This window comes from Oncorhynchus clarkii, chromosome 30, assembly GCF_045791955.1.
Source record: "Oncorhynchus clarkii lewisi isolate Uvic-CL-2024 chromosome 30, UVic_Ocla_1.0, whole genome shotgun sequence".
NCBI classification, from domain to species: domain Eukaryota; kingdom Metazoa; phylum Chordata; class Actinopteri; order Salmoniformes; family Salmonidae; genus Oncorhynchus; species Oncorhynchus clarkii.
In genome coordinates, this window is record NC_092176.1 from 406,251 (window position 1) to 550,429 (window position 144,179).

The 144,179-nt window shown below is 41.9% G+C and overlaps 2 protein-coding genes and 1 pseudogene across 9 annotated transcripts in view; 2 read left to right on the forward strand and 1 right to left on the reverse strand.

Annotated features, from left to right (window-relative positions):
• The window catches only part of LOC139390249 (HERV-H LTR-associating protein 1), an 84,799-nt gene extending 73,403 nt beyond the window's left edge, over nt 1-11,396 (forward strand). The window contains exon 13 of the mRNA XM_071137504.1: nt 10,525-11,396. Within this exon, the coding sequence (XP_070993605.1) occupies nt 10,525-10,607 (83 nt within the window). The 3' untranslated portion in view covers nt 10,608-11,396. The remainder of the gene's footprint in view (nt 1-10,524) is intronic.
• A 3,279-nt stretch (nt 11,397-14,675) lies between these two features.
• Nucleotides 14,676-23,231, reverse strand: LOC139390250 (mothers against decapentaplegic homolog 4-like; annotated as a pseudogene).
• Nucleotides 23,232-51,775: 28,544 nt separating this feature from the next.
• Nucleotides 51,776-114,478, forward strand: LOC139389269 (MAP kinase-activated protein kinase 5-like). Of its 8 annotated transcripts, none has more exons than XM_071135834.1 (15): nt 51,776-51,895; nt 52,499-52,933; nt 65,340-65,413; nt 71,632-71,707; nt 72,212-72,309; nt 72,573-72,681; nt 72,961-73,050; nt 73,204-73,299; nt 73,400-73,480; nt 73,696-73,883; nt 74,099-74,219; nt 74,427-74,557; nt 74,757-74,869; nt 75,054-75,158; nt 78,065-78,395. In XM_071135834.1, exons 2-15 carry the CDS (start codon nt 52,898-52,900, stop codon nt 78,157-78,159), a joined length of 1,413 nt encoding a protein of 470 aa, XP_070991935.1. In that variant the 5' UTR covers nt 51,776-51,895; nt 52,499-52,897; the 3' UTR covers nt 78,160-78,395. The 8 variants fall into 8 exon arrangements, 7 of the variants coding, with proteins under 7 accessions (XP_070991935.1, XP_070991932.1, XP_070991936.1 ...); XR_011629395.1 differs by lacking the exons at nt 51,776-51,895; nt 78,065-78,395 and adding exons at nt 90,941-91,601; nt 109,876-114,478 and having other exon boundaries at nt 52,008-52,933; nt 74,754-74,869; XM_071135831.1 differs by lacking the exons at nt 51,776-51,895; nt 75,054-75,158; nt 78,065-78,395 and adding exons at nt 91,517-91,601; nt 109,876-110,573 and having other exon boundaries at nt 52,005-52,933; nt 74,754-74,869.
• The last annotated feature ends 29,701 nt before the right edge of the window (nt 114,479-144,179 follow it).

Here is a 144,179-nt window from a genome sequence, read left to right on the forward strand (position 1 = left end):
GTCCACGGACGCAAAGAGTGGATCCGATCCTGGGTAAACTCTATTAGGCTACAAAACACACGTTTAACCGCCACAAAACAACGAAATAGAGAAGCTTCGGGAACTGAGGGTTGAACACATCCTCAGTCACGTCTCCATCACAACCCCACTTTTGCGCAGCTGATGCTGGCTATTTAATTGGGAATTAAAGGGAAAGTGTTTGAATGTTAAATGACGAGACAGAGGCATTGATGCGAGTAACCAGTCTTATTCAGTACATGACAACACATCCGGGTATCTCAAGCACCCCGGTAAACACAAGAGTTGCAGTAATGAACATTTACCAACAGATGGCATCACTGTGCCATCTTACACCCATAACATCTTCCATTTAATAAAATTGGACAGGAGGTGTCAATTCACTAACAAAACAAACCTAGTAACAATTTCCAACATGAACAGTTTAGTAAAAATGTTTTTCTTCCAGGTAACAACAACACATTTTGATATTCTCTTCACTTTTATCTCTGTCAACAATCCCTGATGGGAAACCTACAGATTAAGTATTTTTGGTGGCTGGGACAGACACCCGCAGCGTGAAAAGACAGGGGGCTTGTCTGCGAGGACTGCGGGTTCCCGCACAGGCGTGTCACCTGAATGTCTAAGGGGAGAATTGATGGGCGAGGGAGCGGCCGACCTGTGATCCCCTGGCTCTTCGCCCAGTGCCTCAGGCCCCATGTGACTTGCTGGGGTTCTGTCTTTTGTCATGCGACCCCTTTGACCATCAGGGTTCTGAGTAGGTGCTGGCTCAGCAATCCGAAGGTCAACCCTGTTACGACGGTACAGTGATGTGCTGTGATCCATTCGACCAAGTAGGAACTTTCTGTACACAGGATCCGAGTCTCCAGAGGCCTGTCCGGTCCCCTGGTAGTGGCTTCATTCGCACCGTTTCACCCAACCTGAGCTCAGGTAAGTCTTTTGCCAATTTGTCGTAGATGAACTTGGAGACCTGTCTTTTGTGACGTAGCTTCACCAGCACGTCTGTCACCACACATGGCTCCAGGAGAGTGCTGGCTACTGGCAGAGCTGCTTTTAAGCACCGTGCCATGAGGCGCTGTGCCGGGCTGCTGTCCATGCCTTCTGTCGGGGTATTGCGCCACTGCAAGATTGCTTTCCAGGCATCTTTGCCCTCTCGCAGAGCCTTTTTGCAGAGGTTCTTTGCGATTTTTACTGTGGACTCTGCCTTCCCATTAGCTTTTGGGTGTCGTGGTGATGAAGTGACGTGCTCGAATTCCCATCCTGCAGCACATTTTCGGAACTCAACTCCGGAGAATTGGGGTCCATTGTCTGAAATTACCCTATCTGGCTGGCCATAGCGGGCAAACTGAGCCTTGCAGCGTTTGATCGTTGTCTCTGCTGAGAGGTCGGGGAGGAGGTCGATCTCCCAAAAGTCTGAGTAATGATCGACTACCAGCAGAATGTCTTTGCGACTGTGCTGGAAGAGATCTAGACTTACTATCTGCCAGGGGCGCATCGGTAGCTCGTGGGACATCATCGTCTCTCTCTCTGTTGCTCAATGGCATATTCATTGCAGATTGTGCATTTACTGACATAGTCTTTGATTTCACTCTGCATTCCTGGCCAATACAGTGTGTCACGTGCTTGTCTGTAACAGGCCTCACCTCCTATGTGACTTGAGTGCACAGGCGCCAACATCTCAGGGCGCAGAGACCGGGGAATAACGACTCTCTGACTCTTGAATATTACTCCGTTTGGAACACTGAGCTCCTCTGACTGGCCAATATTCTCTGACGGCTAAAGCAGTTTCTTCCCTGCAGTCGGGCCAGCCCATCAGAATCACAGACCTCAATGCCTGGAGTTGCCCGTCCCTGTCTGTGTGCTGTCTGATTTGTATAGGGCGCTGGTCCGTAACATTAAGGTAGTCAGCCTGGTTGATGTGTTCAACATCCACTTGCTCTGTTTGTAAGCTGCACACTGCATGTTGTTCATGCATGGAGCGTGTGTGAGTGCCTGATGCAGTAGCCCTGCTGAGCGTGTCACTCACATACATCTCTGGCCCTGGCTTATACACCACCTTGAGGTTGTAGTTTTGTAGGGCCAGTAGCATGCTCTGCAGTAGTTTTGGGGCATTTAGGAGAGGCTTGCTGAATATAGCAATAAGGGGCTTGTGATCTGTCTCTGCGGTAATATTGTCGCGCCCGTACAGGTAGTGGTGGAAGCGTTGGCATGCAAACACAATGCTGAGGCACTCCTTCTCTATCTGGGCATAGTTCTGCTCTGTTGGGGTGAGTGCCCTAGAGGCGAATGCCACAGGCTGGCCCTCCTGCATGAGGCAACAGCCAAGTCCATACTGGCTTGAGTCACTCTGAATCGTGACAGGTTTTGACACATTGTAGTATCGCAGTACAGGTGTCTGGGTGACCAGTTGTTTTATTTCCCTCACCGCTGCGTCATGTTTTGGGAGCCAATGCCAGATGGTGTCCTTGTCCATGAGCCTCCTCAATGGCTCACACACTTCAGAGAGCCGCGGTAGGAATTTGGCCAGATAGGTGACGAATCCGACGAAGCGCTGCACTCCCTTCACGTCAGATGGGTGGGGCATTTCCAAGACAGCCTTCACTTTTTCAGGATCCGCCTTCAATCCGGTGGAGGACAAGATGTGCCCATGAAAGCGGACCTCTGGCACTTTAAACTGAAGCTTTTTTATGCTTAGCCTTAGCTTGACCTGTCTGCATCTGACCATCAGGGCCAGCAGCTTGGCGTCATGGTCACATTTTGCCTCCTCATCACTGTCCCCACAGCCCACTACGAGGATGTCATCTGCTATGGGTTCCACGCCACTGAGTCCCATCAACAGCTCATGCTGTTTCCGCTGATACACCTCTGGAGCCACGGAGACACCAAACGGAAGCTTCAACCACCTCTTCCTGCCCCAGGGTGTCCAAAAGGTGGTCATGTAGCTGCTGGGCTCGTCGAGCTTGCACTGCAGGAAGGCATCTCTGGCATCCACGAGCGTGAAGACTCTGGCCTTTGGGAGCTTGTAAAGAACATCCTCCAACGTGGGCATAATGTAATGTGAACGTCGCAGAGCCCGGTTGAGGTGTTTAGGATCAATGCATATCCGTAGCTTGTCTGGTTTCTTGACGATAACCATATTACTTATCCAGTCCGTAGGCTCGGTGACGGATATGATGTGGCCATCTGCTTCGTATTTGTCAAGCTGAGCCTTCGTAGCTGCTTTCATGGCCACTGGTACATTGCGGGGTGCACACTGGACAGGCTGGATTGCTGCGTCCAACTCAAAGTGGACTTCCCCAGGAACTGACTCGACCGGTGCGTTGAAGACATCATGGTACTTGCTTAGGAGTGGTCTCCTTGCTCAGGGGCCCAGCCTGGACTTTGTCTATAATGTTAAGATCAGCTGGGATGGTGAAGTTAATAAGTCCAAGGCGCTCGCATGTAGAACCTGACAGTAATGGCTGTTGACTAGCCTCAACTATTTCAAACTCAAGGGTGTATTTCTGGCCACGTAAAACACACTCTGTCACAAACAGGCCTAAAGAGGTCATGAACTGGCCTGAATACAGTTTCAGCTTGGTGCTACTCTGTGTGAGTTTGTCTCTGGGCGCGAGCCTCCTTTTGTCTGTAAGGCATGTGGCCCCTGAATCTAGCTGGCATTGCTGTGGTTTATTATTAAGTAGCAGAGTGACAAACCACTTTTGTCCTTTTTCCCTCACTGCCCCTATGCACTCGCTAGCATATACATCCTCTGTGCTGTCGTTCCCTTCATCTGTGTTTGTTTCCATGGAGTGCACTTTACCCTCCTTTCTCTTGCTTTTCATGCAGACCCTTGCGAAGTGATTAGCTGTACCACAGGATTTGCATATTTTTCCATAGGCTGGGCAGTGTTCTTTTCCTCGTCCATGAGAAATGCCACAATATCGGCATGTATTGGGGTTGTCTACTGCAGAGTTGGCTGTAGTATTAGCATTAGCTGTGGCAAAGGGGAATTTCTTTACTGGCTGCCTGAATGTAGCATTGACATTGTCCGTATGTTGCCTTTCTAGCTCCATGGACCTTATCCGTATATCAGTAAGCTCTGCTGCATGGCATGTCTCCACTGCCAAGGCCAGCGTCAGGTCACGTTCTCTCAGCAAACGTCTGCGGGTGCCCTCATCCGTTATGCCAAGCACAATCTTATCTCTGATCAGTTAATCTCTTAAAGCACCATAGTCACATGTAGCTGCCTTTTCCCTTAACCTAGTGACAAAGCTGTCAATGGACTCCCCGTCCACCGAAAACATAACGCTCGTAGATGACGTTCTTTGCTGGCGTAAAGTAATGTTCAAGAGCATCAAGAATAGCTATAGCGTTACCTTGCTGAGCTGCTGTTAGGTTCAGGTTGTGTTTGTATACGTGTCGACATTCAGTTCCCGTTATAGTCCTCAAAGTGGCAGCCACTACCTCATCTTCCTTTTCCAGAAGTCCCGTTGCTAGCGCATAGTCCTCCCATTCACCTCTAAACGTATCCCAGTTCGTGCTCCAATCCCCGCTGAGCTTCATAATGGCGGGAGGGGGAATGTTCGCTGCCATGTCTAACCGGTGCTAACAACACTGAAGCTAACTAGCAAACTCACTCTAGCTAAGGCCAATTCCGGGCGAAATTTTACACAAATAAGCATTTGTTTGTAAACCAGAGCAGGTGACTCTAATTTGCGGAAAGCATGGTTAGTTATCCGACTCTGACACCATGTTTGAATGTTAAATGACGAGACAGAGGCATTGATGCGAGTAACCAGTCTTGTTCAGTACATGACAACACATCCGGGTATCTCAAGCACCCCGATAAAACACAAGAGTTGCAGTAATGAACATTTACCAACAGATGCCATCACTGTGCCATCTTACACCCATAACAGAAAGCGCCCTATTGGAAGGAGCTGCACTGAGACGGTTCAGAATAATTCAGGGCCGTCACAATATCTATGCATGCGTGTATGTATATGGATATATATTTACCCCAAAAATATATGGGGGATTGGAAATGATGCAGACAATTACATTGATGGAAGCAACAATCTTTCCACAATATTAAGCTGATCCACCCCTAAAATAAAAAATACTTGGAAGTAAGAAAGCTGCTATTAGTCTACACTTTTTGTTTACCGTTTAAATCTGATCGCTTTGACTTTGATCACTTTGATCATCATTGACGGATTATAGCATACAAAATTACCTTTGTTTGGAAAATAAAAGTATGTTTGTTTTTACACGATTGGTGCTTTGGATTCCCTGTTTTGTGGTTGTTTTGGAAGCATGTCTGATGGAGGCATCACATATCTGTGGCCTCAAGGCTAGTTTGGAATTGGATTACGAATTGCCTTTATATTTGTAAAAAAACTTCAGCTGGATGGAACGCCGATGAATGGTTTATCAGCGAGATCAAACATCAAAAGTAAAGACTTCATCCAAACAAGGATAAACAAGCGCTGCTACTCTTTTATTTTATTTAATCTTTATTTAACTAGGCAAGTCAGTCAAGAACAAATTCTTATTTACAATGACGGCCTACCCTGGGCCAAACCCTAACGACACTGGGCCAATGGGACTCCCAATCACAGCCAGTTGTGATACAGCCTGGAATCAAACCAGGGTCTGAGGTGACGCCTCTAGCGCTGAGATGCAGTGACTTAGACCGCTGCGCCTATCGGGAGCCCCTGTATATTCCAAGTGACAAAGCGACTGACGCTATTGTAGCTCTCTGACTGTTTGATTTGCTCTTTGCGCTACTCACTGTAGAGAGAGGGGAATGAAGTGCGGTTTCTCTTTCAATTGCTCAATCTGCTTGAGGTGTTGGATGAATTGTGGAGTTTGAATTGTGTGTGTCTTGTTGGGTTTGAAGTCTGTGTTAAGAGCTCCGGATATAAAAGTGAACGCTTTGCTCATTGGCTGTTGTGTCTGTTGGATAATGCTCATTCATTAAGCTGTGCCGTGCTAAAATGTGTTCATACTGTGCTGGTGTTGCAAATCAATGGAATTGAATGGGATTTGATGTTCAGGGTTACATTTGAAGTTACAAGTTTACATACACCTTAGCCAAATACATTTAAACTCTGTTTTTCACAATTCCTGACAAAATTCCCTGTCTTAGGTCAGTTAGATCACAACTTTATTTTAAGAATGTGAAATGTTTTATTTCTTTCATCCCATTCCCAGTGGGTCAGAAGTTTACATACACTCAATTAGTATTTGGTAGCACTAACTTTAAATTGTTTAACTTGGGTCAAACGTTTCCGGTAGCCTTCCACAAGCTTCCCACAATAAGTTGGGTGAATTTTGGCACATTCCTCCTGACAGAGCTGGTGTAACTGATTCAGGTTTGTAGGCCTCAATGCACGCACATGCTTTTTCAGTTCTGCCCACACATTTTCTATAGGATTGAGGTCAGGGCTTTGTGATGGCCACTCCAATACCTTGACTTTGTTGTCCTTAAGCCATTTTGTCACAACTTTGGAAGTATGCTTGGGGTCATTGTTCATTTGGAAGACCCATTTGCGAGCAAGCTTTAACTTCCTGACTGATGTCTTGAGATGTTGCTTCAATATATCCAATATATCCGCAAACCACCACAAACCACCCCACAACATGATGCTGCCATCCCCGTGCTTCACGGTTGGGATGGTGTTCTTCGGCTTGCAAGCCTCCCCCTTTTACCTCCAAACATAACAATGGTCATTATGGCCAAACAGTTCTATTTTTGTTTCATCAGACCAGAGGACATTTCTAAAAAAAAAAACAATCATTGTCCCCATGTGCAGTTTCAAACCGCAGTCTGGCATTTTTTTATGGCAGTTTTGGAGCATTGGCTTCTTCCTTGCTGTACAGCCTTTCGGGTTATGTCGATATAGGACTCGTTTTACTGTGGATAAAGATACTTTTGTACCGGTTTCCTCCAGCATCTTCACAAGATCCTTTGCTGTTGTTCTGAGATTGATTTGCACGTTTTATACCAAAGTACATTCATCTCTGATTTCTTTTGATTTTTCCATGATGTCAAGCAAAGAGGCACTGAGTTTGAAGGTAGGCCTTGAAATACATCCACAGGTACACCTCCAATTGACTGAAATGATGTCAATTAGCAAAACCATGGCATAATTTTCTGGAATTTTCCAAGCTGTTCAAAAGCACAGCCAACTTAGTATATGTAAACTTCTGTCCCACTGGAATTGTGATTAAGTGAAATAATCTGTCTGCAAACAATTGTTGGAAGAATTCCTTGTGTCATGCACAAAGTAGATGTCTTAACCCATAGTTTGTTAACTATAGTTTGCTAACAAAAAATGTGTGGAGTGGTTGAAAAACAAGTTTTAATGACTTTTAAATGTAAACTTCCGACTTCAACTGTAAGTGCCTTTACAGTGGATACAATGGAAACTGCAAAAATAAAAAAAGATCTAGAAGTGCTAAGCTCGGTGCACTTACTAAAACGAGAAATGATATCACACAGTTTATGGGGGATAATGGAAATGTTGAATTAGTTGACACAAAGATGTAAACTGATTTCTCAAAGTTGGTTTCTCAATGGTTCATAAAGGCTTTGTTACCTGCTGACATAGGCAGAAAAGGATCAATGGTATGGCGGAAAGCAGCAACACTGGATAATTTTGCAGCCACAGTAGACACATGGAAGAAGCACATCAATGCTCAGCGGCTAACAAAACTGATGAGGAGGTCCAGCCAAGGGTCAGCATCTCAAATATCTCATCAAAACATGGAAATGGATCACAACACAACAGGCGCTCAGGACAATCCACCACATCTTCTATCAGGCTCAATTTGAAAGCTGAAAAGGCAACCTTACTTGTTCAAGTTGAAGCACTGAAAAGGAAACCATCATTGGAGGAACAGGAGGCTCAACCCAAAGCACAAAAGGAATAATTAAGGTTTGAAGCTGAAATATTGTCTAACAGTACTAAGTTGGATGTATTCCATGAGTATGAAGCTACCCAAGGAATGGGAAACAAATCAGATGATGGAATGAACGATTACCTGAATGCAATGGGAATGCCTGAGGACACCTCAGGGAAGGTTGCTCTATGAAAAGAGGTGCCCACCACTCAGGTTGTCACAGGTCTCCATAGCAAACAATCATACACCATGGCTGACGTGGGATTCCCATTGTTCACCACATCTGTGCATACTTCACAGGGCTCGGGGCAAAGTAGTATGTTGCAACAAAGTGCTACCTCCACATACCGCTCTGTTCATCGTAGGTCAACCAACACACAGGCAGATCCTGCTGTAAGACCAAAAGATAGACAGCTGCAACTTCCAACTAGGGGAGGAAGGCCTATCAACCCAGATCAACATTACACTACACCAAAATGCTATCACTGAAATGCTGGTAAAGCAGCAAAGGTTGTGCTCATTACCACCTTCCAGTGTTTAAGGGTGACCCACTAGACTTGAGCTCTCTCTTTCTTGTGTTTTTGTGCATACCCATTAACAAGAGTTCTGTCCGTGGTGCTGAATTCACAGTGTACTTTTCTCTATGTGTAATACATTGCATGTTTAATAATGAAAATACCTACCAAATAGAGAACATGGATGTGGTTTCTTTCTGTGCATGTTAAAAAAGTAAAATAAGTAGCATATCTATATGTGATTTACAGTAGATACACTGCTCAAAAAAATAAAGGGAACACTTAAACAACACAATGTAACTCCAAGTCAATCACACTTCTGTGAAATTAAACTGTCCACTTAGGAAGCAACACTGATTGACAATAAATGTCACATGCTGTTGTGCAAATGGAATAGACAACAGGTGGAAATTATAGGCAATTAGAAAGACACCCCCAATAAAGGAGTGGTTCTGCAGGTGGGGACCACAGACCACTTCTCAGTTCCTATGCTTCCTGGCTGATGTTTTGGTCACTTTTGAATGCTGGCGGTGCTTTCACTCTAGTGGTAGCATGAGACGGAGTCTACAACCCACACAAGTGGCTCAGGTAGTGCAGCTCATCCAGGATGGCACATCAATGCGAGCTGTGGCAAGAAGGTTTGCTGTGTCTGTCAGCGTAGTGTCCAGAGCATGGAGGTGCTACCAGGAGACAGGTCAGTACATCAGGAGATGTGGAGGAGGCCGTAGGAGGGCAACAACCCAGCAGCAGGACCTTCCGCCTTTGTGCAAGGAGGAGCACTGCCAGAGCCCTGCAAAATGACCTCCAGCAGGCCACAAATGTGCATATGTCTGCTCAAACGGTCAGAAACAGACTCCATGAGGGCCCGACGTCCACAGGTGGGGGTTGTGCTACAGCCCAACACCGTGCAGGACGTTTGTCATTTGCCAGAGAACACCAAGATTGGCAAATCCGCTACTGGCGCCCTGTACTCTTAACAGATGAAAGCAGGTTCACACTGAGCACATGTGACAGACGTGACAGAGTCTGGAGACGCCGTGGAGAACGTTCTGCTGCCTGCAACATCCTCCAGCATGACCGGTTTGGCGGTGGGTCAGTCATGGTGTGGGGTGGCATTTCTTTGGGGGGCCGCACAGCCCTCCATGTGCTCGCCAGAGGTAGCCTGACTGCCATTAGGTACCGAGATGAGATCCTCAGACCCCTTGTGAGACCATATGCTGGTGTGGTTGGCCCTGGGTTCCTCCTAGTGCAAGACAATGCTAGACCTCATGTGGCTGGAGTGTGTCAGCAGTTCCTGCAAGAGGAAGGTATTGATGCTATGGACTGGCCCGCCCGTTCCCCAGACCTGAATCCAATTGAGCACATCTGGGACATCATGTCTCACTCCATCCACCACAGACTGTCCAGGAGTTGGCGGATGCTTTAGTCCAGATCTGGGAGGAGATTCCTCAGGAGACCATCCGCCACCCCATCGGGAGCATGCCCAGGCGTTGTAGGGAGGTCATACAGGCACGTGGAGGCCACACACACTACTGAGCCTCTTTTTGACTTGTTTTAATGACATTACATCAAAGTTGGACCAGCCAGTAGTGTGGTTTTCCACTTTAATTTTGAGTGTGAATCCAAATCCAGACCTCCATGGGTTGATAAATTTGATATCCATTGATAATTTTTGTGTGATTTTGTTGTCAGCACATTCAACTATGTAATGAAAAAAGTCTTTAATAAGAATATTTCATTCATTCAGATCTAGGATGTGTTATTTTAGTGTTCCCTTTATTTTTTTGAGCAGTGTATTTTCTGAATATAACATTTTATACCATTTCAATAAAAGAAAGGCCCAAACATCAATGTGACTGAAATACTGACCCAATACTGAAATGGAATTTATTTCTAAGCCTCTAATTCTGACACATTCAGTAATGCTTGAAGAGGAATAAAAAAGGTGCCAGAACTGATTTACAGTACAAGTGTTCATATTTTAGAGCAAACTATTCTATGAGTTGATTTTCTTTTTTTCTTCTTTCAAAATTAGTTATTAGTTAGCTATACATGGTATGAACATGTTTATGTCTTTTGTTTCTCTCTCCCTTTTGCATAGATCTAAAACAGAGGTGCCTTGCAAGAATGTGCAACAAACTCTGGCCAGAGTGGAAAAGAGACAGAGAGAGCGGGATGTACTGAAGTTGGAGAGGAGATTACACAGGAAGAACCACTGAAGTATGCACATTCTGATGTAACTTTAAGAGCACAGTGTTTTTTTCTGAATCCAATAAATTGAAAATATTTTCTTTCGAACCACATCTGTTTGGGAGTCAGTGGATTTGTCAGTTCTTCCTGTTGTCACTTGTACATCCCACCTGAAAATACCCAGTGGGCACACTTTACAACCAACTGATCACTGTTACAAGCAGGTAAAGATGTCTTTCTCATGATGAGATCAAGACATTGTGGGGACTCCATCATATTTTCATTTGGTCAGATAACCAGGTTACAACAAGATAAAGATACATGTTTCTGGTTGCTAAACAGCGATACAAAAACGTTCTAATACAACTAGTATTCAACTTGACCATGATTTCATAAAAGACGTCATAATGATGTTGTTGCAACCAGTTTTGCCCGCTGGGTATAATTAATAACAACACCATAGATACTGCAGGCATTTCAAGACGTTCTACTCTTTCCCATCTACATGAGAGTGCTTATATGGCTCTAGGCAGTGGCATTGTGCACCAATTGTTTTAAGAGGTCACTAATGGTATCAATTCTGTATTTGTATTGTATAGTTTTATAATAAATATTGATCAAATTGTAGGGGAACGAGCACCCTGTTTCAATAGGTGTGGCACATCTTGGCTCTATGGCCCATTACTTAACACTTAATTTTGAAAAATATTTGGGCTATTGGGCAACCTTTCAACTAATAATCAAATAAATCAGTTTGATGACAAAGAACATTTGGCATGGAAACTTGGCAGATAATAGACATGTTGAGATGCTCTCAAATGTCTTGAATTCATATAATAATAATAATAATAATAATAATAATAATAATAATAATATGTGCCATGTAGCAGACACTTTTTTTCCAAACTTACAGTAATGAATGCATAAATTTTACATATGGGTGGTCCTGGAAATCAAACCCAATATTCTGGCATTGCAAGTGCAATGTTCTACCAACTGAGCTACAGAGGACCACTTTTCAGTCTAACGGTAACCCTTGGATATTACAGGCAATTTCTTCATAGGTGGTTCAAATCAAAGTTTATTTGTCATGTGCGCCGAAATCAACAGGTGTATGCCTTACAGTGAAATTCTTACTTACAAGCCCTAACCAACAAGGTGGTACCGGTACAGAGTTAATGTGCGGGGGGGGGGGGGGGGGGCACTGGTTAGTTGGGCTAATTAAGGTAATATGTACATGTAGGTATAGTTAAAGTGACTACGCATAGATGGTAAACAGAGAGTAGCAGCAGCATAAAAGAGAGGTTGTTGGGGGGTGACGGGTGATGGGACACAATGCAAATAGTCCGGTTAGCCATTTAATTACCTGTTCAGGAGTCTTATGGCTTGGGGGTAAAAGCTGTTGAGAAGCCTTTTGGCCCTAGACTTGGCGCTCCGGTACCGCTTGCCATGCGGTAGCAGAGAGAACAGTCTATTTGTATTTATTATGGATCCCCATTAGCTGCTGCCAAAGCAGCATTTCAAAGATGATGGTACAAAAATAATACAAAAGACCGGTTGGTTTTTTCTTTGTATCTTTTCCCAGATCTATTGTATTATATTCTCCTATATTCCTTTCACATTTCCACAAACATCAAAGTTTGTCCTTTCAAATGGTACTAAGAATATGCATATCCTTGCTTCAAGGTCTGAGCTACAGGCAGTTAGATTTTGGAATGTCATTTTAGGCGAATATTGAAAAAAGGGGCGGATCCGTAAGATGTTAAAACCCCTTCCTTCATGATCACCAAAGCCCCATATACTACCCACCACTGCGACCTGTTTGCTCTCGTTGGCTGGCCCTCGCTTCATATTCATCGCCACTGGCTCCATGTCATCTATAAAGCCCCGCCTTATCTCAGCTCACTGGTCACTATAGCAGCACCCACCCGTAGCACCCACTCCAGCAGGTATATTTCACTGGTCACCCCCAAAGCCAATTCCTCTTTTGGCCGCCTTTCCTTCCAGTTCTCTGCTGCCAATGATTGGAACGAATTGCAAAAATCACTGAAGCTGGTGACTCATGTCTCCCTCTCTAACTTTAAGCACCAGCTGTCAGAGCAGCTCACAGATAGGTGCACTTGATTCAAAAGTCCTGCGCACCAGGTAAGCAAAGTGTTCCCATGAGACAAACACTGCCTACTCTGCAGACTGACGAATCTGTGACTAAATCGAGTGCACCTACTGCGCTGCCCATTCAGATAGCTCAAATCACGGTGGCTACAGAGCTTCCATGACCCTGGCCACAGCCAAGTTTAATAGGCTACTAGCCTACGTAAGATTGAATCACTTTTAAAACCATGAACACAGAGAGACTGTCAACGAATACAGCAAAGAGCTGCTGTTTTTATGAGTGAGTTCATGTTTAAGTTTATATTCAGCACTGTCACTGTTTTTATTCAACACTTACAAAATGCACTTCTCCGTATTTCGCTCGTGCTGCAGCTGCAACGAATGAGTAGCCAAGCATCGATAGCCCTGCGTCTTATTATTATTAGCAGCTCGTGTCGATTTTAATTTGAAGGAATTTTACTTTCTCTGGTCATAGGAACAACATGAATTTGTGAATGAGGCAGATGCGATGCGACTCGAGTTTCGCCATCAGGTGGAAGACTGTGTCCCCTCTCTGGTCAGTCTCACCGGAGGAAAGGGAGGGAGCGAGAGGCAGTTGGGAAAAATCGTTCAGTACGGTCATCCAACTCCGAATTCCAAGTCGGAAACTTGGGCATCTTTCTAGAGCTCCGACTTTTCGACCTGAAGATCACTGACGTTGTGATTTGACCTCGACCATCAGATGCAGGTTCCATCAGTCCAGTAAAATAAAAAAGCCAATTATTTCAATTCATGCTCCACAGTGCCTCACAAGTGCTAAACCAACTGATCTATTTTGTTAACAAAGCTCGAGTTTTGAAATATAATATGGTCTGATTAACAATATTGGCAGGCCAATCATATAGCCAGTATGCTGTGATAATATATTAGGCTTACTGCCAAAACCTCATTCCTACAAAACTGTTTGTGTGAGGTTAATGTGAAAAGAAAATCTGAGCAGTAGATCTCAGCTTGCCGCCCTACACAATCCTCTCTGAGCTCTACAATTCCTTTGACCTCATGGCTTGGTTTTTGCACTGACATGCACTGTCAACTGTGGGACCTTATATAGACAGGGGTGTGCCTTTCAAACTTCAAGGATGATCAATGGGGCGGCAGGGTAGCCTAGTGGTTAGAGCGTTGGACTAGTGACCGGAAGGTTGCAAGTTCAAACCCCCAAGGTCTGTTAACCCACTGTTCCTAGGCCGTCATTGAAAATAAGAATTTGTTCTTAACTGACTTGCCTGGTTAAATAAAATAAAAACAGAAATAAGATGCATCGGAGCTCAATTTCTAGTCTCATAGCAAAGGGTCTGAATATGTGAATGTATTTTGTTTTTTTGATACAATTGGTCTAAACCTGTGCAGATTGCTGATTTTTTTTTTTAATCCATTTTAGAATAAGGCTGTAATGTAACAAAATGTGGGAAAAGTCAAGGGGTCTGAATACTTTATGAAAGCACTGTATAAATGTAGAAGAAAACCTGTAAAAACAAAAAAAAGATGTCTTCTACGAGGGGGGGTTTATAAAAAAATACATTTAAAAAAGGTCTCAGAAGTGGAAGATGGTTCCCATTAAGATTAGTTTTCGAACAGCTGAAATAATATTTATGGTCATGGAAATTAGATTTCAGAGCGGTTTAGATGGTACAATGATTATCTAAAACTATACTAGCTTATCTTGTCACAAACTGACATTAGGTTAACTATTGAGTTTTACTATAAATTACATACTGCAATTCACAAAGATAGTTGAACACTTGTTGAAATTCTTTCAGTAACTTATCTTGTCTCTCTTCTCTTACTATGGACCCAGAACTTAATTGAGCGTGTTGTTCATTTTAGAGACCTATTTTGTAATTTGACAAAAGTGCTCAACACATTTGTTTAATATGGCATTTAACCTTTAATTTATATATAAAAAAAGGGCTATTTACTTCGTTTTTCTGTTTTAATAAAATATAATCTGAAGAACAAACAATTGTGGCAATTCATATCTTGCAGTAAAATACTTTAAGCTCAAGAGAAGGCAGGTTAAATGTTGAGAGGTTTTATGTTCTTACTTAGAAAATAGTCCTGATCATATGATCGATATCCTAAACAACTAACAATACTTAAATTCAGTCATTTAAATTATAAACACTTTTCCAATCTGGGAGGTAACCTCAAAGTATGTAATACTTTTGCTGTGTATTTTGTATGAAATCAAGGCATTAGAATGTATCAGAGACCACCAAAATAGAGCTTGTTCTGCTCCAGGGGAGCCTGGCTGGCTACTTTTTCTATTTGGCTGAATACTCCATGTGCTTGTGGAAAACACTGCATAGGTTACCCAGATGGGATCACTGGTGAAGGGCACCAGGGCGATTGAGAAGAGTAGCCCCCTTTCTTCATCAGAGCCTCTGTCCTGACCTGGACGTACTTGACAATATGAAGGCAAAAAGAAGAGGAACGACCTATAGAGAGAAACAAGTCTTTGTTTACTTGTATAGCTAAACAGGGCGTCTCTCCTGTCCCCTACCCCGCCTTATTCCAAGTTCTCTCATACTGAAGTGTCACAGGGGAGGGGGGTCAGTCTGGTGGTTCAGTCCAAGGGTTGGGGGTCAGCGATGGGCATGGTGTGCAGCACCTCGTCCAGTAGCTGGAGGGCGCGGTGTAGGTGGATCTCAATCCAGCAGGGGGTCTCCTTGATACTCGTCCGGGGGTAATCGGGGCCCCAGCCCTTGACAAAGCTCATGCGCAGGATGCACAGTCTCCTCAGGTCGTCCACACCGATGCCGGCTGCTGCCGAAAGGCCTGGGTGAGGAGAGAGTGAGCCCGAGTTGGGTTCCATTACATTGATATACCTCCCCTCCTCCCTCCGTCTCAACAGTATACATCCACACTGATGAGGTATCTGAACTACAGAACTGGTATGGATTCCTACGGATCGTCAATGACTGACCGATGCTGCATTTTGATGTGATAATTCGTAAATTACTTTAGAATGGGCTATGTGGGCTATTGTATATATCTATTAGAAAAGTGGTGTGAGTGATGTAACAGGTTTGAAGTTGTGTGCGAGTCAATAGCAGCCAAGTGTTCTGTCTGTGGGAGTATGTGCGTGTTGCTCAAAGGAGGGAAGTGTTGTGCTGCTTACTGATGGCGGGAGCGATGCCTCCCACGGAGCCCGGCCCAGAGATGTTCCCAGCAATAGAGGCAGCCTGAGCTGCGGCTGCCGCCTGCGCCGTCGCTGCCTGCTGCTGCATTTGCCTGTGGCACTGATGCAGGTCAAACACCTGGGAAGGGGAACAAACAAAAACCAACATATAGTGTATGTGGACACCCCTTCAAATTAGTGAATTAGACTACTTCAGCCACACCCGTTGCTGACAGGTGTATAAAATCGAGAACACAGCCATACAATCACCATAGACAAACATTGCCACCTTTCCAACAAGTCAGTTCGTCAAATTTCTGCCATGGTAGAGCTGCCCCATTAACTGGGAGTACTGTTATTGTGAAGTGGAAACATCTCGGAACCACAACCGCTCAGCCGTAGAAGTGGTAGGCCACACAAGCTCAATGAATGTGGCCGCTGAGTGCTGAAGCGCATAGCGTGTAAAAATCGTCTGTCCTCGGTTGCAACAAGTTTCAACCGAGTTTCAAACTGCCTCTGGAAGCAATATCAGCACTATAACTGTTAGTCGGGAGCTTCATTTCCATGGCTGAGAAGTTGCACACAAGCCTAGGATCACCATGCGCGATGCAGTGGTGTAAAGCTCGCTGCCATTGGACTCAGAAGCAGTGAAAACGCTTTCTCTGGAGTGATGAATTATTCTTCACCATCTGGGAGTCCGACGGATGAATATGGGTTTGGTGGATGCCAGGAGAACGCTACCTGCCCCAATGCATAGTGGCAACTGTAAAGTTTGGTGGATGATGAATAATGGTATGGGGCTGGTTTTCATGGTTCGACCTAGGCCCCTTAGTTCCAGTGAAGGGAAATCTTAACGCTACAGCATACAATAACATTCTAGAATATTCTGTGCTTCAACTTTGTGGCAACAGTTTGGGGAAGGCCTTTCCTGTTTCAGCATGACAATGCCCACGTGCACAAAGCGAGGTCCATACAGAAATGGTTTGTTGAGATCGGTGTGGAAGAACTTGACTGGCCTGCAGAGCCCTGACCTCAACCCCATCTAACACCTTTGGGATGAATTGGAACGCCGACTGCAAGCCAGGCATAATCACCCAACATCAGTGCCTGACCTCACTAATGCTCTTGTGACTGAATTGAAGGAAGCGCAGCAATGTTCCAACATTAGTGGAAAGCCTTCCCAGAAAAGTGGAGGCTGTTATAGCAGCAAAGGGGGACCAACTCCATATTAATACCAATGATTTTGGAATGAGATAATCGAGCAAGTGTCCACATACTTTTGGTCATGTAGTGTACATTTACTACCAGCGACATGCAATTCACAGCTTGGACACCAGGGGGTGGATAACAACACAATGAACACATTGGTAAAGCTAAGCAAACAGAGGAGTTGGGACCTCCCTTGATGTAGGCGCTGGGGTAGATCTTGTGCACGGCGTCGCCGGGGGCACGGCCGGCTTCCCTGTCCAGGTAGTAGCTCTGCACAAACACCGCGTGGTCGCTATGGCAACGAACCCACACATCCCCTTCACCTTTGCACTCCAGCTGGATTCCCTTCCCGATGTGGAGCCTTGAAGGGAAAAAAAAACAGCAGTTATTATCAGTGGGGTGACCAAATACTCTTCTGGCAATGTCATGAATTCACCTCCATTCAGAGCTAGAAGCTCATCATAGTTAAACGGTAAGGGGGGGTAGTAGGCTGGGACGCCGTACCTGGCTCTTTCAATGGCCTCTGTCCGGTGCACGTTGCTCAGCTGGCCCAGACAGAAGCGGTCTCCACCCGAAGGGTCCACGTAGCCATCCACGGTCACGACAGGGCAAGTGGAGGGCACCTTGAAGGTCTCGCCCACCTGCACGTCCATCTCAAAGTAAGCGGTGGAGCACCAGTAATCGGGCGCTGCAACAGACCACAGCAACAACACCCCAAACTCAGTCCTCTCCAGACCCACTTACGGCACTCTTAACATCTTGTCGGGTGAATATAGGTGTTGTACTTCACTAACCTGGATGGTTGGATATGGGTGGCTGGAAGCCATGCTCGTGCACAGGCCCTACAAAGGTGACATGAAAGCAGCAATGTTAAATCTTGGAACGTAACTCCTTCAACCCAGTTCTGAGTTATATGTTATATAGCATTATATGTTCTAAAAGTGAAATGCATGTTCTACTACTACAGAGAGTAATCTTGATGGTGGCATGGACTCACAGTAGTGCCCTGGATGAGGCATGGGTGGGTGGTGTTGCAGGTGCCCATTCTGATGGTGAGGCATGTTGGGCATGAAGCTGCTGTTTCTCGTCCAGGTGGAGGTGGCATCTGTAAGGGCACAGGTGGATTCTTCCAGATGAGAATTGTACAGCTAGTAAATAAGCTGCGATACATTTCAAAGAGGGTCTGGGAAAGTCGGGGTGTAAATAATAGCCAACTAGCGGGAAAAGAGAAAGTGACCACAGGTGGGCAACATAACATTACATTGCAGAATGAGTTTGACATTACTGTGAGATGACTAATTTAGGGTGTTGTCCTCCTCTGTCAACAAGCCACAAGTAGATAAGCTGTAGCCAAATATACCACCCAAACCTTGCCTATGACCTCTAATGATTTGGGTGAGGAGGATACAAAGAGCCATAAAATTAGGGGAGATAAAGTGGATAGGGTGGTGGAGTAGGCCCTCACTTCCAGATCCAACAGAGATGCTGGGGAAGGCGGAGGTGGTGCGGGCATCAGCGAGGGGCAGCAGGCCAGCGGTGCTGAAGGGCTCCGAGGGGGGCCCAACTCGGCTGAGGGGGGGATGCTGGATGGTTTGGAGGGAGTGACCCCCGTCCATGGGGGGCAGCTGGGGCTGGCCGTCAAAGTCGTACTCATCTTTAACCATCAGTCCCAGGCTGGTAGCTGAGAGCACATAGAGAGCAGCAGTCATGATACAAGTCAACAACAAACAAAACATACATTAACAGAAGATAATTCCATTAAAAAAGTATACAACTATCAAAACGGAGGTAACTTACCTGTGCTGGTAAGAGTCAAGCTTGATAGGTCTGTGAAATAAAATGAAAAAGATCACTCAAAAGAGTTAAACAGTAAAAATAATTAACTAACCCAAGAGGCATCAGTGCACTCACCAATACCCGGAGACACCACCCGGTCATAGTGGTAGGGGTTCACGCAGACATTGTCACACTTCAGGTCAAACGCAAACTGGCAGTATTTGACATGCTTCAGTTCATTTTTATGCAGATCGGGCCATCTCCACAACCGAGTGTAGATCACGTGGGGGAACCCTTTACGCCCTGCTACCTGAGAACATAAAATTAAACCCATTGATTTAACTAAATAAATACTTTCTTCTTCACCCAAAAGTGCTAACAGGTCTCATACCCTATACTTTTCACCTTTACAAGATCCCCACTCATAATGCCATCTCATCTCACCATTTTAACCTTTGCCGCTTATCCCAGGGGTGTATTCACTAGGTTCACTAAGAACCAAAGAAGCAAACGGGACTAACTTGAACAATGACAAAGGATCGTTTTGGTTGCAAAACATTTTCTGTTACTACATGTTTTGCTTCGGTGTGCACTAGTAAATACACCCTTGATCCCCAGATAGTGGTGTACTCCCTACCTGCAGGCGGCCATCCAGAGTCCGCTGGATGGTGACACACTTGCTGGGGTGAGCTCCATTGGTGGTGATGGCTGTGATAAGGGAGTCCAGTTCATCCTTCTTCTCCTTCAGCTTTTTCACTAGACTTTCTATTGCTCGCTTGGCAAAGGTCTCACTCTCTGCCCCTTGCCTATGACACATCAAGCTGTGTACAATGCTCAGGCAAGCGTCGTTACTCGTAGGCATGTTGGTGATAGACATCCTGAGGACCACTAGAGTATACTACTCCGTATAGGCAATAAATAAAATTGTCCAAACTATAAATGTTGCTGTTTTGTCTTGTTTAAAGTGTGGAGCAACGCATAAGAAAGATTTCGATATGAGAGGGTGTTTGTTTCCTCTCCAGTCACTGTCACTCTGGTTGTCTAGTTGTCCAAGTCATCCCAGAACAAAATTAAATGGATAGTCACACTTGCTGTGCCCCCAAAACCCACCGCTTCAAGGGCTAGGATTAAGGGAAAAAGAGGACAAGAGTGGGTTATTATGGCACTGTACATACACTGAACAAAAAATATAAACGCAACATGAAACCAACACTTTACATGAGCTGAAATAAAAGATCCCAGAAATGTTCCATATGCACAAAAAGCTTATTTCTCTCAAATTTTGAACACAAATTTGGTTACATCCCTGTTAGTGATCTTTTCTCATTTGCCAAGATAATCCAGCCACCTAACAGGTGTGGCATATCAAGTGCTGGGGACAATAAAAGGCCAATCTAAAATGTGAAGTTTTGTGACAACACAATGCCACAGATCTCTCCAATTGAGGGAGCGCGCAATTGGCATGCTGAATTCAGGAATGTCCACCAGAGCTGTTGCCAGATAATTTAATGTTAATTTCTCTACCATATGCCACCTACAACATATTTTTAGAGAATTTGGCAGTACATCCAATAGGCCTCACAACCGCAGACCACGTGTAACCTCGCCAGCCCATGACCCCCAAGTCCGGCTTCTTCACATGCGGGATTGTCTGAGACCAGCCACCCAGACAGCTGATGAAACTGTGGGTTTGCACAACTGAAGAATTTCTGCACAAACTGTCAGAAATCTCAGGGAAGCTCATCTGTGTGCTCAGTGTCCTCACCAGGGGCTTGACCTAACTGCAGTTTGGCGTCGTAACTTACTTCAGTGGACAAACACTTTAGATGGCCACTGGCACCCTGTGTGTTCTTGACAGATTAATCCCGGCTTCAACTGTACCGAGCAAATGGCAGGCAGCGTGTATCGAGTCATGTGGGCGAGCAGTTTGCTGATGCCAACGTTGTGAATAAGAGTGCCCCATGGTGGTGGGGTTATGGTATTGGCAGGCATAAGCTAAGGACAATGAATACAATTGCATATTAATCGATTGCAATTTGAATGCACAGAGATAGTGACGAGATCCTGAGGCCCATTGTCATGCCATTCATCCGCCGCCATCACCTCATGTTTCGGCATGATAATGCACGGCCCCATGTCACAAGGATCTGTACACAATTCCTAGAAGCTGAAAATGTCCCAGTTCTTCCATTGCCTGCATACCCACCAGACATATAACTCATTGAGCATGTTTGGGATGGTCTGGACTGACGTGTACAACAGTGTGTTCCAGTTCCCGCCAATATCCAGCAACTTCGAGCTGCCATTAAAGAGGAGTGGTCACACCAGATACTGACTTTTTTTTTAAGTGTATCCACACCCCTACCTTTAATTTGTTTTTTTTTTAAGGTATTTGTGACCAACAGATCTGTATTCCCAGGGCCTAATGAATTTATTTCAATTGACTGATTTTCTTATATGAACTGTAACATCTTTTAAATTCTTGCATGTTGCATTTAGATTTTTGTTCAGTGTATTTGACCAATATCGCATAAGAAAAAAGAAGAACCCCACACACCGCTCTCGATAGGTAAAGCTTATTAAAGAGCAGTGATACTATCGGACTCGAGGGCCTTCCTTAGAGCTTTTGTGAGTTTAAAATGTGCACCCTTATGTAGACATAGCTCCACACACATCTGTTCCAATGCATCGAATGAGGTTCGAGTCGAGGGGAAAAAAAAGTGCTACCAAATATAACAATGTGCATTTCATAAATATTCTAATAAAAGGTGTGTACATAAAACGTATTAAACACGTCTGTAAAACCACAATGACGACATCTCAAGAAACACATCAGAGTAATCAGAAATGGGGGCATTAATTCATGTTCACATTTACAACATAACATACATAGGCATTTCATCACTAAGATCTTTAGGAAATGATGTTTGGAGGGTGAAAATCCCAAAACATTATCCTTTGCTCAGATTATTATTTATATCATCTCCTCTTGTCTGATATGTCAACTTTCTCTATGCCACAAAATCTAAAAAGGTAGAAATGTCATGTCTTTGGTCATTAAAATGTAATGTACAGTGAAATATAAGTATGCCCCCAATTCAACCTTTACAAAAAAAGATGGCAGTTTTGAAACTGCGGTAAAAGTGCAGTAACAGCAGTCGACAGTGGTATTTTGGACGCAGTAATTGCAGTTATACTGAACTGTAACTGCAGTTACACATATTTATATTTATGATGCAGTATTTGCAACATACTCGGAGTATACTCATACTCTAAGTGCAATCTTTTTTGTAAGGGAATTCTGATGTCTAATATAGCCACAGTGTGATTTCAACATTCGATTTTTCTAAGTCAAATTATGTAATTATCTTTTGTTCAATTTATATGGCAACATTCCAAACTTGTTTAACATGATCTAGATCAAATGTGCAACGATTCCACTATTTGTATCCACTTGCATCACCCTCAAATGGAGGGAACGTATTTTGAAGGCAACCACAAATTCCAGTGACTAATCCTTATTGTGTCTAGCATCACATAGGTCAAAACTACTATTGTGGCCGACTTGGGTCAAATCACGTCTAACATTACAGCTAAATTAGCGGACTAAACTCCACGGTGAAGGATGCTTCTGATCAACTGCTACGGAGTGGAGTTTAGTCAGCTATTTCAACAGTAGCTAGTTACGGTAACTAAAGTAACCCAATGCACAATAATAAAACATTATCTGGTAGTCGGTCACAAGATGCTATTGTTGCTACAACCAGTTAGCTAACGTGCTGGCTTTGGCTTCTCAAAACGAAGATGTCAACAGAAATTAGCTGTTATTCTCAGTCCAAATGTTCACATGGTCTTGATAACATAGCTAACGTTAGCTAACTATCCACTGTTATTTTGCCTGATATTAATCAAAAGCAGTTTAAGCCCGTCGATTAAGCTATTTCGCTGGCTAGCTGGCAGGCAGGCTGCACTAGCTTCCCAAACTACGCTAGCCTCCCGTCTCGGCCTCATCCACATACCCTGCAAACGCGGTATTTCTGCTTTTGCATTTGCGCTCGAATTGTGCTGATCGTCCGTGCTTCTTTGTTCGATCATTTAAAATAACATAAGGAAATCATTTGAATTTCAAAATAAACGTAGATAAACATCAGATAAATTGGATAACAAAACACGGATTTGTATCAGCGCTTCTCGTTCCCAGCAATTTCCTCCAACATGGCGCTTTTGCGCATGGGCAACATTATGTAATATAGCACTCACAACAAACAGCCAGGGGAAGATAAAAATGATGGTTAGGGAGAAATCAACCTTACAAACACTGGGTGTCGACATATACCCACAGATCAAATAGACTTTCAACAGTACTTGATAGAGCTTGCTGCACTGATGGAAAATATAACTATTTAACATGATTTGCATATTATCTGGGACATTTTGGATCTTTTAGACACATTAATACGTCTATGCCCCCCCTCTCCCCTTTTACACCGCTGCTACTCTCTGTTGTTATCATCTATGCATAGTCAATTTAATAACTCTACCTACATCTAGTAGAGTCGGTAAAGTCTAGTAAAGTCGGTTAGGACATCTACTTTGTGCAAGACACAAGCAATGTTTCCAATAATTGTTTACAGACAGATTATTTCACTTATAATTAATTCACTGTATCACAATTGCAGTGGGTCAGAAGTTTACATATACTAAGTTGACTGTGCTTTTACAGCTTGGAAAATTCCAGAAAATTATGCCATGGCTTTAGAAGCTTCTGATAGGCGAATTTACATAATTTGAATCAATTGGAGGTGTACCTGTGGATGTATTTCAAGACCTACCTTCAAACTCATTGCCTCTTTGCTTGACATCAGGGAAAATCAAAAGAAATCCACCAAGACCTCAGAAAAAAATTGGAGACCTCCACAAGTCTGGTTCATCCTTGGTAGCAATTTCCAAACGCCTGAAGGTACCACATTCATCTGTACAAACAATAGTACGCAAGTATAAACACCATTGGACCACGCAGACGTCATACTGCTCAGGAAGGAGACGTGTTCTGTCTCCTAGAGATGAACGTACTTTGGTGCGAAAAGTGCAAATCAATCCCAGAACAACAGCAAAGGACCTTGTGAAGATGCTGGAGGAAACAGGTACAAAAGTATCTATAGCCACAGTAAAACGAGTCCTATATCGACATAACCTGAAAGGCAGCTCAGCAAGGAAGAAGCCATTGCTCCAAAACCGCCATAAAAAAGCCAAACTACGGTTTACAACTGCACACAAGATCATACTTTTTGGAGAAATGTCCTCTGGTCTGATGAAACAAAAATATAACTGTTTGGCCATAATCACCATCGTAATGTTTGGAGGAAAAAGGGGGAGGCTTGCAAGCCAAAGAACACCATTCCAGTCGTGAAGCACGGGAGTGTCATTATCATGTTGTGGGATTGCTTTGCTGCAGGAGGGACTGGTGAACTTCACAAAATAGATGGCATCATGAGGAAGTCAAATTATGTGGATATATTGAAGCAACATCTCAAGACATCAGTCAGGAAGTTAAAGCTTGGTCGCAAATGGGTCTTCCAAATGGACAATGCCCCCTAGCATACTTCCTAAGTTGTGGCAAAATGGCTTAAGGACAACAAAGTCAAGGTATTGGAGTGGCCATCACAAAGCCCTGACCTCAATCCTATAGAAAATGTGTGAAAACGTGTGTGCAAGCAAGGAGGCCTACAAAACCTGACTCAGTTACACCAGCTCTGTCAGGAGGAATGGGCCAAAATTCACCCAAACATTTTTACCCAAGTTAAAGAATATAAAGGCAATGCTACCAAATACTAATTGTGTGTCTGTAAACTTCTGACCCACTGGGAATGTGATGAAATAAATAAAAGCTGAAATAAATCATTCTCTCTACTATTATTCTAACATTTCACCTTCTTAAAATAAAGTGGTGATCCTAACTGACCTAAGACATGGAATTGTTACTAGGAATAAATGTCAGGAATTGTGAAAACTGAGTTTAAATGTATTTGGCGAAGTTATATGTAAGCTTCCCGACTTAAACTGTACTTATTACCTAAAAAAAAAAACACTGTAAATTCCATGGAGAATAAGAACACCTCCTCCCAGCTGCCCACTGCACTGAGGATAGGAAATATCACCACCGATAAATCCACTGTAATTGAGAATTTCAACATGCATTTTTCTACGGCTGGCCATGCTTTCCACCTGGCTACCCCTACCCCGGTCAATAGCACTGCACCCCCAACAGCAACTCGCCCAAGCCTTCCCAATTTCTCCTTCTCCCAAATCCAGTCAGCTGATGTTCTGAAAGAGCTGCAAAATCTGGACCCCTACAAATCAGCCGAAAGCCAAGTCAACAATATCAAATGCCAAGTGATATCAAATGCCATCTTACGCTTTAAGATGGGGATGTAATCAAGCTCACATGAAACCAATAATGAAGACAAATAAAATCAAGTGCATTCGATCTAAATAAGGGTATACGAGTAAATCTAGTGGTCACCGGGTTTATCATCCTTGGTCACTAGCTATCATACATGTGAATCCCCCTTCACAAGCTTGATGTTGGGTGAGTTCCCTTTCCTATGTAAAAAAACACAACTAGAGATTTCATGCACTAGCATGCAGTGGAATGTATTCATGGATGCCAAGGGAAGCCAGGCTTCCCCAATAAATTGACCAATAATAAAAATAAATACAAAATAAATACAATTATTTTGGCTCTCTGTGTTTCATAATTGTCCTTCAATTCACAAGAGGCTTAATGTATCTCACTGTAAAGCATCCAAGCAAGCAAAACAGCGCCCCTCTGCCTCTCTAAGTGTAGACCACCTATCTCATACTGTCTGGTCCAAACGAGTATGACATTGTTGCCACTCGTAGCATTGAAGGCAAGGGAAGCCAGCGAGCGTCGGGCCAATCAGCGTGGAGCTAAACTGAGTGAGCTCTACTGTGAATGGTCCTGGTGGACCAAACGAAAAGTGTCAACAGAAGCCAGTTTGGATTTGGTGTCACTCCTATCAAGTCCCATTGAGACCATACATCATTGACAGAACATTGAATTGTTGCATCTCATTGTGTTGTGATCCTCTGGTGGTTAGCTAGCTAGCTAAAATTGTCCCTTTCTTAAATTAGCCATGGATGAAGATAAGAATTTGGACTTGAGGTTTTACTTAATTCTCCCTACTGGCCAATGATTTTAACAGCAGTACTGATCCAACCATTAGTTAATACATGGTTGTGCCTCTGACCTGAGAGGAGGGAAGTTCAATATGTAGCTAGATGTAGAAGGCTAATGTTAACTATCTAACATTGCCCATGAATGTAAGTTAGGCTAGCGAGCAAGCATTTAAGCCGATTAGCCTAGGACAACAAAAAAATAAAAGTGCATACTGTATGATAGAGTGATTGACCATTTCGTCAACATGAAAGAGAGGAAGATGGTATTAGTGATTCTCTACAAGTAGGGTGAGTCAATATGTTTTTCTACTTGCATGAACACGCACACACACGCACACAGAAATCAGAACCATTGACAGCCACATCATATCGTTTTTGGTATATTTTACATGTCACTGTATTAGACTAAGCAGAGGTGATTTGATTATGTTAAAATGTTGAAGTTGAAATCAAATAAAAATCAAATTTTATTGGTCACATAAATGTGTTTAGCAGATGTTAATGCGTTGTAGTGAAATGCTTGTGTTTCTAGCTCCAACAGTGCACTAATATCTAACAAATAATTAACAATTTCACAACAATACACACAAATCTAAAGTAAAGGAATGGAATTAAGAATATATAAATATTTGGACGAGCAATGTTGGAGTGGCATAGAATAAGATACAAGGACAATAGAATACAGTATATACTGTACATATGAAATGAGTAATGCAAAATATGTAAACATTTTTAAAGTGATTCGTGTTACATTATTAAAAGTGGCCAGTGATTTCAAGTGTATTTTTTTATTAAACTTTTTTTTTTTAAATTGTAACTTTATTTAACTAGGCGAGTCAGTTAAGAACAAATTCTTATTTACGTTGACGGCCTACCCCGGCAAAACCCTCCCCTAACCCGGACAAAGCTAGGCTAATTGTGCGCCACACTATGGGACTCATGATCACGGCCGGTTGTGATACAGCCCAGGATCAAACCAAGGTCTGTAGTGAAACCTCTGGCACTGTGATGCAGTGCCTTAGACCGCTGCGCAGCCTCTGAGGTGCTACTGATGGCTGTTTAACAGTCTGATGGCCTTGAGATATAAGCTGTCTCTCGGTCTCAGCTTTGACTGACCTCGCCTTCTGGATGATAGCGGGGTGAACAGACAGTGGCTCTGGTGGTTGTTGTCCTTGATGATCTTTTTGGCCTTCCTGTGTCATCGGGTGTTGTAGGTGTTACGGAGGGCAGGTAGTTTGTCCCCGTTGATTTTTTGGGCAACCCGCACCACCCTCTGGAGAGCCCTGTGGTTGCGGGCGGTGCAGCTGCCGTACCAGGCGGTGATACAGCCCGACAGGATGCTCTCAATTGTGCATCTGTAAAAGTTTGTGAGGGTTTTAGGTGCCAATGCAAATTTATTCAGCATCCTGTGGTTGGAGGAGCTGTTGCGCCTTCTTCACCACACTGTGTGGGTGGACCATTTCAGTTTGTCAGTGATGTGTACGCCGAGGAACTTGAAGCTTTCCACCTTTACAACTGCGGTCCCGTTGATGTAGATAGGGGGGTGCTCCCTCTGCTGTTTCCTGAAGTCCACGATCAGCTCCTTTGTTTTGTTTACGTTGAGTGAGAGGATATTTTCCTGGCACCACACTCCCAGGGCCCTCACCTCCTCCCTGTAGGTTGTCTCATCATTGTTGGTAATCAGGCCTAATACTGTTGTGCCGTCTGCAAACTTGATGATTGAGTTGGAGACGTGCATGGCCACGCAGTCGTGGGTGAACAGGGAGTACAGGAGGGGGCTGAGCAGGCACCCTTGTGGGGCCCCTGTGTTAAAGAATCGGCGAAGTCTAGGTGTAGTTTCCTACCATCACCACCTGGGGACGGCCCATCAGGAAGTCCAGTACCCAGTTGCACAGGGTGGGGTTCAGACCCAGAGCCCCAAGGTTAATGATGAGCTTGGAGGGTACTATGGTGTTGAATGCTGAGCTATAATCAATGAACAGCATTCTTACATAGGTATTCCTCTTGTACAGATGGGATAGGGTAGTGTGCAATGCCATGGCGATTGCATCATCTATGGATCTATTGGGGCGGTAAGCAAATTGAAGTGGGTCTAGGGTGTCAGGTAAGGTAGAGATGATATGATCCTTGACTAGCCTCTCAAAGCACTTCATGATGACAGAAGTCATTTAGTTCAGTTACTTTTGCTTTCTTGGGTACAATAACAATGGTGGACATCTTGAAGCACGTGGGGACAGGAGACTGGGATAGGGAGAGATTGAATATGTCCGTAAACACTCCAGCCAGCTGGTCTGCGCATGCTCTGTGGACGGGGCTAGGGATGACGTCTGGGCCGGCAGCCTTGCAAGGGTTAACACGCTTAAATGTCTCACTCACGTCAGCCACGGAGAAGAAGAACCCACAGTGTTTGGTAGCGAGCCGCATCGGTGGCACTGTGTTATCCTCAAAGCGGGCAAAGAAGGCATTTAGCTTGTCTGGAAGCAAGACGTCGGTGTCCGTGACGTGGCTGGTTTTCCCTTTGTAGTCTGTGATTGTCTGTAGGCCCTGCCACATACATCTCGTGTCTGAGTCGTTAAATTGCCACTCCACTTTGTTTCTATACTGACGTTTTGACTGTTTGATTGCCTTACGGAGGGAATATCTACACTGTTTGTATTAGGCCATATTCCCAGTCACCTTGCCATGGTTAAATGCGGTGGTTTGCGCTTTCAGTTTTGCACAAATGCTGCCACGGTTTCTGGTTAGGGTAGGTTTTAATAGTCACAGTGGGTACAACATCTCCTATACATTTCCTGATTAACTCAATCACCGTATCAGTGTATTCGTCAATGTTACTCATAGAGGCTACCCGGAACATTTCCCAGCCCGTGTGATCAAAACAATCTTGAAGCGTGGATTCAGAGTGGTCAGACCAGTGTTGAATTAAGTTTCTGCCTAGTTTCTGCAAGGAAGGAGCCAAATGGGAGGAGCCAAATGGAGGGAGGAGCCAAATGGAGGCTTGATCAGATTTGCCGAAGGGAGGGCAGGGGAGGGCCTTGTAGGCATCCGAAAGTTGGAGTAGCAGTGGCCGAGTGTTTTAGCAGCGCAGGTACTACAGTGATAGAACTTCGATAGCTTTTTCCTCAAATTTTTCCTCAAATTAAAACCTTGTCAACTTTATATGGGTAAGGGGTATTAACCATCATAAGTTCATTCAGCTGCTCAATGACACAGAGGCAGAGCACCAGGAATTGTTGAACCATTCAAATGTGCGCTGGCACATTTCTGGGAAAAGTATTTTGCTGTGTGTGGGAACTGAGAGGGGAGATAGGTATGTTCCTTGATATGGTTGGTAAAGCTGACGACTTCTCTGAGTTGAAAGACAGACTGGCTGGGTGACTTTGTTTTTGCTGTGGACATACTGAACGATCTAAATGTGAAACTGCAGGGAAATTAGGTTTTTATTTATGAACGCTTTTCCAATGTGAAAGCATTCAAGGCCAAACTTAGGTTGTTCTCCAGACAAATGAGCAGCCGGTCTCTCGCTCATTTTTTGACACCTGCTGCTGCACTGAGACATACAGTAGACTTTGTCAAGATTGAGACTGAGTTGGAGGTTGTATCATGCCCCGTCTTGACAGCGAGAAAGCACCACCAGACACACAACTGGTGCTCATTGACATCCAGTGTGACATTGCTTTGAAGGAGAAGTACCACACAGCCACAAAATACCAGTTTTATGGCTCACTGTATGAAACACAGTTTCCAAACATGAAAAAGCATGCCCAGAGGATGCTGGTTTTATTCGAGTCCACTTATGTGTGCGAACAAACTTTCTCAGTCATGAACTACAACAAATCCCATCACAGGTTAAATTTAACAAACCACTTGTCAGCTGTTCTGAGGATCTCTACTTCAGAAATGACACCAGACGTTGATGCCCTTTCCAAGAGAGGTGACCAGACCCATTGCTCACATTAAGACCAAAATCACCAAGAGTGGGGTAGGGCAGGCTTGTGTTTTCTTTCCATGTTTTCAACAGTCTTTTTAAAATAATTATGGTGATGGTTATAGCAATGAGGATTATCCAGTAATGCACTGGGATACTGCCAACATTCATTTGACATGGAATGCTTTCTACAATGGCTCAGATTGTACTTTATTTGGGCTGAGATGATTTGAGAACTGTTAAGTAATCTGCTTTAATATAAAGAGTTATATACCATCTAGAGTTGAAGTCGGAAGTTTACATACACCTGAGCCAAATACATTTAAACTCAGTTTTTCACAATTCCTGACATTTAATCCTAGTGAACATTCCCTGTCTTAGGTCAGTTAGGATCACCACTTTATTTTAAGAATGTGAAAATGTGAGAATAATAGTAGAGATAATGATTTATTTCCACTTTTATTTATTTCATCACATTCCCAGTGTGTCAGAAGTTTACATACACTCAATTAGTATTTGATAGCATTGCCTCTAACTTGGGTCAAACATTTTGGCTAGTCTTCCACAAGCTTCCCACAATAAGTTGGGTAAATTTTGTCTCATTCCTCCTGACAGAGCTGGTGTAACTGAGTCAGGTTTGTATGCCTCCTTGCTCACTCAAGCTTTTTCAGTTCTGCCCACATTTTCTATAGGATTGAGGTCAGGGCTTTGTAATGCCCACTCCAATACCGTGACTTTTTAAGCCATTTTGCCACAACTTTGGAAGTATGCTTGGGGTCATTGTCCATTTGGATGACCCATTTGTGACCAAGCTTTAACTTCCTGACTGATGTCTTGCGATGCTGCTTCAATATATCCACATAATTTTCCTACCTCATGATGCCATCTATTTTGTGAAGTGCACAAGTCCCTCAAGCAGCAAAGCACACCCACAACATGATGCTGCCATGCTTCACGGTTGGGATGGTGTTCTTTGGCTTGCAAGCGTCCCCCTTTTTCCTACAAACACAACGATGGTCATTATGGCCAAACAGTTCTATTTTTGTTTCATCAGACCAGAAAAGTACAATCTTTGTCCCCATGTGCAGTGGCAAATCGTAGTCTGGCTTTTTTATGGTGGTTTTGGAGCAGGAGCTTCTTCCTTGCTGAGCTGCCTTTCAGGTTATGTCGATATAGGACTCGTTTTATTGTGGATAAAGATACTTTTGTACCTGTTTCCTCCAGCATCTTCACAAGGTACCTGCTGTTGTTCTGGGATTGATTTGCACTTTTTGCAAATGCTTTTTGCAAGTACGTTCATCTCTAGGAGACAGAGCACGTCTCCTTCCTGAGCGGTATGACGGCTGCGTGGTCCCATGGTGTTTATACTTGCAGTACGGTAACGGTTTTGACTTGAGGTTATTGTTTGTAGGGGTAGGTTGTGCCTATCAGAGAAAATATTGATTTTTCTTTTTGGTTTGGGGGGGAATGAGTCCCGTCTGGTCCATCAAGTCTACACCAATACAAAGGGCTCAAGTCATCATGAGAATTATGCCTCAATTGACTTGATGGATGGATCACCTTCTCACATAAGCTTTTATCAACAGGTTAGTGGCAAAAAATATATATCTTTATGATTCTGGGGGATAGTTACATCATGTCAAATCATGACATGTCAAATCATGGAAATGTGCTAAGCGTGATGAGTTTGCCGTTTGTGAAGAGAATAAATACATTTTTCTATCAAGACACGAGGAGAGCGGGAGCACTCCTGATTAGTCATTGGAAATTGTGAAAATCATCTCCAACTACATTCCCAATAAAATTAGATGAGAAAATGAAGGTTAATGTAGCTATTATGTGATCATTTTAGTCCGATTAATATTGTAAGACAAAATATTGTGGTTGCGCAACATTGCAATGTTGACGGAGAGTTCATTTTCATAAATTTCGAACAGAGAGCATTAATTAATAGTATAAAAGTATCATTGCAGTAGTTCTGTTCTCTGTCTATTTAAGTAATTTACCCTAGAAATCATTACCTTATCCATCAAGTTTCCAAATACACCATTAAACCAGTGTCCAATTTGGTGAAAAATGGTGTTGTCAGCTTTTCATAGAGTACCTCCTAATTTAGCCAGGTCATTAATAATAGCTGTCATGTTGTCAGAGGACTCAGGAAGCAACATGACACAGTAATGTAATCCTCATCGTTTATTCCAAGGGACCTGTAGGCCCCTCTGTCTTTAACCAATATGTGCAATTTTGTCTCCAGTCACTACTGCCTTCAAATACTGCACATTTAGTGACAACTGAGTAAAACCTCTACTATCAAATTAGTAAGGGCCTGCATGGAGTATGTCAAATTCTTAATCCCCTTACCATTTACTACAACTCCTACACCTGGAAAGATTACTAGGGCTGCCATCTCTATCTGAGACAGCACATGTCCATAAGCTTCATTATTTTTGAGCCACTGCTCTTTTGTCTCTGCCATTCAATCTGAAACTAATTTGTAAAGAACTGTTCAGCAGCAGGTAATGTTGCTACTGTCAGTTCCATTTTCCCCAGATAATAACACCCTTTCCATCCCATGGGGAGGAAAATGTAGCCATTACCCCAACAGAGCCAAAGATTCTGAGGTGTACCCATGCCTTTGCCTATGTTTAACATATTTACCCAAGTTATCAATTGTTGCCCATCCAGTACATCAAAACTACTGGTATCTGTTTTTAGGCCTGTGTAAGACAGGCAATTTAGTGGTGTTTCCTACATCCACATTTCCTGAGTTGCAGATACAAACAGGGGGAGTTATTGTGTGTTTTAATCCTGTCAACACAACATCTCCTTTTTCATTTAGGGACTTTACACTACCAGTCAGACACTCTCCCCATTGTACTTTTGGAAGTCCTATCAAATCAAATGTATTTATATAGCCCTTCTTATATCAGCTGATATATCAAAGTGCTGTACAGAAACCCAGCCTAAAACCCCAAACAGCAAGCAATGCAGGTGTAGAAGCACGGTGGCTAGGAAAAACTCCCTAGAAAGGCCAAAATGTAGGAAGAAACCGAGAGAGGAACCAGGCTATGAGGGGTGGCCAGTCCTCTTCTGGCAGTGCCGGGTGGAGATTATAACAGAACATGGCCAAGATGTTCAAATGTTCATAAATGACCAGCATGGTCAAATAATAATAGTCACAGTAGTTGCCAAGGGTGCAACAAGTCAGCACCTCAGGAGTAAATATCAGTTGGCTTTTCATAGCCAATCATTGAGAGTATCTCTAATGCTCCTGCTGTCTCTAGAGAGTAGAAAACAGCAGGTCTGGGACAGGTAGCACGTCCGGTGAACAGGTCAGGGTTCCATAGCCGCAGGCAGAACAGTTGAAACTGGAGCAGCAGCACGACCAGGTGGACTGGGGATAGCAAGGAGTCATCATGCCAGGTAGTCCTGAGGCATAGTCCCAGGGCTCAGGTCCTCACCAAACAGGCAGGATATAACCCCACCCACTTTGCCAAAGCGCAGCCCCCACACCACTAGAGGGATATCTTCAACCACTAACTTACCATCCTGAGAGAAGGCCGAGTATAGCCCACAAAGATCTCCGCCACGGCACAACCCAAGGGGGAGGGCCAACCCAGACAGGAAGACCACGCCAGCGACTCAACCCACTCAAGTGACGCACCCCTCCTAGGGACGGCATGGAAGAGCACCAGTAAGCCAGTGACTCCGCCCCTGCAATAGGGTTAGAGGCAGAGAATCCCAGTGGAGAGAGGGGAACCGGCCAGGCAGAGACAGCAAGGGCGGTTCGTTGCTCCAGAGCCTTTCCGTTCACCTCCACACTTCTGGGCCAGACTACACTCAATCATATGACCTACTGAAGAGATGAGTCTTCAGTAAAGACTTTAAGGTTGAGACCGAGTCTGCGTCTCTCACATGGGTAGGCAGACCATTCCATAAAAATGGAGCTCTATAGGAGAAAGCCCTGCCTCCAGCTGTTTGCTTAGAAATTCTAGGGACAATTGGGAGGCCTGCGTCTTGTGACCGTAGCATATGTGTAGGTATGTACGGTAGGACCAAATCGGAAAGATAGGTAGGAGCAAGCCCGTGTAATGCTTTGTAGGTTAGCAGTAAAACCTTGAAATCAGCCCTTGCCTTAACAGGAAGCCAGTGTAGGGAGGCTAGCACTGGAGTAATATGATCAAATTCTTTGGTTCTATTCAGGTTTCTAGCAGCCGTATTTAGCACTAACTGAAGTTTATTTAGTGCTTTATCCGGGTAGCTGGAAAGTAGAGCATTGCAGTAGTCTAACCTAGAAGTAACAAAAGCATGGATGAATTATTCTGCATAATTTTTGGACAGATAGTTTCTGATTTTTGCAAGGTTATGTAGATGGAAAAAAGCTGTCCTTTAAAGAGTCTTGATATGAGATCAGGGTCCAGAGTAACGCAGAGGTCCTTCACAGTTTTATTTGAGACGACTGTACAACCATCAAGATTAATTGTCAGATTCAACAGAAGATCTCTTTGTTTCTTGGGACATAGAACAAGCATCTCTGTTTTGTCCAAGTTTAAAAGTAGATCGTTTGCAGCCATCCATTTCCTTATGTCTGAAACACAGGCTTCTAGAGAGGACAATTTTGGGGCTTCACCATGTTTCATTGAAATGTACAGCTGTGTGTCTTCCGCATAGCAGTGAAAGTTAACATTATGTTTTCGAATGACATCCCCAAGAGGTAAAATATATAGTGAAAACAATAGTATCATTGGATGAGGCCACAGTGTCTCCTGACCCCTCCTGTCTCAGCCTCCAGTATTTATGCTGCAGTAGTTTGTGTCGGGGGGCTAGGGTTAGTTTGTTATATCTGGAGTTGCCATACCAGGCGGTGATACAGCCCGCCAGGATGCTCTCGATTGTGCATCTGTAGAAGTTTGTGAGTGCTTTTGGTGACAAGCCGAATTTCTTCAGCCTCCTGAGGTTGAAGAGGCGCTGCTGCGCCTTCTTCACGATGCTGTCTGTGTGAGGGGACCAATTCAGTTTGTCTGTGATGTGTATGCCGAGGAACTTAAAACTTGCTACCCTCTCCACTACTGTTCCATCGATGTGGATAGGGGGGTGTTCCCTCTGCTGTTTCCTGAAGTCCACAATCATCTCCTTAGTTTTGTTGACGTTGAGTGTGAGGTTATTTTCCTGACACCACACTCCGAGGGCCCTCACCTCCTCCCTGTAGGCCGTCTCGTCGTTGTTGGTAATCAAGCCTACCACTGTTGTGTCGTCCTCAAACTTGATGATTGAGTTGGAGGCGTGCGTGGCCACGCAGTCGTGGGTGAACAGGGAGTACAGGAGAGGGCTCAGAACGCACCCTTGTGGGGCCCCAGTGTTGAGGATCAGCGGGGAGGAGATGTTGTTGCCTACCCTCACCACCTGGGGGCGGCCCGTCAGGAAGTCCAGTACCCAGTTGCACAGGGCGGGGTCGAGACCCAGGGTCTCGAGCTTGATGACGAGCTTGGAGGGTACTATGGTGTTGAATGCCGAGCTGTAGTCGATGAACAGCATTCTCACATAGGTATTCCTCTTGTCCAGATGGGTTAGGGCAGTGTGCAGTGTGGTTGAGATTGCATCGTCTGTGGACCTATTTGGGCGGTAAGCAAATTGGAGTGGGTCTAGGGTGTCAGGTAGGGTGGAGGTGATATGGTCCTTGACTAGTCTCTCAAAGCACTTCATGATGACGGAAGTGAGTACTACGGGGCGGTAGTCGTTTAGCTCAGTTACCTTAGCTTTCTTGGGAACAGGAACAATGGTGGCCCTCTTGAAGCATGTGGGAACAGCAGACTGGTATAGGGATTGATTGAATATGTCCGTAAACACACCGGCCAGCTGGTCTGCGCATGCTCTGAGGGCGCGGCTGGGGATGCCGTCTGGGCCTGCAGCCTTGCGAGGGTTAACACGTTTAAATGTCTTACTCACCTCGGCTGCAGTGAAGGAGAGACCGCATGTTTTCGTTGCAGGCCGTGTCAGTGGCACTGTATTGTCCTCAAAGCGGGCAAAAAAGTTATTTAGTCTGCCTGGGAGCAAGACATCCTGGTCCGTGACTGGGCTGGATTTCTTCCTGTAGTCCGTGATTGACTGTAGACCCTGCCACATGCCTCTTGTTTCTGAGCCGTTGAATTGAGATTCTACTTTGTCTCTGTACTGGCGCTTAGCTTGTTTGATAGCCTTGCGGAGGGAATAGCTGCACTGTTTGTATTCAGTCATGTTACCAGACACCTTGCCCTGATTAAAAGCAGTGGTTCGCGCTTTCAGTTTCACACGAATGCTGCCATCAATCCACAGTTTCTGGTTAGGGAATGTTTTAATCGTTGCTATGGGAACGACATCTTCAACGCACGTTCTAATGAACTCGCACACCGAATCAGCGTATTCGTCAATGTTGTTATCTGACGCAATACGAAACATCTCCCAGTCCACGTGGTGGAAGCAGTCTTGGAGTGTGGAGTCAGCTTGGTCGGACCAGCGTTGGACAGACCTCAGCGTGGGAGCCTCTTGTTTTAGTTTCTGTCTGTAGGCAGGGATCAACAAAATGGAGTCGTGGTCAGCTTTTCCGAAAGGGGGGCGGGGCAGGGCCTTATATGCGTCGCGGAAGTTAGAGTAACAATGATCCAAGGTCTTTCCACCCCTGGTTGCGCAATCGATATGCTGATAAAATTTAGGGAGTCTTGTTTTCAGATTAGCCTTGTCAGACCGCAGAGCAAAGGAAAAGCAGCCATCAAGTGCTCAACGTATGTGGGAACTCCTTCAAGACATTTGGAAAAGCATTCCAGGTGAAACTGGTTGAGAAAATGCCAAGAGTGTGCAAAGCTGTCATCAAGGCAAAGGGTGGCTATTTGAAGAATCTCAAATATAAAATATACTGTATTTTGATTTGTTTAACACTTTTTTGGTTACTACATGATGCCATATGTGTGTATTTCATATTTTTGATGTCTTCACTATAATTCTACATTGTAGGACTTAGTAAAAATAGTATCAATTATAAACTTGACTATTATTAGTCATTAGTTATGCTAGTGAAATGAAGAGTGCTATAGTCTTGTCACGATCGTCGTATGAAGCGGACCAAAATGCAGCGTGCTATGTGTTCATGATGATATTTTTTTATAAAAGAAAGCACTGAATACAAACTATACAAAACAATAAACGAATAATGACCGTGAAGCTATAATGAGAACTGTGCTGACACAAGCAACTAACATAGACAATCACCCACAAACAAACAGTGAAACCCAGGCTACCTAAGTATGATTCTCAATCAGAGACAACTAATGACACCTGCCTCTGATTGAGAACCATACTAGGCTGAAACATAGAAATCCCCAAATCATAGAAAAACAAACATAGACTGCCCACCCCAACTCACGCCCTGACCATACTAAATAATGACAAAACAAAGGAAATAAAGGTCAGAACGTGACAAGTCTAGGGTATACACCAGAAGTTAATGGTTATCTGTATGAGGAATGTATATGGTGTTTGCAATTAAGCTTGGAATGTGCTGAGTGCAGGGAAGACGATCATGTTGGCAGGCACTGATAAGGGTGGAGAGCTGTAGATTAGTGATGAAGGGGGTTGAGATCAGGTCAGGTCACATTAACGGAGAAGGAACAGTTTATTGCCCGTATCACTTCACTTCCTGCCTACTAATAAAGATGTCATGTTTAGAGAGGAGGAGACTCTACCCAAATTGGGGTATATACACCACTGGTGGAAATATGTGTTTTTTCTGTTCAGCTGTTTGATCCTTTGGGGTGAATAAACTTGGGTTAAGATTCCATAGTGTCTGTCGAATTCTTACTCTGATATTTAGAACCTAGCGTTATATACAAAATGATACACAGATTTGTATTAAAAACAATTTTGTGTATGATATATGGTTAGAAAACATTTTGATAAAAAGTTTACAAGACTGTTAATTTATCCATATTTCAATACTGCATGACATATTCTAAGAATCAAATAAAAAATTAAACGAAAAGTTGATGAAGAGTCAGGCAACCTGTTAAGTATAACATCTTTATTAACAGTTGATGATTCCCTGATAATGTTGCCAAACAGTCGCTCATACAGTGTCTACACAGTTTATCTCCAAAAACAAATCTATACCAAACAAGGATGATAGCCCTTGGTAAAATATTTACCTGAAATATTTCCACAGATGTAGAATAGTGCCTTCAAAAACACAATTAGATTGAGAAATAGGCCTACTATATGGATGCCATGTTTAAAGTAACTGCCCAGTGTTTCCAGATTTATAATATGAGCGAAATAGTTTTAGTTACCCCCCCAAAATGATAATTAGGTACACTACATGACCAAAAGTATGTGGACATTGCCCATCTTCCCCATTATCCCCTGTGTATTTATAGCTGTGTTTTCTGTCTGTCTGTGCCAGTTCATCTTGTTTGGCAAGTCAACCAGCGGTTTTTGCGCCTAGTCTCTGTTTTTCTCGTCCTCCTGGTTCTGACCCTTGCCTGTTCTGACTGAGCCCGCCTGCCTGACCATTCTGCTTGACCACAAGCCTGCCTGCTGTCCTGTACCGTTTTGGACTCTGACTTATGACTTCTTTGGGATCGGTGTCCCTTCCACAGGACGGTTGAGCTAATGTAGCCCAATGCGACTAGCATGAGGTTGTAAGTAACAAAATAATTTCCCAGGACATATGTGCTATTGGCAGAAAGCGTATTCTTGTTCATCTAACTGCACTGTCCAATTTACAGTAGCTTTACAGTGAAATAATATCATGCTATTGTTTGAGGAGAGTGCACAATTTTGAACATAAAGTTATTAATAAACAAATTAGGCACATTTGGGAAATCTAGATACAACATTTTGAACAGAAATGCAATGGTTCATTGGATCAGTCTAAAACTTTGCACATTCGCTGCTGCCATCAAGTGCCAAAATCAAAGCTGGAATAATACATTTTTGCCTTTCTCTTGCATTTCAAAGATGATGGTAAAAAAATATATACAAAATAACATTTATTTTCCTTTGTATTATCTTTTACCAGATATATTGGGTTATGTTCTCCTACATTCCTTTCACATTTCCACGAACTTCAGAGTTTCCTTATAAATGGTACCAAGAATATGCATATCCTTGCTTCAGGGCCTGAGCTACAGGCAGTTAGATTTGAGTATGTCATTTTAGATGCAAATTGGGGGGAAAAGGGGCCGATCCTTAAGAGGATTTATGAACTCTTGCCTGTCCCCAACCTGCCTTTGCCCACTCCTTGGATTATAATAAATATCAGAGCTCAAACCATCTGCCTCCTGTATCTGCATCTGTGTCTCGCCTTGGTTCGTTATATCAGCCAATAAGAGTCAAGACTATTGCTCAGTATTACATTGAAGAACAATCTCCTTCCATGTGTCATTCTGCTGTTTCAGTTCAAAGTTATCCTGTGTAAATTTGAAGATCTCCTGCTCCCATTCATCCACTTGTTCGTGAGCTTTATGCTGTCTGATGACCGGTACTGTTTTAGGAACTCTTCAGCTGTGTTCTTTGTCACCTTTGACTTCTGGATATCATGTGAATAATACATTCTGACAATCACTGTTCATTGAACACAAGAGGGGTAATTTTTGTAGCTGTAATAAAACCTAAATGAGCCTTATTTTGGATGCAAGGGGGTTAGGTTATCTATGTCCGTTGAGGAGTCTGACTTTTCTCATTTTGGGGGGTGGAACAGAGGCCCTCTTGCCCTGCTTGGGAGCCTGGGGTTGGACATGAGACAGGATAAAAAAAGTCCACATGAACAGGAGATGTGTCAAAATGTTAGGTGTAAGATTGAACTTTTTCAAGTTAAGGGTAGAATATTCAAATGGTAACAGGTTAGGTAATAGCATGATGTGAACCACCCATACCCACATTTTATTTGGTATAGCACAAAAATAGAAGTTCCATTGCATGGATTTTGGTCTGTAGATGGAGTTTTATTGGAATTTTTTAAACTGTTGTCAATAGAAGGGGCGGAAAGTAGCCTGGCAGGGTCAGAGTGTTGGGCCAGTAACCAAAAGATTGCTGGATCAAACCCCCGAGAGGTTGGGTTAAATGTGGAAGACACATTTCAGTTGAATGAATTCAGTTGTACAACTGACTAGTTATCCCTCTTTCCCTTATGGTAGTCAATCCTACACACTACAGTTAGGGCGGGGTGTAGAGGAGTATTTATGTCTGTAATAATGCCATTTTGTGTGGAAAAACTAATTCTGATTGGCTGGGCCTGACTCCCAAGTGGGTGGGCCTATACCCTCCCAGGCCCACCAATGGCTGCACCTCTACCCAGTGATGTGAAATCCATAGATTAGGGCCCAACTGTGATCTGCCCAACAATGCCTCTCTACAAGACGAACTCAATGGATTTTATGCACACTTTGGCTACAACAACATTGAGCCGGGCGTGAGGGCTGTCACCGACCCAGAGGACTTGGGTGATCTCGATCTCCGAGACCGATGTGAGAAGGGTCTTTAATGAAGTCGGAGCATGCGCAGAACAACATATTCACTGTAATTTTCACCTCTCCTCGTCCCAGTCTGTAATCCCCACATGTTTTAAGATGACCACAATCATTCCTGTTTATAAGAACTCTAAGGCTTCATGCTACAATGACTCCCATCCTGTAGCACTAACTTCTGTAATCATGAAGTGCTTTGAGATGCTGGTTATGACACACATTATCTCCACCTTCCCAGCCACCCTAGACCCATTTTGGGGGTCTAGGGTGGGCAACATCACCACCACCAAGCTGACCCTTAACACAGGGGCCCCTTAGGGGTGTGTGCTTAGTCTCCTCCTGTACTCCCTGTTCACCCACGACTGTGTGGCCATGCACGACCAAGACCATTATCAAGTTTGCTGACTACACCATGGTGGTAGGTCTGACCACGGGCGACAATGAGTCAGCCTACATGGAGGAGGTCAGTGACCTGGCAGTGTGATGTTGGAGCAACAACCTCTCCCTCAACGTCAGCAAGACCAAGGAGCTGATCATGGACTACAGGAGGGTGAGCACGCCCCCATCCACATCGATGGGGTGGCAGTGGAGCAAGTAGACAGCTTCAAGTTCCTTGGTGTCCAAATCAAGACTTAAAATAGTCCTAACACACACGCACAGTTGTGAAGAAGGCGCGACAATGCCTCTTCCCCATCAGGAGATTGAAAAAGTTTGCCATGGGCCCTCAAACCCTGAAAAGGTTCTATAGCTGTACCATTGAGAGCATATTGACTGGCTGCATCACTGCTTGGTATGGCAACAGCACTGCCCTCGATCGCATGGCGCTACAGAGGGTTGTGCAGAAAGCCCAGTACATCACTGGGGCCGAGCTCCCTGCCAACCAGGACCTTTATATCAGGCGGTGTGAAAAGAAGGCCCAGGAAATCGGCAAAGACCCCAACCACCCAAGCCATTATATTGTAATTTAGATGTAACGTTAGTTTAAGTCAAATTAATTTTCTGGCGAGCTGGCTTGAGGATTTAGCTATCTAGTAGATAATCTTAGCTAGTTTCTGTCTCCCAGTTTGCCCAGAACACAGATCGCCAATTGTGGCTTTCTCTGGGACAGACATGCTCCCAATCCTAATCTGACAAATGTATTTATTCTTTAGACGAATTTCCAGAACCTTGGCAGACCTTGGATGCAGTAAATGAATTATGAAACATCGGCTTTACTGTGCCACAAAATGTGAGTACTCATCTTTTGATAGGACTGACACAGTTGTTATAGTGCTGTGCAAAGTTGATGATGTTCATAAATATATTTATAATGTTTATTATGAGTTTTTTTACACATTGTCATTTACAGGACTTTCAAGACACGCAAACAAATCAGAGGAGCAGAGACAAGCAGCTGTCTTCACAGTGACTGAGGTGAGTGTTAACTAATATACAGTGCCTTTGGAAAGTATTCAGACCCCTTGACATTTTCCACATTTTGGTACGTTACTCTAAAATTGATTATATAAATACAAATCCTCAGCAATCTACACACAATACCCCATAATAACAAAGCAAAAACAGATTTTCAGAAATGTTTGAAAATGAATAAAAAATAAAAACTTATTTACATAAGTATTCAGACCCTTTGCTATGAGACTCGAGCTCAGGTGCATCCTGTTTCCATTGATCATCCCTGAGATGTTTCTACAACTTGATTGGAGTCCACCTGTGGTAAATTCAATTGATTGGACATTATTTGGAAAGGCACACCTGTCTATATAAGGTCCCACAGCCTCCAACATTCTTAAATGGAAGAAGTTTGGGAGACTAGTCAGGATCGAGGCAAACATGAACTGAGCGAAGTACAGAAAGATCCTTAATAAAAACCTGCTACAGAGCGCTCAGGACCTCAGACTGGGTCGAAGGTTCACCTTCCAACAGGACAACGACCCTAAGAACACAGCCAAGACAAAGCAGGAGTGGCTTCGGGACAAGTCTCTGAATGTTCTTGAGTGGCCCAGCCAGAGCCCGGACATGAACCCAATCGAACATCTCTGGAGAGACCTGAAAATAGCTGTGCAGCAACGCTCACCTTCCAACCTGACAGCACTTGAGAGGATCTGCAGAGAAGAAGGAGAGAAACTCCCCTAATACCGGTGTGCCAAGCTTGTAGCGTCATACCCAAGAAGACTCAAGGCTGTAATTGCTGCCAAAGATGCTTCAACAAAGTACTGAGCAATGGGTCTGAGTACTTATGTAAATGTAATATTTCCGTTTTTATTACATTTTTTATTAGCAAACATTTCTAAAAACCTGTTTTTTCTTTAAACGTTATGGGGTATTGTGTGTAGGTTGATGAGGGAAAAAAACAACATAGTCAATTTTAGAAAAAGGCTGTAACCTAACAAAATGTGGAAAAAGTCAAGGGATCTGAATACTTTCTGAAGGAACTATATAGCGAGTTCTGGATGCCCCAATCAAGTGATTGTTTCTTAAATAATGTTGTATGACATTAAATAAATAAGTTAACTGGCTTATTTAATTTAAGACAAACAAAATAATGACAAGATGTACTCTACTGTAAACACACTTAAGGCATGCTTCCCAGCTGAAAGTTTCAATAAAGTTTGTGCATATATTATGAGGACATTTTTGTGAGTTTTGGACTTGTTCGGGGACACAATTACTACTGTTCGGGGACACAATTTATTTTCTGGAGGGCAACCTAAGATCGGAGCCGAAGTCTACGCTCCTTCGTCGGTGATTGGTCAACAGTAGGGATTTGTCAATAAAGTCTTTGTCATTCAACGAGAGAAGACTCGTTTTCATGTACATTTTTTCATTGAAAAATACTGCACCAAACATCTTAGTTCGTTGTAACGTGACTAAGTGAAAGATTTATTGAGTTATCTTAGGTTAATTCTGTTACGCCCTGACCATAGAGAGCTCTTGTTTCTATGGTGTAGTAGGTTAGGGCGTGACTAGGGGGTGTTCTAGTTTATATTTTCTATGTTGGTGTTTTGTATGGTTCCCAATTAGAGGCAGCTGGAAAATCGCTGTCTCTAATTGGGGATCATATTTAAGTAGACATTTTTCCCACCTGTGTTTGTGGGACATTGTTTGTGTTTAGTTGCCTGTGCGCACTTCATGACTTCACGTTTCGTTATTGGTTTATTGTTTGTTTGTTTCATGGAGATTAAAACTTCTTGGTGACTAGGGGGCAGTATTGAGAAGCTTAGAGGAATAAGGTGCCCAGAGTAAACCTCCTGCTACTCAGCCATAAAAGCTAGAATATGCATATAATTAGTATATTTGGATAGAAAACACTCTGACGTTTCTAAAACTGTTTGAATTATGTCTGTGAGTATAACAGAACTCATATGGCAGGTGAAAACCTGAGAAAGAAATCCAACCAGGAAGTGGGAAATCTGAGGTTGGTCGATATTCAACTCCGCCCCTTTGAAGATACAGTGGGATATTGGTCATGTTGCACTTCCTAAGGCTTCCACTAGATGTCAACAGTCTTTAGAAACTTGTTTGAGGCTTCTACTGTAAAGGAGGGGCTCATAAGGGCTCTTTGAGTCAGTGGTCTGGCAGAGTGCCACAGGCTCGTGACGTGCGGTCATGTGAGAGGTAGCTGCCTTTCCATTGCATTTCTGAAGAAAACGGAATTCTCCGGTTGGAACATTATTGAAGATTTATGTTAAAAACATCCTAAAGATTGATTCTATACATCGTTTGACATGTTTCTACGGACTGTAGCGGAACTTTTTGACATTTCATCTGCTCCTAGTGAACTCGCTTTGTGGCTTTGGATTCGTTTACAAAACGTGCTAACAAAAGTAGCTATTTGGACATAAATGATGGACATTATCGAACAAATCAAACATTTATTGTGGAACTGGGATTCCTGGGAGTGCATTCTGATGAAGATCATCAAAGGTAAGTGAATATTTATAATGCTATTTCTGACTAATGTTGACTACACAATATGGCGGATATCTTTTTGGCTGGTTTGGACTCTGAGCGCCGTACTCAGATTATTGCATGGTTTGCTTTTTCCGTAAAGTTTTTTGAAATCTGACACAGCCGTTGCATTAAGGAGAAGTTTATCTAAATTTCCATGTATAATAGTTGTATCTTTTATCAATGTTTATTATGAGTATTTCTGTGAATTGATGTGGCTCTCTGCAAAATCACTGCATGTTTTGGAACTACTGAACATATATAAATATATAAATATGCACTTTATCGAACAAAACATACATGTATTGTGTAACATGAAGTCCTATGAGTGTCATCTGATGAAGATCATCAAAGGTTAGTGATTCATTTATCTATATTTCTGCTTTTTGTGACTCCACTCTTTGGCTGGAAAAATGGCTGTGTTTTTCTGTGACTTGGTGGTGACCTAACATAATCATTTGTGGTGCTTTCGCTGTAAAGCCTTTTTGAAATCAGATACTGTGGCTGGATTAACGAGAATTTTATCTTTAAAATTGTGTAAAACACTTGTATGCTTGAGGAATTTTAATTATGAGATTTTTGTTGTTTTGAATTTGGCGCCCTGCACTTTCACTGGCTGTTGGCGGGGTGGGATGCTACCGTCCCGAATATCCCAGACAGGTAAAAAATATGTGGAACTATACTCATGCTGCACCTTGGTCTGCTCATTACGACGATCGGGACAGAATATTCCACCAACAAAGGACCAAGCAGCATGTGACGGAGGTAAAGGAGTTTTGGACCTGGGAAGATGGGAGGTTGTGAGACCCTTCCTTGGAAGGAGACACCAAGGAAGGTGGAAGGACAGCGACGATGCCGGGGACCGCGGCCACAGACGGAGCAGCGGATAGTGGAAGAGCGGGTCATCAGTCCGGTGCCATCTGTGACGGCTCCACGCACCAGATCTCCAGTGCGCCTCCCCGGGCCGGTACGTCCTGTGCCGGTTCCTCACACTCGCCATGAGGTGCATGTCACCAGTCCGGTGCCACTTGTACCAGCTCAACACATCAGATCTCCAGTGCACCTCCCCAGTCCGGTACGTCCTATGCCTCCTCCCCGCACTCGCCCTGAGGTGCATGTCACCAGTGCCACTTGTACCGGCTTCACGCACTAGGCCTCCAGTGCCTATTCACAGTCCAGAGCTTCCGGCAACGGTTCCCAGTCCGGACCTTCCGGCGACGGTTCCCAGTCCGGACCTTCCGGCGACGGTTCCCAGTCCGGACCTTCCGGCGACGGTTCCCAGTCCGGAGCTTCCCGCGACGGTTCCCAGTCCGGAACCTCCCGCGACGGTTCCCAGTCCGGAACCTCCCGCGACGGTCCACAGTCCGGAACCTCCCGCGACGGTCCACAGTCCGGAACCTCCCGTGACGGTCCACAGCCCGGAACCTCCAGCGACAGTCAACGGTCCGGAACCTCCTGCGACGGTCAATGGTCCGGAGCTTCCAGGCAAGGTGTCCAGTCCTGCTCCATGGCCTTCCTCTGCACCAATGCCCAGTCTAGACACGGCGTCCAGTCCCGCTCCAAGGCCGGAGCCTTCCTCTGCGCCGATGCCCAGTACAGGGACGGTGTCCAGTCCCGCTTCAGGGCAGGAGCCTTACTCTGTGCCGGTGGCCAGTCCAGGCACGATGTCCAGTCAAGCTCCATGTCCGGAGCCTTCTTCTGCGCCGGTGCCTAGTCCAGGCACTGCGTTCAGCCCGGCGCCATGGCCGGAACCTAATATATAATATATATATATATATATATATATATATATATATATATATATATATATATATATATATATATATATATATATTGGGGTTAAATAAATATAGAAACAGAGATATATATTATACAACTTGAAGTTAATATAATGCCATTGTTAAGTGAGAAAACCACTCTGGAAAAGGGCGGGACAGCTCCTTCGGATGTGAGCATGAAAAATATTTTAATTCCCTGTCTAGTGATATTAAGAACCCTTTTAAAGTAGAAAAGTGTAGGCTGGAGGTCTCTGATGGGTTTATTAAGAGTCATCCGTTGGAAAGAACTGATTGATTAGCAATCAGGGGCCAATCTCGGGTGCAGAAGCATAGTAAGATGATCAGAACCTGATAAGCTTCTATGTGGTACACTACTGTCATCATATTAGGGATCTAGGTGAAATGTCCAACGTTTTCCTTAAATATCGGGACGTGTAATTAGGGAAATATATGTGAAATATATATTTCTCTTGAAAGCAGGACATGTTACTTTTACTTTTTTGTTTAATTAATTACAGGTTATGAGAATCTACTGTCTGAAGCAATATCCCTTGATCCAAAGACTGTTCTTGAAATGATACAAGATCACAGATGAAGTGTTCAGTAGAAGTCCTTATCAATCAGTGGAACGAAAGAAGAATTCCTCACTAGCGGCAGACTGTCATAACATAATTTCTAATAGTTATCTATGTGGGACAGATACCAGTGTGTAAGAGCTGGCCACTTTTAAAGGACTTGGTGAATGATTACCTTGCCAATAGGGTGATTGAATATTATTGTCTTGTAGACAATTATTTTTTTGTGTGAGTTTCCTTCCAAATACAGAATGTGGTAGGAATCGTAAGGGACATCATCATTACACCTGTTAATACTTGTTTTCTTTAACTTTGTTGGAAATCTATTTCTTATTGTAACATCAAGTTGTTTATAGAAATTGCAAGGTGTTTAATGTGAATGATTTTATGCTTACTGCTAATGTTTTTTATACTGTCTATTTTTTTCATGTTTTTTATTGTTTCTAAAAATACATTTTAAGTATATATATATTTTAAATGGTCTAGGGGGAGTGTAATAATATTTCCAAGATAAATACACAAAGCAGAGTACGAGAGCAGAGTCAAGAGGACAAGAAGTCAATGGAAATAGTTGTTTTTCTGTAATATCAATGGGTCAGAGACAAGGAATTGTAATTGTCAACCACAGGCTAGGGCTGAGTTATAAAACTACATCCTATCCCTTTGTTCTGTGGAGAGAATCACTGAGGAGATGATCACCAAGGACAGGGGAGCATGAACATCTACCATCTACCACCCTGCATGATTTGTTCTCTTTGAATAAACCTATTTTCCTCCCCCTGATCTGCCCTGGGGTCTGTGTTATTGAATAATAACATCAACTGCTAACACGTTAACATTAGCTAAAGTTCACCAAATATGTTTTTACCTAAATCAGGGGTTTCCTCATCGTCTGATTCATTTTCAGAGTCAGAGAAAGTCAGCTTGGCACTATCGTCCTTCAGAAAGTAGTCCATCACAACTTTTTCCCACTGACCTTTGTCGATAGCGCCTGATAAAATCAGGACAGCAATGTTATTGAGAGCAATAGCAACATATTTGCAGTTCTCCATGGCTAATGTTATATCTTATTAATTTGTTTTAGTATAAAGGATTATCTATGCATATCAAGCAGCTCATTTTATAGACACAATATGCTACACCGCAGACCAATCTGAAACTCATCTCTCGGCAAGTCCACCCCACTCATTATCTCAGCCTTTTTCTTATGCTATACCAACTAGGCTCCTAATTTAACAACTTTATTCGCATTTACAGACGGCATAAAAGTTTGTTATTAAGGCACATGAAAGTTCACATGTTCGAGAAGGCATTTTTGCCAAAAAACGCATTTTGATTTTAAAAAATTGTTTACGTTCAAATGGCTCTCCTGTGAAGTCATGACTTGCAACATATGCCTAGTTTCCTGAAATGGGTCACATTTGGAGAGTTTCTCCCATTCTTCTCTGCAGATCCTCTCAAGCTGTCAGGTTGGATGGGAAGTGTCGCTGCACAGCTCTTCAGGTCTCTCCGGAGATGTTAGATCGGGTTTAAGTCCGGGCTCTGGCTGGGCCACTCAAGGAATTTCAGACTTGTCCGTAAGCCACTCTTGCGTTGTCTTGGCTGTGTGCTAGGGTCGTTGTCCTGTTAGAAGGTCAACCTTCGCCCCAGTCTGAGGTCCTGAGCACGCTGGAGCAGGCATTCAACAAGGATTTCTCTGCACTACTTTTGTGAAGAAGGGAAAAAAAAGAATGTTTTATTGCATTTCCTACAGCACCCTCATCACCCCTACTTCCCGCAGCTATTCGAAGGGCACTATGGTAGACGAGGAAAACCCTTTTCATGCAGAAATTACATCGATACAGAAATTACTTTTCTGTGGGCGGTTAGGAGAACTTAGGCAGCAGGTTAGGAGAATTAACATTGCAGGTTAAAAGAGTGGCCGTGTTCAATACCATCAAAATGACTGCAGATGACTGCCGACTGATTGATCTACAAATCACCTTGCATCATAAATAACGAATCATTTTTATTTGTAGATCAGTCAGTCACAATATACCCATGATATATTGCGGTTTTGATCGTAAATCACCACACATTTGTGGCCAGCTGAAGCAAAATGGTAATTAAAAGCACCACAAATTTCGACCATAGTAGAACATCATGTCGGAGGATAACAACACAGACAAATTAATCAAGTTAAGGGTGATTCATTTGAATACAGAACAATTGTTTGGATATTGGATTTGGTTATTAAAAGCACCACATATTTTTGGCCAGCTGAAGCCAAATGGTTATTAAAAGCAGCAACGAGGGGGTGCAGTTTTGTTTAAAAGATTTGACCACTTTGCAGAAGTTAGCTGGATTACCACCACTCTCAGATACACAATTCAAGAAATATGTTGATTTTGCTTTTCTAACCAGAGATAGAAATCTATTTCTCATTGTCTGAAAGACTGCCAATCAGACGTAGAATCAGTCAGTCTTAACCCACGCTACATTTATTTCCTTTAATTTAAGACAATTAATGCGTAAACCAAGGATTTTTTTGTACAGAACATGTTTATCTGCAACAAATTAAATTGGGAAACAATTAGGGGCCTGATCAGAGTCAGTGATGGTTGGCACAATCCACCAGACACTCAACCCCAGCTCAGACACAAAATATTGCTCATTAAAATAAAAAAATGTCTCTTTGTAACACTGCATGAGTGAGATTTAGGTATCTAAACACCTCTTATGCAGGAAACGGGACAATGGTCACTGAATTCATTAGCAAATATCCCATTGGCTGTACAATTATGAGGAGCATTTGTTAGAATAATATCTAAAAGAGTAGATTTGTTAGGGTGTTTAAAGTTGGAGCGAGTTGGTTTAGTTATCAGCTGAGTTAGAGGTGGTAATGGATACAGAAACATTTAAATGGCTCTTTATGCCAACTTTGTCATACTATAAACATTATAATCAGTCAGAGACACACCAGAGTCCGGCATAGACTCCTTTAACCAAGATTCAGTTATAACCAGAATGTCCATGTTGGTACAGAAGAAAGATACAATACAAATTATTTTCCCCAAAGCTGCAGCTGTGGGATTTCAGATCAGACAGTCTCTTTAAAGAACATGCCATGCTCAGCAGGTAGCTATTAGAAAATACCATGGGGTTGGCTTGAATTGGAATAGATACAAGACTGCCTAGAACCGAACTATTAGGCTGAACCACTGAACCCATAATTCCTCCCTGGCTTATTAATTTGTATTTTCAAACAATATATTCAAAGTGCTGCCCACTATATTCCAAATATTGAATTATAATAATCTTTCTATTTCCATGATTCAAACAGTTCACCAATAAACTAAGCCTAGATTGTTTGCCCATATTTACCAGTCAGCTCTACATGGCACAATGTGGAGATGATAACAAAAGTGTAGTAAATGCAGAAATGGATGAAAATGCAGCAAATTACTTTTAGTTGAAGTTACATTGTTTTATTCTGTTCAATCAGAATGTATAAAGCCCCACTGAAATCACTTATAATGTATTTGTTGCCACCCTAGGGTAATTTAGAACTTTTATTATTCAAAAACATAAAATACTGTAAAACCGTCAAAAATGTGATATGATATTTTGGCCATATTGCCCAGCCCTAGGTCAAAGACTCAATCATGTACACTCTTACTTTAGTTGTGGCTGCTTTGTATGATGTATTGTTGTCTCTACCTTCTTAACCTTTGTTTGTGCAATGTTTTGGTGCTGCTACCATGTTGTGTTGCTGCCATGTTGTGTTGCTGCCTTATGTTGATGTCTTAGGTCCCTCTTTATGTAGTGTTGTGTCTCTCTTGTTGTGATGTGTGTTTTGTCCTATATTTATATTGCATTTATTTTTTTAATCCCAGGCCCGGCCGTCCCCGCAGGAGGCCTTTTGCCATTTGGTAGGCTGTCATTGTAAATAATATATTTGTTCTTAACTGACTTGCCTAGTTAAATAAAGGTTAAATAAAATAAAGACATTGTATGTATCAACCAATGGTTGAGTGCCACGTCATTGACTGACAGATTGCTGTAACATAAGCTGTTAAGTAAAATACCTATCCAGTCGTTGTACGATCTTGCATGCATCAGCAACGCCTGGGCAGAGGAATGCGCCCATAGGTTACATAGCACATTATCAACTGGGTAATTTACTGACAGAATTCTCTAACATATTTTATTGACCCTGGGTTTATGAGCGCGGATATCGACTCTGCCACTTGAGCATGCTTTTGAGGCACAGTCGATAGCGCACTGGACTTCGGGCTAGAAGGTCGAGGGTTCGAGACTGTTTCATTACAATGTGATGTGGTTAGCTGATGCGTAAAAACCTTACCTTTTTTTTTATTAACAATAAATCAATACAGGAAGTACATGTGGGAACAGAAGTATATATTAATAATATACAGGGCTAGGGGTTACATACATACACTTATTATTTCAACAGCTTTTTTTTGTTAGTAGAGTATTTAATTGTCTTAAAATACAGTTCAATTTATTTTTGTACATTTACATTTGTGAATATGAAGTTTGGCCAAAATAATTAAATGAATTACATAAATGTTTCAGCTTATTTCTATCGTAGGTAAAGAATCCAAGAAGTACATAGTGTAAGATCTACTGATGTCTTGCCAGTTTTCTTACATAAATACAATGACAAAAAAGATGCAACACTGTTTCTGGGTGGTCATCACAAAATAAACTATTGGAGTTGATGTTTTCCTTAAACTTCTTTATGCCTAAAATACCTAGGCGTTGTAGGATCTGGTATGCGTCAGAAACGCCTGGGCAACGAATGTGCCCAACACTCAACATCTGGTCTTGTTTGACGTCATTACTGCCGACAGTACAGGCGACTGCCAACTGACTGACCAACAAATAACACTGCATCATAAATAACTACTCGTTATCATTTGTAGGTCAGGTACAGTCACAATTTACCCTTGATACATTACGGTTTTGATCCTTTCAAACACCGCCAGAGATAGAGCACGGCCTCTTTGTTCTCGAATTGAACAGGATGGACCCCAAGGCCCAACGTCTGTCTTTTTCCTGCCTGTTTTCATAAAAACGGCGCAAATGTGATAAGTGAACCGGGTATATATGCGACTAATATATTTTAATATGATATTGAAAGGTTTCGTGATGACAATCCTCAAATATTTTGAATTGTAATGTCTTCAAATATGTATAATTTTCATCAGGCTTTCGTTATAGGCCGTTCTTGTTTAGTTAAGACACAATTTTTCCTTTGACAAGAACCGTAGCTAGTTTGCTAGGGTTTAAGTCACTATACGATTCATCTTTATTATCGTTTAGCTAAGTGATATATAACCTGGATGACTATTCACGTTTACACTCGCTGGCAAATAATGGTTGGGACGGTTTGCTAGCAAGCCAGGCTCTTTTAGCGAGCTAATTAAGTTAGCGTCGACGAGTTTTGGTACTCGGCGAACCTCCCCCCGCTTCATGTTCACATGAGGTCTCAACAACGCATTTCACCTAGCCAGTTTGCTTGTATTTAACAGTAACGAACCCCGAGACGAAGGGTCACGCTAATTAACGTTAGCAGCTCATTAGACCGGTGCGTGTCCTGTGGCTATCTTGCTACTGCTGTAGCTAGGCAAGTACAGTAGCTAAGTGCTCAAGCATAGCACTCGATGCTGGCTAAAAATAACCAACTCTTTGTCCCCCATTCAGCACCCCACCAAAAGTGGTGAGCTCGCCTATTAGAGCTCGTCCACCTTACGACTTTACATACAACCAGTTGGGACTTTGTCGCTCTACATGGTCGATACAGCCAAGTCAGGACGATCGGAAGAGGTTGGAGGCACTGTAGTTTGTGAGACGAACTGGCATGAGGCATCTCTCTCCGGCTGGGTGTCTTCAAGTCGGGTTACCAAAGTAAACGCATTCAACTGGCTTTTTTTGACCGAACATCAAGCGTCATCCATGGCGTTGGCCTGTCACCAGTAGCTTGTTCCCGGCAGGGGAAACATTAGCTATTTAACATTAGCATTACTGTTAAAGGACACCCCCTTTGTTCTGATTGTAAACTGAAAGAAATCATTTAAAGTTATTCTATCACAGTGGAACATCATGTCGGAGGATAACAACGCAGACAAATTCATCAAGGTACTGTAATGTTGATACATTTGAATACAGAACAATTGTTTGCATGTTGGATGTGCTGCTAATGTTGTCATAAGGCTAGGGCTGGGAGTTGCCAGGGACCTCAAGATATTTAGGTGCCGATAAGATATGTATTGCGATTCTCACGATTATAGCTATATGTATTGCGATTCGAGGTTCCAAACATATTGCTGCAGAAGGACAATAGAGGCATGAGAGAACGAGTTTATCAGACATGGAAATAAGTGTTGAAAACAAATTGGCTCCATATTTAAAAAGAACATTTAGAACCAGCTATTAAGGAAAAATACAGAAGTTTTGGTGCAGGTAGCTAGCGCAAAAATAATAGGATATTGTCAAAAATGATATGATACGATTTATCGTCAAATAATATCCGGATATGTAATTTATCAATTCCTCCTGTCACTACATAATCCATTGGAATGTCACTTGATAAGAGTCAGATTGTACTTCAAAGACTAATGTCAGTTGTTTATTTCTATTGCAGACACATTTCGTTCCTCATGGTATGATATTGTTGTTTAGAAAAAATGTTTCATGCATAACATACTCTTTTCAAATTACACATCTGACATGTTTTGGAAAGTTAACTTTTTCTTTCATCTCACATGAAACTTTCCTGGTTTGGTTTTCAACTTAAAGGAACACTCCACCCAAAAGTACACCCAAAAGTATATTTTGGTATTTATTTTATTAGTCCATAGTTGACATAGTCCCAAATATCCAAAAATATTTGGATCAAATCTGCAATCTAGTTTTGAAGATATGTAACTTAAAAATACAGAGATCATCCCTGTATGATGCTGCAAAATGCGTCATGTCTTTTGCTGTCCCCAGTCCACCTGGCCGTGCTGCTGCTCCAGTTTCAACTGTTCTGCCTGCGGCTATGGAACCCTGACCTGTTCACCGGACGTGCTATTTGTCCCAGACCTGCTGTTTTCTACTCCCTAGAGACAGCAGGAGCGGTAGAGATACTCTCAATGATCAGCTATGAAAAGCCAACTGACATTTACTCCTGAGGTTCTGACCTGTTGCACCCTCGACAACTACTGTGATTATTATTATTTGACCATGCTGGTCATTTATGAACATTTGAACATCTTGGCCATGTTCTGTTATAATCTCCACCCGGCACAGCCAGAAGAGGACTGGCCACCCCTCATAGCCTTTCTAGGGAGTTTTTCCTAGCCTGCGTTGCTTGCTGTTTGGGGTTTTAGGCTGGGTTTCTGTACAGCACTTTGAGATATCAGCTGATGTAAGAAGGGTAATATGAATACATTTGATTTGATCATAAGGGTATGATTTCTGTATTTTGAAAGTTACTTTTGGTCTTGTAGTGTATGTATCAACCTGCTCGTTGAACATCTCATTCCAAAATCATCAAATCAAATGGTATTTGTCACATGCGCCTAATACAACAGGTGTAGACCTTACAGTGAAATGCTTACTTACAAGCCCTACACCAACATTGCAGTTCAAGAAATAGAGTTAAGAAAATATTGACTAAATAAGCTAAAGTAAAAAGTAAGTTACACAATAAAATAACAATAACGAGGCTATATACATGGGGTACCTGTACCTGGTCAATGTACAGGTTAGTCAAGGTAATTTGCACATACAGGTAGGGGTAAAGTTACTATGCATAGATAATAAACTGCGAGTAGCAGCAGTGTAAAAACAAGGGGGGGTGTCAGTCAATGTAATTAGTCCAGGTGGCCATTTTATTAATTGATCAGCAGTCTTATGGCTTGGGGGTAGAAGCTGATAAGGAGACTTTTGGACCTAGACATGGCGCTCCGGTACCGCTTGCCGTCTGACCATTTTTTGGGCCTAACTCTGACACCACTTGGTATATCGGTCCTGGATGGCAGGAAGCTTGGCTCCAGTGATGTACTGGGCTCTACGCACTACCTTACGGTTAGATGCCGAGCAGTTGTAATACCAAGGGGTGATGGAACCGATCAGGAAGCTCTTGAGGGTGCAGCTGTAGAACTTTTGAGGATCTGGTAACCCATGACAAATCTTTTCATTCTCCTCAGGGGGAAAAGGTGTTTTGTGCCCAGTTCACGACTATCCTGGTGTGTTTGGACCATGATAGTTTGTTGGTGATGTGGACACCAAGGAACTTGAAACTCTTGACCCGCTTCACTACAGACCCGTTGATGTTAATGGGGCCCTGTTCTGCCCTCCTTTTCCTGTAGTCCATGATGGCCCCATTTGTCTTGCTAACATTGAGGGAGAGGTTGTTGTCCTGGCACTACGCTGCCAGGTCTTTGACCTCCTTCCTATAGGCTGTCTTGTCGGTGATCAGGCCTACCACTGTTGTGTTGTCAGCAAACTTAATGATGGTGTTGGAGTCGTGCTTGGCCACACAGTCATGGGTTAACAGGGCGTACAGGAGGGGACTAAGCACGCACCCCTGAGGGGTTCCAGTGTTGAGAATCAGCGTGGCAGATGTTGTTGCCTACCCTTACCATCTGAGAGTGGCCCGTCAGGAAGTCCATGATTCAGTTGCAGAATGAGGTGTTTGGTCCCAGTGTCCTTAGCTTAGTGATGAGCTTTGTGGCCAATATGGTGTTGAGCTGTAGTCATTGAACAGCATTCTCACATAGATATTCCTTTTGTCCATGTGGGAAAAGGCAGCGTGGAGTGCAATTGAGATTGCGTCATCTGTGGATCTGTTGGGACGGTATGCGAATTGGAGTGGGTCTATGGTTTCCGGGATGATGGTGTTGATGTGAGTCATGATCAGCCTTTCAAAGCACTTCATGGCTACCGACGTGAGTGCTACAGGGCGATAGTCATTTTGGCAGGGCATTAATATGGAGTTAATCCCTCCTTTGCTGCTATAACAACCTTCACTCTTCTGGGAAGGCTTTCCACTAGATATTGGAACATTGCTGCGAGGACTTGCTTCCATTCAGCCACAAGAGCATTAGTGAGGTCGGGCACTGATGTTGGCCAATTAGGCCTGGCTCACAGTTGGCATTCCAATTATCTCAAAGATGTTCAATGGGGTTGAGATCAGGTCTCTGTGCAGGTCTCTGTGCAGGCCAGTCAAGTCCACCGACGCTTGGCATTGCACATATTGCACATGGTGATCTTAGGCTTGTGCACAGCTTCTCGGCCATGTAAGCCTATTTCATGAAGCTCCCGACGAACAATTATTGTGCTGACATTCCTTCCAGGTGCAGTTTGGAACTCGGTAGTGAGTGTTGCAACTAAGGACAGATTATTTTTACGCACTTCAGCACTCGGTGGTCCAGTTCTGTGAGCTTGTGATGCCTATCACTTCACGGCTGAGCCGTTGTTGCTCCTAGACATTTCCACTTCACAATAACAGCTTTTACAGTTGACCTGGGCAACTCTAGCATGGCAGAAATTTGACGAATTGACTTGTTGGAAAGGTAGTCTTCCTATGATAGTGCCGTGTTGAAAGTCACTGAGCTCTTCAGTAAGGCTATTCTACTGCCAATGTTTGTCTATGGAGATTGCATGGCGGTGTGCTCAAATTATACACATGTCAGCAACGGAATTTGCTGAAATAGCCGAATCCGCTAATTTCAAGGGGTGTCCACAATAACAATAATAATATGCCTGCAATAATAGTTAACATGGTTTTTGAATGACTATCGTCTATTTTTATTTTATTTTATTTCACCTTTATTTAACCAGGCAGGCCATTTGAGAGCAAGTTCTCATTTGCAACTGCGACCTGGCCAAGATAAAGGAAAGCAGTGTGACAGAAACAACAACAGAGTTACACATAAACAAACGTACAGTCAATAACACAATAGAAACATCTATGTACAGTGTGTGCAAATGTAGAAGATTAGGGAGGTAAGGCAATAAATAGGCAATGGAGGTGAAATAATTACAATTTAGCATTAACACTGGAGTGATAGATGTGCAGATGATGATGTGCAAGTACAGATACTGGGGTGCAAAGGAGCAAGAAGATAAATATCAATATGGGGATGAGGTAGTTGAGTGTGCTATTTACAGATTGGCTGTGTACAGGTTAGAGGTCGACGGATTAATCGGATTCGCCGATTTCAAGTTTTCATAACAATCGGAAATCTGTATTTTTGGGCACCGATTTGCCAATGTATAAAAAAAGATTTAAAAAAAAAGTTTATTTAACTAGGCAAGTCAGTTGCACATTCTTATTTTCAATGACGGCCTAGGAACGATGGGTTTCACCTTGTCGGCTCGGGGGATACAATCTTGCAACCTTACAGTTAAATAGTCCAATGCAATAACGACCTGCCTCTCTCTCGTTGCACTCCACAAGGAGACTGCCTGTTACGCGAATGCAGTAAGCCAAGGTAAGTTGCTAGCTAGCATTTAAACATAAAAAACAATCAATCATAATCACTAGTTAACTACACATGGTTGATGATATTACTTGATATCTAGCGTGTCCTGCTAGAATCTCACTGAGCATACAAGTATCTAAGTATCTGACTGAACGGTGTTAGGCAGAAGCAGGCACGTAAACATGCATTCAAACAGCACTTTTGTGCGTTTTGACAGCAGCTCTTCGTTGTGCGTCAAGCATTGCGCTGTTTATGACTTCAAGCCTATCAACTCCCGAGATGAGGCTCGTGTAACCGAAGTGAAATGGCTAGCTAGTTTGCGCGCGCTAATTGTCGTTGAATACGAGGAGAAGGACGGAAGCTATACTGTTACACTGGCAATACTAAAGTGCCTATAAGAACATCCAATAGTCAAAGGTTAATGAAATACAGATGGTATAGAGGGAAATAGTCCTATAATTCCTATAATAACTACAACCTAAAACTTTTTACCTGGGAATATTGAAGACTCATGTTAAAAGGAACCACCAGCTTTCATATGTTCTCATGTTCTGAGCAAGGAACTGAAACGTTAGCTTTCTTACATAACACATATTGCACTTTTACTTTCTTCTCCAACACTTTGTTTTTGCATTATTTAAACCAAATTGAACGTTTCATTATTTACTTGAGGCTAAGTTGATTTTATTGATGTATTATATTAAGTTAAAATAAGTGTTCATTCAGTATTGTTGTAATTGTCATTATTACAAATAAAAAAAATGGCCGATTTAATCGGTATCAGCTTTTTTGGTCCTCCAATAATCGGTATCGGCGTTGAAAAATCATAGTCAGTCGACCTCTAGTACAGGTACAGTGCCCTACTCTGACAGCTGATGCTTAAAGTTAGAGATGGAGATACAAGACTCCAGCTTCAGTGATTTTTGCAATTCTTTCAAATCATTGGCAGCAGAGAACTGGAAGGAAAGGCGGCCAAAGGAAGTGTTGGCTTTGAGGATGACCAGTGAAATATACATGCTGGAGCGCATGCTACGGGTAGGTGTTGCTATGATCTGAGATAAGGCGGGGCTTTACCTAGCAAAGACTTGTAGATGACCTGGATCCAGTGGGTTTGGCGACGAATATGTAGCGAGGGCCAGCCAATGAGAGCATACAGGTTGCAATGGTGGGTAGCATATGGGGCTTTGGTAACAAAACGGATTTCAACCTGTGCATCCTGATCACGTCTGGTGTGGATGTACAAAATCAACATGCATGCGATTCCGACAATGAATCCACAGATAAAAGGTTAAACCGAGTTTGTTTCTAGTAATCTCTCCTCCCTCAGGCTTCTTCTTCTTTGGACTTTTATATGGAGGTTGGCAACCAACTTTAAGGTACATTACCGCTACCAACTGGACTGGAGTGTGGACGTCAGTTCATCTTTCAATCACCCACATTGGTAAAAACCAATGAGATGGGAAAGGCGGGACTTTAAGCGTGTCAAGCGTCACAAATATAATCAAGTTTTATGTTTTTTTATGTTTTTAAAAAAATGTTTTTGAATAAAATACGTTCTAAATATGCCTTCGGGGTAGTTGATGACCCTAAGGTGGCAACACATAAATTATAAGGGATTTCAATATGTTTTCTTTCCATTTATACTGTTCAGTCTGTTTGGCGATGAATATGAAGCGAGGGCCAGCCAACGAGAGCATACATTCGCAGTGGTGGGTAGTATATGGGGCTTTGGTGACAAAACGGATGGCACTGTGATAGACTGCATCCAATTTGCTGAGAAGAGTGCTGGAGGCTATTTTGTAAATGACATCGCCAAAGTCAAGGATCGGTAGGATAGTCAGTTTTACGAGGGTATGTTTGGCAGCATGAGTGAAGGATGCTTTGTTGTGAAATAGGAAGCCGATTCTAGATTTAATTTTGGATTGGAGATGCTTAATGTGAGTCTGGAAGGAGAGTTTACAGTTTACAGTCTTAACAGGGTAGGATTTTTTTATTTTTTTATTTCACCTTTATTTAACCAGGTAAGCTAGTTGAAAACAAGTTCTCATTTGCAACTGCGACCTGGCCAAGATAAAGCATAGCAGTTCGACACATACAACAACAGAGTTGCACATGAAATGAACAAAACATAGTCATACAGTAGAAAAAAAAGAAAAAAAAGTCTATATACAGTGAGTGCAAATTAGGTCAAATAAGGGAGTTAAGGCAATAAATAGGCCATGGTGGCGAAGTAATTACAATATGGCAATTAAACACTGGAATGGTAGATGTGCAAAAGATGGATGTGCAAGTAGAGATACTGTGGTGCAAAAGGAGCAAAATAAATAAATGCAGTATGGGGATGAGGTAGATGGATGGGCTGTGAACAGGTGCAGTGATCTGTGAGCTTCTCTGACAGCTGGTTCTTAAAGCTAGTGAGGGAGATGGGAATATCCAGCTTCAGTGATTTTTTTTCAGTTTGTTCCAGTCAGTGGCAGCAGAGAACTGGAAGGAAAGGCGACCAAAGGAGGAATTGGCTTTAGGGGTGACCAGTGAGATATACCTGCTGGAGCGTGTGCTACGAGTGGGTGCTGCTATGGTGACCAGCAAGCTGAGATAGGGTGGGGCTTTACCTAGCAGAGACTTGTAGATAACCTGTAGCCAGTGGGTTTGGCGACGAGTATAAAGCGAGGGCCAGCCAACAAGAGCGTACAGGTCGCAGTGGTGGGTATTATATGGGGCTTTGGTGACAAAACGGATGGCACTGTGATAGACTGCATCCAGTTTGCTGAGTAGAGTGTTGGAGGCTATTTTATAGATGACATCGCCGAAGTCAAGGATCGGTAGCATAGTCAGTTTTACAAGGGTATGTTTGGCAGCATGAGTGAAGGAAGCTTTGTTGTGAAATAGGAAGCCGATTCTAGATTTAATTTTTGATTGGAGATGCTTAATGTGAGTCTGGAAGGAAAGTTTACAGTCTAGCCTAGGTATTTGTAGTTATCCACGTATTCTAAGTCAGAGCCGTCCAGAGTAGTGATGCTGGATGTGCGGGCAATGAACGGTTGAATAGCATGCATTTAGTTTTATTTGCGTTTAAGAGCAGTTGGAGGCCACGGAAGGAGAGTATGGCATTGAAGCTCGTCTGGAGGTTAGTTAACACAGTGTCCAAAGAAGGGCCAGAAGTTTACAGAATGGTGTCGTCTGCGTAGAGGTGGATTAGAGAATCACCAGCAGCAAGAGCGACATCATTGATGTATACAGAAAAGAGAGTCGGCCCGAGAATTGAACCCTGTGGCACCCCCATAGAGACTGCCAGAGGTCCGGACAACAGGCCCTTTGATTTGACACACTGAGCTTTATCAGAGAAGTAGTTGGTGAACCAGGCGAGGCAATCATTTGAGAAACCAAGGCTGTTGAGTCTGCCAATAAGAATGTGGTGATTGACAGACTCGAAAGCCTTGGCCAGGTCGATGAATACAGCTGCACAGTAATGTCTCTTATCGATGGCGGTTATGATATTGTTAAGGACCTTGAGCGTGGCTGAGGTGCACCCATGACCAGCTCGGAAACCAGATTGCATAGCGGAGAAGGTACGATGTGATTCAAAATGGTCAGTAATCTGTTTGTTTACTTGACTTTCGAAGACCTTAGAGATGCAGGGTAGGATAGATATAGGTCTGCAGCAGTTTGGGTCTAGAGTGTCTCCCCCTTTGAAGAGGGGGATGACCGCGGCAGCTTTCCAATCTTTGGGAATCTCAGACGATACGAAAGAGAGGTTGAACAGGCTAATAATAGGGGTTGCAACAATTTCTGCAGATAATTTTAGAAAGATTGTCCAGATTGTCTAGCCCGGCTGATTTGTAGGGGGTCCAGATTTTGCAGCTCTTTCAGAACATCAGCTATCTGGATATGGGTGAAGGAGAAATGGTGGGGGCTTGGGCGGGTTGCTGTGGAGGGTGCCGGGCAGTTGACCGGGGTAGGGGTAGCCAGGTGGAAAGCATGGCCAGCCGTAGAGAAATGCTTATTGCAATTCTCAATTATAGTGGATTTGTCGGTTGTAACAGTGTGTCCTAGCCTCAGAGCAGTGGGTAGCTGGGATGAGGTGCAATTATTCTCCATGGACTTTAGTGTCCCAGAACTTTTTGGAGTTTCCTGCAGGATGCAAATTTATGTTTAAAAAAGCTAGCCTTAGCTTTCCTAACTGCCTGTGTATATTGGTTCCTAACTTCCCTGAAAAGTTGCATATCATTGGGGCTATTCGATGCTAATGCAGAACGCCACAGGATGTTTTTGTGCTGGTCAAGGGCAGACAGGTCTGGAGTGAACCAAGGCCTATATCTATTCCTGGTTATACATTTTTGGAATGGGGCATGCTTATTCAAGATGGTAAGGAAAACACTTTTAAAGAATTACCAGGCAACCTCTACTGACGGAATGAGGTCAATATCCTTCCAGGATACCCGGGCCAGGTCGATTAGAAAGGCCTGCTCGCTGAAATGTTTTTGGGAGCGTTTGACAGTGATGAGGGGTGGTCTTTTGACCGCATAACCATTACGGACGCAGGCAATGAGGCAGTGATCGCTGAGATCCTGGTTGAAGACAGAAGAGGTGTATTTAGAGGGCAGGCTGGTTAGGATGATATCTATGAGGGTGCCCGTGTTTATAGATTTGGGGTTGTACCTGGTAGGTGCATTGATCGTTTCTGTGAGATTGAGGGCATCAAGCTTAGATTGTGGGATGGCCGGGGTGTTAAGCATGTCCCAGTTTAGGTCACATAACAGCACGAGCTCTGAAGATAGATGGGGGGTGGCAATCAATTCACATATGGTGTCCAGGGCACAGCTGGGGGCAGAAGGTGGTCTATAGCAAGTGGCAGAGGTGAGAGACTTGTTTCTGGAAAGGTGGATTTTTAAAAGAAGCTCAAATTGTTTGGGCACAGACCTGGATAGTAAGACAGAACTCTGCAGGTTCTCTCTGCAGTAGATTGCAACTCCGCCCCCTTTGGCAGTTCTATCTTGTCGGAAAATGTTATAGTTAGGGATGGAAATTTCAGGGTTTTTGGTCTTCCTAAGCCAGGATTCAGACACGGCTAGGACATCCGGGTTGGCAGAGAGTGCTAAAGCAGTGAATGAAACAAACTTAGGGAGGAGGCTTCTAATGTTAACATGCATGAAACCAAGGCTCTTATGGTTACAAAAGTCAACAAATGAGAGCTCCTGGGGAATGGGAGTGGAGCTAGCCACTGAAGGGCCTGGATTAACCTCTACACCACCAGAGGAACAGAGGAGAAGTAGGATAAGGGTACAGCTAAAGGATATAAGAACTGGTCGTCTAGTACATTCGGAACAGAGAGTAAACGGAGCAGGTTTCTGTGCATGTTAGAATAGATTCAAGGCATAATGTACACACAAAGGTTTGGTAGGAGGTGAATACAGTGGAGGTAAACCTGTGCATTGAGTGACGATGAGAGAGATATTGTCTCTAGAAACATTAATTTAAACCAGGTGAGGTCACCACGTTTGGAACTAAAGGGTTAGCTAAGGCGTATTGTGCAGGGCTAGAGGCTCTACAGTGAAATAAGGCAATAATCACTAACCAAAACAGTAATGGTCAAGGCATATTGACATTAGGGAGAGGCATGCGTAGCCGAGTGATCATAGGGGTCCAGTGAGTAGCTCGGCGGGCTGGAGACACGGCGATTCAGACAGCTAGCGGGACGGGGCTAGCAAGCTAGCAGAAGGTCCTTAGAGGGACGTCGCGACGGAAGAAGTCTGTTGTAGCCCCCTCGTTCTGTTACGTCGGCAGAGTAGTCGTGGGGGATCAGCAGGGCTCCGTGTGGTAAAAGGGTCCAGGCTAATTGACAAAATAGGTATAGTGGCCAAAGAATTTGTCAGATGGGCCTCTTCAGCTAACAGTCCGATATGCTCTAGACAGCTAGTGGGCCGCGGCTAGCAGATGGGCATTCAGGGGACGTTATGATGGAGGGGCCAGTTGAAAACCCCCCTCGGGCAGATTATGTCTGTAGTCCAGACGTGATGCATCGGCGGGGCTCAGTGTTGGCAGTGAAGGGGGTCCAGGCCAATTGGCAAAATAGGTATTGTAGCCCAAGGAGTGGCTGATGGACCTCTTCGGCTTTCCGGGAGATGGGCCTAGCAAAGGCTAGCTCCAGGCTAATTGGTTCTTGCTTTGGGACAGAGACGTTAGCCAGGAGTGGCCACTCGGATAGCATCTAGCTAGCTGCGATGATCCAGGTGAAAAGGTTCAGAGCTTGCGGTAGGAATCCGGAGATATGGAGAAAAACAAGTCCGATTTGCTCTGGTTTGAGTCGCGCTGTGCAGACTGGCAAGAGTTGTCCGGGCTAAAGGTTAGCTGATGACCGCTAGCTGACTACTAGCTAGTAGCTAGTTAGCTGGCTAGCTTCTGTTGGGGGTTCCGGTTCAAAAGTAAAGAAAATAGCAGATCCATACCACATTGGGTGAGGCGAATTGCAGGAGAGTATGTTGAAGTTGAGGTTAAGAAAAATATAAAAAGATACACGGGACGGGACAAGACGAGGACAAAGGCGTTTGACTGCTACGCCATCTTGGATAAAAATGACAGAATAGGAACCAAAGTTTTCGTCAGTGTTTCCAGGTGACCCTAATTAGGTGTTAAGTTACATGTTTGCATACTTCATGTAGCTAGCTAGCCAATATATTCATCCTTATTCCTATCTGATTCCTATCTATTCCTATCTACTGTTACACAAACATGCTTATCTAGGCCTACGTCAGCACTGGTAGTAGGCGGTATTAGATAACTAAGTTTGCTCTGACTCTTAGTACACTTAGCAAGCTAGCTAACTAGTGATTAGCATTAGCAGCTAACAAATTATTTTAGCAACACCTTGCTAAGACAAACTAGCAAACAGTAGTTTGCAGACAGTAAGATACACAAAGACAAGACAGTGTAATTATAGAATGCTTGTGGAAAGCAGCATGTCACCAACAATTATGCATCCATCTGACCATGCAGAGTGATCGAGCAACTGCTCTCTCCTTGAGTGTTGGGGGCAGGGTTTGGTGTAGTTGGGGGCAGGGTTTGGTTTAGCTCGGGTAGGCTAGTGGTTAGAGCGTTGGACTAGTAACCGAAAGGTTGCAAGTTAAAATCCTCTAGCTGACAAGGTAGAAGGTTCTGATTGGAGAGGTGCCGTTTGCATTGCCGAGCAGTGAACAAGAAAATATGAAATCCAGATTTTAGATGCTATGTTTTGGTCTGACTTTGCGCGGACATGTTTCCTCTACTTGGAATCCATTTTCGAAATAATTTAAAAAGGTTCCTAAATTTGGTCTAGGGTATTATAGACTAATTAGCCTACCAGATGCATTTAGCTGGAAACACTTTAATGTATTAAGGCTATGTACCGCCCTGTGAAGTGTGAACCCCCTTTCCTCTCTCCAGGTTTGTCTTAAATGTTACCCAGCCAGCCTCCCAGTGTGGACCTCTAATAACCCGCAGACAACCCCTCAGCTGCCTGGCCTAGTCTCCCCTGCTCTTCTCCACTACACTTAGTGTGTCATTGGGCATCCATATCAGCCATAATATCTTATCCAAGTGGCCCCTGCTCACACAGCTGGGTTAGAATGTGCTAAGGATGGGAGAGAGGGTGGGTTTTTGAAATAGCATTTCACCGAGAATTGGAACACAGCTTGAGCCAGACTGCACACCAAAAGCTACAAGGGCCAGAATGGTCCACTAGACTGAAAACAAAATGCTTCAAGTGGCAATTGAGTTTACCCTAAGCATTTAGGCTTTTAAAAACAACTCTTCCCTTGCTGTTTGTCAAATATGCCCTAGCTAGCCATAGGATAGAAATGGTGGAAGCAGAGCCCAGAGGTAAGGGATAGGTCATCTCTGGTCCAAGAAAAGCCTTGAGTAATTGTTATGCGTTACAATTCGGTCCAAGTGTCAACACAACAGGAGCTTGACCTAGCAAAAGAGGGATTAGCCAATATTAACTTTGAACAGGGATGCTGCTGCGTACACTTGTTTAGTGTGTGACATTTTTCCAATATCTATCTCTTGTGTTTGTCCTCCTCTCCCTCTCTTAGGAGACCTCCATCTTGGAAGAGTACAACATTAACTGGACACAGAAGCTCGGGGCAGGGATCAGTGGACCTGTTAGGTGAGCATTCTTCTGAGTTTGCCCTATTTTGCCTAGTTTGCCCAGGGATACCAACTAATTTGTAGGAGATGCATAAATTATTGCATATTAGGCCTAAATGCAGATGAGGTTGAAGAGTGGTCCTCCAGAGGAGTCCAGTGCTCTTAAACTGGATGGGGACTAGTGTTAAAGGTGGTGTCACTCAGTGTGTTTACAGTGCTAGGGCTGGGAATTGCCAGGGACCTCACGATACAATATTGTGCCAATACGATATGTATTGTGATTCTCACGATTCTATATACTCCGATTCGATATTGCAAACTTCTACAGATGCACCATCAATAGCATTCTGTAGGGCTGCCACCTGGTACGCAAACTACACCGCCCACAAGCGCATGACTCTACAGAGGGTGTTCCGGTCTGCCCAACGGATCACCGGGGGTAAACTGCCTGAACACTGGTCATTTTTACAATGTTGACATACGCACTTAATGACTATTGTAGATGGAAACGGCTGATTTTATTAAAAAAAAATTACATTTATTTTATTTTTTTGAAATATCTAGAGGCGTACCGAGGCCCATTATCAGCAACCATCCAATGGCACGTTGTGTTAGCTATTAGCTATCTTTTTACCATTATTTAACTAGGCAAGTCAGTTAAGAACAAATTCTTATTTTCAATGACAGCCTAGGAACAGTGGGTCATTTTAAAAGGCTAATTAATCATTAGAAAACCCTTTTGCAATTATGTTGGCACAGATAAACTGTTGTGCTGATTTAAAGAAGCAATTAAGCTGGCCTTCTTTAGACTAGTTGAGTATCTGGAGCATCATAATTTGTGGGTTCTATTACAGGCTCAAAATGGCCAGAAACAAAGAACTTTCTTCTGAAACTCGTCAGTCTATTCTTGTTCTGAGAAATGAAGGCTATTCCATGTGAGAAATTGCCAAGAAACTTCGACAGCTGCATCATGCTTGGGTAGCCAGTGCCACATCACCTCTTTATTCAGAAGTCTCCGCAGTGGCTCACACGCTTCAGAGAGGCGCGGCATGAACTTGGAGAGATAGTTCACAACAGCTATGAACCTCTGCACTGCCTTGGTGTCTTTGGGGTGGTGCATGTCCTGGATTGCCCTGATTGTCTCTGGGTCTGGTCTGAGGCCCTCTGCAGACAGGATGTGGCAATGGAAGCGGATCTCTCTGACTTTCTATCACTTTAGCATCATGGTCTTGGATTGCCTCATCTGTTTCTCCACAGATGATGATAAGTTTGTCATCCGCAATAGGCTCATGGTCAATCAGGAGTCGTCCCCCCCCCCCGCAGGTACGCCTGCTTTTGGCAGCTTGTACAGTACATCATCAAATGTCGGCATTATGTACAGTGCATTCGGAAAGTATTCTTACCCCTTGACTTTTTCTACATTTTGTTACGTTACAGCCTTATTCTAAAATTGATTAAATTGTTTTTTCCCCCTCATCAATCTACGCACAAATACCACATAATATTAAGTCTGTCTGGTAACAGTAATGTTAATGAATTACCGTTATGTGTTTTGAAGGTCTCTGTTGCTATATATGACAACTGAAATGCTGAATTGTTTCAATGAGCACTTTGTATCATCTGGTAGGCTGTTTGATTCAGTGTCCTCTGTCTCTGTACAACCCTGTGTGGATGAACCAGTGAGAGCTGGTCAAACTTTTAGCTTTTTGTCATTCTCAGTGCAGGTGGTACATAAAGCCCTGAAATCCTTAGATCAGAGAAAGCCTGCAGGACCTGGTCTTTTGGATCCCTGCTTTTTAAATCTGGCAGCTGATTTCATAGCTGAACCACTTACATCTCTGTTCAATCTAACCCTGGAATGTAATGACATTCCAAAGATCTGGAAATCAGAATTTGTCCTACCACTTTTAAAAGGGGGAGATCCAACTCTTTTAAATAATTATAGGCCAATCTCAAAGCTGTCACCCCTGGTGAAAATACTTGAAACCCTTGTAAGTGAACAGCTAAAATAGTTTTTATTTACTAACTCTATTTTACCAATGTACCAATCGGGCTTCAGGAAGAAGCATAGCACAATTACAGCAGCCATGAAGGTTTTAAATGATATCACTGAAGCCCTTGACAAAAAACAGCACTGTGTCTCACGTTTTATTGATCTCTAAGGCTTTTGATACAGTTGATCATGCTATACTAAGGCAGAGATTGTCGAGTGTAAGTCTTTCGGAGCATGCTGTAGTTTGCAAACTATCTGTCTGATAGAACTGTGCACTCAATTTGATGGGCTTTTGTCTGTTAAATTGTCAGTCTTGAATGGTGTGCCCCAAGGCGCTGTACTTGGTCCTCTCTTATTCACTATTTATATAAATGATTTAGACATAAATGTCAAATGCACAACTTCATTTTTATGCTGATTATACTGTTATTTACTGTTGTGCCTCGTCTCTTACAAAAGCTTTCCAGAACATGCAAACTGCTTTTTATACTGTTCAACATACCTTGTGTCAATTGAAGCTTATCCTCAATACTGACTAAACTAATGGTGTTTTCTAATGCAAGAAATAGACCTCTGAACCTTTCACCTATTACTACCTGTCAGGGCAAGGAGATTGAGGTTGTAACCTCCATATAAATATATTTTGAATTGTAATTGATGACGGCCTCTTAAATTGCATATTCAACAACTTACAAAAAAATTGAAGCTGAAATTGGGATTTTATTTTAGGAATAAGGCCTGTTTTTCGTTTGAAGCCAGACGGAGGCTAGAATCAGCTACATTTATGCCTTTACTAGTCTATGGGGATATTTTATATATGAATGCTTCCGCTCAGTGTTTGAGATCAATTGACACTCTTTACCATGGCACTTTGAGATTTATTTTAAACTGCAAAATCCTTACGCACCACTGCACTTTGTACACCAGGGTTGGCTGGCCTTCTCTAGTCACTTGTAGGCTCAGTCACTGGTATTACAAAGCCATTTTGGGTTTACTACCTTTTTTTATTTGTGCATTTTTATTGTTCAGAAATGTGGTGGGTACTCTCTTCGTTCTCTGTACTTTATCCTGCTAACTGTTCCAAATGTCCGAACTGAATTTGGTAAAAGGGCTTTTATGTACTCTGTGCCATCGTCTTGGAACACCTTACAAAATACTTTTAAACTGGAAGAACTTGTCCCGATTGGTGTTTATAAATCACTGATGAAGGATTTTGAGGCTGATTCCCTGACCTGTCAATGTTTTTAATTTGCTGTTTTATACTTTTGTGAATTCAATGGTTTTTACTAGATTACTTGTAGTTTTTCATGTTGTCTGTCTGTAATTTTTTTTAAATGACTTGGTGCTGCCTATCTTGGCCAGGGCGCTCTTGAAAAATAGATTTTAATCTCAATGAGCCCTTCCTGGTTAAATAAAGGTTAAATAAATAAATAAATGACAAAGCAAAAACGGGTTTTTAGACATTTTTGCAAATGTATAAAAAAATAAATCAACTGACATTTACATAAGTACTGACTCTTTCCTCAGTACTTTGCTGAAGCACCTTGGCAGCGATTACGGCCTTGAGTCTTCTTTGGTATGATGCTACAAGCTTGGAACACTTGTATTTGGGGAGTTTCTCCCATTCTTCTCTGCAGATCCTCTCAAGCTCTGTCAGGTTGGATGGGGAGTGTCGCTGCACAGCTATTTCCAGGTCTCTCAAGAGATGTTCAATCGCCTTTCAAGCCCGGGCTCTGGCTGGGCCACTCAAGGACATTCAGAGACTTGTCCCGAAGCCACTTCTGCTTTGTCTTGGCTGTATGCTTAGGGTCGTTGTTCTGTTGGAAGGTGAACCTTCGCCCGAGTCTGAAATCCTGAGCGCTCTGGAGCAGGTTTTCATTAAGGATCTCTCTGTACTTTGCTCCATTCATCTTTCCCTCGATCCTGACTAGTCGCCCAGTCCCTGCCGCTGAAAAACATCCCTACAGCATGATGCTGCCACCATCTTTCCTCCAGACGTGAAGCTTAGCATTCAGGCCAAGGAGTTCAATCTTGTGTTCATCAGACCAGAGTATTGTTTCTCATGGTCTGAGAGTCCTAGGATCCGATGAAACCTTACACCATCCCCACGGTGAAGCATGGTGGCAGCTGTGGGGATGTTTTTTCCAGTGGCATGGACTGGTAGACCAGTCAGGATCGAGAGAAAGATGAACGGAGGAGTGTACCATAAAGGCCTGATTGGTGGAGTGTTACAGAGATGGTTCTGGAAGGTTCTCCCCTCTCCAGAGGAACTGGGCGGCCAGCTCTAGGAAGAGTCTTGGTGGTTCCAAACCTTTTCCATTTAAGAATGACGGAGGCCACAGTTTTTTGGTGACATTCAATGATGCATACATTTTTTTTGTACCCTTCCCCAGATCTGTGCCTCGACACAATCCTGTCTCGGGAGCTCTACGGACAGTCCTCATAGTGCATGTCAGAACAAAAACCAAGCTGTCAGTTTGGTTTTGCTGGATATAAGGTTAATCTTGTCCTTTATGCTCATCATGTCACAGGTTGCTCCTGAGTATAATTGACACTGCTTTTCTCCATTGTGCAGTTGTAGGCTGACAATATTTTTTTTTCCCTGTGCATGCATTGCTCCTGGTTGAATAGATATGTCCATTATTTCCATTCTCCAGTTCCTCTTCCAGGGCTGGTGTATCCACTGTGTTTAGTTGGCACAAGGCTTGTTTCTTCATGCACATTTTTGCTAATTGATTTACAATTTCACACAGACGTCAAGCCTTACCATAGGCTGGGCATAGCTCCCGTCCTCGCCTGTGATTGTTGCCGCAGTATCTGCATGTCCCAGGGCTTTCCCCTGCTGCACTCAATTGATGTTGGTTTTTTTTTTGCTTAAGTGTAGACCGCCGTCGGGGTCGCCATCCGTTGATGCTGTTGTCACCTGATCTGTCCTGCGTCATTGCTCTCATTCTCCTATCTGTCAACACTGCAGCCCGGCATATCTCAATGGCAGAGGCTGGAGTGAGCACCCTTATCAGCAATCCCAAACACCACTCTGTGTTCAAAGATAAATAAAATAAAATATACAAGTTGTTATATACAAGTTGTGTTTGTAGATGGGATGAGACTCACTGCCCATCACTCTTCTCAGTGTTGCTGCCTGCACTTCAGCTGATTTTTCATATAATCCAGAGGCTAGCAGATCGTCTTCAAACTCGGCCATAAAATTAACACAGTTATTGCCTAAATCGGCAGTCATTTTCGTTTCATCTGGCGGCGGGATGTTGGTAGCCATGCTGACACTGTATGCAAGCTAGTTAACAAGAAACAAATTGCTAGTTAACTAGCTTGCTGCTAATGCTGATACCAAAACCTTGATATCCTAAGGTACTTACAGCAGCAGTGCACTGCAGACTCCAGCAACGTGATGTACACTTATTTTGGGTTCAGTTACTTCTGACACCATGTTTGTGTGATAAATGGCTCAGAGCTTTGAGAATACTTCAGTCATGTTAACACGGAAACCATGGAATGCCGTGACGGCCCAGATTGGAACCATATTACATAAGGTTCAGTACACCTGAAGGCCAATAGGTGGGGACCTAGTCCCTCTAACAGGTGGACTATTCCTTGTAACATCTGTCTGTATCTGGTATTTCACTCCTACTGATCTTTGGTTGAAGCAAAATGTACCTCCAGGATAGGCTAGACTTTATTCGTAGTGTAATCTGAGTTTAGGAGCAGAGGTTTTGATTGAATATTTTGGTCCTCGTTGGGGACTGTATTTGTTTCTAGGAACACATTTTATCCTACTAGCCTAGTACTGGTATTAGGCCTACTTTTATTTAAATCTGCAAAATGTAACTTTTTGGGCGACACGACCAAATGCGAGTTATAGATCTGTAATTCTCATTGAAGTCTAAGAAGCAGTAGATCTGTTCAGTGTGCACCATATCTATGCTTTCCGTCTTTTACTTTCAGTTTTGTACACCAGCTGAAAATAAAAGTATTTTTTATTATGAAAAATATCTTACTGCAGTTTAGATGGTAAAATGATTCTCTACACAATGACTGCTTGTTTTGTCACAAACTGAAAGTCGGCAACTATCCCAATTTTACGAAGCAGGAAATGGAGGAGCGATTTCTGCATATTGCACATTTAACTTAATAATAGAGTGGACTACCGTGCACCATGAAAAAATGCCTCAGTATTTTTATATTGTCAAATGTTTTCCTTTAAATGTTTATTTTCCCCTCCAAAGAGTTTGTGTGAAGAAGTCGACTCAGGAACGATTGGCCCTGAAAATCCTAATTGATCGTCCCAAGGCCCGAAATGAGGTTTGAACCATTGTTTTGCTTTTCCGATTGTCTTTTGTACGTCCTTGTCTGTTTTGTCGTCTGTGCTGTCGGTGTCTGTTTGGTCAGCGTTGAGTCTCCTGTGTCTACGTTCCAAAGGACATCCTATTCCCTATGTAGTGCATTACTTTTAACCAGGGCTCTAGGGCTAAAAATAGTGCACTATATAGGGAATAGTGTTCCATTCGGGGGCATGCACTTTGTCTCGTCTTTTGTCATTGTGTGTCTTCTTGTCTTATCTCCACTCTTCAACTAATACTCAGGGTGGCTGTGTCTATCACACACCCACCCAATGTCATCACCAGCCCACGACATACTTCCCTGATAAAGCACCTCCAGTTGATCAGCTGTGTGAGGTGAAGTCGAAACAAGCAATGCAGTCACATGTCACCCCCCCTCCCAAATTGACCCACTACTACTGTTTACTTTGTGCGTCAGGCATCTTACTGAGTCTACCTTTAACTCCCTGTTCTGTCCATGATTCAGGTGCGGCTCCACATGATGTGTGCTACACACCCCAACATTGTGCAGATTATGGAGGTGTACGCCAATAGTGTGCAGTTTCCTCACGAATCCATTCCAAGGTGAGGAGGAGCAAGTCCAATTGTGTACATACAGCATGTTATTGACGGGCTCATTTGAAAAACATGTGAATGTTTTTATCGAATTGCTACAATGTGTATTTACACGTGTTATGCTCCTGCACCTAGTGTTTGTGTATCTGTTTAAATGTAACAATAGGTAACCATGACATTCAGATGTAACAACAAAACAAAAACTTTACCCCAGATTTGAGTAGAGGAAAATGCCTTGATTGCCTTAATTTTCCACTTCCATGTGGCTGCAGAGCGAGGTTACTGATCGTCATGGAGATGATGGAGGGAGGCGAACTGTTCCACAGGATCAGTCAGCACAGACACTTTACAGAGAAGATGGCTAGCCAGGTCACCAAACAGGTAACCCTAAAATTCCTCTGTGATATAGTTGGTAGACCAAAGTGCTTGCAACACCAAGGGTCGATTCCTATTGGGGCCACCCATATGGAAAATGTATGCACGCATGACTAAGTCACTTTGGATAAAAGCGTTTGCTAAATGGTGTGTATTAGATTTATGCACATTCAAACGTGACATTCCTCCTCTCAGGCTTCTAATGCACCCGTGTATTAATAACATAACTTCTTGTGAACGTTGTGTAGCTGAGCCGATGTCTGAGTTTCCTCTGTCCCCCATCAGATCGGCCAGGCCCTGGAATACTGTCACTCACTGAATATTGCACATCGAGACCTGAAACCAGAGAACCTGCTCTTCAAGGATAACTCCCTGGTGAGGGGATAGATGGGCTTATGGGGAAATGTGCATGCGCACACACACAGCTCTTACTACAGCTGTCTAGTAATAGGCTACAACAAGCACGTTGCAAGAGTCCTTTCACCTTTTTAGGAAATATGTTCTGACGTTCTCCCTTTCATGTTCTAGGATGCACCGGTGAAGTTGTGCGATTTTGGATTTGCAAAGATTGACCAGGGGGACTTGATGACCCCACAGTTCACTCCTTACTACGTTGCACCTCAGGTAAGGATGGGTGCTCTGCTCAGTTCTGACACCAGGTTGGGGAGCATTTAAAAAAAAAAAGTCCTGCTTCAATGAGTGTCGTCTTCTCCTCTCACCCTAGGTACTTGAGGCTCAAAGGCGACACCAGAAGGAAAAGTCTGGAATAATACCTACCTCACCCACCCCTTACACCTATAACAAGGTGAGCAACTACCCTACCTCAGCCACGACAAACCATTATCCCACAAATGGCAGCATCTGTTTTTTTTAAAGGATTTACAAAAACATCTCGCAAGCATCTTCGCATGCTGCAACATATTTCCACTATGACATCAGTGTTGTTTGCAGGGTTGTGTCGAGCTCTCTTTCTCTATCCCTATGGCCTGGCTCATTCACTTTCCCTTGCTGTGCGTACAGAGCTGTGACCTGTGGTCCATGGGGGTGATCATCTATGTGATGCTGTGTGGCTACCCTCCCTTCTACTCCAAGCACCACAGCCGCACCATCCCCAAGGATATGCGCAAAAAGATCATGACGGCCAGCTTTGACTTCCCCGAGGACGAGTGGAGCCAGATCTCTGAAATGGCTAAGGACATTGTCCGCAAGTACGTCCCTACAGCAGGTCTTACTGTGTGTGCGCCAAGGATATTGTCCTCAAATACCTCCCCAACATGGATTGTGGGTGTCTCAAAACAGATGGCATGGTTCATCAGTGATATTTTAGGCAAAACCAATTTGGACTGCAACCAGTGCTTTAGTGCTGTATTGTTTGGATTGAGTAGGAACAGTCTAGTTCACTAATATTACTCTCCCTCTGTAGGCTGCTGAAGGTGAAGCCTGAGGAGAGGCTGACCATTGAGGGTGTACTGGAACACCCCTGGCTCAACTGCACAGAGGCCCTGGACAACGTGCTGCCCTCCGCACAGATGATGATGGACAAGGTGGGCCTGGATGGATGGACAGAGATAGAGAGCATTTATATAGCTCTGTCTCAAAGCATTACTTAGGCCCAGTCATACTTCATACAGGGCTGTGAGACTCTGGGGTCCAAACTTTTGCTGACTGCCTTAAAAACTTCAATGTTCATGGTGTAACACTTTGCCTTGTGACCCTTCCTGTCTCCTGCCAACTCTCTCTCCCTCTGCCAGGCAATGGTAGCAGGGATCCAGCAGGCCCATGCTGAACAGCTGGCTAACATGAGAATACAGGACCTCAACATCAGCCTCAAGCCACTCAACTCCGTCAATAACCCCATCCTGAGGAAAAGGAAACTCCTAGGGTCCGTTGGTCTCTCTGTCTGCCTGCCTGTCTTGTTACATGCCTCTCTGCCTCTTTTGTAGTTGGTTAGGATCTGCTTCACATTGTCTGACTGTAGAGCCCATAGTGAGGAGTGACTTTCAACAGCACTGCTAAACCAAATATGTATGTATGTGGTTGGTGTCTGGTATATCCTAACTGTGTGTTTTGTGGTACAGCAGCAAGCAGAGGGATGGCTTCTTCATCCACGATCCAGAGAACGGCAGCGAGGACGCCAATGTGGCCCTGGAGAAACTCAGAGACGTCATCGCTCAGTGTATCCTCCCACAGGCTGGTCAGTCTCGCCCACACACACACACAAACGCACCCACACACAAACGCACCACACACACTTCACGTCAACCAATACAGGTGTACATCTCCTATTGACAAGCACAGACAAACAGACATGTATGCACTTACACATTTACTTGGTATACAGCACAGACAATTGACACTTAACTGTGTGTATGTGGCAGGGGAGAATGAGGACGAGAAACTGAATGAGGTGATGCATGATGCGTGGCGTTTCAACCGAGACTGCAAACTACTGCGAGACGGGCTGCAGGGCCTCAGCTGGGATGGTAGGCACTATATATGGCATACAGTGTGCAATGTCAGCTTATACAGTTGAAGTCAGAAGTTTACATACACTTAGACTGGAGTCATTAACTTATTTTTCAACCACTCCACACATTTTCAAACATTTGTTTACAGACTATATCACAATTCCAGTGGGTCAGAAGTTTACATGCACTAAGTTGACTGTGCCTTAAACAGCTTGGACAATTCAAGAAAATTATGTCATGGCTTTAGAAGCTTCTGATAGGCTAATTTACATTATTTGAGTCAATTGGAGGTGTACCTGTGGATGTATTTCAAGGCCTACCTTCAAACTCAGTGCCTCTTTGCAAAATCAAAATAAATCAGGCAAGACCTCCAGACAATTGTAGACCTCCAGAAGTCTTGTTCATTCTTGGGAGCAATTTCCAAATGCCTGAAGTACCACGTTCATCTGTACAAACAATAGTATGCAAGTATAAACACCATGGGATCATGTGACCATACCGCTCAGGAAGGAGACGCGTTCTGTCTCCTAGAGATGAACGTACTTTGGTGCGAAAAGTGCAAATCAATCCCAGAACAACAGCAAAGGACCTTGTGAAGATGCTGGAGGAAACAGGTACAAAGTATCTATATCCACAGTAAAACGAGTCATATATCGACATAACCTGAAAGGTCACTCAGCAAGGAAGAAGCCACTGCTCCAAAGTTGTGGCAAAATGGCTTAAGGACAACAAAGTCAAGGTATTGGAGTGGCCATCACAAAGCCCTGACCTCAATCCTATAGAATATTTGTGGGCAGAACTGAAAAAGCGTGTGCAAGCAAGGAGGCCTACAAACCTGACTCAGCTCTGTCAGGAGGAATGGGCCAAAATTCACCCAATTTATTGTGGGAAGCTTGTGAAAGGCTACCTGAAATGTTTGACCCAAGTTAAACAATTTATAGATAATGCTACACTCAATTAGTATTTGGTATGTGAACTTCTGACCCACTGGGAATGTTACGAATTAAATAAAAGCTGATTTTTACATTTTCTCTACTATTAATCTGACATTTCACATTCTTAAAATAAAGTGGTGATCTTAATTGACCTAAGACAGGACATTTTTGCTAGTATTAAATATCAGGAATTGTGAGAAACAGAGTTTAAATGTATCTGGCTAAGGTGTATGTAAACTTCCAACTTCAACTGTATACAGTATTCAGACCCCTTGACTTTCCACAGTTTGTTACAGCCTTATTCTAAAATTGATTCAATAGTTTAATCTACACCATGATACACCATGTTTGCAAATGTATACAACAAACTTAAATCACGTTTACCTAAGTATTCAGACCCTTTACTCAGTACTTTGTTGAAGCACCCTTGGCAGCGTTTGCAGCCTTGAGTCTTCTTGGGTATGATGCTACAAGCTTGGCACTCCGGTATTTGGGGAGTTTCTCCCATTTTTCTCTGCCGATCCTCTCAAGCTCTGTCAGGTTGGATGGGGAGTGTTGCTGCACAGCTATTTTCAGGTCTCTCCAGAGATGTTCAATCGGGTTCAAGTCTGGGCTCTGGCTGGGCCACTCAAGGACATTCAGAGACTTGTCCCGAAGGCACTCCTGCGTTGTCTTGGCTGTGTGCTTAGGGTCGTTGTCCTGTTGGAAGGTGAAGCTTTGCCCCAGTCTGAGGTCCTCTGCGCTCTGTATCAGGTTTTCATCAAGGACGTCTCTGTACTTTGCTCCATTTCTTCTTTCTCTCGATCCTGACTAGTCTCCCAGTCACTACCGTTGAAAAACATCCCCACAGGATGATGCTGCCACCACCATGCTTCACCATAGGGATGGAGCCAGGTTTCTTCCAGACATGACGCTTGGCATTCATGCCAAATAGTTCAATCTTTGTTGTTTATCATGGTCTGAGGGTCTTTAGTTCCTTTTGGAAAACTCCAAGCAGGCTCTCATGTGCCCTTTACTGAGGAGTAGCTTCCGTCTGGCCGCTCTACCATAAAGGCCTGATTGGTGGATTGCTGCAGAGATGGTTGTCCTTCTGAAAGGTTCTCCAATCTCCACAGAGGAACTCTGGAGCTCTGTCAGTGACCATCGGGTTCTTGGTCACCTCCCTGACCAAGGCCCTTCGCCCTCGATTGCTCAGTTTGGCCGGGCGGCCAGCTCTATGAAGAGTCTTGGTGGTTCCAAACTTCTTCCATTTTTATGAATGACTGAGGCCACTGTTTTCTTGGGGACCTTCAATGGTGCAGATATTTTTTGGTACCCGTCCCCAGATCTGTGCCTCGACACAATCCTGTCTCGGAGCTCTACGGACTGTGGGACCTTTATATAGACCGGTGTGTGCCTTTCCAAATCATGTCCAATCAATTGAATTTACCACAGGTGGACTCCAATGAAGTTGTTGAAACATCTTAAGGATGAGCAATGGAAACAGGATGCATCTGAGCTCAATTTCAAGTCTCATAGCAAAGGGTCTGATACTTAAGTAAATAAAGTATTTCTGGGCAAACATTTAAACATTTTTCTTAAAAAAAAAAAATCAGTTTTTGAATAGGCCTGTAATGTAACAAAGTGGAAAATGTCTAGGGGCCTGAATCCTTTCTGAAGGCACTGCACTAATTTCTGTGGAGGAAATCCCATAATTAAAGGGAAGTTCTACCTTTTTTCAGCATAAAATTCGAATTCCTCAGTTAGTAACCTTTACCTGCTCACATGAAAATCACATGATGCACAGCAGATGATGGCATCAGTGTCTCCGGATGATGTCATCGGTAAACACATCTTCAATCTGTATGATAACAAAATATAGAAAAACAAAGTTTTGAAATGTGTTGATGTTGGATGGTGCTGGAGATGAAAATTATGTTGAAAAAGAGTGGAATTTCCCTAAAATTTGGTTCCAGTCAACATTTCTTTCTTTGGTCTCCATTGTAGGACGGGCCTTCTCTGACAAAGTGGACCGCTTGAAGTTGGCTGAAATAGTGAAACAGGCCATAGAGGAAAAGACACATTTACAAGACTCTCAGTAGCAAGTGATATATTTATATCTCCTTTTGTATCGTTTATTCTAAAAAAAAATTAAGCCAATGACTGTAGAGGCATTTTTATGTAAATTAACACGCTAAAACTATAGGATTTTTTAAAAATAATTCACTTGCAAGACTATTGTACTGTAGATATATTGAAAAGAGGCCTTGTTGGCACTATATTTTTTTTTTATGAACGACTGCAAAGAATAAACAAATCCTTATATTTTCGTAAAAAAGAAGAGGAAAATCACAAAAATATTATTTTCTGTAACCCACTAGAGGGAATTTTTACAAGCTGCTTGTCCTGGATGTCCAGGGTGATGTTTTAATCTCACTCGTTTTTATTTCATCGGATTCTTATTCCTTTTTAACAATGCTACAAATTGTATTTATTTCACAAAGAAACACTTATTTCTGACCATGAAGCCTGATGTTTGATCATTCTGTCAGTTGAACAATATGGGTCTCCTAAAGCAGACAGAGGAACTAGGCTTAAACTTGGATTGTTTACCCATTGGGTGGTAAGTGGTCCAGGGGGTAGGGAGAGGGACCTCGGTGGAAGTGTGAGGGTTTCCTGTTTAGCTCCATTAGTTCGCTGAGATTACTGCTGTTGTACCTTGAAGCTGCTCTGCTTCAATCTAGATATCAGCAACAGTCAACTTTATTACGTAATGTGCAATAGTAATTTAAAGCATGTGCATAATTTGTACATAGGTTCAATATACATACATGTTGTAAAATACACAATGCTCAAAAGTATGTGCACGCCTGCTCGTTGAACATCTCATTACAAAATCATGGGCATTAATATGGAGTTGGTCCAAATAGCCTGTCCTCAGTTGCAACACTCAATACTGAGTTCCAAACTACCCCTGGAAGCAAAGTCAGCACAAGAACTGTTTGTCAGGAGCTTCATGAAATGGGTTTCCATGGCCTAGCAGCCGCACACAAGCCTAAGATCGCCATGTGCGATGCCAAGCGATTGGCTGGAGTGGTCTAAAGCTCACCACCATTGGACACTGGAGATGTGTTCTCTGGAGTGATGAATCATGCTTCACCATCTGGCAGTCTGATGGATGAATCTGGGTTTGGCGGATGCCAGGAAAGCACTAACTTCCAGAATGCATAGTGCCAACTGTAAAGTTTGTTGGAGGCGGAATAATGGTCTGGGGCTGTTTTTCACGGTTCGGGTTAGGCCCCTTAGTTCCAGTGAAGGGAAGTCTTAACGCTACAGCATGCAATGACATTCTGGAGGATTCTGTGCTTCGAAATCGGTGTGGAAGAACTTGAATGGCTTGCACAGAGCCCTGACCTCAACCCCATCAAACACTTTCTGGGATGAATTTGAACACTGACTGCGAGCCAGACATCAGTTCCGGACCTCACTAATGCTCTTGTAGCTTAATGGGAAGCAAATCTCTACAGCAATGTTCCAACATCTAGTGGAAAGCCTTCCTAGAAGAGTGGATGCAGGTTATAGCAGCAAAGGGGGGACCAACTCCATTTTAATGCTGATGATTTTGGAATGAGATGTTTGACAAGCAGGTGTTCACATACTTTTGATCTAGTAGTGTATATTTCTGTATGTAAAGTCTTATTTATGGCTAACGTGGACTCCCTGCTGTGGTCAAGAGCTTAGAGAACACTAAACAAGACTGGTAAAAAGATGCAATATAGGTTTTCTACTACAGTACTTGATTATTTGTTACTTGTATATATGGTATAATATCTTAAGAAGTTTAAACATTTTCAAATGTACAGTACCATCAAAAGTTTGGACACACCTACTCATTCAAGGGTTTTTCTTTATTTTTTACTATTTTCAACATTGTAGAATAATAGTGAAGACCTCAAAACCATTAAATAACACATATGGAATCATGTAGTAACCAAAAAAGTGTTTGAAAAACAAATTATAGTTTTGTCCTTTTGAAAAACAAATGATAGTCCCACTAAGCGCACAACAGATGGAATGGCGTATCGCTGCAGAATGCTGTGGTAGCCATGCTGGTTAAGTGTACCTTGATTTCTAAATAAATCACTGACAGTGTCACCAGCAAAGCACCATCACAACACCTCCTCCATGCTTCACGGTGGGAACTACCTATGCGGAGATCATCCGTTCATCTACTCTACGTCTCACAAAGATACGGCGGTTGGATCCAAACATATCACATTTCGACTCATCAAACCAAAGGACAGATTTCCACCGGTCTAAATGTCCATTGCTAGTGTTTCTTGGCCCAAGCAAGTCTTCTTATTGGTGGCCTTTAGTAGTGGTTTCTTTGCAGCAATTTGACCATGAAGGCCTGCTTCACGCAGTCTCCTCTGAACAGTTGATGTGTCTGTTACTTGAACTCTGATGCATTTATTTGGGCTGCAATTTCTACGAATGGTAACTCCAATGAACTTATCCTCTGCAGCAGAGGATAAGAGTTAACTCTGGGTCTTCCTTTCCTGTGGTGGTCCTCATGATAGCCAGTTTCATCATAGCGCTTGATGGTTTTTGCGACTGCACTTAAAGAAACTTTCAAAGTGCTTGAAATGTTCCTGAATGACTGATCATCATGTTTTAAAGTACTGATGGACTGTCATTTCTCTTTGCTTATTTGAGCTGTTCTTGCCATAATATGGACTTGATCTTTTACCAAATAGGGTTAGCTTCTGTATACCACCCCTACCTTGTCACAACACAACTGATAGGCTCAAACACATTAAGATGGAAAGAAATACCACAAATTAACTTTGAACAAGGCACACTTGTGAATTAAAATGCATTCCAGATTACTATGAAGCTGGTTGAGATTATGCCAATATTGTGCAAAGCTGTCCTCAAGGATAATGGTGGCTACTTTGAAGAATCTCAAATATAAAATGTATTTTGATTTGTTTAACACTTTTTTTGGGGGGGGGACTACATGACTATGTGTTATTTCATAGTTTTGATGTCTTCATTGTGATTCTACAATGTAGAAAATGGTAAAAATGAAGATAAACCCTTGAATGAGTGTGTCCAAACTTTTGACTGGTACTGTATACAGTTGAAGTCGGAAGTTTACATACACCTTAGCCAAATACATTTAAACTCAGTTTTTCACAATTCCTGGTATTTAATCCTAGCAAAAATTCACTGTCTTAGTTCAGTTAGTCCACTTTATTTTAAGAATGTGAAATGTCAGAATAATAGTAGAGATTTATTTCAGCTTTTATTTCCTTCATCACATTCCCGTTGGGTCAGAAGATGACATGCACTAAATTAGTATTTGGTAGCATTGCCTTTAAAATTGTTTAACTTGGTCCAAATGTTTTGGGTAGCCTTCCACAAACTTCCCACAATAAGTTGGGTGAATTTTGTCCCATTCCTCCTGACAGAGCTGGTGTAACAGAGTCAGGTTTGTATGCCTCCTTGCTCGCACACACTTTTTCAGTTCTGCCTACAAATGTTCTATAGGATTGAGGTCAGGGCTTTCTGATGGCCACTCCAATAACTGGACTTTGGAAGTATGCTTGGGGTCATTGTCCATTTGGAAGACCCGTTTGCGACGAAGCTTTAACTTCCTGACTGATGTCTTGAGATGTTGCTTCAATATATCCACATAATTTTCCTTCTTCATGAAGCCATCTATTTTGTGAAATGCACCAGTCCCTCCTGCAGCAAAGAACCCCCACAACATGATGCTGCCACCTCTGTGCTTCACTGTTGGAATGGTGTACTTTGGCTTGCAAGCCTCCCCCTTTTTCCTCATAACATATAGATGGTCAAACAGTTCTATTTTTGTTTCATCAGACCAGAGGACATTTCTCCAAAAAGTATGATCTTTGTCCCCATGTGCGGTTGCAAACCGTAGTCTGGCTTTTTTATGGCGGTTTTGGAGCAGTGGCTTCTTCCTTGCCGGGCAGCCTTTCCGGTTATGTCGGTATAGGACTCGTTTTACTGTGGATATAGATACTTTTGTACCCGTTTCCTCCAGCATCTTCACACGGTCCTTTGCTGTTGTTCTGGGATTGATTTTCACTTTTTGCATTAAAGTATGTACATCTCTAGGAGACAGAACGCGTCTTCTTCCTGAGCGGTATGGCGGCTGCGTGGTCCCATGGTGTTTATATTTGAGTACCATTGTTTGTACAGATGAACGTTGTACCTGAAGGCGTTTGGAAATTGCCCCCAAGGATGAACCAGACTTGTGGAGGTCTACAATTATTTTTCTGTCTTGGCTGATTTATTTAGGTTTTCCCATTAATGTCAAGCAAAGAGGCACTGAGTTTGAAGGTAGGCCTTAAAATACATCCACAAGTACACCTCCAATTGACTCAAATGATGTCAATTAGCCTATCAGAAGCTTCTAAAGTCATGACATCCTTTTCTGTAATTTTCCAAGCTGTTTAAAGGCACAATCAACTTTGTGTATGTAAACTTCTGACCCACTGGAATTGTGATACAGTGAAATAATCTGTCTGTAAACAATTGTTGGAAAAATTACTTGTCATACACAAAGTAGATGACGTAACCGAATTGCCAAAACTATAGTTTAACAAGAAATTTGTGGAGTGGTTTAAAAAGGAGTTTTAATGACTCCAACCTGAGTGTACGTAAACTTCCGACTTCAACTGTACATTTGAACCTTCCTATGGACTTAAGTCTTAGCCTTATTTGCGCATTGTGCCCCTTGCAGGAACTTACACTGAGGTGAATAACATTAGGAAATAAATCATTTAGATTTTCTCCTTAATCGATGTGCTGAATGTGTTGACTCCCTGTTTGGCCATGTAAATACGTCCTCTTACATTCAAGTGTATTGAGCAAGGGTTGGTTGCAATGTAAATGCATATTGTCAGACTGTTTTCCTCAATTCATATTTGATCAAAGCAATGACTGCAAGTGTGTGTATGTGTGTTTGAGGCATATAAATCAATGCTAATGTTGTACCCCAAACTGCTGCCTACCCCTGCAATAACCTGTTGTGCATGGGAACAGCTGGAAAAGATAGGCTAGTGATGTGTAGCCGAAGTAAGAAGCTAGATATTAGGCCATTCAGGCTAAATAGTTACCATTCAAAGTGCAAGAAAAAAAGTTAACAGATTATGAAATGGCAGATCCAGATCCATCCTGTGCTCTGTGGTCGCCGGGCATGCAAAGCTCCGCTATTGATTAGGCCTACGTTTTTAGACAAGACAATTATTATACCTGGGCTACAACAGTGAAAATCAAGTGAGTACACAATTGTCCATAGGCTGTAAACTGTAGTGATGTAGGCTAATTTGAATAACCGCTCAAACGTCCAGTTTGTTTCAGGCCGAAATAACTGCTTAGGCTTACAGCCTAGGCCTGACTATGCAACTGTTTGGGTCTATTCTCAAAAGTTTAGAAGGTCCAGAAAGGTACATTAGCAAGCCACTCATAATGTATGTATTTTGTCAGGATGTATGTAGCCCAGTGTTAATATCAGCCTACTAGAGGAAAATATGGGCTTCTCTCCAACTCCCCGCTCGTTCTTAATGCTGTAGCCTATTTACATTCAGCAAGTAAGAGCAAGCGTGCATTTCTTGTTCAATAGGTTATTAGAAAGCTAAAGAAAATCAGTTGAATTAAGTGTCCAGCTTTTGTAGTCTGGCTTTTCCTGGAACTCCAGAAGATTTTAAGAGGAATAGCGGTGGCAGCAGAGAGGCCAGGTGTGTACTTGTGAAACAGAGCAAAGACAGACCGGCTTTAGATGTAGCCTATAGCCTATTCAAGTTAGAAGCATATTAGCCCATAATTCATAAGCTCATTGTTAGGCGTAATACTGCAGTGGATATATCCAGTCAATTTACACAGCAGAAAAAGTTTATTAGATAACGAAGTCATAGGTAGCCTTACACTATGTACGCTCCCTTCCAGTCCCCAGGTACCAGCTCGAAAATCTACCCTATTTCAGTTTTTTAGGGACAAACGTATCCTACCTAGGCTGCAACAACAATGTAATGAAGAATGTTATTATTGTTAAGTGGGTACAAAACTCTAGGGCTCCCGAGTGGCGCAGAGGTCTAAGGCACTATCTCAGTGCTAGAGGCATTACTACAGACACCCTGGTTCGAGTCCAGGCTGTATAACAACCGGCCGTGATTGGGAGTCCCATAGGGCGGCACACAATTGGCCCAGCGTCGTCCGAATTTGTCCAGTGTAGACTGTCATTGTAAATAAGAATTTGTTCTTAACTGATTTGCCTAGTTATATATATATATATATATTTTTTTTAAATACAGTGACTAGCCTGTCATTTGAATAACCTCTCAAAAGCCTGGTGTTTTGAATGCATATTTATTTCAAAATAACTGCATCCAGCCCCATAACTGGGCAACCATTTGGATCAGTTATGGGTTTTTTCTCTGCAGTATAGCCTACAAGCTCCAGGCACATTAGCAGGCCATTAAGGTGTATTTTTTCCGGATGTATCTGTGAACAGAAACATGCTGAAGCAGGGATTTCTAGTGGCGCACATATGAATTATGATATTGCGTGAGCGCGGAGGAAGTTATATCCATAGTTTCCACATTTTTGCTTCTTCGTTTTAAAGGCCTTTGAAAATTAGGTGACTACTTCTCAATCATTCTGATTGTGTTCCGATTGTGACATGTTGTAAAATTTCTCACAGTGTGAAATGCTGCTGTCAAATCTTGCCATAGGTTTTGGATGTGAATCAGATCTGGCCACTTCACTCGCCATTCAAGAACAGTCCAGTTCACAATTCCTGGGTGCTTTTTTTTCTATCTCTGGAGTTGTGCTGCTGGAAGATGCACAACCTTCAATGGAGACCCAGTTCTTGGACACTGGGTTGAACATTGGACTACAAAACACCTAACAATCAGGCTGATTTCATGATGCCTTGTGCACTTTCAAGGCCAGCAGTACCAGATGCAACACAACAGAATTACCAGACCTACTAATGTTTGACTTGTGACTTGTTTAGGTGGTTTTAAAAAAAGAAGAAAGTTAAATCACGCTTTCTTGTCTCCTTCATCAGTGGGTTCTTCCTATGTCTACCAACGACCAAATGAAGCATTCAAAGAAAAAAACACCCTCCAATCAATTATGGGTGAGGTTAGATAATACTGTGGGGTTGCTTTGCTGCCCCTGGTACTGGGTGCCTTGAATGTGTGCAAGACAGTAAATCTTCAGATTTGGAGTGCAATGTTCAACCCAGTGCCAAAAAACTGTTGAAGATTGTGGGTCTTCCAACAGGACAACGACCCCAAACACACACAAAAAGCAGACTGGACTTTTCTTGAGTGGCCAATGACGAGTCCAGATCTAAATCACATCCATAACCTATGGTGAAAGCTGAAAACAGCAGTTGGCAGTGGGCACCCTTCAAACATTGAAGAATTAGAGGAGTTTGCTGCTGCAGAGTGGGCCAAATTGTCATTAGAAAGATGCAGCAAGATCATTGATGGCTACAATAAGTATTTGTTGGCAGTTATCTTGGCCGAAGGCTGTGCAACCAAGTACTTGCTCCGGGGTACCAATTTTGTCCATGCCATTTGTCTTTATTTTCTCAGTTAAAATTGTAAACTTAAGTTCACAAAAATATATTTGGTTCTGCAATGCTGAAAATCCAATAGTGTGGAGACAGTTTTTTTTTCATTTTCAACTTATTTGAGAAGAAATGGGGAATTATTTAAAAGTGCAAGGGTGCCAAATTATTTGTCTGCAACTGTACATATCTGCTGTAGATCCACAGATGCAGGCAGCCCCTATAGGCCTACATGTTGACCTCCTAGCTATACTGTATCTGTTTCTCAAATGGCACCCTATTCCCTACAGTTGAAGTCGGAAGTTTACATACACTTAGGTTGGAATCACTAAAACTCGTTTTTCAACCACTCCACACATTGTCAACAAAAAATCTATTGTTTTGGCAAGTCGGTTAGGACATCTATTTTGTGCATGACACAAGTAATTTTTCCAACAATTGTTTACAGACAGATTATTTTGTTTATAATTCACTCTGACAATTCCAGTGGGTCAGAAGTTTACATACACTAAGTTGACTATGCCTCAAACAGCTTGGAAAATTCCAGAAGATGTCATGGCTTTAGAAGCTTCTGATTGGCTAATTGAAATAATTTGAGTCAATTGGAGATGTACCTGTGGATGTATGTCAAGGCCTACCTTCAAACTCATTGCCTCTTTGCTTGACATCATGGGAAAATCAAAAGAAATCAGCGTAGACCTCCACAAGTCTGGTTCATCCTTGGGGGCAATTTCCAAATGCCTGAAGGTACCACGTTTATCTGTACAAACAATAGTACGCAAGTATAAACACCATGGGACCACGCAGCCATCATACCACTCATGAAGGAGACGTGTTCTGACTCCTAGAGATGAATGTACTTTGGTGCGAAAAGTGCAAATCAATTCCAGAACAACAGCAAAGGACCTTGTGAAGATGCTGGAGGAAACAAGTACAAAAGTATCTGTATCCACAGTAAAATGAGTCCTATATCAACATAACCTGAATGGCCACTCAGCAAGGAAGAAACCGCCATAAAAAAGCTAGACTACGGTTTGCAACTGCACATGGGGACAAAGATTGTACTTTTTGGAGAAATGTCCTCTGGTCTGATGAAACAAAAATAGAAATGTTTGGAGGAAAAAGGGGAGGTTTGCAAGCCAAAGAACACTGTCGCAACCGTGAAGCACGGGGGTGGCAGCATCATGCTGTGGGGGTGCTTTGCTGCAGGGGGGACTGGTGCACTTCACAAAATAGATGGTATTATGCGGATATATTGAAGCAACATCTCAAGACATCAGTCAGGAAGTTAAAGCTTGGTCGCAAATGGCTCTTCCAAATGGACAATGACCCCAAGCATACTTCCAAAGTTGTGGCAAAATGGCTTAAGGACAACAAAGTCAAGGTATTGGAGTGGCCATCACAAAGCCCTGACCTCAATCCTATAGAACATTTGTGGGCAGAACTGAAAAAGTGTGTGTGAGCAAGGAGGCCTACAAACCCGACTCAGTTACACCAGCTCTGTCAGGGGGAATGGGCCAAAATTCACCCAACTTATTGTGGGAAGCTTGTGGAAGGCTACCCGAAACGTTTGACCCAAGTTAAACAATTTAAAGGCAATGCTACCAAATGCTAATTGAGTGTATGTAAACTTCTGACCAACTGGGAATGTGATGAAATAAATAAATGCTGAAATAAATCACTCTACTATTATTCTGACATTTCACATTCTTAAAATAAAGTGGTGAGCCTAACTGACCTAAGAGGGAACTTTTACATCAGGATTTGTGAAAACTGAGTGTAAATGTATTTGGCTAAGGTGTATGTAAAATTCCCGACTTCAACTGTATATAGTGCACTACTTTTGACTAAGGGCCTCATTTTATAAAGGTTGCATACTCACAAAATATGCCCCAAAATTAGCATTTGGCATTTATAAAAACTGTACTTGTCATGAGAATGTGTTTTATTCTCCCGTAAACTTTAGACCATGCATTCGTATAGTATTGCAACAAGGCAAAAGTACCCTAATAGCCCTGTGCAAATGGGAAATATGACTTACTCATAACATAAAACCTGTAGCTAAAATATAATAACTTGCAATAATTTGCTGTTAGTGAGAAGAGCGAAAATCAATTTTCTTTGTATTCTATAATAATTAGAAATGTATTTCTTATTCATTTCATTTCCATGATCATTGCAGAATAAATTCCTCACCTTGCCTACAACAAGTCAGTATAAGATACCATTCGTCCCATCTCATTTAATTGGACCCACTTCACAGCAGTAAATCGATAAGCTACCAGTATTTTGCCCTGTGCGATCCGATCCAAACACATGTTAACCGTAGAACAGACGGTTCAGCTTTTCCTTTGACGTTTGAAGGCTACGTCTGAATACTGTAATGTAAAACTTTGAGTAGCCTAGACAATATTTTAATTTAGAAACATAATACATGTATCATAACCATTGCACCTTTTCTGACCATGAGTTCATATTCCTGAAGTAGCGATACAACAAATTAACATGCACATCTCTTATTTCATTGGGACTATTAGATGCGCATCCGAAAGGGAGTGCGGTTTATAACATACAGGTGAACAGACAGTTGATGTTTTGTATTGAAGTGTGTAGGCTACCACTGTAAGTAGACCTACTGTAGTTGGGAAAAAAATCAGAGTAGACAGTGTTTCAAATTCGCGGGCAGTGCAGCATATTTAGGTTTGGTGAAAAAGTAAATGCAAAACATTGAATTCAAACGATCCAAAACAATTTGCAGTTGTTTTTGTGTTTCAGAAACAGTCAAATACAGCAAATGTCACAAAAATATTTAACAATGCCAACACCAAAGACATTTGATCAAGTTTGCCTTTGATATTTCCTTTAGTTATACTGTCTTGGCCTAATTCCAATACTTCCAAAGTATACAGAAAACAATTGCATTATTGTCACTGTAAAATGTGAATAATGGGCGTTACTCGGCGGAGTTATAATGCTTGTAAACGCGCGGCTTTAAGACTGTCTCATTTATAAAGGGAAACGTGTGTGTGTGTGTGACGTGAGTCAAATTTATGAATCTTAATGTTTTTGTACTTGCGCAGTATTTTCAGAAATAGCGCACGCAGATATCTAGGGTAAAATTTCACGCAACGGTTATAAATGAGACCCCAGAGGCCGATGGCCCTGTTAAAAAATAGTGCATTTTATAGGGAATATGGTGCCATGTGAGAAACACTGTATATACAGTATCTCTCCCCTAACGAATTCAGCAGAGAAGGGCTATGGCTCTACCAAAACAATACCTTGCCTGTATTATTTATAATTAATCCTGACACCATGTTTTATTTTTTGGGTTTTCTCCTATGTAGCATTATGGAAGACCTGTATCAATTCGTATTCTTCTTTTCCTTTCTTTGTCCTCTGCCCTCTTGGGCATGTCATGAACATGCTGACTGACTACTTGTATTAAATTAATTATTTGCAACGATAAGATGTGTGTGTGATATTCAGGTCTCAGTGTTGCAATAGTGCATATATACTGTGCCTTCAGAAAGATATTCACACCCCTTGACTTTTTCCACATTTAGTTGTGTTACAGCCTGAATTTAAAATTGATTATATTCAGATTTGTCCTCACTGGCCTCTACACAATACTCCATAATGTCAAAGTGGAATTATGTTTAGAAATGTTTACTAATTAATTAAGCATGGACTCACTCTGTATGCAATAATAGCGTTTACAAATATTACAAAACATGCATCATGTTTGCAACAAGGCACTAAAGTAATACTGCAAAGAATGTGGCAAAGCAATTAACACTTTGTATTCAGGAGAAAAAGTTATGTTTGGGGCAAATCCAATACAACACATTACTGAGTATCACTCTCCATATTTTCAAGCATAATGGTGGCAGCATCATGTTATGGGTATGCTTGTAATCGTTAAGGATTAAAAAAATGGAATGGAGCTAAGCACAGCCAAAATCCTAGAGGAAAATGTGGTTCAGTCTGCTTTCCACCAAAAACTGGGAGATTAATTCACCTTTCAGCAGGACAATAACACAAAACACAAACCCATATCTACCCAGGGGTTGCTTACCAAGAAGACAGTGAATGTTCCTGAGTGGCCAAGTTAGTTGACTTAAATCTACTTGACAATCTATGACCTGAAGATGGTTGTCTAGCAATGATCAATAGCTCATTAGATTTATTTTTAAGAATAATGGGAAAAGTTGCACAATCCAGGTGTGGAAAGCTCTTAGCGCCTTACCCAGAAAGACTCACTTATACAGTATATGGTAATTTTCATAAATTTGTAGAATGTTTGGGAATTACGTAGAGTAGCCCAAGGCATTTATGCAAATTCTATAGCAATGTAGAGTGGGAAAGCGGCCGTGCATTTTGACAATTAAGACACTGCAGTAAATAAAACCTAAAAAACAATCATCTCTCTCATCAGGTAAGGGCATCTACACAGATGGGTGTGCCATTGCCAATTAGGGCTACAGTAGGCCTTTATGCAAATAAGCCATTTGCCACAGGGGCCTGCCATCATTCACGTTGAACTGGACTGTGTTTACAGGCATCTGCAATAGTACAATTTTTGAACATTAGAACGCATTCTCCAAAAGCCACGAAATATACCTGAATGGATTTCTGGAAATATGTCAATACCATCTGAGTTCTATTACATTTGGGAACTTTATAGACCTATTGATCAAACAAACATGAAAAAGGAAACCGCACACTGCTCTTGGTAGTATCACTGATATTTAATAAGCTTACGTATTGAACAAACATGAAAAGGTAAGCTGTCTCTCGCTCAGTTATGCACATCAACAAGATCAACAACTAATGCTAGCCAGAGCGAGATGAGCTAAAATCTAACGAGGGAACATTAAATAAATCCTCTCAATCCTTTTCAGCTAGTTGGCTATCAAAATTGCACTGATAAACGATGGGGAATACTCCGATTCAAAAGTTGAAAGGGCTATAGTGAGTCAACACTTGAGTCGAGAGAGAAGAAATGTGGTCGAGCGAGTAGAGGACCGTCTGTCAAGACTCAAATGACTGCACGACTCCACACACAGTCTTTTCTCTCTCTCTCTCACACCAATTTTTCAGTTTGCTCTCCAAAATAAATTTTGTTCTCGCAATCGCTTACCATAATTGTATAACGGGGACATTCTAGCCAATGAACATAGCCTATAGCAGTCTACTGAAATGCAATTGGTCAGATTTTTGGACCAATCACGGCTTGACTGCTCTCTAACCTGATTTTTTTTTAACAGCGAGATGAAAGGGGATGGTGAACGATGTCTGACAATAATACAAAGTTAAGTTCGATAGTTTCTCTACTGAAAAACTATAACCAACTAGCAAGCTAATCAAATATGTCAATATTGAAGTAAGTAGTTATTTGTTTCTTCTGTTATTAAAGCAGGCTATTGAGGCATGCTAGGTTAACGTCTGCTAGCTAGCTAACTAACATTTAGCAAATGTTTAACCATTTGGTTTAACCAAAGCCAAAGTGGTTTCGTTTTCTATACGGTCTTTGGTTTAATTAAGAGCTTTGTACTTAAGTCGAGGAGGGGTTTAGTAGAGGAGGATGACTTGAAAGACCAGCATGACTGTGTGACAGAAGAGGGGGGAAATGCAGGGTGAGAACAGACAGGGAAGACCCTCACTGGGGAAGAGATGTCAGGCTCTGAACCAAATAATAGCCAATATTGTAAACTGCTAACCATACTTTGAGATACAATCTGATTGCAATAAAGATGTGATAACTTTTAGTCTGTCTGTTTTTGAAGTTACAATAAATGTGAATGACCTCAACTATTTCTCTCTCCATCCCTCTTTCCATGCAGGTCCACTGTCACTAATGTGTGGTGGTGAAGTTGTTTTCTACTCAGCAGACAGAGACAAAAGATTCAGGAATCCATTCTGTATCAAGTAGGTTACGTTGGCTCTCCTCAATGCACAGCACTCTGGGGACTTCCTGTAGGTAACAAGGACATCCACCAATCACCTCAACCAATGTTCCCTCTAATTTTTATTTAACTTTTATTTAATTAGGCAAGTCAGTTAAGAACAAATTCTTATTTACAGCGACGGCCTAGGAACAGTGGGTTAACTGCCTTGTTCAGGGGCAGAACGACTGATTGAATCCCCAAGCTGACAAGGTAAAACAATCTAGCAACCTTTCGGTTACTGGTCCAACACTCAAACCACTAGGCTAAGCTGTGGTAGTGCGTGGGCGCGAAGAAATATCAGCACGTGCAGAGAAGCACGAGATTTAAATTTAATTTCCACGTTAGTTAACAATTTACTGTGGGAATTGTGATTGAATCAACGTAATATTAGCCACTCAACTCCTCAACTGGCAGCTTAATTAAATAGTACCCGCAAAACACCAGTCTCAATGTCAACAGTGAAGAGGCGACTCCGTTATGCTGGCCTTTGAGGCAGAGTTCCTCTGTCCAGTGTCAGTGTTATTTTGCCCATCCTAATCTCTTATTTTTATTGGCCAGTCTGCGATATGGCTTTTTCTTTGCAACTCTGCCTAAAAGGCCAGCATCCCGGAGTTGCTTCTTCACTGTTGACTTTGAGACTGGTGTTTTGCTGGTCCTATTTAATGAAGCTGCCAGTTGAGGACTTGTGAGGCGTCTGTTTCTCAAACTAGACACTAATGTATTTGTCCTCTTGCTCAGTTGTGCACCGGGGCCTCCCACTCCTCTTTCTATTCTGGTTAGAGACAGTTTGTGCTGTTCTGTGAAGGGAGTAGTACACAGCGTTGTATGAGATCTTCAGTTTCTTGACAATTTCTCGCATGGAATAGCCTTAATTTTGCAGAACAAGAATAGACTGACGAGTTCCAGAAGAAAGGTCTTTGTTTCTGACCATTTTGAGCGTGTAATCGAACCCATAAATGCTGATGCTCCAGATACTCAACTAGTCTAAAGAAGGCCAGTTTTATTGCTGCTTTAATGAGCACAATCGTTTTCAGCTGTGCTAACATAATTGCAAAAGGGTTTTCTAATGATCAATTAGCCTTTTAAAATGATAAACTTGGATTAGCTAACACAACGTGCCATTGGAACACAGGAGTGATGGTTGCTGATAATGGGCCTCTGTACGCCTATGTAGATATTCCATTAAACATCAGCCGTTTCCAGCTACAATAGTAATTTACAACATTACAACATTTCCAGCTACGATAGTAATTTACAACATTTACAACATTAGTCTACACTGCATTTCGGATCAATTTGATGTTATTTTAAATGGACAAAAAAATCTGCTTTCAAAAACAAGGACATTTCTAAGTGACCCCAAACTTTTGAACGGTAGTGTATGTAGGACATGAAGCTGAGTTGAGATGATGGTTTTAGCAGTATTCGAGAAGTATGATCAGCAGAGGAGGTCTTATCATTGTATACCGTTGAGCTCATTCTTGCCTCTTATTTTAAAGGACAAATAATGATAAATTCCTGACACAAGTTTGAGAGTTTTATTAGACTAATCTGAGGTGATCATTTCAGAAATATCTAGGTATGAGCCATAAAGGAGTGCTCTACATTGTATGTGCAACGTCTCCTCTGTGTCTCATGTGTTTCTCTTATAATTACTACAGAAGCTATACACGAGCTTGATTAATGAGATATGAGACAATTGAGAATTTCATTTGTTAGCATTAATTTGCCATATTATTAATTATGATTACCTGTTAAAAAAATAAGAATAAACTGATACAGTTCAACAAATGTATTCAACAGTGATTCACTAACAGTATTCAACTTGATTATATTAACAATGCATCTCACTTTTCATTCCCAACACAGATTGGGTTCCATTGACTGTAGGAACGTAAATAAAATTAATATACAGCATATGCTCTTGTACCTGATTTAAAACATTAGGTAAACCCCAAAATAATATTGTAGAGATGAAAATAGCCAGTTGTCACCCACCAGATGTAGTGAACAAAAAGTTGAACCTACATGTGACACCAGTAAGCCCATAACAGTATGTTCTTAAATGAACCTTATTGCACATTGTACACAAACAAAAATATTTTAGTAGTCACTACTCTGTATGTACTGCTCTGGACCTTCACTTGTTGATGAATGCCTTCAGTTTTGCTTCATCGATTCCGGTCCAACCATCCAAGGTAGCACAACGCAAAATGTAGGCTGGAATATATAAGTATGTAAAACATTTCATGAATATTTTGACAAATAACACGACAATTCTACTGAAGGACTCAGTATGCAAAACAGACACATCTTAAAAGGACATGGGGGAATTTGGTTTGTTTTAGGTGTATTTAACTTGATTTGTTCTGTTATAATCTCTACACGGCACAACCAGAAGAAGACTGGCCACCCCTCATAGCCTGGTTTCTTCCTAGGTTTTGGCTTTCTAGGGAGTTTTTCCTAGCCAACGTGCTTCAACACCTGCATTGCTTGCTGTTTGGGGTTTTAGGCTGGGTTTCTGTACAGCATTTTGAGATATCAGCTGATGTACGGAGGACATTTGATTTGGCTGATGTACGAAGGACATTTGATTTGACTTGATTGCGGTGATGAATTAGCAAATAATATACGTAAATCCTTTTCATCGAGAATCAATCCTATTTTGCTGTAAGCAGTTAAGTAACAAAGTAACCTAGCTTTGAGAAAATACTTACTTAGAATTCCGCTGACCTTTTTCCGGTTCGAGGACTAGCTTCCCTTCGGGGATATGTGGGAGAAATTAGGTACATATATGGATAAATATATTGTCCTATATAATGGCATTTGCCATTCTGGTAAGGTACATTGTCTATTGTATAGGACAGGAAGCCAGAGTGGGGCCATGGGAGAGGGCAACACCTAGGGCAGCTGGACATACAAAGGTCAGAGGTTATCTAAGGAGGGGGTCAGCCAAAGGACCAATTGATGGATTACAGACATCAATCACATCACAGGAGACAAGTCTGTTTGATCTTAGACAACCATATGAAGAGAAGGCGACCAGAACAGCTAGGCACCCTAAAGCTAAAGGAGATGAAAGGGACACATGGAGTTAATTACAGGGTATGAACACAGGCCACAGGAAAGGGGAATGTATAGTATTTTTAGTATAGCTGAGCATGCTAAAAACAGAAGAGACACATAGTCTGCTGACCCTAGATAACACACAAACAGGAGAACGCATTAAGCTGAGTGAAGGGTCAAAGCAAGGGTCTTGTCACCATTAGGATCTAATGGAAAGCAGATGGGGGCGTTATTGGGCTGAACAAGCAGGAAGCACGGATTGGGATGTAACTTCATTTGCATATGGGAGGGACTTATATGGTAGGTGTATAACTCAGAGCGAGGGCTCTGAAAAAGTGTGTGTGTTCCGCGGACCGCTCCGGCTTATGATACTGTTGTATTAAAAGTCTATATTGATTTTCACAAAGTTCTTGGTTGTGTCATATTTGAACCAATTTGCCACTACATAATTGGCGAGCTAGCCAGGAGAATTAGGGACTGAATAACGTTCTTGGCTGGCAGCGGGATCTTTGGACGATCTGGGCAAACAAGGGTGGCCACCCAGCTAAGGTAAGACAACAGTGAAATGTTTGCGTAGATCGCTTCAGAGATCCTGCCTCAGCAAGAGGAGCGTCAAGTAGGTCTCTCTCTCTCAAATTTCCTAAAAACTATAGAAACGAAAGAACTTTTTGAAATTCAATGAATTTGCATGCATGTGTGTAAGCTTGGAAATTGTATAATGAATGTGCATGCATGTCTAGTGAGTAAGTAGGTGGGGGCTGTGAACTTCGCTGGTGTAGGGTGTGTTATTCTGGCATGTTGGGGCTGGGATTGGGCACAGGGTTACAGCTACCTGCTTATAAGGCTTGAATAAAATAAGTAGTTATAGAAGTCCTGCGATACCGCTTCAAAATATTTACCAGAAGGTCTGAATGGGTAGGTTACTTTATTGATAAGTAATCCTGCGATACCGCTTCAAAATATTTAGCTGAAGGACTGAATGGGTAGGCTACTTTATTGATAAGTAGATAGATAAACATTCATGGCTACCGCTTCAAGGAAAAGGTCTGTACGGATGAGTATTTAGAAAATAAATACACATGGCTACCGCTTTGAAATGAAGGTCTGTACGGGTGAATATTTAAAACACAGAAAGAACGCTGGCCTGATTGTGCGACGTTCAACTGAAAAAGGAAATCCTGCGAATATAAAACGCTCCGTCTAGCTAAACGGGGGTTTATAAATCAGTAGGTCGCGCCACGATATTGCTCTAACGTAGAATAAAGATCAATACGGGGTGGATGAATAGGATATGAAGACAAGCTGATCCGATTAGACAGTAGTCTCGTCATGTCGTAAAAATCCTATAGGATAATACCAGTTTATGTAGAGGAAGTGTATTAAACTAGGGGATAAACTATAGGTCGTTTTTAGGTAAAAACGAAGGGTATGCGTGAAAAATCCTATAGGATAATACCAGCTTATGTAGAGGAAGTGAATTAAGTTAGGTAATAAACTGTTTTGTTTTTAGGTAAAGACAAAAGGATTGAATGAATGCTGTAATATAATTATTTGTGATGAATGAGCAGATTAGAAAGAAGAGGAAGAACAGGCTGTGTGTCTGTGACCAACTGGGAATGCGCAGGCCTCTCTGACAGTTAACTAAGTGTAATTTGAGAAAGAGAGCGCATTTAACTCTCACTGGGAAGAGGAACGAAATCGATAAATATTGGGCAAGATAAGTTATACATAAGCATAAAACATTGACTGGATAATGAGTTAAAAGACCATTGTAAAAATTACAATAGGTGTTAAAAAGAGGTATTAAACAAGGCATGGATAGTATAAAACGGATGCGAAGTAGGAAGAAATAACTTACAAATATACAGATAAACTAAAATATACTGGTTAAAATAAATCTAGGCTAAAGTGAGAATTGCATGAAAATAGAAGTCTAGAACACATTGAAAATATCACGAGCCCTGTAAACGAAATAGGAGGCTGCAATTTAAAAATAGCCTCAGGAATTAAACAGTAAAATAGGCTAAGAGAGAATATAGCAAGCGGATAAATAAAGAGATAAGAAAGTGCAGACATTATAAATAAGCTGAATTAGAAGGAAAATTATATGAAATAGGATTTAATACATTGAATAAAGTTAAAGTAATAGTATAAGCAAAGATAAAAACACAGTGATATTTGAGGTGCTGTACTAGAATAAGACATTAAGGCTTCTGTAGTATTCAGTAATACAGTTGTAGACATTATAGAGTAGGTTTTAATAGGAGGTATTAAGTGATGTGACTAATAAATTATTATTTGAGAAAGTAGGGTAGATCTACCTTGGAAAATAGTAAATAAAGTATATAATGCGATGGGAGAGTTTAGGAAAAATAAATAGTGGCATGGAAACAAATGGACTGTTTCTCCCTGGAATATAGAGATAGCGAAATTTAATAAAGCCATAGAGTCGCTGAAAGAAGCGCATGTTAATTCTACCAATTCGATTTGAATATGAAGGAGCGGTTTGCTACAATGTAGGGCAACATTACCCGGTAAACAGGATAAATAAAATAATGAATTGGAACGATCACATAAAACCATAACAAGAAGCTTAACTTACCAGCGTTTTAATGTTAATTAACATTATATCATCAGAAATACATTACGATGGGGGAAGTGTAAGAAGTTGTAGAGCAGGGCTAACTAGTGTGGGGGAAAATTAGTGTAAGATGACACTGGAATGCGATAGCAGAGAATGCAGAAATACAGGAATTTACACCTGTTTTAAAAGAACAACAACTGATCGTTCTAAGGTTAGTACGAATGAAGTTTTCACCAAGCGGTGTATAGTCTCTGATTAATCAAAAAGTGGTTCATAGAGAGTACAGTTTATGTGATGAAATACGTACTAGATCACGTTTTACCTAACTTATAGTAAGGTACCGATGTAATTTACAAATAGCCCCACTCGGAGTCGTTTTGCATTAAAATGGCGGTTTCAGTGGTGATAAAATGCGTGGAGAAGTTGTTATTAGCGTCAAAATACGGAAAATAAACGTATATGAAAAATCACAAGCGTGGTAAAAAATAGTTAGAAGAAAAGCAAATTGTAGAGTATGGGTGTATTCAATTTCTAAGGGTAGGATACAGATGGCCGAGCAGGGGGGAATTGTGCGTTCTGTGCATGGCTGGAGCTTCTGTCGCATGCTCGGGAAATGTAAGGTGATTTTAGTATATGTAATACTATTAGCTTGCTGATTTAGAGGGTGGCATGGTGAATGTTAACGAAATGTACATTTCTTTTCCAGAAAAAAAGGGGTTACATTTTCTCTGGTCAAAATGTCATTGGAAACTGTAGTACTGAGGAAAGCAGTTAGAGATATTTTGGCCACTAAAAATCTTAGTATCTGGTTAAGGCTATAACTGGAGTTCCGGATAAGTGAGGCCGGCTCATGTGTATTCTTGGCCTATATGCGATAGTGGGTTTCCTTTGGAAGGGTTTTTTTCAGTTCAGTTTCAAATTGGGTATGCAGAAGGATGGAAATGTTTTTGAAAATGTATTTAAGTTGTTTCTAAAGAAAGGAGAGTGGAAACATTTTAATGGTGTCAAATGCCCTGAACCCTAAGAATTTCCATTGAAGATTGATCAACTTCACTAGAAATTGTTGGAACAAGTGGGATTTAATTATAAAATGATTGAGAAACACCAGTCTCTATTCAAAGTGTACAATCACTTTGAAATTCCATTATTTCCTTGGGAAAAAGATGAAGAGTTGTAATCTTGAATTGACTAGTTATTCAAATAGGTTTATTTTTATTTAACATGGGGTTATAGGAGAACATATCAGTTCCCTGGGGTTATGGTCTTTGGGTAAATACAAAATGTGCTTTGTTCATTCTACATATAAAATGGAAATATATGTAAACAAGGGATAACAGTTACTCCAAATAGGTTATTGGAGTGGGGGTTTCTGCAAGGGTTATGATGATAACTACATAATCTGTAACTCATCTGAGAGATCGCCAGTAGAATAAGGGAGTTATCATGGAAATGTAATGTCAGAATGCATTAATGCTTGGGAGAGACTATCATAACACCAAGTGGGTGTGAAACTCAAACCCACCCTACTGGCTGAATAGTGTGGGACAACTGTGTCTGATGACCTGTATCTGGAATGATATGTACATGGAGAAGAAAGACTAAAGGGGATTGGGATAATTACCTTTTATTTCCAGGCTACTCATGACAGAAAAACAGAGGTAAAAGGGTGCATGGTAAATATAGATATTACTGGTATTAAACGTTTTTAGTATGATGTTAATTATTAAAGGGTAAAGATGTATTGAATTGAGTAGGTCAAATTTGAGTTAAAGTAAACACTAAGGACTGTTATCCTGAATATTGGATTGGACAATTAAAAACAACATTTAGTTATGTTTTGGTTATAGGACTGTTTAAATTTATTAGGCCTAGGGAAGCTCTGGAAACTAATCCTGAGACAGGGTGATTGACAGAATTCACAGAATATTAAATTAAAGGTTTTTGTTTCTTTTATTTTACAATATCATAGTAATTGGAGTGATACATTGGAATGACATAAGTAATTGAATAAAAAGTATAGTCTGTTGTGTGATAACACCCAAGGATGAAGAAGACATTACAAGAAGACATTACAAATAGTGGTAATTTATTGCAAATATGCAGTTATTATAATTTACTTTACCATTTTTCTTGTTTGGTCAATTTATTTTTGTTTTGAGGAAAATAAGAGTGTATATTGTTCCTGAGGAGGGACTGATATAAATTGACTAAAAATGATTTGAGAATGTTTAAGTATGTATCAAACTATGGAAGGAAATTAGGAGTAGTGACTTATGTGTTATGGGTTAGAAAAACTGTAACTACATTGGGGGCTCATATGAAGGTTATGGTAACAAGGGGGGGGTGTTATTTCTAGAAACAGTGTATATAGATAGACAAGATAATTCACAGAAAAGGAAGGACAGTTGGTTTTGTAAAAATATAGGGACAATTCTAAAAGTAAATAGAACATTACACATACCTAGATTATGGTAAAAGTAATAAGTAGTGGCATTTTGAACACTAGAGCAAAAGTTTAAGAAGCTTAGGATTTAGTTTTGTTAGGATTGGATATTCTTTCAACTGGAAGACACTTGACTGATTACATGTTATTCTTGCAGCAGTTACGGTAGGGACCATAATTTGGCTATCATTATGAATATTTTTGTGGCAAGAGGCCAGGTATTTAAGACAGAATGTTTACATAGGGCTGTTATTTAAAAATTAAGATTTAGTGATCTTGCTCTAAGAAGAAAGTCTGTTGTCAGGAAATAACCCATGAGTTAGTATGTATGTTCCCAGGAAAAGACGCCAGATGGAAGGGCATGGGCTGAATTCTGGAAACTGAGTGTACATCAAGATACACCGGGCTGGGGATATACTTCTTACAGCACCTGCAGTGGTAAAGATTGTCATGTCTCTCTATGATGGGTGCATAAGTTTCACAAGAAGTAAGGTCCAGCTGAATAATGGGTGAGCTTGAAAACACCATGACAGAGGACGTGAAACAAAACAAAAGAGAGAGAGAGAGACTAGATTCTACTGTAGACATACTGGGTTGAGTTTGGGGGTTATTTGTTTTATTTGATAATGTATCATGTGAATAAGAATATATGTTAGGGTAGTTGTACTCTAAACCACATGTTGAAGGCTCAATGTGGAAGCCCATTCCGTGTTAAATTACTTTAAGAAGGAATAATGTTGATTAAGGTTATGCACATGTTTATCAGTTGAAACAGAGCAGATGGGGAACTAAGTAAAAAATGACATGGTTTGGGAACACCTCTCAGAACCTGCGGCCGAAAGGGGAAGACTGGATGAAAGCACGAGGAAGCCAATTAGGGCCTCCATTTTTGTGGAGTCCAGCAGAAAAGTATCCTGGAGGCATAGAGTCAGGTGAAGAGAGAGTGGGAATTGTCATGGTCTCAGATTTCAGTATTCATGAATACAGTCATGCATAACACATAACATTGTCAATACTGTTATGTTTTGTCCTTTGTTTTCCAAGTCTTATGTTTAGGAAACCAGATGGAGAAGGGTTCTCCAGCTTCAGCTGGAATGTCAGTTTGTGTGATGAGTGATGGAAGTAAGAGAATGTATGGTGTAATCATAGAACAGAGGCCATAAGTCTCTAAGTATGAATGCCCCACAGAAAGAAGGCAGAAATCTGAACCAGGATGAGAGGTTCCACATCTGATGATCCAAGGGGACCAGAAGGATCTCTCCCAGTGATACCAGGAGATCGAGTCTACGTTTGAGTGTTCCGAAGGAAGTGGGATCAGCCGAGGAGGGAAGGACCCTACGAGGTGGCAACAGCCACAAACACGGCCGTCCAAGTGAAAAAGGAAGCAAGACGTGGTATCATCTAAACCACTGCACCCGAGTCCCGACGGAGAGAAGGACACAACCATACAGAGATGAGGACACAGAGGATGCTGATTCACCAGAAGGGACCCCGGAGGGAGCAGGAGCAGCGGAATCGATCAAAGCGCCGGGGAGGAATCAAGAAAATGGCAGACCAGATACAACAAGTGCATCGGCTAACACACTCAGAAGAACCGACCAGGGAAAAAGAGCCTGAAAAGAAAAGAGACAAACAACCAAAGTTTCCTCCAGTTGGGCCAGAAAGCCCAGAAGTGGGAGGGGGTAACATGTCTGCCACTCCTGATGATATACTTGTTGGGGCAGGCTTTGTTGACGGAAGCCTTCTACAGTGGGACCCCGAGGTATCGCCTAAAGAAGGGGAACATCTCTTCCCTGAAATGGACGCCTTCCCAGATGGAAGCCCAGTTCGGGCTGAGGAGGGAACAACAGGCGAAGAGAGTGGAGGAGAAGCCTTACCAAGAGCAGAAGGAGAAATCTTGCAAGATGAAAGAAATGGGGATTTCCCCAAAATTGACTTTTCAGCTCTTGAATTGTCTCCATAATGAACAATTGAAGTTAGACCCATAGAAGAACAATGATATTGACATAACAGAAGTAACAGTGAACGCTAGAATAGCAACAACAGACTCACGCACAATCAAGATGTTGGGTGGAAACAGGAAGAGAAGAGAGGAACCAGTCAAACAATCTAAAAAGACTGACAAGGTTAGAATCTCTGTCCCACCTCAACATATAACTGAAACAGGAGAACAGAAGACAAAAGGATAAAACCCTTACCGGAGATTGCATTCGGTGGATGGACACATCATCGAACGAAGAGAGAAGTCATTTGGGACTCAAAAGGATGTGACCTGACGTTAACCAAAGAAGTAGACGAGTGGGTGCTCACCATGAATCAGATTGAACCAGTTGAAGGTGAAGAATTAATAGGTGAAATAATGAGAACAAGATTGACTGAAGGGAGTAGTTCCTCAGTCATTCAGAATTGGTCTTACGCCAATACCTAAACAGGAAGAGCCTGTGGTAGCTAGAAAGCATCAGAACCAGGAGGGTTCTTTATTGACATTTTGAACTTTTTGACTAACTCTAATGACCTACCTCAAGATAAGAACATTGCAAAGATGACAGACAGACATACCAGACTCTGAACCACTCAAGGACACCACATGAAAAGAATAGTGAAGAATGAGTGGTACGAATGGGCTAAGTATACAGCAGAAATAAACATAGAATGGACAATTGTATTTTGTGTAGAAAATCACCTTTGTCTGATCTTTTGATAGTACCTGAACCTGCATCATTTGAAGAATGTGTTAAATGTAAAATGTTCAATATTCAGAGAAAATACTACATTCCCTTGTGTGACATAGAATGTAGGGTTGCTCGAGGGAGCACTAGAGGCAGAACCATGTTAAACGAGACTGGATTAGGAGACAAGGATTGTGCTGCCTATGACATTAAAACTGAATTAAATGGACCTCAATTAGACAGAAGTACTGTGGTTAAAGGCAAATATGAAGGTTTGTACAGCCATAACACCGAAGGAATTGGTGTAGGAAACACCACTGTAGAATGTGATACTATTTGGGTACTAGAGACTGCAGGGGTTCGTAGGAATAAAGATAAAGGGTTGGTGACGAATAGAAAAGGGTTGTGTGGTAAAATAACTCAGGTTGCGCCATCTCTTATTATGCTAAAAAATCAGGACAGAAGTATTGCGGATAGTTTCTGGATGTGTGGGAATGACAAACTGTTGAATGTACTGCCAGATGGATAGACGGGTCTTTGTACCTTAGTTAGAGCAATTCAACAGGTAGTCATCATGGGGTGATTTAATAATGGTTATGTTAACTCTAGAGTTAAGAAGGCGTATGAGAAAGACACTGAGGTATACTTTGATGCAATTGGACAGCCTAGAGGGGTACCTCGGGAGTTCAAGGCAAGAGATTAAGTTAAATCTGGATTTGAATCTATATTTTTGTGGATGACACCAAATAAGAACTTAGAGTGGATTAATTATATATACTATAACCAACAGAGATTCATTAACTATACTGACTCGGCTTTAACGGCGTTGGGGAAACAGGTACAGGCTCCCAGTAAAATGTCTTGGCAAAATAGACAGGCTCTCAATTGGCTTTTGGCAGAGAAGGGTGGAGTTTGTGTTATGTTCGGGGATGATTGTTGCACCTTTATTCCCAATAACACTGCGCCTAATGGATTCTTTGCTGTCGCTATGGCTAAACTTAAAGGGTTAAGAGAAGAGGTTAAGAAAAATGCTGGGGTGGACTCTCATGTTTGGGATTGTTTGGACTTAGCATTGGGGAAATGGGGAGCCATGTTTGCTAGGACGGCCTTTATGCTGGAAGGGGGGTTATTGGCTCTGGGTATTGTATTTTGTTGTGTTTTACCCTGGGTGAAATCACTTGTGATCCAGACAACGGTTAAACAGATGTTTGTAAGTAGAGCTGACACTCCGGTGATAGATGATCCTGTGCCGGGTAGGCCAGGCCACTATACTGATGAAAATGGACAGTTATGCTGTCATTCCAAATTCATAAGAAAGTCAACTGATGCATATCCACAAAAAGGGTCATTTCCGTAGTAAGTACAAGAGGTGTTATGTAAGGTCTACTTTTGCTCACGGCCTTGTGTTTTAGTATGTTTTGTCAAATGTTTTTATAGGTATATCAATGAATATATCTGGTTTCTTTTAATTAAAAGTTAGTTTTGCCTTCTAAAATGCTAGGTTATATTTAAAAACATGTAGGTAACAGTGGGATATCCCGGTTACAAGTGTCTACGGACCATGTCCTTAATCTTCTAACAGAGGTTGGTATTGATGGTATCACGGTTGTTGGAGAGGTGTCTGAGAGGGAGAATCATGTGGAAAGCTTAAATTTAGAATGATGTGTCAATTTTATTTTGTAACTGCATGGAGGCCTAGTGTTTTCTCATATTCAATTTATTATTTGACTCATTGCTTTATTATATATATTTTTATTTTTCGCGTAGCTGAGAACCTCAGACAAGGTTATGTATTTACATGCTCATGCTTTAACAAAAGATAATGTATTATTTTTTGTTTCTATACCGAACTAGATATTTTACTCTTATGAAATACTAGAGATGTTTGGTGTAGGTGATTAGGAAGTTTTATTTTTTAATAATTTTTTTATTTTTTATTTAAAAATATTTTTTTTGATAATCGACTGTTGATATTATGTTCCATATGTCCTTTTTAAGTTTTTGGTGCTTATTAAAGCACCAGAGGGGGGTTATGTGGGAGAAATTAGGTACATATATGGATAAATATATTGTCCTATATAATGGCATTTGCCATTCTGGTAAGGTACATTGTCTATTGTATAGGACAGGAAGCCAGAGTGGGGCCATGGGAGAGGGCAACACCTAGGGCAGCTGGACATACAAAGGTCAGAGGTTATCTAAGGAGGGGGTCAGCCAAAGGACCAATTGATGGATTACAGACATCAATCACATCACAGGAGACAAGTCTGTTTGATCTTAGACAACCATATGAAGAGAAGGCGACCAGAACAGCTAGGCACCCTAAAGCTAAAGGAGATGAAAGACACCAAAAGGGACACATGGAGTTAATTACAGGGTATGAACACAGGCCACAGGAAAGGGGAATGTATAGTATTTTTAGTATAGCTGAGCATGCTAAAAACAGAAGAGACACATAGTCTGCTGACCCTAGATAACACACAAACAGGAGAACGCATTAAGCTGAGTGAAGGGTCAAAGCAAGGGTCTTGTCACCATTAGGATCTAATGGAAAGCAGATGGGGGCGTTATTGGGCTGAACAAGCAGGAAGCACGGATTGGGATGTAACTTCATTTGCATATGGGAGGGACTTATATGGTAGGTGTATAACTCAGAGCGAGGGCTCTGAAAAAGTGTGTGTGTTCCGCGGACCGCTCCGGCTTATGATACTGTTGTATTAAAAGTCTATATTGATTTTCACAAAGTTCTTGGTTGTGTCATATTTGAACCAATTTGCCACTACAGATCTTGCCATGGCGTCCAAAGGCAACTGAATTGACACATTCTTCCACTGAGACAAAATGGTCAAAAAGAAAATGAACAGACGCAAGCAATCTTGCTTAGATGCCTGATGGATGGCAGAATGATGAGAGGAACATGCCACTGTCAGGAAACAACTCTTGCTCGCCGGATGGCACCGATGGCCTTCTCTCCTGTAGCTAACAGTGTTTCTCCAATGATGTCAATGAGAGCGTGCAGCTCTCGGATCTGGACTGGGTCTGAGAGGAGACAATAGCACATACAGTACATTCATTATTATGTGTTCAAGGCCCAATCACTCTTCCAAAGGTAAACAAAACAGAAATGGGGTTAGAGAAGTTTTTAAAAATGATTTACAATTCAACATCACAAAATTTAAGTTTGATAGGTGACATGATATTCATTACCTATTCTCAAAATTACTTCCTCCATCCTTCCCTTGTCGCGGAGGATTTGTTCGACCTCGTCCCTACAACCATCACATGGCTGCCATGCGGCTGGTGCGTGCCGTCATACTGGAGCTGGTGCGTTCCATCCAGTGAGGGCTGGTGCGTGCTGTCCAACTGGGACTGGTGTGTTCCATCCAGTGAGGGCTGGTGCGTGCACTTAGATTGGGAGTAGTGCCTTTCCTCAGCTACAGTGTGTTCTATGTGCAAAGGTACTATCTCACAACTCGATGAAATCTTCACTCTTGCACAGACATTTAGAAACAAAACATGCCAATTTGAAAAATTTGCCCCAGGTGTTTTTTGAGCAAGAATTGAAATGAATTTTGAGTAGTAAGACATGTATAAAAGCAACAGATACCATTAATAAGAAGGGGCTAGAAGTGTCTTATATGATGAGCTACCGAGTGGCTAGGACAGGCAGGCCCCATACTATTGTGGAGGACTTAATTCTTCCTGCTGCCGCAGATATGGCTGGGGGGAAAGGCCCAAAAAGACTATACAGACAATTACTTCATCAAACAACATTGTTTCACAACTCATCAGTGACATGGCAGGAGATGTTTTAAAACAATTACTGCTTCGCATACAAGCCAGTGAATTCTATTCGTTCCACCTGGATGAGTCAACAGACGTGAAGGGCCTGGCACAGCTCCTGGTATATGTCCGTTATGTTTGAGGGGTCAATTAAGGAAGACATCCTCTTCTGCAAACCACTGGAAACCAGGACAACAGCAGAGGATATTTTTAAACTACTGGGCAGCTTTGAGACATAAAATGGACTTTGGTGGTCAAGATGTTGGTATCTGTACTGATGGCGCAAAAGCCATGACAGGGAGACATAGTGGAGTGGTAACACTGCAGCAACTGCTTGCATGCGCGGGTACACTGTAGTATCCCCGAGAAGCTCTTGCTGCTGAAGGAATGCCTGACAGCTTGAAAGACGTTTTGGACACTACAGTGAAAATGGTTAACTTTGTTAAAGAAAGCCCCCTGAACTCTCGTGTATTTTCTGCACTATGCAAAGATATGGGCAGCGACCATGTAACGCTTTTACAACATACAGAAGTGCGCTGGTTATCAAGGGGCAACGTATTGACATGTTTTTCTTATTTTATTGAGAGATGAGCTTAAAGTTCTTTACTGACAATAATTTTCACTTGTCTGACCGCTTGCATGAGTGTCTCACATTGCACGAGTGTCTCACATGACTGGCCTATCTGGGTGTTGTTTTTTTCTTGCCTGAATGATCTGAATCTAGGATTACAGGGACTCTCCGCAATTATTTTCAATGTTCGGGACGGAATTGAGGCTATGATTAAGAAGCTGGAGCTCTTCTCTGTCTGCATTAACAAGGACAACACACAGTTCTTTCCATCATTGTATGACTTTTTTGTGTGCAAATGAACTCAAGAATACAGACAATGTCAAATGTGATATAGCGAAGCACAGGTACTTTCCTGAAACGGATGACAAACAGCTGGATTTGTTATCCCTTTCATGCCCTGCCTCCAGTCCACTTACCGATATCTGAACAAGAGAGACTCATCGAAATTGCAACAAGCGGTTCTGTGAAAATTTTATTTAAATCAGAAGCCACTGCCAGATTCTGGATTGGGCTGTGCTCAGAGTAGCCTGCCGGGGCAAATTGCACTGTTAAGACACTGATGCCCTTTGCAACCATGTAGCTATGTGAGAGTTGATTCTGGCCCTCACTAGCATGAAAACCTAATACAGGCACAGACTGTGGAAAATGATTTAAGATTGAGACTCTCCAATACAACCCAACATTGCAATGTTATGAGCATCATTTAAAGCACACCCTTTTCATTAACCTGTGGTGCATTATTCACAATTTTCGATGAACAAATAAGGTTTTATATGTAAGATGGTTAACCTGTTTTGGCTGCAATCCCGATACCGGCATCAATATGACAACTACCAGTGAAAATTGAGGGCGCCAAATTCAAACCACAGAAATCTCATAATTACAATTCCTAAAACATACATGTGTTTTATACCATTTTAAAGCTATTCTCGTTGTTAATCCCACCAAAGTGTCCGATTTCAAATAGGCTTTTCAGCGAAAGCACTACAAACGATTGTTAGGTCTTCACCAAACCACAATAAGCACAGCCATTTTCCAGCAAAATATAGCATTCACAAAAACCAGAAGATAAAATTAAATCACTAACCTTGAATTATCTTCATCAGATGACACTCATAGGACTTCATGTTACACAATACATGATAAAGTTCATATAAAAAAAATTGAGTTTACATTGGCGTATTAGATTCACTAGTTCCAAAAACATCAAGTGATTTTGCATAGCCACATCGATTCAACAGAAATACTCATCATAAATGTAGATGATAATACAAGTTATACACATGGAATTATAGATATACCTCTCCTTAATGCAACCGCTGTGTCAGATTTCAAAAAAAGTTTACGGAAAAGAAATGCATGCAATAATCTGAGATGGCGCTCAAAAGTAAAAACACCACAGCCGCAAAGATGGCGTCAACATAAACAAGAAATTACATGATAAATATTCCCTTACCTTTGATCTACATCAGAAAGCACTCCAGGAATCCCAGGTCCACAATAAATGCTTGTTTTGTTCGAAAATGTCCGTTATTTATGTCCAAATACCTTCTTTTGTTAGCGCGTTTGGTATACATATCCAAACGCTAATTCTGGTCACCGTTATATCGGACAAAAACTTCAAAAAGTGATATTACCGGTTGAAGAAACATTTCAAACTAAGTACAGAATCAATCATTAGGATGTTTTTAACATACAGTTTCAATAAAGTTCCAACCGGAGTATTCCTTCTTGTCTACGTGAGCAATGGAACGCAAGCGACTACCATGAGGAAAAAGCGAGATCACAAAATGGCTGCTTGATGGACATCTGATAAATTCTGCTCTCATTCACTCCCACAACAACATAGAAGCCTCATTATAATTTATATTGATGGTTGACATCTAGTGGAACCCCTAGGCAGTGCAACATCATTTCTCAAGGGGATTTCATTGGGGACTCTGGTGAATACATACATACAAGCTCAGATTTCTGACTTCCTGTTTTGATTTCAACTCAGGATTTTGCCTGCCAATATGAGTGCTGTTATACTCACAGACATCATTCAAACAGTTTTAGAAACATCAGAGTGTTTTCTATCCAATACTAATAATACTAATATGGAAATATTAGCAACTATGACTGAGGAGCAGGCCGTTTGACATGGGCACCTTTCATCCAAGCTACTCAATACTGCCCCTGCAGCCATAAAAAGTGAAGCAACATTTCCCAAATTCCTGGGCTTAACTTCCCATGTAAAATTTCCGGAAAAATTCCAGAAATGTACAAGAAAGTTTCCGTCCCTTTACCACCCTATTCCCGTACCCCTTAAAACATTCAACCTCCAGCTGCGTACCCAGTCTAGCACCAGGGTCAGCACACTCTCAAATGCTTTTTGCCATCATTGTAAGACTGCCATACACACACTATACACTGCATAATATAAGAAAACGTACTATACATTTATTAAACATAAGAATGAGTGTGAGTTGTCGTCTCAACCCGGCTAGTGGGAAGTGACAAATAGGTCTTATAGGACCAGGGCACAAATCATTATTATTATTTATTTACATTCATCAAAAAGAGTTAGCTTATAACAGTGAACCTTTTTTTGTGGGATATAAATAAGGCAATTTTAGGTCTTGTGGCATAGTTTGGTTAAACTATCCCCAATTCAATGGAATTCTAACCCTCTGATTGCACAGTGAATTCTTCCATCACATGTGTATGTAGTGCACTCTTCCATCACATGTTCAGCTGATTCTCAAGATCTTGCACACTAATGAGATGCTATTGAGTCCACACTACTACACTGTCTGAGCCAAGGACTACATGCTTTCTGATATGTTTTGATTACAGTACTGGGTGGGGTGAATATATTTTATATGACACACATGATTTTTTGTTTACTAGTAAATAGTAGCCTACATCAAAGTGTGTTTTAAATCATTTCTAACTTGTTAACAATTTCTGCTAGTTAGTTTTTGCTACCATGTGGGTTTTAGCTTGCTTGAGTGTTAATTCACCTGTTTCTGTACATGTTTCATTTTAAAACATTTATCTTACAAATTAGTTGTTTAATCTAACTTCTTAACTATTTATCTCTATATGGAATTGTATTTGTTGTTTCTTTACACATATTTTTTCTAATCTTTACAGGAAAATGCCAATGGCACTATCTGATGTGTGGAGACATTTCACTGCAGCTAATGTAGAAGGAAAAGCTGTATACATTTGCAAATACTGTACCAAATCATATGTAAAGAATGCAACAAGGATGCAGAATCATCTGGCCAAGTGCATAAAGTTCCCTCAGCACTCACAACAAGCAACCTCTGACAAAAGTCCCTCTACCTCTAATCGAGGTGAAAATGATGAATCGGATACATTATAGATAGCAACAGCTCATGGTCCTCCTGGAATCAGAAGTTTTTTTTGACTCAATGGAGGAATGTAGTCAGAGAAATGCTGATGAATGTCTTCCTCGAGCTGTGTATGCAACTGGTTCACCTCTGATGCTCACAGGCAATGTGTATTGTGAGATTTCTGAATGTTCTTTGCCCAGCATATACCCCTCCAACCAGACATGCTTTATCTACTCAATTGCTGGATGCAGAGTTCAACAGAGTTCAAGCAAATCATAGAGAAAGCAGACTGTATTGCAATCATCTCTGATGGGTAGTCGAATGTTCGTGGGCAAGGAATAATTAACTATATCATCTCTACCCCTCAACCAGTATTCTACAAGAGCACAGACACAAGGGACAACAGACACACCGGTCTCTACATTGTAGATGAGCTGAAGGCAGTCATCAATGACCTTGGACCACAGAAGGTAATTTTTCAACCCTTGTATTGGTCAGCCTGTTGTGTGCTTTGGTGTGTGTGTCCCCAAACAAGGACCAGTTGCACTCTGAAGCGGCTGAATTCTGGAGATATACAGTGGGGAGAACAAGTATTTGATACACTGCCGATTTTGCAGGTTTTCCTACATACAAAGCATGTAGAGGTCTGTAATTTTTATCATAGGTACACTTCAACTGTGAGAGACGGAATCTAAAACAAAAATCCAGAAAATCACATTGTATGATTTTTAAGTAATTAATTTGCATTTTATTGCATGACATAAGTATTTGATCACCTACCAACCAGTAAGAATTCCGGCTCTCACAGACCTAGTTTGTTAGTTTTTCTTTAAGAAGCCCTCCTGTTCTCCACTCATTACCTGTATTAACTGCACCTGTTTGAACTCTTTACCTGTATAAAAGACACATGTCCACACACTCAATCAAAGACTCCAACCTCTCCACAATGGCCAAGACCAGAGAGCTGTGTAAGGACATCAGGGAAAAAATTGTAGACCTGCACAAGGTTGGGATGGGCTACAGGACAATAGGCAAGCAGCTTGGTGAGAAGGCAACAACCGTTGGCGCAATTATTAGAAAATGGAAGAAGTTCAAGATGACGGTCAATCACCCTCGGTCTGGGGCTCCATGCAAGATCTCACCTCGTGGGGCATCAATGACCATGAGGAAGGTGAGGGATCAGCCCAGAACTACACAGCAGGACCTGGTCAATGACCTGAAGAGAGCTGGGACCACAGTCTCAAAGAGAACCATTAGTAACACATTACGCCGTCATGGATTAAAATCCTGCAGCGCACGCAAGTTCCCCCTGCTCAAGCCAGCGCATGTCCAGGCCCATCTGAAGTTTGCCAATGACCATCTGGATGATCCAGAGGAGGAATGGGAGAAGGTCATGTGGTCTGATGAGACAAAAATATAGCTTTTTGGTCTAAACTCCACTCGCAGTGTTTGGAGGAAGAAGAAGGATGAGTAGAACCCCAAGAACACCATCCCAACCGTGATGCATGGAGGTGGAAACATCATTCTTTCGGGATGCTTTTCTGCAAAGGGGACAGGACGACTGTACTGTATTGATCTTGGCCAACAACCTCCTTCCTTCAGTAAGAGCATTGAAGATGGGTCGTGGCTGGGTCTTCCAGCATGACAACGAACAGAAACACACAGCCAGGGCAACTAAGGAGTGGCTCCGTAAGAAGCATCTCTAGGTCCTGGAGTGGCCCAGCCAGTCTCCAGACCTGATCCCAATAGAACATCTTTGGAGGGAGCTGAAAGTCCATATTGCCCAGCGACAGCCCCGAAACCTGAAGGATCTGGAGAAGGTCTGTATGGAGGAGTGGGCCAAAATCCCTGCTGCAGTGTGTTCAAACCTGGTCAAGAACTACAGGAAACGTATGATCTCTGTATTGCAAACACAGGTTTCTGTACCAAATATTAAGTTCTGCTTTTTGGATATATCAAATACTTATGTCTTGCAATAAAATGCAAATTAATTACTTAAAAATCATATAATCTGATTTTCTGGATTTTTGTTTCAGATTCCGTCTCTCACAGGTACACTTCGTACCTATGATAAAAAAATACAGACCTCTACATGCTTTGTAAGTAGGAAACACTGCTGATTTTGCAATTGACCAATTGATATAAATAACAATTCAATTCCATCAATCACTCATGATATAATGATAACTACAATCATTGCTTTATCTAAATTCAGTTAATTTAGTAAGGAGATAAAAATTATTGGATCATATGGATAGAAGTTAGAGATTATAAATTCTGGGGCCAGATTCACAAAATGTTACTTACTTTTTTTTGTATGTTTCTTAAGGAAAAAAATAAGGAGTTCATAAGAGTGCAATTCCTCAAAATGTTCTTAGGAATTCATAGTTTTCTCAGGAACTTTGTAAATATATTTCCTTAAGCACAGTTAATATCTTCTTATGTGGCATTGACATTAGTGACGCGCTTGTTGTAATATATATTTTTTTTAACCTTTATTTAACTTGTAAAAAGCTAGCTATCTGATAGACGCAAACAATGTTCTTCCCCAAAGACATAGCAAAACAAAATAATCTGTTTCAGTAGCTATAGTTAGCTAGCTAAGTGTAACCCAGTCCCGTCAAGTCATAGCAGCCAGATGAAGCCAGCTGGCTGCTTACAACATTAGTTTTGGGCAACAAGGTTAAGTACTTACCCACATGGATTCCAAAATCATTGCTAAGAATATTGAAAATGACTGCAGTTTCTACAGGTCATTGTTTTCAGGCTGGTTGGATTGGCGCTAACTAGGTACCAAGCTAAAGCTAGCTAGATACCCCAGAAGTTTCTAATAACATATGTATCAAAGATATTTGCAAACATTTTTGATCTTGCTTGTTTGATCCTAATCTAATTTAAAATGCTCACACAGACGTTTTCCCATTCGGTCGAACAAATAATGCCTTATTACCAACGCAGTATTGTACAGCTTTGACAGTGATCGTAATGGTGGCACTTGGCTTGCGCGTGCAAATTCAGAACACAAAACATTCTATAAATGCTTATTTGACGTGTCAAATAGTGTTATTTGATGTGTATCTTTTTTTGGCACACAAAGACCCAAACGGCGTTCTAAAGTTAAGTATATTTCCAAGAAGAAATCCTAACATTATCTTCAAGAATCCCATTTCTTGTTAACTTTTTTATTAGGAAGAAACATATGAAAAATATTAAGAACATTTTCAATAACTTTATTGAGAATGGAAACTTTGTTTTTATCTTTCTTCATATGTCTATAGTTAAAGAAAAAATGGCAGTTTGATCGTTCAGTGTATTCAGTTGATTATGATTCTTACCTTCTTTACTTATCAAATTCAAACTATCTGCCGGTGAGGGCCCATGTGGATCACTCATCAGCATCAGCAAAACAATGATCTCAATCCAATCTCCAACTTTCATTCCCGCCTGTCTTTGACTGGCGTCCAATTACATTAGGAAATTAATTATATGTTCTTTGAAATAAACGCAAAACAGTATATGCCCGGGTTGATTAGCTAGTTGCCATGGAGCAAATAGACTTTATATGGTTTTGTCAGGGAGCTCTTCTTACAAACTCATGGGTAAAAGTTGCATCAGTGTTTGCATGAGCTAACGAAGTAAAATAGCTTTATCTGTTTGTATTTGTAATGCAAGTTTATCACATAATATACTTCAGTCGAAGGCCCATGCATATTCCATTCCAATATAACATTCGCCTAGATGGTAGCCTTATGCATATCAAAAACAAAGTAATGTGTTTATGCACAACAACACCCGTAGTATTTCAGCATATGTGTGTACTGTTTATAAGGGAAAAATTCTTAAATTTTTTATTTGGTAATGCATATTAGTATTGCATCTTGAATCCTTATAAGATGTGTTAGGCCTAACCCGGATGTCCTAGCCGTGTCTGAAAACTGGCTTAGGAAGGCACCAAAAATCCAGAAATTTCCAACCCTAACTATAACATTTTCCGACAAGATAGTTGCAATCTACTGCAGAGAGCGCCTGCAGAGTTCTGTCATACTCTCCAGGTATGTGCCCAAACAGTTCAAGCTTTTACTTCTAAAAATCCACCTTTCCAGAAACAAGTCTCTCACCGTTGCCGCATGTTATAGACCAAAACAAAGTAAAAATACGTTTGTCTTCTGTGCCCATATGAATAACCCCTATGATTTAACTGGAATGATGAGTAAGATGTTCTTCTTCTATGTTTTTGTTTTATTATTTCACTGCCATACTGTGTTTGATCTTGTCTAGCCATCTTGTGTCGAGGACCACAATGGAAATGTGATTTTATTCATGTGCATGTATGGCTTTTAAGTTTTATGTGTGCTTGTTTTTTAAAATGGTCGAATTAATAAACTAAACTAAACCTTCTGTACCCTGGACACTATATGTGAATTGATTGCCCCCCATGTTTCTTCAGAGCTCGTACTGTTAGGTGACCTAAACTGGGACATGCGTAACACTCCGTCCTTCCTACAATCTAAGTTATATGCCCTCAATCTCACACAAATGATCAATGAACCTACTAGGTACAACCACAAATCCGTAAACACGGGCACCCTCATAGATATCATCCTGACCAACCAGGACATCAACCAGGATCTCAGCAATCACTGCCTCATTGCCTGCGTCCGTAATAGGTATGTGGTCAAACGCTCACCCCTCATCACTGTTAAACGCTCCCTAAAACACTTCAGCGAGCAGGCCTTTTTAATCAACCTGGCCTGGGTATCCTGGAAGGATATTGACCTCATTCCGTCAGTAGAGGATGCCTGGTTATTCTTTAAAAGTGCTTTTCTCACCATCTTAAATAAGCATGCCACATTCAAAACATTTAGAACCAGGAACAGATATAGCCCTCGTTTCACTCCAGACTTGACTGCCCTTGACCAGCACAAAAACATCCCATGGCGTACTGCTTTAGCATCGAATAGCCCTCGCAATATGCAACTTTTCAGGGAAGTTAGGAACCAATATACACAGAGAAATTTACATCCTGTAGCACAAACTCCAAAACCTCTGGGACACTGTAAAGTCCATGGAGAATAAGGGCACCTCCTCCCAGCTGCCCACTGCACTGACGTTAGGAAACACTGTCACCATCGATAAATCCACGATAATTTCAATAAGCATTTTTCTACGGCTGGCCATGCTTTCCATCTGGCTACCCCTACCCCAGTCAACTGCCCGGCACCCCCCACAGCAACTTGCCCAAACCTCCCCCATTTCTCCTTCACCCAAATCCAGATAGCTGATGTTTTGAAAGAGTTGCAAAATCTGGACCCCTACAAATCAGCTGGGCTAGACAATCTGGACCCTCTCTTTCTACAATTATCCGCCGCAATGGTTGCAACCCCTATTACTAGCCTGTTCAACCTCTTTCGTATCATCTGAGATCCACAAAGATTGGAAAGCTTCCACGGTCATCCCCCTCTTCAAAGGGGAGACACTCTAGACCCAAAACTGTTACAGACCTATATCTATCCTACCCTGCCTTTCTAAGCTCTTCAAACGCCAAGTTAACAAACAGATCACAGACCTTTTCAAATCCCACCATACCTTCTCTGCTATGCAATCTGGTTTCCTAGCTGGTCATGGGTGCACCTCAGCCACGCTCAAGGTCCTAAATGATATCAGAACCGCCATCGATAAAAGATAATACTGTGCAGCCGAATTCATTGACCTGGCCAAGGCTTTTGACTCCATCAATCACCACATTCTTATCGGCAGACTCAACAGCCTTGGTTTCTCAAATGACTGCCTCGCCTGGTTCACCAACTACTTCTCAGACAGAGTGCAGTGTGTCAAATCGGAGGGCCTGTTGTCCGGTGCCACAGAGTTCAATTCTCGGGTCGACTCTTTTCTCTGTATACATCAATGATGTCGCTCTTGCTGCTGGTGATTCTCTGATCCACCTCTACGCAGACAACACCATTCTGTATACTTCTGGCCCTCCTTTGGACACTGTATTAACTAACCTCCAGACGGGCTTCAATGCCATACAACTCTCCTTCCGTGGCCTCTAACTGCTTATAAATGCAAGTAAAACTAAATTAATACTCTTCAACCGGTCGCCTCCCGCACCTGCCCGCCCGTCTAGCATCACTACTCTGGATGGTTCTGACTTAGAATATGTGGACAATTACAAATACCTAGGTATCTGGCTAGACTGTAAACTCTTCTTCCAGACTCACATTAAGCATCCCCAATCCAAATTTAAATCTAGAATTGGCTTCCATATTTCGCACCAAGCATCCTTCACTCATGCTGCCAATTATACCCGCATAAAACTGACTATCCTACCGATCCTTGACTTTGGCAATGTAATTTACCAAATAGTCTCCAACACTCTACTCAGCAAATTGGATGCAGTCTATCACAGTGCCATCCGTTTTGTCACCAAAGCTCCATATACTACCCACCACTGCAAGCTGTATGCTCTCGTTGGCTGGCCCTCGCTTCGTATTCGTCGCCAAACCCACTGGCTCCAGGTCATCTATAAGTCTTTGCTAGATAAAGCCCCGCCTTATCTCAGCACACTGGTTCCCATAGCAGCACCCACCCGTAGCACGTGCTCCAGCAGGTATATTTCACTGGTCACCCCCGAAGCCTATTCCTCCTTTGGCTGCCTTTCCTTCCAGTTCTCTTCTGCCAATGACTGGAACTAATTGCAAAAATCACTGAAGCTGGACACTCATATCTCCCTCACTAACTTTAAGCATCAGCTGTCAGAGCAGCTCACAGATGATTACACCTGTACATAGCCCATCTGTAAATAGCCCATCCAACTACCTTATTCCCATATTGTTTATTTGTTTATTGTTTATTTATTTTTTCTCCTTTGCACCCCAGTATGTCTACTTGCACATTCTTCTTCTGCACATCTATCACTCCAGTGTTTAATTGCTAAATTGTAATTACTTCACCACTACGGCCTATTTATTGCCTTACCTCCCTATCTTACCTCATTTGCGCACACTGTATATAGATTTTTTTTCTATTGTGTTATTGACTGTACGTTTGTTTATTCCATGTGTAACTTTGTTTTGTTGATTGTGTCGCACTGCTTTGCTTTATCTTGGCCAGGTCGCAGTTGTAAATGAGAACTTGTTCTCAACTGGCCTACCTGGTTAAGTAAAGGTGAAATAAAATTAAAAATGTTTTATCTTGACGATAATTGAGTGAGCGATCTGTATTGAATAATATTGGAGACTGAAAATGACAAGACCAGAGCCTAGAAGCCGATGGAGAAGAACAATGAATAAAGGCAATGCTGGGCCATTTAAACGACCAAGAAGGACTGCACATTTGGTGAGTGGCATGGTATTGCTCTGCCATATTTTAACATAGCAGACCATTAAAAATATATATATATTTTACCCTCTGCAGCCTGCCCGAATGAATGGAACCCAACCACCCCATCAGGAAGGATCGACGCACCCGTCCCATCAGGACAGAACACACCCGCCAGGTCAGGACAGCATGTAGGATGAACAATATTTAAGTAAGTTATACATTCTTATTCCACTTCCTATGTTTTATAGTAGTACCCTCTTGTACTAGAAACATATTTGCATAAACATCTAATTTGCTTTGTGTGTGTTATCTTGCCAAGTTTATTTGAGACCCATGTGTACACTCACAGTGATGGTGCAACACAATGTTTTACCATTAATACATGTTGTCTAAACATACTATTAAACTGTTGTCTTATTATTTTATGTTTCAACGATTGACTTTACCATTGAAAACGAAGAGCGAACCTCAGATCAGCCAGCCGAGATACTCCTGATGTCCTAACAACTGTATGTGACAATACTGATCAGTATGATCCATCTGAATCTTTTGAGGAAGTGATTCCTGATTTCATGAATTGTCCCTATGATGATAACTTTATCTTCAGTGAGGGATTTGAAAAGGTGTCTAGTGAGTAGGGTGCACAGTCAACACAGTCAACATCCAACGACACAACAAAACAGGCAAACCATTATATGACAATGCATCCATAACCGTTGGAGTGCCTTTTGGTAATCATGGCAAACTGTCATAAAGTAACTGGCAATGCCCTTAGTGATTAGCTTAAATTAACAACATTGCTTTGTCCAGATAGTCTCAACACAGACTGCTTGAGCAGTGTACAGAAGTTCAGAGACTTTTTCCCCCAACTCTGCATCTTCCCCTTTTGGGATGCATAAGTATTGCAGCACATGTTTTGAGTCAGTAGTGTGTGAACAATGTCTGACCTGTGGTACCAGCATGACAGAAGAAGGATCAGCATCATCCTTCATGGATGTTCAAATTGATGCTCAAATAAGATCATTGTTTCTCAAGCCTGGTTTTCAGGAAAAGCTTAACTTTAGATTTTGTAGGAAGAAGAAAGATCCTGACATAGAAGATATGTATGATGCAGAAGTTTACAGACAGCATGCAGATGGGGGTGGTCCTCTTAGTGATCCTAGAAACATCTCACTTACATGGAACACAGATGGGGTACCTATTTTTAAATCATCTACATTTTCAGTGTGGCCTTTTTATTGTATCACTAATGAATTGAGCTTTATTGAATGCACAGAAAGAGAACATTTGATTTTTGCCGGACTTTGGTATGGGGACTCAAAACCATCTATGGTTACATTTCTTAGACCATTAAGTAACACGGAGTAAACTTCAAGAGGATGGAATTCATGTGCAACCGGCAGAGGGCTCTGAAATGTTTTTGTGCAAAGTGCTTACCATTGCTGGCACATGTGACTTGCCTGCCAAGCAATAGTACTAAATACAGTGCAGTTCAATGGGATCTTTGTATGTTCGAAATGTGAGTAGCCTGGAAAGACTGAAGATGGGGCAAAGGAGACATGTTCATGCATTTCCATTCCAAGAAATGGATCCAAAAGGGCCACCTCACACGCATCAAACGTTTGCTGATGATGCTAAAATGGCCTATGAGACAAAAACCACTGTGAAAGGTGTGAAGGGTCCCTGTTGGCTTAGCCAATTTAAAAGTTATGACCTAATCCGTAGCACTAGAATAGACAACATGCACTCAGCTTAGTTTGGAGTGATGCGCCTTCTGATCCTTCTATGGTTTTCCACTGAGGTTTCTCATCAGCCCTTCAGCATGTCAAAAGAAACAAAACAAATAGACAAGTGATTGCAAGATATCCGACCACCATCCTTGGCACAATATCCTCGATCAGTAGCATCTCACAGGATGTTTTTTAAGGCATCAGAATTATCGGGCTCTTTTCATCTTTTTTGGACATGTTGTTTTCCGTGGTGTTCTTGCAGAGAAACTGCTATGGAACTTTTTCTCTCAAATGAGTAATCTCTATGGTGAGCGTTACCAAACTGCAAATATTCACCTTCTTGTGCAACTAGCAGACAGCGTCAAAGCCCTTGGCCCATTATGGACTCAGCCATTTTTGTCTTCAAAATGGAAACATTAATATTTGTTAAGGCTCATACATGGTATTCAAAACATACCTATGCAAATGGTCCATGCAGTCAAACTAGTGCAGTCTATCCCTGCTATTTCGCAAATCATAAAGCCAGAAAATGCCATAGCTGACTTTTACGCACGGATGACCAATTACCATAGTTTTTTGTGACAAAGTCACATAAGTCGAGAACAAACATAATTGGAGCATCAACTGAACTTCAACTGGAGGCAAGGCACCTCTCTGCAATAGAAAAACATGCTGGTCGCCACATTAATTCACCGCATTCAGTGAAGGCATTTCACAGGGCACAAGTTAAGAGAACTCGTCTCACATCAAGGCATTATGGGAAAGGAAAAATAACTAACTATTTTTGTTTTATTCTTCTAATGTACAGTAGCACAACTAAAGTATGGACAGATTTGAATTCTTCTTTACCTCTGAGGACTCAGGTGACAAATGGGCACTTATTAGCGAATTTGAAAGGGCATGTTTTTCTTTGCTGCAAGATACTGTAACACATGGTACCTGCTTTCATGTTGTGACCCAATTGGAAACCCCTGTCAACACAGTTGTAATTGCACTTGAGCATGTTTTGGGCAAAGTTGTTTTCCTTGACTTGACAGCTATGCCCGGTATTGTGTTTGCAACTCATTTCCCAAACACACTTGAGAAGGACTAGGTATACTCAACAAATGACTTGTGTTGGAACATTATGAATGTATATTGAATGATGAATTAATGGAAATAAATCATATCTGTTCCACTTTTGTGATTATTTTACACTTTAGCACCTCTTTGAGATCATGTAGAGATGTCTCTGAGATGACATTTGCATGAATTGATCAGACCTGTAATAATTCGTTTCATATACAGTTGATGTCGGAAGTTTACATACACCTTAGCCAAATACATTTAAACTCAGTTTTTCACAATTCCTGACATTTAATTCTAGTATAAATTCCCTGTCTTAGGTCAGTTAGGATCACCACTTTATTTTAAGAATGTGAATGTCAGAATAATAGTGAATGATTTATTTCAGCTTTTATTTATTTTATCACATTCCCAGTGGGTCAGAAGTTTACATACACTCAATTAGTATTTGGTAGCATTGCCTTTAAATTGTCAAATGTTTTGGGTAGCTTTCCACAAGCTTCCAACAATAAGTTGGGTGAATTTTGGCCCATTCCTCCTGACAGAGCTGGTGTAACTGAGGCAGGTTTGTAGGCCCCTTTGCTCACACACGCTTTTTCTGTTCTGCTCACAAATTTTCTATAGGATTGAGGTCAGGGCTTTGTGACGACCACTCTAATACCTTGACTTTGTTGTCCTTAAGCCATTTTGACACAACTTTGGAAGTATGCTTGGGGTCATTGTCCACTTGGAAGAGCCATTTGCGACCAAGCTTTAACCTGTAGTGACACCCCATCCCGTGAACGGGACCGTTGTCATCATCTGACACTAATTAGCATAACGCAACGGACATAAATCTTACTAGAAAATATTCCTATTCATGAAAATCACGTGATTTTCACGTGAAATATATTGGAACACAGCTTAGCCTTTTGTTAATCACCCTGTCATCTCAGATTTTCAAAATATGCTTTAGAGCCTATGCTAGACAAGCATTTGTGTAAGTTTATCATAGCCTAGCATAGCATAATGCCTTGCTAGCAGCAGGCAACCTTGTCACGGAAATCAGAAAAGCAATCAAATTAAATTGTTTACCTTTGATGAACTTCGGATGTTTTCACTCACGAGACTCCCAGGTCAATAGCTCCGTTTGTTCTTCACGTTTGGCTGAGAAATCGGCCAGAAATTGCGGTCACCACAACGCCGACAGAAACATGGCAAACGTTGTTTAGAATCCATCCTCAAGGTGTTTTTCTAATATCTATTCGATAATATATCCGTCGGGACAATTAGTTTTTCACTAGGACCGATTGGAGTAATGGCTACCTCTGTATTTTACACAAGAATCTCTCTCGGAGCCACCATGTGACCACAGAAATGTGTAAAACTACGTCACAATATTGTAGACACCTTGGGGAATACGTAGAAAGTGTAAGCTCGTTGATGGTACATTCACAGCTGAGTCATTGGAACGCAGCGCTTTCAAAACCTGGGGCACTTCCGGATTGGATTTTTCTCAGGCTTTTCGCCTGCAACATCAGTTCTGTTATACTCACAGACAATATCTTTACAGTTTTGGAAACGTTAGTGTTTTCTATCCAAAGCTGTCAATTATATGCATATTCTAGCATCTTTTCCTGACAAAATATCCTGTTTAAAACGGGAACGTTTTTTTTTCAAAAATGAAAATATTCCCCCCTAACACCAAGAGGTTTTAACTTCCTGACTGATGTCTTGAATTGTTGCTTTAATATATCCACATAATTTGACTTTCTCATGATGCCATCTATGCCTCCTGTGTCACGGTTGGGATGGTGTTCTTCGGCTTGCAAGCCTCCCCCCTTTTCCTCCAAACATAGCGATGGTCATTATTGCCAAACAGTTCTATTTTTGTTTCATCAGACCAGAGGACATTTCTCCAAAAAAGTAAGATCTTTGTGCCCATGTGCATTTGCAAACCGTAGTCTGGCTTTTTTATGGTAGTTTTGGAGCAGTGGCTTCTTCCTTTATGTCGATATAGGACTCGTTTTACTGTAGATATAAATACTTTTGTACCCGTTTCCTCCAGCATCTTCACAAGGTCCTTTGCTGTTGTTCTGGGATTGATTTTCACTTTTTGCACCAAAGTACATTTCATCTCTAGGAGACAGAACACGTCTCCTTCCTGAGCGGTATGACGGCTGCGTGGTCCCATGGTGTTTATACTTGCGTACTATTGTTTTTACAGATGAGCGTGGTACCTTCAGGCGTTTGGAAATTGCTCCCAAGGATGAACCAGACTTGTGAAGGTCTACAATTTTTTTTCTGAGGTCTTTGCTGATTTCTTTTGATTTTTTCCCATGATGTCAAGCAAAGAGGCACTGAGTTTGAAGGTAGGCCTTGAAATACAGCCACAGGTACACCTTAAATTGACTCAAATTATTTTAATTGGCCCATCAGAAGCTTTTAAAGCCATGACATAATTTTCTTGAATTTTCCAAGCTGTTTAAAGGCCCCGTCAACTTAGTGTATATAAACTTCTGACCCACTGGAATTGTGATGCAGTGAAATAATCTGTCTGTAAACAATTGTTGGAAAAATTACTTGTGTCATGCACACAGTAGAGGTCCTAACCGACTTGCCAAAACTATAGTTTGTTAACAAGAAATTTGTGGAGTGGTTGAAAAACTAGTTTTAATGACTCCAACCCAAGTGTATGTAAACTTCCGACTTCAACTGTATATATTTGTAGGCCTTTTTGGTGAGGGGGGGTTCCAAATTCTTTCGCAAATCCATTTTCATATCAGACGACCTAGTTTGGGAACCGCTGGGGTAGGGTTTTGATTGATTAACACACACTCAATTGAAATAGCTAGCAAGCTAATGCACAATCACATAGTAGCCTATAGTAAATTTAGATAATAAAACAATATATATATTTAACTAGGCAAATCAGTTTAGAACTAATTCTTATTTACAATGATGGCCTACCCCGGACGACGCCAGGCCAATTGTGTGCCACCCTATGGGACTCGCAATCACGGCCGGGTGTGATACAACCTGGTGACGCCTCTTGAGATGCAGTGCCTTAGACCGCTGCGCCACTCGGGATGCTTAATGTATCTTGAAGTTAGCATGCCAATAGAATGAACTCAACCACACCTGAAGTTGACTTGAACTACTAACGTTCCTGCTGACTAGCTAGCAAGCCCTACCTGGCTCAACCTGCTACAAGATGCAGTGGCCCAGCCAGAGGTACCTGCTGCAGAAAGGAGACTGTTGCTTATTGACAAAGTAGGCTAATAATGAACTGCAGTTACTGTAAATGGTTAACTGTTTGGCCCTTTGCGTAGCTATTTGTTACATTCAATACAACAATATCTAGTTAAGCTACAGTCAATGCTGATAGTGTGTGTGTGTTCAGAATGTGCCCGCAGGAGAAGGGCACAGTATGGCATCTGAGCAGATCATCATGAACTTCATCCAGTTACTTACAGTAAGTTAAAATCAGCCTTTTTATTGGTGTGGGTATAATTCACAAACCTCCTTTCCTGCTTACCCAAAGGCAGATGTAGAAAAGGCATAATGGTGAGGATACTACATGACAATTGGCCGGCCTACTTTTCTGAATTTATACCTACCATCTTTCAGGGGAGCTGATGATCAATGATACGGAGAAAGTCTGATATTACTTGATTACTGATTTTCCCCCACACACTCTCTCTCTCATTCACAGGACCATTTACAAAGTCCAGTCACTCAACCCTATCCAGAGGCTCTCAAGGTCCTACACTACTTCCTGCTACAACAAGCTGATTAGAAGCAAAAAGCCTGGACTCCATGATGGTAAGTTTGCATATCCCTGCTGTACCTTACCGTGCTAAGACAATCTGACTCTAGAAGAGTATTAAGCTATTTTTAAATGGAATCCTCAAGTCTTTACTATCAGTAGTAACATAATAATAACAGGAATGGGAATTACATAGAATACTGCTACTCTACATACTGCAAAGATAACAACAGCCACAACAACTTACTTTGTAGTCACGCACATGCACATATGTCCACCTACATTTACAGACTGGAATAACACTGTTGAGTTGCAGGCAATATTTACTCCCTAAAACGTGGGTCAGGCTGGCTAGCCAATCAGGACCTGGATAGAAAGCTTGTCTGATTGGCTGAAGCCATGAGCTGGAGGAGATACTGATCTCTCAGGTGAGGGGGAGAAAGGGTGTGGATGGGTGAGTGCGGCTCCAGAAAGCAAATGTAAGAGTGGTAATGAAATGAATTACAGCAGCAGTATTTTTATGATCCAGCAGATGACAGTAATCCAACTTCAATTACTGAGCAGCCCAAATGAGTACAGGCAGGGGTGCAGGAGGTTTAGGTTTGAGATCAGCTGTGTAGTGTTAGGGCAAAAAAACAAAACATGGGGTCCGGAGGACAGAGTTCGGGAATGCTACTATAATCCAAATTGAGCAGCTTGAGTGCCATTACTCAGAGTTGAAGTCATTAAACACTGTTCAATGGTGCTCATTTAGTCAATTTAGATCAAAGCTGAATCAATGTCTTGCAAGATCACATATAAAATACAAATTAATTGTTATAACAGAACCGAAATAGCATAGCAGGTCTATAACATTACTGTTACACCAAAAACACCTATTTCTAATGAGTTTTTAGGATGGTTAGCCAAAGCTGAATAGTGAAAGAAATCATATTGTAAGATTAAGTGTTTTTTCTTTCTAAACCCTATCACATGTTTCATATCTTTCCATATAAAGTTTAATTGAGATGAATTATTGTACTGCACAACTGGCATGTGATAAATACAATGTGCTCTGTCAACCATTGGAGGGCACTGTTGCCTTTTTTCTTTTTTCTGTTGACTATTGCGAGAAGATGGAACATTCAGGAGGAGCCATTGAAATACATGTGAACCTGGAGCAGGGATATATAGAATAGAACATACAAATGGTTATCAAGCAATTTCTAAAGTAACCAACTGCTTTGGGAAACTCATTAATACTGTACTTTTTTTTGTTTTTAATCAGCATATTCATTCATTCAGGTTAATGAAGTGAAATGGAAACACAAGATTGCTTTGTGTGTATTTGTGCTTGGCTCAAGACAATGAAACACTGTCCACCAGAGAGCTGTATTTATCTATAAATGAAGTGGCATCCTATTCTCGCCACAGATCAAACAACCACACTGAATGATCTAAATCCTCTGGAGTAATTTAGTCCACGGATGGCACACTATTCCAGGATTAGGCCTCCATGCTCCATTAATGACTGTAATCCCTAAAGTGATCAACTTCACCACATAATGCCTTAACTTAATATCCATTAGCATAACTTACATTTTCACATGGTGAGCTTGGTAAGCCCTTGCTAACAGACATGCCAGAGCATTTACAATCCCCTCCTACTTCCTACTGCTCTGTGGCATGCTGGATCAAAACACTGAAGCCATCTCTGTCACCTTAACGCTCTGTCTCTGACACACACACATGATAAACCCACGCATAAACACACACACAGCAGGGCAAGGTAGGTAGATGATCTACCTCCCATCACAGACAAAGATTGTTGTAACATAATATGCTGGCAAAAAAATATGACTAAATCAGAGCTCAGCTATTTGATGTTGTCATACATCATAAAGCTGCTTATGCGTGTCTGTTTTTATTATCAATAATGCTGTTTATTGCCGTCTGGTCTGTGTGATGCTATAGCTGAGCTCTGTAGGATTATCCTAATACGTTTCTGATTAGTGTAGAGTTAAAGGCCAGGACACAAGCTGGCCCACTGCTCTACATAGGTCAGCACAACTGTTTGATTGGCTGGGACGATTGCGGTTGGAGTCGCTATGGTGATGGTGCTGAGCTAGATGACCAGACAGTAGGAGCCATTATACATCACCCGGACAACCATAGCCAAGTGGCGGGAGACAGCACATCCTGGGACCTTGGCTTGTGTGTGTGAGAGAGAGGGTACAAACTGTTGTGCTGTTTGAGAAACAGACGCCTCACAAGTCCTCAACTGGCAGCTTCAATAGTACCCGCAAAACACCAGTCTCAACGTCAACTGTGAAGAGGCGACTCCGGGATGCTGGCCTTCTAGGCAGAGTGGCAAAGAAAAAGACATCTCAGACTGGCGAATAAAAATGAAAGATTAGGATGGGCAAAAAACACAGGCACTGGACAGAGGAACTCTGCCAACATCCCGGAGTCACCTCTTCACTGTTGACGTTGAGACTGGTGTTTTGCGGGAGCTATTTAATGAAGCTGCCACTTGAGGACTTGTGAGGAGTCTGTTTCTCAAACTAGACACTAATGTACTTGTCCTCTTGCGCAGTTGTGCACCGGGGCCTCCCACTCCTCTTTCTATTATGGTTAGAGACAGTTTGCACTGTTCTGTGAAGGGAATAGTACACAGCGTTGTACCAGATCTTCAGTTTCTTGGCAATTTCTCGCACGGAATAGCCTTCATTCCTCAGAACAAGAATAGACTGACGAGTTTCAGAAGAAAGATCTTTGTTTCTGGCCATTTTGAGCCTGTAATCGAACCCACAAATGCTGATGCTCCAGATACTCAACTAATCTAAAGAAGGACAGTTTTATTGCTTCTTTAATCAGAAACAACAGTTTTCAGCTGTGCTAACATAATTACAAAAGGGTTTTCTAACGATCAATTAGCCTTTTAAAATTATAAACTTGGATTAGCTAACATAATGTGCCATTGGAACACAGGAGTGATGGCTGCTGATAATGAACCTCTGTACACCTACGTAGATATTCCATAAAAAATCTGCCATTTCCAGCTACAATAGTCATTTTCAACATGAACAATGTCTACACTGTATTTCTGATCAATTTGATGTTATTTTAATGAACAAAAAAATAGCTTTTCTTTCAAAAACAAGGACATTTCTAAGTGACCCCAAACTTTTGAACAGAAGTATATACATAAACAGCACCCGCATCAAATCTCAACTTACTTTCTCTAATACACACTCTGTCACTCACATGCACACACAGAAGGTGAGCTGTCTGCGAAGAGATAAGACTCTGAAGGTGGAAATTAGTTTTGGCACCTGACTGCTTCATGTGACTAAATCCTCTCGTCATACAAACATGGACATAGAAGACATCCAGCAATCTGCTGTTAAGACTACCTCTTTTTGTGTGGGTGCGTGTGTGCATGCGTGTGTAGCTCATTTGTATAGTGAAGGTCTCTGGTGACCATGAGGGGTAATTGGTGGCAGATAAACATTGGTTATTGAGCAGTGTGTGAATTCACCAATCGGAGAGGGATTTGCAATGTGTAGTTTAAAGCGTAATTGCTCTCGAGTTCCCTGAGAGACTTGCCAGAGCCATTAGCTGCTGTTCTGAGTCTGTGCCTTGGCTGTGTGTGTGTACGTGTGCAATTCAGTATGAGTGTGTGTGTGCGCGGGTGTCTGTGTGTGTGTTTTCCTACCTTGGCTCCCCTCCAAGCTTTGAGAGCTAATTGGAATTAGAATAACATTCCTCAAAGGCCATTCATTTAGTGAAAGGCTGAGTGCAAATGACTGAGCGTGTTAGAAGCAGGAGAGCACTAACAATCGGCGCTAACACTTTTTATTCTGATTTTAACGAGGGGTAATCACTCGGCTGGAGAGCAAGAGGAATAAAAGCGGGGGAAAAAGACAAGGAGGCAGCAATTATCTCTTCTTTCAGTGATGAGTCACGGCCTTGTTTCTGCCACTCTGGGATGATTAGAGATGCACAGTTACAGCTTTTATTTATTACTGTAGAACTCACCATAGACACTATAGTACTACTGTCACTATACTATAGATGCTGCCACTATACTACAGATAATACTCTGAGTCGATATTCACGTAATAATAAGGAATTCCCCTTAACCACGCCCACAAATTGGGGAAAACAAACATTCTTTGCTATTGACCCCCATTGCAAAAGAGCCAACTTTGTAGTAGATTTTATGTTATACAGAAATAACAAAACATGCCAAAAAGCTGCTGTGTGGTTCAATGTATAATAACCAGGTCAAAACTACCGACATACGGTTCACAATGCTCCCATGTAGGGAAATGGAGCCTGCGAGAAGATTATAACCACTATTATAAACTGATTACCAACGTAATTAGAGCAGTAAAAATAAATGTTTTGTCATACCCGTGGTATATGGTCTGATATACCACGGCTGTCAGCCAATCAGCATTCAGGGCTCGAGCCCGCCACCCAGTTTATAACTAGAGTTATACTGTCACTATGCTACAGATACTGCCATTGTAGTACAGTCAACACTATCACTATACTACAGATACTCCCACTATATTACTGGTACTGCCACTCTACTACATATAGTACATTATACAACAGGTGGTTCTAATCCTGAATGCTGACCTGTTAAAACCTCATTCCAGCTGATGTCTATTACACAAGTTACCACCGGCTAAATCTATGACGTTAAAATGCCTATTTACTCTGTTCCATCTGACTGCGCAATCCACTGTCTCATCAGGCCAGCCAATCTATTGTAACGGCTGTTTGAAGAAGAGGACCAAGGTGCAGAGTGGTACGTGTTTATGATTTTTAATAAAACTGAACACTAGAACAAAAAATAACAAAGCGGAACAAACGAAACAGTTCTGTCTGGTGTAGATACAGAAAATCACTATCCACAAAACACAGGTGGGAAAAGGCTACCTAAGTATGGTTCTCAATCAGAGACAACGATAGACAGCTGCCTCTGATTGAGAACCACACCCGGCCAAACACACAGAAATAGAAACATAGAATGCCCACCCCAACTCACGCCCTGACCAAACCAAAATAGAGACCTTAAAAGGATTTCTAAGGTCAGGGCGCGACATCTATAAACTTGATCTCCACTATAAAAAACATCTACACATTATCTGACAGTTACTTTAGACTACCTTTTAGTTTTCAAAAGCAGAGATTTGTATAAACTTTTGTCTCTCTCCAACATTTGCAACATTGTTTCAATATTCAAAATTGAGCTCCAGCTATAACATAGTAATTAACTTGTCGGGACGAGACTGACAGGCAGGCAGCTTTTCTCAGCCAGTCGAAATCATGAATCAACAAAATTTTATTGGACATATACAAAGAACAATCAAGTAAAACAAAACAAACTGCAGCTAGTTTGCTTTCTTTCCAGCTTCAAGTGATTGTGTTAACTTCTTATGGATAGAGGGCAGCATTTTCACGTTTGGATGAAAAGCGTGCCCAGAGTAAACTGCCTACTACTCAATCCCAGATGCTAATATATGCATATTATTAGTAGTATTGGATAGAAAACACTCTGAAGTTTCTAAAACGGTTTGAATGATGTCTGTGAGTATAACAGAACTCATATGGCAGGCAAAAACCTGAGAAAAAATTCAACCAGGAAGTGGGAAATCTGAGGTTTGAAGTTTTTGTGCAATTGTGCAAGCTCTCCCACTTAAAATGATGAGAGGCCTGTAATTTTCATCATAGGTACACTTCAACTATGACAGACAAAATGAGGAAAAAAATCCAGAAAATCACATTGTAGGATTTTTAATGAATGTATTTGCAAATTATGGTGGAAAATAAGTATTTGCTCAATAACAAAAGTTTAGCTCAATATTTTGTTACATACCCTTTGTTGGCAATGACAGAGGTCAAATGTTTTCTGTAAGTCTTCACAAGGTTTTCACACATTGTTGCTGGTATTTTGGCCCATTCCTCCATTCAGATCTCCTCTAGAGCAGTGATGTTTTGGGGCTGTTGCTGGGCAACACGGACTTTCAACTCCCTCCAAAGATTTTCTATGGGGTTGAGATCTGGAGACTGGCTAGGCCACTCCAGGACCTTGAAATGCTTCTTACGAAGCCACTCCTTCGTTGCCCAGGCAGTGTGTTTGGGATCATTGTCATGCTGAAAGACCCAGCCACGTTTCACATTCAATGCCCTTGCTGATGGAAGGAGGTTTTCACTCAAAATCTCACGATACATGGCCCCATTCATTCTTTCCTTTACACGGATCAGTCGTCCTGGTCCCTTTGCAGAAAAACAGCCCCAAAAGCATGATGTCTCCAGCCCCATGCTTCACAGTAGGTATGGTGTTCTTTGGATACAACTCAGCATTCTTTGTCCTCCAAACACGACGAGTTGAGTTTTTCCCAAAAAGTTATATTTTGGTTTCATCTGACCATATGACATTCTCCCAATCTTCTTCTGGATCATCCAAATGCTCTCTAGCAAACTTCAGACGGGCCTGGACATGTACTGGCTTAAGCAGGGGGACACGTCTGGCACTGCAGGATTTGAGTCCCTGGCGGCGTAGTGTGTTACTGATGGTAGGCTTTGTTACTTTGGGCCCAGCTCTCTGCAGGTCATTCACTAGGTCCCCCCGTGTGGTTCTGGGATTTTTGCTCACCGTTCTTGTGATCATTTTGACCCCACGGGGTGAGATCTTGCGTGGAGCCCCAGATCGAGGGAGATTATCAGTGGTCACCTATGTCTTCCATTTCCTAATAATTGCTCCCACAGTTGATTTTTTCAAACCAAGCTGCTTACCTATTGCATATTCAGTCTTCCCAGCCTGGTGCAGGTCTACAATTTTGTTTCTGGTGTCCTTTGACAGCTCTTTGGTCTTGCCCATAGTGGAGTTTGGAGTGTGACTGTTTGAGGTTGTGGACAGGTGTCTTTTATACTGATAAAAAGTTCAAACAGGTGCCATTAATACAGGTAACGAGTGGAGGACAGAGGAGCCTCTTAAAGAAGAAGTTACAAGTCTGTGAGAGCCAGAAATCTTGCTTGTTTGTAGGTGACCAAATACTTATTTTCCACCATAATTTGCAAATAAATTCATTAAAAATCCTACAATGTGATTTTCTGGATTTTTTTTTCTCATTTTGTCTGTCATAGTTGAAGTGTACCTATGATGAAAATGACATCTCTCTCATATTTTTAAGTGGGAGAACTTGCACAATTGGTGGCTGACTAAATACTTTTTTGCCCCATTGTATGTTATCTGCATATCTGTATTCCCACTAAGGTGAAATCCATAGATTAGGGCCTAATATTTTTTTTTCAATTGATTGATTTCCTTATATGAACTATAACTCGAAAGTCAAGTGACAAAAATTGCAAATATTTAGTATGCATGAAAAGGGTACATCCTGATGGTCAATGTAAAGCAACCTTCTCCATCCACATTACCTTGTATGCACCCTTCACAGGCACTGTTGATCTATCTCCTTTGTTTACAATAGGAAAAGTGAATGGGAAAAGATGTTTGAAGTTGTTTATCTTATTTATTTAAAACATTTAAAAACTAGGGTCATACAATATATAGTTGAAGTCGGAAGTTAACATACACCTTAGCCAAATACATTTAAACTCGTTTTTTCACAATTCCTGACATTTAATCCTAGTAAAAAATTCCCTGTCTTAGGTCAGTTAGGATCACCACTTTATTTTAAGAATGTGAAATGTCAGAATGATAGTAAAGAGTGATTTATTTCAGATTTAATTTATTTTATCACATTCCCATCGGGTCAGAAGTTTACATACACTCAATTAGTATTTGGTAGCATTGCCTTTAAATTGTTTAACTTGGGTCAAACGTTTCGGGTAGCCTTCTACAATCTTCCCATAATAGGTTGGGTCAATTTTGGCCCATTCCTCCTGACAGAGCTGGTGTAACTGAGTCAGGTTTGTAGGCCTCCTTGCTAGCACATGCTTTTTCAGTTCTGCTCACAAATTTTCTATGGGATTGAGGTCAGGGCTTTGTGATGGTCACTTTTTTGCCACAACTTTGGAAGTATGCTTGGGGTCATTGTCCATTTGGAAGACCCATTTGCGACCAAGCTTTAACTTCCTGACTGATGTTTTGAGATGTTGCTTCAATATATCCACATCATTTTCCTACCTCATGATGCCATATATTTTGTGAAGTGCACTAGTCCCTCCTGCAGCAAAGCACCCCCACAACATGCTGCTGCTACCCCTGTGCTTCATGGATGGGATGGTGTACTTTGGCTTGCAAGCATCCCCCTTTTTCCTTCAAACATAACGATGATCATTATGGCCAAACAGTTCTATTTTTGTTTCATCAGACCGGAAGACATTTCTCCAAAAGGTACGGTCTTTGTCCCCATGTGCAGTTGCAAACCGCAGTCTGGCTTTTTTATGGCGGTTTTGGAGCAGTGGCTTCTTCCTAACTTAGCGGCCTTTCAGGTTATGTCGTTATAGGACTCGTTTTACTGTGTATATAGATACTTTTGTACCTATTTCCTCCAGCATCTTAACAAGGTCCTTTGCTGTTGTTCTGGGATTGATTTGCACTTTTCACACCAAAGTGCATTCATCTCTAGGAGACAGAACGCGTCTCCTTCCTGAGCGGTATGACGGCTGCGTGGTCCCATGGTGTTTATACTTGCGTACTATTTTTTGTACAGATGAACGTGCTACCTTCAGTCATTTGGAAATTGCTCCCGAGGATGAACTTGGACTTGTGGAGGTCTTAGCTGATTTCTTTTGATTTTCCCATGATGTCAAGCAAAGAGGCACTGAGTTTGAAGGTAGGCCTTGAAATGCATCCACAGATACACCTCCAATTGACTCAAATGATGTCAATTAGCCTATCAGAAGCTTCTAAAGCTATGACATCATGACATCAAACGAGTTTTAATGACTCCAACCTAAGTGCATGTAAACTTCTGTCACTATACACTATAATATTTTCTTAGTTTCACTATTAGATGTGGTCAAAATATGATACACTCAATGAAGTGAGCAATACATAAATCATTCAATCTAAATAACAAAACAGCTATGGAGCGAGAGCGAGAGAAAGAGACAAATATTGAGAGAGAATGGCAGCAAATGACTGAGGTCATTAGAAAGACAGTGGGAGAGAGGAAGTGAGGATGATTGAGTGATTTGTATTTGTATTCATTATGGATCCCCATTAGCTGACAAGGCAGCAGCTACTCTTTTTGCGGTCCGGTAAAATTAAGGCAGTTCAATTTTAAAAACATTACAATACATTCATTACAGAATTCACAACACTAAGTGTGTGCCCTCAGGCCCATATTCCCCTACCACATATCTACAATGCAAAATCCATGTGTAAGTGTGTGCATAGTGCGTAAGTTATCATGTGTTTGTATGCATGTGTCTGTGCCTGTTTGTTTTACTTAACAGTCCCCATTGTTCCATAATGTGTATTTTAACCTGCTTTATAAATCTGATTCTACTGCTTGCATCAGTTACCTGATGTGGAATAGAGTTCCACGTAGTCATGGTGCTATGTAATACGGTGCGCCTCCCATAGTCTGTTCTGTACTTGGGGTCTGTGAAGAGATCTCTGGTGGCATGTCTTGTGAGGTATGCATGGGTGTGTGCTAGTATTTTAAACAGACAGCTCGGTACCTTCAGCTTGTCAATCTCTCTTCCACTTTGAGCCATGAGAGACTGACATGCATGTCATTAATGTTAGCTCTCCGTGTACTTTTAAGGGCCAGCTGTGCTGCCCTGTTCTGAGCCACTGCAATTTCCCTCCTTATGGCACCTGACCACACGACTTAACTTCTTAGGGGTAGGGGGCAGTATTGGGTAGCTTGGATGAAAAACATGCCCAAATTAAGCTGCCTGCTACTCAGACGTAAAAGCTAGAATATGCATATAGAATAGAAAACATTTGGATAGAAAACACTCTGAAAATTTCTAAAACTGTTTGAATGATGTCTGTGAGTATAACAGAACTCATATGGCAGGAAAAACCAGAGAAAAAATCCAACCAGGAAGTGGGAAATCTGAGGTTCTTAGTTTTTCAACTCCGCCCCCATTGAAGATACAGTGGAATATTAGTTATGTTTCACTTCCCAAGGCTTCCACTAGATGTCAACAGTATTTAGAACCAGTTTTGAGGATTATACTCTAAAGGAGGGGCTCATAAGAGCTCATTGAGTGAGTGGTCTGGCAGAGTGCCACAGCCTCTGTCTGACACGCTCACGTGAAAGGTAGCTACGTTCCACTTCATTTGTACAGACAAAGGAATTGTCCGGTTGGAACATTAATGAAGTTTTATGTTAAAAACATCCTAAAGATTGATTCCATACTTAGTTTGGCATGTTTCTACAGGCTGTAACGGAACATTTTGAACTATTCGTCCGACTTTCGGCGTGACCTGAACGCGCCAGTCCTAGACAGGTTAACAGTAGTCCAGGTGCAACAAAACCAGGGCCTGTAAGGACCTGCCTTGTTGATAGTGTTGTTAAGAAGGTAGAGAGAGCAGTAGCAGAGTGGAACAGATGCCCGTCACTGGCCAGTGAAACGCCAATGGAGCTTGTAGAGCATTTAGTGAGGGGAGAGGCAGCATCGATTCACCCGCTCTAATCTGGCAGCAGTGTTTGTGTATGGGAGGGAAGATGAAGGGAAGGGAGAATGGGGAGAAGAGGGATAAAGATAGAAGGGATGGAGAGAGGGGAGTGGAAATAAATAAATAATTTTGCACGCCCAATTTTTCAGTTTTTGATTTGTTAAAAAAGTTTGAAATATCCAATAAATGTCGTTCCACTTCATGATTGTGTCCCACTTGTTGTTGATTCTTCACAAACAAATACAGTTTTATATCTTTATGTTTGAAGCCTGAAATGTGGCAAAAGGTCGCAAAGTTCAAGGGGGCCGAATACTTTCGCAAGGCACTGTACATACACGTACGCTACGGTCACGACGCAGGCCCCCTAATTGTAACTAGAACTTCTAAGCAAACAGTTGGAGGCAGGGCTTTCTCCTATAGAACTCCCTTTTTAAGGAATGGTCTGCCTACCCGTGTGAGAGACGCAGACTCGGTCTCAAGCTTTAAGTCTTTATTGAAGACTCATCTCTTCAGTAGGTCCGGCCCAGGAGTGTGAAGGTGAACGGAAAGGCACTGGAGCAACGAACTGCCCTTGCTGTCTCTGCCTAGGCGGTTCCCCTCTCTCCACTGGGATTCTCTGCCTCTAACCCTATTACAGGGGCTAAGTCACTGGCTTACTGGTGCTCTTCCATGCCGTACCTGGGAGGGGTGTGTCACTTAAGTGGGTTGAGTCACTGACGTGGTCTTCCTGTCTGGGTTGGCGCCCCCCCTTGGGTTGTGCCGTGACGGAGATCTTTGTGGGCTATACTCTGCCTTGTCTCAGGATGGTAAGTTGGTGGTTGAAGATATCCCTCGAGTGGTGTGGGGGCTCTGCTTTGGCAAAGTGGGTGGGGTTATATCCTGCCTGTTTGGCCCTGTCCGGGGGTATCATCAGATGGGGCCACAGTGTCTCCTGACCCCTCCTGTCTCAGCCTCCAGTATTTATGCTGCAGTAGTTTTTGTCGGGGGGCTAGGGTCAGTCTGTTATATCTGGAGTATTTCTCCTGTCTTATCCGATGTCCTGTGTCAATTTAAGTATGCTCTCTCTAATTCTCTCTCTCTCGGAGGACCTGAGCCCTAGGACCATGCCTCAGGACTACCTGGTATCATGACTCCTTGTTGTCCCCAGTCCACCTGGCCGTGCTGCTGCTCCAGTTTCAACTGTTCTGCCTGCGGCTATGGAACCCTGACCTGTTCACTGTGGTTACTATTATTTGACCATGCTGGTCATTTATGAACATTTGAACATCTTGGCCATGTTCTGTTATAATCTCCACCCGGCACAGCCAGAAGAGGACTGGCCACCCCTCATAGCCTGGTTTCTTCCTAGGTTTTGGCCTTTCTAGGGAGTTTTTCCTAGCCACTGTGCTTCTACACCTGCATTGCTTGCTGTTTGGGGTTTTAGGCTGGGTTTCTGTACAGCAATTTGATATATCAGCTAATGTAAGAAGGGCTATATAAATACATTTGATTTGAAAGAGAGAGATGGATAAAGATTGCAGATGATATGGAGCATTGACTGTAGGCAGGCCCAGGGTCTGCCCCCCATCTTCACTCCTGATGGATTGAACAAATCTGCGCTCACTTTTTTCTGTGGGAACTGGGAAGCAACTGCAGTGAAGCCTATCATTACAACCATTATTATCTGGGTGATTTTTTTCCTGGTCGCACTGGTGCTCCCAAAATAAAAATGTCAGGTAGCACAACAAAATATCTAGTCACATATGCTACCAAAATAGAGCCCTGCCTACACTAATATCACCTCACTTTAAAATACTTAGCCTGTACAACCCTCGTCTTTTTGGAAATTCTACTAAAATCTGACTGCTGACAATGTCATAAGAATCTCCAATGTCCTTGTTCTTCCGTGGCCTATCACAACTCAGGACTTGATCCAGATGCAGACACGAGAGGCAGATAGTACAGTTCTCAGATGATTTATTATAAACATGGGGCAGGCAAGGATTCGTGATCAGGTCAGAGTCAGGCAGGTACAGGACGGCAGGCAAGCTCGAGGTCAGGGCAGGCAGAATGGGCAGAACTAGAGAAACAGGAAGGCGGGAAAGATGAAAAAAATCTACCAGCCACTCATAATTCTTACCAGCCAATACATTTACTCGCCATAACACAAAAACAGGTTTCGGATTGTCCCCAGTTTTTTTTTCCGAAACGTACACTTTTTTAATCAAATAAAATTGGATGTTCCAAGGAAGGTGGGAAAGAACGCTGTTAAGATGAACTGGCAACAGAACACAGGTATAAATACACAGGGGATAATAGGTGACACCTGGAGGGGGGTGGAGACAAGCACAAAGACAGGTGAAACAGATCAGGGTGTGACATGGCTTGCATATTCACCAGACATGTCACCATTTGAGCATGTTTGGGATGCTCTGGAGCAACAGTGTGTTCCAGTTCCCGCCAATATCCATGAACTTCGCATAGCCATTGAAGAGTGGGACAACATTCCACAGGCCACAATCATAAGCCTGATCAACTCCTTGCGAAGGAAATGTGTTGTGCTGCATGTGAAATCCATAGATTAGGGCCTAATGAATTTATTTCAATTGATTAATTTCCTTATATGAACTGTTTGTAAAATCTTTGAAAGTCAAGTTATAAAGCATGCAAAGGGTACAATCCTACACCAGGCCTGGGCAATTATTTTCCATGGAGGGACACATTAGAACATATGTTTGTCATTGCGGGCCAGAATCATATTACAGGATTATACATCATGTGTATGACTGTGTTGACAGATATACCTACTGTAAATTACATCCAGATATGCTACTTTTTTTTAACACGCACAGAAACAAACCACATCCATGTTCTCCTTTTGGTAGGTATTTTAATTATTAAACATACAATGAACAACACGGAGGAAAAAGTACACTGCATTCAGCACCACGAACAGAACTCGTTAACGGGTATGCACAAAAACACGAGAGAGCTCAACATTAAATTTAAACTACTCAATCAGTGTGAGGAGCTAAGTCTCTGATGGGCATTGACTAGAGCAGTGAAGTCAGGTATAGGTTCTGAAGTCGCTATGCACAGGATTGCTGAGAGGTGAGAGTCAGTAAGAGATGATCTGTGCCTTGACTTGTTATATCACTGAAAATGTCTGTTCACATACCTAGGTTGACCCAAACAGTACAAACATCTTCTGAGCATGACTCCTAATCTTTGGAAAGTTTTGTTCATCGAGAGATGCATAGAACCTTGTCAGTGAAGTTGTTTTGAATAGTTCTCCAATCGCGGCATCAGACTGAAGATAGATAAGCTCAAGTTGCAGGTCAGTGGGAGCGTTATCCACATTGAAGGGGAAAGGAGAGGAAACTCACCGTTCAAAGCACGCAGCAGTGATGTATACTTCTCCCGTTGGTCATCTGATAGGGTACAGACTAGTAGTGTCAGAAGGTGGGTGAGATTGTTGGCTTCTACTTGGTTGGTCAGGAGAAATGTTCCCTTGAAGTCTTTGACAAGGCTGTACATCTGATGTGCAAAAAGGCCCTTGCCTTGTAGTTTGGAATTGAATTAATTCATGAGGGCCAAGGTGAAGGCAAAATCAGCCAACAATTTTTTATCTTGCAGTTGAGGGATATCCACATATTTTCCTTTCATTTGCAAAAACTCAGCAATCTCCGATTTCAGGTCCCACACCATTGTAAGCACCTCCAAACTCAGCCATCTCACGTTTGTGTGGTAGAGGAGATCTGCATGACCCGACTCTCTTCCAACAGTGAGACAAACTGCCTGTGGTTTAAAGATTTTGCTCTTATGAAGTTTACCACTTCAGTGACTATCCACAACATGGCTCATTTTCAGAACACATTTACAGCACCTCCTGATAACGCAATGCAAGAAGATAATTTTCTGATCTTGTATCCTTTTGAAAAGGCCAACATTTTTTCCTGTCAAGCTTGGGCACCAATCAGTGGTCACACTGGATAACTTTTCAAAACTCAGTCACAGCTTTGCCACACACTTATTAACCTCCTCCAATAAATCTTTCCCTGTGGTGGTGCTCTTCATTGACTGCATTGAAGCAAGCTCCTCTGTAATTTCAAAGTCTGGGAAATCAACAACTGCTCCGTGTCACACGCATCACTGCTCTCATCCAGGGCCAAGTGGAAATAGGTGATATCCTTTACCTCGTCTTTCAACTGTTCTATATTCTCTGCGATTACCTCAACACGCCGTGTCACTGTTCGTTGTGACATGGAAACAATTTCAAACAACTCATTCTTGTCGGGGAAAAGTATTGCTGCCGAGGCAATTAAACATTTAATGAATTCGACCTCAGCGAATGGCTTGCTCTGTTTATACATTTTGTGGGACTAGCTCTCGTAACTCTGTCGTTTTCTGAATGCAGTTTTGTGAAACGCCCTTGCTGCTTTTGCAACTGAGAAGGCAACTCTTTCGATGCACTTGCCCTCTGCTCAGAAGACATTCCTATATTTCTCTGCATGCTTCGCCTGGAAGTGTCGGGACAAGTTATATTCTTTCAAGACAGCGATGCTCTCTTTGCACACTAAACACACAGCTTTTTCCCTGATACCTCAATAAAAAAATATATTGATATCCACTCTTGCTGGAACACCCTACAGTCATTGTCTACTTTAGTTTTATTTTACCTAATTTACTAGCTAGCTACTATTTGTAACTGTGACGTGTGTGTCAGCCCCTGTCTATCCTTGTGCAGTTACAGTGCCTTGCGAAAGTATTCGGCCCCCTTGAACTTTGCGACCTTTTGCCACATTTCAGGCTTCAAACATAAAGATATAAAACTGTATTTTTTTGTGAAGAATCAACAACAAGTGGGACACAATCATGAAGTGGAACGACATTTATTGGATATTTCAAACTTTTTTAACAAATCAAAAACTGAAAAATTGGGCGTGCAAAATGATTCAGCCCCCTTAAGTTAATACTTTGTAGCGCCACCTTTTGCTGCGATTACAGCTGTAAGTCGCTTGGGGTATGTCTCTATCAGTTTTGCACATCGGGAGACTGATTTTTTTTCCCATTCCTCCTTGCAAAACAGCTCGAGCTCAGTGAGGTTGGATGGAGAGCATTTGTGAACAGCAGTTTTCAGTTCTTTCCACAGATTCTCGATTGGATTCAGGTCTGGACTTTGACTTGGCCATTCTAACACCAGGATATGTTTATTTTTGAACCATTCCATTGTAGATTTTGCTTTATGTTTTGGATCATTGTCTTGTTGGAAGACAAATCTCCGTCCCAGTCTCAGGTCTTTTGCAGACTCCATTAGGTTTTCTTCCAGAATGGTCCTGTATTTGGCTCCATCCATCTTCCCATCAATTTTAACCATCTTCCCTGTCCCTGCTGAAGAAAAGCAGGCCCAAACCATGATGCTGCCACCACCATGTTTGACAGTGGGGATGGTGTGTTCAGCTGTGTTGCTTTTACGCCAAACATAACGTTTTGCATTGTTGCCAAAAAGTTCAATTTTGGTTTCATCTGACCAGAGCACCTTCTTCCACATGTTTGGTGTGTCTCCCAGGTGGCTTGTGGCAAACTTTAAACGACACTTTTTATGGATATCTTTAAGAAATGGCTTTCTTCTTGCCACTCTTCCATAAAGGCCAGATTTGTGCAATATACGACTGATTGTTGTCCTATGGACAGAGTCTCCCACCTCAGCTGTAGATCTATGCAGTTCATCCAGAGTGATCATGGGCCTCTTGGCTGCATCTCTGATCAGTCTTCTCCTTGTATGAGCTGAAAGTTTAGAGGGACGGCCTGGTCTTGGTAGATTTGCAGTGGTCTGATACTCCTTCCATTTCAATATTATCGCTTGCACAGTGCTCCTTGGGATGTTTAAAGCTTGGGAAATCTTTTTGTATCCAAATCCGGCTTTAAACTTCTTCACAACAGTATCTCGGACCTGCCTGGTGTGTTCCTTGTTCTTCATGATGTTCTCTGCGCTTTTAACGGACCTCTGAGACTATCACAGTGCAGGTGCATTTATACGGAGACTTGATTACACACAGGTGGATTGTATTTATCATCATTAGTCATTTAGGTCAACATTGGATCATTCAGAGATCCTCACTGAACTTCTGGAGAGAGTTTGCTGCACTGAAAGTAAAGGGGGCTGAATAATTTTGCACGCCCAATTTTTCAGTTTTTGATTTGTTAAAAAAGTTTCAAATATCCAATAAATGTCGTTCCACTTCATGATTGTGTCCCACTTGTTGTTGATTCTTCACAAAAAAAATACAGTTTTATATATTTATGTTTGAAGCCTGAAATGTGGCAAAAGGTCACAAAGTTCAAGGGGGCCGAATACTTTCGCAAGGCACTATCTATATGTGCCTTCAAAATAAATGTCCCACAAACGGTGGGAGTTGAATCATTACACAAACTTCCAACTTGATTCAATACAGCCCGCGGAATCATGCTCAGATCACATCATTGGGCTTTTAATTTAAATAACAAACACGTTTTTCAAAAGTTGACTTTCGCAAATTATTTTTGTAATCTGAACATGATTCCGTGGGCCGTATTGAATCAAGTTTGAAGTTTCCTCACCTGTTGATCTTATTTAAAAAAGAAAACTAAACTTGACAGCCCTGATTGCTAGAGTCATTTTAAGATGACAGACTTGAAAATTCATTCAGCCATTTTGGCACAGTTACTCACTACCCAAACCAGACACAACAGGGCAAGAGATCTCCTACTGCTATCTAGTGGAGGAACTTGGAATCAGACCGGGAATATATTAACATCAATAAATAGGTAGAAAAATTACTTTGCACAAGCCCTGTGCTTTTAAAATGGAATTTACGCATGTAAGTAATACTGAGATGAGATGGAGGCCCATGGTATAATCTTCAGAATAATCACTGTCTATTTCATAATATTGCAAAATAGACTTCTGATACTGAAGATTATAGCTTATTTAAATTTTTCTAAAGAGTAAACAGTCTTGAAGTACACATTTTGGACTGTTTTCTGTTGTTGAAAGTAAAGAAAAAGAACAGACAGCAATAAAAGGTTGTCATTCTTCATAAATTCTCATCAGATATTTACATAACATGAAACAGATCGTAAAGAAGGTTAAAATGAAAGTCCAAATCATGGCATGTAAATATCTAAGTTATTGTTGTACATGTGTTCAAGCTCTGGAAGGTTGTAAGCAGAAAACTGATATTGGTGAGAGTAAGAGGGTGCTAGCTAAACATAATCATATATAGTGCAAATATTAGGTACAGAGTAGTCAATGGGAAAAGTAAAAAAAAAAGTTGTGGTTTTATTTACATTGTAATCAATAGCGCCCCTACACACACTACAAATGTGTCTTCAAATAGTCATACAGTCAAACACAGACATAGACCATACCCATTGACAATTCCTACTAATTGGTTATGGTTTAAATCAATACACTGAAAAAGTAATAGAAGGGTGATGCACTGCCAGGACTTGGTTTGTGTGAGAGTTTTGAAACATTTGGAGTTCATAAAAGGGAGCTGGTGTTGATGCCAGAGAGTAGTGTAGTCTAGTTGGGGGGAGATGAATGAGGGTTTTAGCACCAGGACGGGAGAAGGAGGACCTGGTGACGCCAGAGTTCCTCTGTCCAGTGTGTGTTCTTTTGCGCATCTTAATCTTTTATTTTTATTGGCCAGTCTGAGATATGGCTTTTTCTTTGCAACTCTGCCTAGAAGGCCAGCATCCCGGAGTCTCCTCTTCACTGTTGACGTTGACACTGGTGTTTTGCGGGTACTACGACGAGTTTCAGAAGAAAGGTCTTTGTTTCTGGCTATTTTGAGCCTGTAATCGAACCCACAAATGCTGATGCTCCAGATACTCAACTAGTCTAAAGGCAGCCAGTTGTATTGCTTTTTTAATCAGAACAGTTTTCAGCTGTGCTAACATAATTGCAAAATATTTTCTATTGATCAATTAGCCTTTTAAAATGATAAACTTGGATTAGCTAACACAACGTGCCATTGGAACACAGGTGGTTTGCTGATAATGGGCCTCTGTACGCCTATGTAGATATTCCCTTAAACATCAGCCGTTTCCAGCTACAATAGTCATTTACAACATTAACAATGCCTACACTATTTCTGATCAATTTTATGTTATTTAAATGGACAAAAGTGCTTTTCTTTAAAAAACAAGGACATTTTTAAGTGACCCCAAACTTTTGAACAGTAGTATACATAGAAGTAATTTAGCTCGTTTGGTAGGCTCGTGTCAATGGGAAGATCGCGCCTGGGCTTCCCTTTGTAGTCCATAATAATTTGCAAGGCCAACGAGCGTCAGAGCCGGTGTAGTAGGATTCAATCTTAGTCCTGTATTTACACGTTGCCTGTTTGATGGGTCGTCTGGCAGTATAGCGGAATTTCTAATATTAGAGTCCCGCTCCTTGAAAGCGGCAGCTCTACCAATTTAGCTCAGTGAGGATGTTGCCAGTAATCCATGGCTTCTGGTTGGGGTATGTACGTACGAACGCTATGGGGACGACGTAATTGATGCACTTATTGACTAATGTGGTATACTCCTCAATGCCATTTGATGAATTCCGGAACATATTTCAGTCCGTCTTAGCAAAACAGTCCTTTAGCTTAGCATCTGCATCATCTGACCACTTCCGTATTGAACGAGTCACTGGTACTTCCTTTAGTTTTAGCTTGTTAGCAGGAATCAGGAGGATGTAATTATGGTCTGATTTGCCAAATGGAGGTCGAGGGAGAGCTTTGTACCCATCTCTGTGTGTAGAGTGAAGGTGGTCTAGAGTTTTTCCCTATGGTTGCACCATGCTGGTAGAAATGAGGTAAAATGGTTAAGTTTTCCTGCATTAAATTCCCCGGGCCACTAGGAGCGCCGCCTCTGGATTAGCATTTTCTTGTTTGCTTATGGCCTTATAGAGCTCTTTGAATGTGGTCTTAGTGCCAGCAGTTTGTGGTGCTAAATAGACGGCTACGGAAAATATAAATGAAAACTCTTGGCAAATAGTGTGGTCATCTTATCATGAGATATTCTACCTCAGAGTAAAGGTTTTTCGCAAAAATTTTGAGAATGATTTATTAGATTTCGAGCACCAGCTGTAATTGACAAATACACAGACCATCACCCCTTGTCTTACTGGAGGTAGCTGTTCTGTCTTGCCAATGCATGGAAAATACAGTCAACTGTTCAAGAGGGATGGGTAGCCTCCCATTCAATATTGATAAGTTGTTTAATTGCATAAATAGTGAGCAAGTTTACAGTTGCAGACACAACTAAGTGGCTGCAACTGTAAATGAGCTTTATCTGTTTAACAATGAAGCATTGATGACGCTGCTACTAAAACATAGCTAGCCAGCTAGACATATGGTGCTAGCTAATTACTGTTTTGTCTAAATTATACTATAGTGATGTGGAAATATGACAATGCTGAAGTACGCAAATAATTAATAGGAAACAACTGCCATCGCTATAATGTGGTCAAATTTACTTTAAAGAGATAAAGTTGCCGTAAGCTTGCCAAGTCCGTAAAAAATAGCTAGCAATGCTAATGTTAGCTAGCTAAAATTTGGTGGGGACACAATGACGACAAAAGATTTTCCAATTGATTATATTCCTTCCTTTGAAAT

Bases quoted from the DNA above. Each gene is read 5' to 3' on its own strand.
- LOC139389269 (XM_071135831.1), top strand. From the start codon at position 52,898: ATGTCGGAGGATAACAACGCAGACAAATTCATCAAG. The intron at 52,934-65,339 runs GTACTGTAATGT...TCCCTCTCTTAG, and splicing joins ACGCAGACAAATTCATCAAG to GAGACCTCCATCTTGGAAGA. The intron at 91,602-109,875 runs GTAGGTTACGTT...TAATCTTTACAG, and splicing joins AGGAATCCATTCTGTATCAA to GAAAATGCCAATGGCACTAT.